Source organism: Microtus pennsylvanicus, chromosome 11, assembly GCF_037038515.1.
Source record: "Microtus pennsylvanicus isolate mMicPen1 chromosome 11, mMicPen1.hap1, whole genome shotgun sequence".
Lineage (NCBI taxonomy): Eukaryota > Metazoa > Chordata > Mammalia > Rodentia > Cricetidae > Microtus > Microtus pennsylvanicus.
This window is the reverse complement of record NC_134589.1, coordinates 38,476,495-38,598,390: the sequence shown is the minus strand read 5'-3', so window position 1 is coordinate 38,598,390 and position 121,896 is coordinate 38,476,495. Positions and strand designations below refer to the sequence as shown.

Genomic DNA, 121,896 nt, shown 5'->3' with positions numbered 1-121,896 from the left:
ATTACAGTTAAGAGATTGCATGAATCTCAGAAGAGACTTTGAACTTTGGACATTTACACAGCGCTGATACTGTGATAGACTATGGGGACTTTTGAATTTGGACTATGATTTAGCTAGAAGCCTTTGGGGGGTAGGGAGTGGAATGCAGTGGTTTGAAATAAAAATGGCCCCTAAAGGGAGTGGCACTAATGGGAGGTGTGGCCTTGTTGAAGGAAGCGTCGCTGTGGGGTGGGCTTTGAAGTCTCCTGTGTTCAAGCTACACCCAGTGAGACAGATCACTTTCTGTTGTCTGTGAGTCAAGATGTAATAACTCTCAACTCTTGCTCTAGCATCAAGTCTGCCTGCATACTGCCTTGCTTCCAACCATGGCTATAATGAACTAACCTCCTGAACTGTAAGTGAATCACCCCAAATAAATGTTTTCCTTTATAAGAGTTGCTGTGGTCATGGTGCTTCTTCACAGCAATAGAAACCCTTACTAAGACAACTAGCTACATAAATTGTAAGCACTATGTGGATACTTGGTCACAAATCCAAGATTCCACTCTTCTAGGCCAATGGTCCATGTGCCACCACCATGCCTACCAGGACCAAAGCAACTCTTATGAAAGAAAACATTCGTTTGTGGGCTGTCTAACAGGCCCAGAGGTTTATTTAGTCCACCATCATAATGGTGGGGAGCAAAGCAGCACACAGGCAGACATGATGCTAGAGAAGTAGCTGAGTCGGACAGTGGTGGCGCAGGTCTTTAATCCCAGCACTCGGGAGGCAGAGGTAAACGAGTCTCTGTGAGTTCAAAGCCAGCCTGGTCTACAAGAGCTAGTTCCAGGACAGGCTCCAAAACTACAGAGAAACCCTGTCTCAAAAAACTAAATAATGGGGGCTGGAGAGATGGCTCAGAGGTTAAGAGCATTGCCTGCTCTTCCAAAGGTCCTGAGTTCAATTCCCAGCAACCTCATGGTGACTCACAACCATCTGTAATGAGGTCTGGTGCCCTCTTCTGGCCTGCAGGCATACACGCAGACAGAATATTGTATACATAATAAACAAATAATAATAATAAAGAAAATAAAAAAATAAAAATAGAGAAGTAGCTGAGAGTTCTACATCTGGACCCACAGGCAGTAGGAAGAGAGAGGTACTGGGTTTGGCATGAGCTTTTGAAACTTCAAAGGCCACTCCCAGTGAGTGATACACTTCCTTCAACAAGGCCACACCCCCAATCCTTCTCAAGTAGTTTCACTCCCCAATAACTAAGCATTCAAATATATGAGCCTATGTGGGTCATTCTTATTTAAACCACCACAATATGTATTGTGTGTATGTGTATGCACACATGTATAGTACCGCTATATACATATCTATAGGGAGTAATGTACCTCGTTCTAATTCCAGCTGTACACATGACCAGCACAGAGAATTGGCCAGCTGAAACTCTACCCAGACACCTCCATGCCAGAACACAGTGAAAGCCTAGCTTGCATCTGAATCCCTTATCTCCTCCTGGCTCACATCTCAGGCATGCTCAGAGCCTGCTGTTTTTCATTCAGCTTTATTCCCCTCTAACCCTTCAGTGCTCTTGCGCGCACACACGATATCTGCCTTCTCTGGAGTGTTTGTCATTCCCTCTTCCCTGGGGGAAATCGGGACGAGCTGAGAAAGTGGATCTGTGATCTAGCTTTTTATCGGTGAGCTCAGCTGAAAAGGGGTTGAGATGCATAGCCTCGGCTGCTGGGGCAAAATACGAAAGGGGATTTTGTTAAAATATTTACATATTTACAGCTGAAGGCAGCAGGAGGTTGAGAAAAAAGAAAGCCTGGCATCGAATGGATTAAAGTTTTGACTCCCAGGCTGCCACTTACTAGATACATGTCCTAAAACCTCAGTGAGTTCCATTTAGTCTACAAGATGAAGGGATTGCCAGTGCCACTCAGCTTGTCCTAAGCCCACCGTGAGTCAGGTGCTAAGCGCTGAGCATACACACAAGCCAGGACAGACTCGCCTACTGTCTAACCCGTCCCCTACTCCAGTCCATTTGAAAGCTAAGCCCGAGCCTCAACTCCATAGCTGCTTCTTGGTTGGTCTGAGCCCACCACTGAGGCACCATTCCTTTCCCACTACTGAACTAGACACAGGGCAGGAGGCAGTTCAGCATCAATGAAGTGGGAAGCAGGTCAGAAGTCAGTAGGAGGAAGCTCGAGTTCTCCTTGTTCTTTAAAGGACACAAGGGGGCGATCCCTTCCCTGCCCGTAGATACTGTCATGTCTGGATTAATGTCCAGAGGGTACAGCCAGGTTTTAATAAGGGCAACAAGCTTGAAGGCAAAACCAACACAGAGAATCGAGGACGGAGATAGAAAGGCTCTCGGCTTCTCCATGTTGGGCCGTTGAGCCATTGCATCAACCAACCTTGGCTTCACATTATCAGGGATGAGTGATCTTCCTTATCACTGATGCCTCTCTAAGTGGGATTTCGTTACTTGCTATGGAAAGCAGCTTCAATAATACATGGATCTCCCCAGTCCCCTGTCTCCCTCTCCCCCACCTCCAGTCTCAGAAAGCTCAACTTCCTGACTGGAGACCATCAAGCACAGCACCCAGTAGGTATTACACATTTTGTCTAATTTCAAACAAACAATGACCTCCTTGTACTCATTCTCCACCCTTTATGTTTGCTTCTATCCTGCTACACCCATCAGGGTTTCTCTGTGTAACAGAGCCCTGGCTGTCCTGGAACTCATTTTCTAGACCAGGTTAGCCTTGAACTCACAGAGATTCTCCTGCTTCTGCCTCTCTAGTGCTAGGATTAAAGGCATGTGCCACCATGCCCAGCATATTTTCTTTATAACATTTTTATCATCATGTGTGAGGGCACGCACGTGCGGAGGTCAGAGGACGACCTGCAGGAATCAACCAACTCATTGTGTGGGATTCAGAGTTTGAACTCAGGTTGTCAGGCTTGGAGGCAAGCATCTCTATCTGCTGAGCCATTGCATCGGCTCTAAATATCAGATTTTGTAACTCTGGTCCAGTTTCCTGCAGCTAAGACACAACTAATTATACAACAGGCTCTCTAACCAAGCGTGACCTTCCTGTAAAAAATGTGGTCCGTAAACAATCCTGATCATTTCTTTACTCTGTCTTTTATTTTCCATTCCCTGGTACCATCCTCCCCTCTGAGCCAGAGTTACGACTCTCAGATGGATGGCCACAGTGTTGGTAACAGACAGGGGGTTATTTTATTCACTAAGACACGAGGCTGTGGTACAGCTGGCGGGACGAGAGGTGTAATTACACTGCATCTTAGAGCCACCAGCAATGAATTTCTGTATAAAAGACTAGATTTGCCATGTATTATTTATGCCAGCATCAATTTTCCCAGCTGGTTCTATTTACTGTGCAAATTCTCCTCTGTCTGTTTATGGGTCAGGCCACGGTTCAGCCCCTTTGGTTACTCTATACTGAGGAAGAGCCCCACAGGGCACCATGCATACAAAACAAGTGTCTGGTTCACTGGGAGCAGGTCATATCCTTCCTCCCTGGTAAATTATATCCCTGGGACAGCAGCGAGCCCATGTTCTCACCTATCAGGGTGATGTACGCAGGTGTGTGAAACCCAGGCAGCAAGCAGGGAAGAACTCATTCTCTGAGAGTCTCACCGCAGGAACTGGAAAACAACCTTCTCGGGGGTAATCAGCTGGCTCTAGGGCTCAGGGGACTTCCTTTTTATATATTTTTAAGAGAGGGACATATAGAAAGAGCTTCATATTTCTGAAGTTGTTTCTACTGAGTAACTCAAGAGACAAAAGAAGTCCCATCTTGCAGGTGGGAAAACAGAGGCCCAAATAAATGGGGATGGGTGGGATGAAGGCTTCCTGGCTCAATTACTGTGTGATGGATGTTGACACACGGGGCCAGGAAGCTATTCATCCAGTCACGACTGTGATTCTTCAGAGATGCCCCCCAAGCTAGACTGACCTCAACCCCCACTAGAGACAAATGGTGGACACAAAGGAAGAAAACTTGAGCCCACGATGAACTTCTAGGCCCATCCCCCCCCCAGTTCCCCACTGCCGCGTCCTCTGGCCAGTGGCTCCGTGAGATCCCACAGAGTGAAGCTGAGGAAACTGAAGCTTGTCTTCCGACAAGCCTGACACCTACACTGCCAGGTCCCTAGTGGCAGTGGCCAGCAGCTGACGGGCAAGAACGCTGTCCAATCAACAGTGTCAGGTCTGTTCAGCAGGCAGTTCTGGGCTCTGCTCCTCAGTCCCCAGAGTCCCAATGTCTATCACCTCCTGCAGACCTGTGGGCTGGAAGGAGAGATAGGAGAGAGGGAGCGATAGAATCAAGCAATCTAAGTGGTCAGCTTTTGCTTCAGGGTTTTGGCATCAAAGAATCCTTCAGGAAGATACCAGTGGGCGTGGAAACCACCCTCTCCAGGGCCCAAGATCCTTGGCATCCCCTGGGCTGGCTCACCTGGCGAGGAGACTTGGTCAGACACACTGTGCGTTGGCTACTACCTAATGTTCCAGCCCCTTCAAGGACATCCAGGAGAATTCGGGTACTGGGCACAAAGCTCCAGGAGCGTCCCAGAGCAGGTTTGAACCTCCTTCCATCTCTGTCTCGGGTCAAGTGGTTGGTCACCTGCAGGTAGGGACAGAGATCCATGACGGCAGTGCAGAGGACACCTGCCCTACCGCCTCATTGTACAGACAAGAAATCTGAGATCTCTGACTCTCCCGGGCGGTATAACTTACAGCTGAATCTAGAGCTACAACCCAGGGCTCCTGATCCACACCCAGCTTCCCACAAAGTCCCGGTGCTTTGGGTCTGACACAAAGCCACGGGGCACCTTTAGTCATTCTTTCCTGTAGAGGAGCCATTGCTGGGTTTGGGTCTGCCAAAGGTATCCTGAGACCAGTGCACTCAATCCTTGGCATCTGGAGTGTGTCTGCTGGGGTGAGGGGAGTCCCACTTTGGGACTAATTTTTTTTTCCCCTTGGCAACTGCCCTGGAACTCGCTCTGTAGACCAAACAGGCTGGTCTTGAACTCACAGAGATCCACCTGTCTCTGCCTCCCGAGAGCTGGGATTAAAGGTGTGCGCCACCACCGCCCGTCTCTCTGGGACTAGTTTTAAGCAAGCCAGACACATTGACTATGATTCCTTCCCTATAGCCACGCACCCACAAACATCCAGAAGCCAGGAGAGGAAGGTCCAGGACCTCGACCTTGAACAAAAGAGCAGGGAAACAGTCTTTCATACTGCCTGCAGGTGCACAGATTAGTATATTATTTCCTCAAAAATGGGAGATGACCTATCTAGACACTTAAAACACACGCAGTTCAGTGTGGTGATTCATGTCCGTAGTTACAGTCCCTCAGGACGTTCAAGTAGGACTGCGACTTCAATCTAGGAGTTTGAGGCCAGCCTGAGCAGTGAGACACTGTGTCAAACACATAAAAGTTTCAATAATTACACTCCTCTAACCCCAGCACTCAGGAGGCAGAAGCAGGTGGATCTCTGTGAGTTCAAGGCCAGCCTAGTTTACAAAGGGAGTTCCAGAACAGCCAGGGCTATGTAGAGAGAACCTATCTCAAAACAAAAAAAGGCAGGAAATACAATGTACAGAGTTATGCACAGGAGTGCTAGCTGTAAGGGCTGGAGCGTGGTCACCAGCTAAGAGCACATGCTGCTCCTGCAGAGGACCGACTTCTGTTCTTGCACTGAGCTGCTTCCTGTCCTAATAGTCTCCCCTCCCTAGAGGTTATTAGAGACAGATCTTTGCTGTTAGTTTTCTTTTCCAAGCTCAGGAAGCACTTTTTTAAGTCTGCATACTTTTCATAAAAAGATTAAAGAGCTAAATATAAGACTCAAGTTGTTATCAATCTTTACACCAGAGGAACCACACGGATAGTCTATCCCTGTAAAGTCTTTTTCTTTTGCATATATTCTTACAGTTTTAGACAATTTTTTTTAAGATTTTATTTTTATAGCTGGGCAGTGGTGGTACACTCCTTTAATCCCAGCACTTAGGAGACCGGAGTAGGTGATCTCTGTGAGTTTGAGGCCAGGCTTGACTACAGAGCGAGTTCCAAGACAGCCAGGGCTACACAGAGAAACCCTGTCTTAAAAAATCAAAACCAAGCCGGGCGGTGGTGGCGGCGCACGCCTTTAATCCCAGCACTCGGGAGGCAGAGACAGGCGGATCTCTGTGAGTTCGAGACCAGCCTGGTTTACAAGAGCTAGTTCCAGGACAGGCTCCAAAACCACAGAGAAACCCTGTCTCGAAAAACCAAAAAAAAAAAAAAAAAAAAATCAAAACCAGCTGGGTGGTGGTGGTGCACGGCTTTAATCCCAGCACTCGGAAGGCAGAGGCAGGTGGATTTCTGTGAGTTTGAGGCCAGTCTGGTCTACAAGAGCTAGTTCCAGGAAAGGTTTGAAAGCTAGAGAAACCCTGTCTCGAAAAACAAATAAACAAAAAATAAAAACCAAAAAATTAACATCTCAGGCCATTATTTTCTGCATTCTTACACAGATCCTTTTTCTATTTGCATTATTGAATAAAATAAAAGAAATAAAAAGGAAGAACATGACTGCTCCTAGGTATGGGGTGAGGAGGTTTATTGTAGATAAAAGGGAGAAAGCAGCCAGAGGCATCTGGAAGGGTCCAGAGTGAACATGACCAGCAGACTGAGCAGGGCCATGTGAGGAGAGGGGGGAGGGAAAGCAAGAAAGGAGCCACTGACCAAGAGAGGCAGCCTGTGCCAAGAGACCGGCGAAGCCAAAATGGCTGAGTCATATAGGGTCCAGACAAGCTGAGGGAAGGGACAGCCCCGGCCCCGGGCTGGAGAGTTCAGGGTAAGGGGCAGGGTATGCCAGCCAGGAGAACCCTGTAACAGGTAGGAACTGAGGGATGCTGGGAGAACCTGGCAGCCAGAATTTGCTTTGATATGTTAGGCATCTCATCCATTTGTTCCAGGTTTGGGACCTAACGATTATCATCTTTTTCTGTTTTGTTTTATTAAGACAGAATTTCATTATGTATCCCAAAATATCCTTGAATTTGAGATCCTCCTGCTGCAGCCTCTGAGTTCAAAGAGCAAAGCATGAGTCACTGTACCTAGTTCATGATGCAGATTCTTTTTTTTTTTGGTTTTTCGAGACAGGGTTTCTCTGTGGCTTTGGAGCCTGTCCTGGAACTGGAACTAGCTCTGTAGACCAGGCTGGTCTCGAACTCACAGAGATCCGCCTGCCTCTGCCTCCCGAGTGCTGGGATTAAAGGCATGTGCCACCATCGCCCGGCTTGATGCAGATTCTTTACGATGGCCATTTTTTTTTTGTTTGGTTTTTCGAGACAGGGTTTCTCTGTAGCTTTTGGTGCCTGTCCTGGAACTAGCTCTTATAGACCAGGCTGGCCTCGAACTCCCAGAGATCCGCCTGCCTCTGCCTCCCGAGTGCTGGGATTAAAGGCGTGTGCCACCATCGCCCGGCACTACGATGGCCATTTTTAAGGAGGGCATGAGGGCACATGCCTGCAATCCCGGTACTGGAGGCTGAGACAGGAGGAGTCTATGGGTTCAAGGCTGGCCTGGGCTACAAGGTGAAACCCTGTTAAAGACAAACATACTTGATTTGCTAGAATAATTCTTGGGCCAAATGGCCCAAACTCTTCTATCCTATAATGATTTTCCCAATTCCTAAATAATTACTGCTTTTATTCTGTAATAAAATTACAATGCTAATTGTGGGGGTAACGCCTGTAATTCCAACACTTGGGAAGGGGAGGCAGAAGGTTCAGAAGTTCAAGGCCAGCCTCAGATAATGAGTTCAAAGACAGTATGGGCAACATAGGACTTTCTTCAAAAGAAAAGAAACACTTTTATCATGAAAGGGACCCAAGAGGTTTGTGGGGGAGAATGAGGAAGGGGGGAAGAGGGTGCTGGGGGATGGGCTGGAGAGAAGGCTCAACAGTTAAGAGCACTGGCTGCTCTTCTAGAGGAGGTTCAGTTTCCAGCACCTACATGGCAGCTCATGGTAACTCCAGTTCTTGGGGCTCTGACACCTTCACACCAATGCATATAAAATAAATTTAAATTAGAAAAAAGAGGGAGGCCCTGCTGATGACATCACATCTCGTGGATTTCTTCAGCCCCTTTCCTACCATTCAATATTTAAACAAAATGTTTTGAGCCCCTCAAAACAAAACAAGGCACAAAAGAAAAAACAGTAAACACTTTTTTTTTTTTTTGGTTTTTCGAGACAGGGTTTCTCTGTGGTTTTGGAGTTTGTCCTGGAACTAGCTCTTGTAGACCAGGCTGGTCTTGAACTCACAGAGATCCGCCTGCCTCTGCCTCTCAAGTGCTGGGATTAAAGGGGTGCGCCACCACCGCCCGGCCAGTAAACACTTTAAAAATAAAGATTTGTCATTATTATTTTGTTTTTAAAGTCTGTGGGGTATTGTCTGCATGTATATCTATTCACTACATGCATGCCTTGTACCCATGAAGGCCAGAAGAGGGTGTTAGATCCTCGGAGACTGGAGCTACTGAGGGTTGTGGGCTGCCATGTTTGTGCTGGGAATCGAAACCAGGTCCTATGAAAGAACGGCCAGTGTTTTAAACAGCTTGTCCACCTCTGCCTTTATCCTATCTGTCTGTCTGTCTGTCTATCTATCTATCTATCTATCTATCTATCCATCCATCCATTTATTTGTTTATTCATTTGTTCATTTATTTATTTTTGAGTCAAGGTTTCTCTGTATAGTCCTAGCTGTCCTAGAACTCACTCTGTAGACCAGGCTAGCCTTGAACTCAGAGAGCCATCTGCCTCTGCCTCCCAGACTAAAGGTGTATGTGTATGCTGGGAGTGCTGATGCCAGTGATGGTCAGATTCCCCTGGAGCTAGAGTTGAGAGCCACCCAATGTGCCTGGGACTGAGAACTTGACAGGGTAAGGAGATAGCACATCCTATAGAGAGAAAGTTCACTCTTTAGATTTACTTCAATAATACAACTTAGAAAGAATGGAGCTGGAAAGATGGCTCAGCAGGAAAAAGTGCTTTCCTGGAAACTCTAGATGCCCAGAGTGTGATCCTAGTACCAGGTAAAAACGCTAGTGGTTTGCATCTGCAATCCCAGTCCTGGCATCCTATGGAGACCGTCAGAAGCAGAGACAAGGACAATCAGTCAGACCAGAAGTGAAATGGCAGAGATAAGATTCCTCTCAAAACCAAGATGGAAGGAGAGAACTGACTCCTAAAAATTGTCCTCTGACCTCCCCACGTGTGCCACGGCACACACATGCCTGCCCTCTTCTGAGCATGAGCACATATACACCAGTAACAATGAAATAGGTTATAGAGACACAGAGCAAGAGCCAGGTGCTGGCGGCCGCATGCCTTTAATCCCAGCAGGAGAAAGCAGAGGCAGGCGGATCACTGAGTTTGCAGCTAGCCTAGTCTACAGAATGAGTTTCAGGATAGCCAAGGCTATACAAAGAAATCCTGTCTTGAAAAAACCAATCAACCAACCAACCAAACAAACAAATAAAAAGACCCCCAAAACAAGATAGTCCCTAGTCCAAACCCCTCTGACCTGTGGAAGCTGAGCTCTGCACTCTGGCCTCTGCCTTAAGGACTATTATAGTTTCAAGCTGACACTTAAGAGAAACAGAAAGCTAGCCTAGCTACACCTAGAAACCATGTTCATAGGAAAAGTCTCCTCACCACCACTGCCACACCCAGGTCCCGGGCCAGGATCTTGAGCTCTCGGGCCAGCTGCATCATCAAGGCCAGGCCTGGGGGAGGAGCAAAGGAGAGGGGCAGCAGAGAGCAAAAGGCCAGGGCAGGGAGGTGAAGTCTCTACCCTGTCCCCAGGTTCCCCCTCTTACCTTCCCTCTGCTGACCTCCCAGAAGTGGGGCGACCACTGCCGTGACAGAATCCACAATCACTACCTTCACAGTGCCTGAAGAAGCTGTCGCCTGCTGGGATGGGAAAAGCAGTGGTGGACCAGTGACCTCTAGGGGACGCCCGGGGCAGGCGCCTCTACTAGAAGAGGGAGGCCAGCGAGAGGGCTCAGCAGATAGAGGTGATTGCTGCACAAGCCTGTCAGATCGAGTTTGATCCCTGGAACCCAAGTAAAGACGGAAGGAGAGAACCAACTCCACAGAGTTGGCCTCTCTGACCCCCACCCCCCTATACACACACAGGGTGGCATGCATGTGCTCACAGTTGTACATGTGTGTACATACACACACAACTAAAAAATGAAGTTTAATCCTTTTTTTTTAAAAAAAAAAAGAAGACAGTCATAAACAACCTTTCTTACCCCAAATCCGGCTGTACAGGCCTCACTGAAGCACCTCCCCGACCCATTCAAAAGCATAACAGACTCCACTGAGGATTTAGAAGACAGGGATGGCTTAAGCCACAGGACACCACAAGCTCTCATTCGGGAACCCCATGCAGATTCCAGTGGCAATCTCACACCCAGCCTGTTAGCCCCTTCTCCTCTTCGGAATCCCCTCACTGCTGCTCAGTTTCACTTCAAATCCCCAGGATTTGCTTTATTTGCCGAAGAGTTAGCTCTCCACTAAGGCACCCAGGGTCCGGGGCATGCTGGGAAAGCACTCTACCTGAGCTACATCCTCAGCCCCTTAGTCTTATTCATGTTTCCATCTCCTAGAGTTTACCTCCTAAGACCCCCTCTCCCATAGCTACCATGGTTCCAAATAAAGACAACTGTTTCAGTGGGGCTGTGGTGGTGCACATCTTTAACCCCAGGACTGGGAGGGAGGGGGGTGTGCACAAGCCTGGTCTACAGGGCGAGTTCCAGAACTGCCAGGGCTACACAGAGAAACCCTGTTTCAAAAAACAAACAACAAATAAAGACCGTTGTTTCTCTAAGAACCGGATGCCATTTCTCACACCATTATCTGGTGTCTTTACACACATGTGAGCATGATCCTAGCGTCTGTAGATCTAAGCTGTCTCCCATGCTTCCTTTCTTCTCTCCCTTACTTCTCAGATCCTGATTCTGCTACATGTATTGTTTCCACTGCCCACTGGTCAAGCCTTGGCTATTTGGCATTTCTGCTCTGCCTTTTGTGTGTCTCAGTTCCAGCCTTCCGGCCTCTGACTCCTAACCTGTTACCAATGTGTCTAAGAGGACGGCAGGAATGTGAGAAGTTAAAACCAACCAGCTTGGGGCTAAAGAGATGGCTCAGCGGTTGGAAGCATTGGTTGCTTTTCCAGAGGACCAGGGTCCAGTTCCCAGCACCCACATGGCAGCTCACAACTGCCTGTAACTCTTATTCCAGGGGATCCAACAGATCCATCTCACACAGATAGAGATGCAGGCAGAACATCAATGTATGTAAAATACAAATAAGTAAAACAAACAAACAAAACCAACCGTCTTAGGCACTTCTCAGCTCTATCCAGCTAAACGGCAGAGCGAACCCTTTGCTGCTTTTGCCGAGGATCTGGGTTTGATTCCAGCAGCCGCAAGAGGGCTCATAACTTTCTGTAACTAAGTTCCAGGGGAATTAAATGTCCTCTTCTTGCCTCCAAGGGCACCAGGCAAGCACACCATGGATATACATTCATACACACAGAATACAATCTTTAAAACTTAAAAAAAAAAAAGTCAAGAGCCATTCAAAATCTCCTTCTCCCTTCCTTATAAACATTAGTCTGAACATGTTCAGGTACTGGGTAGGAATCTCCTGACATCAGTGAGGATGGGCCCAGCCCCCAGTTCTAGATACGTATAGAGATGATTTGCTTTTGGCTATGACTGGAGGGATACCTCAGCGGCAGCGTTTGCCTAATGGGTATAGGCCTGGATTAGATCCCTAGTGTCACAAAAAATATTTATTTATGTATTTATTTGTGTGTGTGTGTGCACATGTAGCCATGACACGGCACTTGGAGTCAGTGGATAACTTGCTGAAGTTAGTTCTTTCCTTCCACCATGTGGATCCTGAGACTAGAACTTGCGCCGTAAGGATTGGCAGCAAGGGCCTTTGTCCATGAAACTTCCTCACCAGATCCATATCATCACAACTAAAAAAAAACAAACCTGTATTGGCAGCACGCGTCTTTAATTCCAGCACTCGGGAGGCAGAGGCAGGTGGATCTCTGTGAGTTCAAGGCTAGCCTGCTCTACAGTTCCAGAACATCCAGGGCTACACTGAGAAACCCTGTCTTGAAAAACCAAAAGACCAAACCAACCAAAACAAAAACCAAACCAACCTGGCTAACTAAATGTAAGAAGAGACCCCCCACACGCATAGTTTCCTAACTGATTTCAGTGAGTAATGCAGAGGTGAAGACTACATAATCCTCTACTCAAGGAGCTCACTGTTGTACAGGGCTGGTATCCTGTAAACAATGAAGCAGATGAATTGTAAATTAAGCTGCACGGAATTCCACCTGGGGCATGGGCAGGCAGGGGTGGAGGGAGGGCGTGGCAAACACAGCTGGGCTGTTACACTGGACACAGGTATTCCAAGCAGGGTTGGTGGTAGGACGCGTGCCTCAAAACAGACAACACCTGGCCCGGTGGGTGAAGCAGAAACAGGCAGATCCACAGGCTCACCTGCTGGGCCATGGTGCCCCGTAGGTCCTGCAGCATATCCAGCATCCTGAAGATGTCAAACACATGCGCCACCTGTATCCTCCGGAGAGCACCTGCCTGCGGGGTGGGAAAGAGAAGCAGGGACTTGCAATAAAGAGCAATCATAAAGCTGAGAAGGCAAAGAGGCACTTAGACACAGTGCTGGCAGCCAGAATGGCAAATGGGTTTTGCCTAATGGGCTGGATCTTACAGTGGTGATACCTGGGCACTGAGCTGTAGGACATTCAGAATTCAGCGGGAAGGACAGATATGATTGATTAGTGATGCCTGCCCTGGCAAGAAATGGGCTGGAAACACAGATGCAGGGCTTTGCTGGCTCTGATTTACGGTATTCGAGGACTTGGAAGTTCCTGGAGAATCAGTGTGGGTGGCATCCAAGCTGGGATGATGACATTAACACGAGCAGCTCTAGGAAAGCAGAGGACTCTCCAGTTTCAAAGCAAGAAATGATGATTCTTACAGATGGTGTAAAGAGTCATGGAGTCTTCTAGCATCGAGATTTTAAAGGAACCCAGCCATCTTGCCCCCTACCTGTTTCTCCTCGTCTTGGGTTCTAGCCTGTAGCAGCTGGAGGAGGCGGGACGCTGTCATTCCTCCATTGGAATCGACGTACAGTACATTCTGCTGCAGGCTGTGGGCCACATTTGCAGCCACACAGAGACATACCTTCAGAGACAAGATGGGGCGCTGGGTAAACCTAAGCCCTTGGAAGGCAGCTTCCCCACCAGAGCCTGCCCAGATTCCAACAACATACACTGGCCAAGGCCATGTCCATTCTCAGTGCCCATCTGGTCTGTTCTGACCTTGCAACCCACAGGGACATCCGCAAGAACTCCCCAAGGAATCCAGGCCAATGCACCCACCTCCCCCAACCCTCCCTGCTGCTGGTCCCAAGGGTACCTGGGTTTTTCCGCTACCTGGGCCGCCCGCAATTTCAGTCACCTCTCCAGTATAGAGGCCAGCATCAAGTAGTTTGTCCAGGCTGATGGTGGAAGAGGAGAGAACAGGGATGGGCAAAGAGAGGAGAGAAGAAACTATTAAAAAGCAGATAAATTTGGGGAGTAAATTGGGCATGGTGACAGATGCCTTTAATCCCAACATCAGGGAGGCAAAGGCAGGCCTCTGTGAGGTCAGGGGCCACACGAGACCATGACTTAAAAAAAAACAAGAAAGGAAAAAACATATTTGGGGAGATAGCTTGATGGTAGAGTACTTGCTTATCATATGCAAAGCCCTGAGTTCGATCTCTAGTATTGGGGGTCGGGGTCAGGGAAAGTTGGCATTCACTAATGTAGAATCTTGTAACCTATGAACACGAAAAGTCTCTCCATTTATTTGGGTCACCATTGATCTTCTTCATTGGCATTTTTCATTTCCAGCATACAAATTCTACACGGGCTTTGTCAGACTTAGACCCACGTGTTTCATTTCCTTAGATGCGACAGCAAATGGCATTGTGTTTTTAATTTCAGTTTTCACATGTTCATTGTGAGTGCAGAGAAGTGCAATTGATTTTTATGTGTTGATCTTGTATCCCCAGACCTTGCTAAACTCGATTATTAATTCTGGGAGTGTGTAATTATTTTTTATTTGCTTGTTTTTGTCTGCCTCCCTCATCTGGTAGGAGCACCCCGGGGGCAAAGACTGGGTCTTTATCCCTGTTGTGTCTCTGAGTGTTAGCACAGAGCTGAACGCCCTGCAGGCACACAGTAAATGTTACTGAAGAAATGAAAAGAACAGAGAGCGGCTTGACTGTCAAAATTCTGGCTGTGGAAACCTTGAGATGAACCTCAAAACATGGCCACTTCCTAAGCCCCTGAACCACCTGGAACAGGTTACTACCCTCCATGTGCTGCCCAGGACAGGGGCTGAAGGTTCTGTGTTGCACACAGGTGCACACACTCACACGGATACCTATACATAGTTATTAGGCTAAAATAATCTTTTTAAAAAGCCAGCTGTGGTGGTGTACATTTATCTTTTAAATTTTATTTATTTATTTTTGGTTTTTCAAGACGGGGTTCTCTGTGCAGCTATGGCTATTCTGGAACTCACTCTGTAGACTAGGCTGTCCTTGAACTCACAGAGATCCACTGACCTCGGCCTCTCAAGTGCTAGGATTAAAAGCATGCACCATCATATCCAGCTAAAATAAAATCTCAAAAAAAACAAAACAAAACAAAAAACCACCACGTACCAGACTACGAGGCTCCACCTGTATGACGTACTCCCAAACCTGCGTCCTAGACATTTCCCACTGTGTTTCTATCCCTGGCTTCTCCTCCGCGTCTGGAGTGGGGCGTCCTACTGTTATGTCCCCGTTACCTCTGAGTCTATGAATGTATGTGGAGGGACTCCGACCAGGGCTGCCTAAATGTGGGGGTTCCTTCCCACCTTTCCCACTGAAAGTCCCATCAGTTACTCTTCCAGTCGTTCAGACAGCTTGCCTTCTGTTTTGTGAAGAACCTATTCCAACAGAGATGAACAGACAGAAGCTCTGGCTTGCAAGGCCTAACCAATCTCCCCCATCGACAGGTCTCCCACGGGGTGCCACATGCTCTACTGCCCTGCAAAGATCTGCATCGCCCTCAGCACTCCGAGACCCACAACAAGAGCCCTGTTTAATGGTTAAATAAGATGCTGATGGTTCATAGTTAACACACATTTCATTAACTTTGACTTACTTCCAGAGTTTCAAAGTTACATCCACTATGTAGGCATGGCGCATTGTAGGGAAGTCTGAAAACCTAGCAAATCCCCTTTTCACACCTACCCCATATGATAGTAAGTCTCTTGTCACATGTCTCCTTCAACGTGTCTTCCACCGTCACAAACCCTGGAGCAGCTCCACACAGCCTATACCAGTACCACCAGATCCCTGCTGGACCTCTTTGGGCTGGCCTGTCCACCCTGCACATCTCTGCTCCATGGCCTACAGATGTCACCTCCAGGCATACTGGAGAACAGTCCAGCCAGAATTAAGTCCTTAGACATGACCTCCAATGCCCAATCTACCATGCTGCAGGATCTTGAGTTGGTCCCTGAACCTGAACCCCCATTTCCTCACATACACTCATGATTTCAAGGGCAGCCAACTCTCATTAGGGGTTGTGAAGGACAGATGAAATGCATTTGTCATGCTGAGCGGTGGGTGGTGCATGCCTTTAATCCCAGCACTCCGGAGGTAGAGGCAGGCGAATCTGTGAGTTCGAGGCCAGCCTGGTCTACAGAGTGAGTTCCAGGACAGCGAGAGCTATATAGACAAACCCTGTCTCAAAAATAAAAAAAAAAAAAGGAAATGGAAATATGGAAATGCATGCATGAATGCATGAAATACTAAACACAATGTCAGAGTCAAGGTGAGTTTGTGGCTGTGGTCTGCCAATGCCAAGGCTACCTGTGCCACCCTGAGCTCCCACCCCATGACGGCTGCTGCTGCAATCCTGCCAGGGTACCTTCTCATTGTTCCTTCTGTGGATGCCAGTTTTATAAGTTCCCTGGGCTCCAAAGCCAGTGTGCCTCCTCAGGGCACTCATAAGTCTCCCGTATACACCAACCACCATACTTAAGAGCGGGAGCCTCGCCTCACTCGTACAGATAGCATCTGCATGTGCCTGGCACCCAGTAGGAACCCAGCCAATGTTTGATGGATTACAAACACAGACCCCCAACCAGCGAGAGCAAGCACCAGAGTACGCGAACCTTGCCAAGAGAATGTGTTATGAAAACAGCAAGGGCCAGACCAATCCAAAGACCTTTGTGATGGCAGTGTTATTCATCAAACTCCGCACAAACAGGCCAGGAGAGAGGTCAGGCTCACTTGGCCAGAAAATGCCAGTTGTCTTCCAATTCTTTCCCAACCCAAACAACAGAGCACAATGTAACTGCTCTTTTCAGAGAGCGAGCATGTTCCCAGCCGCTGCCTCCTACGGTAAAGGCATCAGGCTCTGGATTATATATCCCTGGGCTCACCTCTGCCGGCCCCTCCTCTTAGGCTAACCACAATCTCTAACAGCTATAGCCTATGGCAGGGGTGCTCAATCTGTGGGTCCTGACTCCTCTGGGATATTGAACAATCCTTTCGCAGAGGTCACATATCAGATATTTACATTATAATTTATAACAGTGGCCAACTCACAGTTACGAAGTAGCAATGAAAATAATTCTATGGTTAGAGGTCACCACACCATGAGGAACTGTGTTAAAGGGTCAGACCTTAGGTGCAGACTCCCAGGAAATCTCAATCCTGTCCTGATCTCACTTGCCTTATCCCAAAGTATCAGGGACTCTACTAAAAAATGGGATATTAGCGACATCTTGCGTCATAGGACAGTGGCTCTTCACTGGGAAAAGTTGGATCCCAGGAGATACTGAGTCATATCTGGAGACATTTTTGATTATTAAAACTAGGTGCAGGGGAAGTGATCTTGGCATCTGGTGGGCAGAGCTCAGGGATATTGCTAAATGCACAGGATATCCCTACCCCAGTAAATAACTACTTGGCCCCAAGCATCAATAGTGCTGAGGCTAAGAATCTCTGTCCTTTTACTCTAAGGAAAAAGAACTCTGGAGGGGTGGAGAGATGGCTCACTGGTTAAGAGCACTGGCTGCTCTTCCAGAGGTCGTGAGTTCAATTCCCAGCAACCACATGGTGGCTCACAACCACCTGTAATGAGATCTGCCACCCTCTTCTGGCATGTGGGCATAGCATGGAGGCAGAATACTGTATACATAATAAATAAATTAAAAAAAAAATCCTCCGGAGTCTGGATGCCTCTAGGTTCTTTGACAACTCCAGACTGCCCTCACCAGCCTGCCCTTTGTAGTCTCAGCATGAGAGGCTCGGCTTTCATCTTCTTGCCCAGGTAAGCATACAAACCTCCCAATGCCGGTGGACAGGATGGCAGTGGAAGTCTTCAGTTCCTCATAGAGGTCTGCTCCATTTAATGGGAAAGCCGAGAACTGCGCCAGCAATACCCTCCTCAGGGCAACCAGGGCCTGCCAATACGGTGGACACTCAGGCTCCAGAACGCCAGACTGCCCAGCAACCAGCTTGCCCCGCAGAGCAATCCAGGTCTAGAGTTCCCCGCCTCCCACCTTTAGCTGGGGACCCGCTCTAGAAGTTGCATTGGGATGGAGCTTGCACACCGTGAGCTCACCTTGTAGGACAAACTACATTTCTGGGCTACCTCCTCCAGGTTAGCAGCTGCCAGGTCCGCCACTGGAAAGAGACCAAGAGCAACTGATTAGCAACAAGAAAGGCTTAACGCTTGCCTTTTCCTCTGTTGGGAAATGGTGTTAATGTCTTGTTTTGTTTTGTTCGTTTTTGTTTTGCGAGACAGGGTTTCTCTGTAGCCTTTGGAGCCTATAGCCTGGAACTAGCTCTTTTAGACCAGAATGGCTTCGAACTCACAGAGATCCTCCTGCCGCTGCCTACCGAGTGCTGGGATTAAAGGCGTGCCCTGACACTAAGGTCTTAGTCTACTCCCAATCTCAAGCACGCAGGCCCTGGTGCAGGACCCGGCAAGGAGCCCAGCACACAGTAAAGTCCTGTTTCTGGCTTGGCTCCTGTGAACCCAGCCTCCCTAGAAGGTCAGAGTGTGGCCCCTGTAAAAGCGAAGCGCCCCGTACGTGTGCCAAGACCGTGGAGCTAACCCGCCAATCCCTGCGGTCGTGCCCATGTTGTGTGCTATGAGCCCACGAGGTCACCTGTCTTGATCCTTCGGCCCTTCAGAAGCTGGACGATCTCCTCGGTGAGGCCAGGGCACAGACCTGCCCTGAGCACGCCCATATTCCCTGCAAATGCGGGACGCCCCGGGGGCTGTCTGTCACGTGGGCGCCCACCGAGTGTTCTCCTCAACACACACACTCTGGCGTCCCTCGGTTCCACTTCTGGAAAGGGTCCCGACGCGCCAGTACGGGAGGAGGGGGCGGGAAGAGGATGCTGGTCCGGGTGAGGGACCCCAGCGACCTGGGCCCGCCCCCTCCCGGCGGACGCTTCCGGGTTCCGCGTCTGGCGCGTCTTCTGTGGCCCAAGCCTGCAGCGTCATCTGCCGACCAAGCAGGAAAACGCGGCGGCCTTGTGAACCGCGCCAGCCACCTGCCAGCCTCAGACAGACAGACAGACAGACAGACAGACAGACAGACACACACACACACACACACACACACACACACACACTCGATCTCCCCCTTCTCTCCGCGCAATCTCTCTCTCCCTTTGCTCCCTTCCTCAGCCCACCACCTCCTGTGAGTCCCCTGACACACACACACACACACACACACACACACACACACACACACACACACACACACACACACACACACTCTATCTCCCCCTTCTCTCCCCGCAATCTCTCTCTTCCTTTGCTCCCTCCCTCACCCCACCACCTCCTGTGTCCCCTGTGTACTAGCCACCATTCGCAATGCTAGGGACACTCTCACCCTACCTATCCAGTGAAGCGCACCTGCCTTCTGGTAGGATTCATGGGAGAGGACGAGAAGGAATCAATTCACACCATTTCAGATTGTATGATCCCGCGTAGTTCACAGACAGCACCCGCGCCCCTGGAGTTCCTAAAACAAAAGAAATTGCTTTAAGTTTTATCTCTTATCAGGTGTTTTGCCTGCATGAATGTCTGTGTACCGCTTGCATGACTGGCCCAAGGAGGCCAAAAGAGGGGACCAGATTCCCTTGGACTGGAGTTATAGATGGTTGTAAGCCATGGTGTGGGTGCTGGGATGTGAACCCTGGTCCTCCAGAAGAGCAACCGGTGCTCCGAACTGCTAGGTCATTTCTCTAACCCTTTTTTTGTTTTGTTTTTTCTTTTTTTTAAAATTTATTTATTTATTAAGGATTTCTGCCTCCTCCCCGCAACCGCCTCCCATTTCCCTCCCCCTCCCCCGATCAAGTCCCCCTCCCTCATCCGCTCCAAGAGCAATCAGGGTTCCCTGACCTGTGGGAAGCCCAAGGACCGCCCACCTCTATCCAGGTCTCATAAGGTGAGCATCCAAACTGCCTAGGCTCCCCCAAAGCCAGTACGTGCAGTATGATCAAAACCCACTGCGATTGTTCTTGAGTTCTCAGTATTCCTCATTGTCCGCTATGTTCAGCTAGTCCGGATTTATCCCATGCTTTTTCAGACCCAGGCCGATACAGGGTTTCTCTGTGGTTTTGGAGCCTGTCCTGGAACTAGCTCTTGTAGACCAGGCTGGTCTCGAACTCACAGAGATCCGCCTGCCTCTGCCTCCCGAGTGCTGGGATTAAAGGCGTGCGCCACCACCGTCCGGCTCTAACCCCATATTTTATGAAGGTTTTTGTTTTTGAACCAGGGTTTCTCTGTGTAGCAGCCCTGGCTGCCTTGGAACTCACTCTGTAGACCAGGCTGGCTGCAAACTCAGAGATCTGCCTGCTTCTGCCTCCAACTCCTGAGTGTTGAGATTAAAGGCATACACCACCTGGCATTTTCCAAAGATTTTAATGGGAGTAGGGGAATGCTTGATTATTTAGAACACATAAAATAAAGTTTAAGCCGGGCGATGGTGGCGCACGCCTTTAATCCCAGCACTCGGGAGGCAGAGGCAGGCGGATCTCTGTGAGTTCGAGACCAGCCTGGTCTACAGAGCTAGTTCCAGGACAGGCACCAAAGCCACAGAGAAACCCTGTCTCGAAAAACCAAAAATAAAATAAAATAAAATAAAATAAAGTTTACTATTTCCAAATGTTCTTTCTATATCCAGTGGAAAAAATAAGGCAGTGTCATAAACCTGTGAGTGCGGTTCTGTCTCCCTCTGTATTTTGTAGCTGAAGGAGTTGGGACTCAGTAAGACTTCTATTCTCGGAGTTACACAGCTAGTAAGCGCAGAACTGAATTTCAAGTCCACATCTAACAGCAAAGTCGGCGCTATTGAACTTCCTCTCTTCCTTCCCCGGAAGTTGTGGGTGTGTTCTTTTTTTGTTATTTGAGACAGGGTTTGTCTAAGTAGCCCTAGCTGTTGTCCTGGAACTCTCTCTGCAGACCTGGCTGGCCTCGAACTCAAAGATCCACTTGCCTCTGCCTCCCGAGTGCTGGAACTAAAGCCGTGCGCCACCACCACCCGGCTGCGGATGTGCTTTCTGTCTGCACTCGGGCTCTCTCCGTAGAAGAGAAGTCTGGCCCGTTTTTAGAAATATTTCCCCATGCTCACCATTGTCTCTGAGCCTTTCAAGGTGTTTGGTATTCTAGTATTAAAACCAGCTACTCTGTGAGCTACAACCCACAGCAAGCTTTCCCTGTGCCTAGGCTGCCAGCCACAGTGGTATTTACTGCTTATACCAGGAGAAAGAGCCTTAGCAAGGGTGGGCAAAGTCTTCCTCTTCAAAGGCTCCTTGGCTCAGCCCAGGTGGTGTTTCTCTGTCACTAACCTGTTCCTCCTTCCAGGACAGCTCTAAAGGGCACAGGTGTTAAGCCTTTTGAAGTCCTCAGAGGACAGAGCGACTGTGGCCAGAGGGGCCGTGCATGTGCCGGAAGAGGCTGTGAAGTTTGTTTCCTGGCTCTACCCCACCCCTGACACAGACTTTGGGTCTGTCCAGCTGCACAGGAAACCTCACATCAAGGGCAGGCTGGCCCCTAATTGTTACACTCTGTGATGATTGTGAAGTCAGCTCACAGCACAGCCACCCCACCCAAACTAAGGGTGGGACCTTTGCCTCAGTTTCTCTCTGCTTCCTGTCAGCTGGTTGTCCTGCACGGTGGTGACAGCTCCGATCTCACCCACACCAGATGGCAACAGGGGTGTTCTGTAAAGTGGGAGGTGGGGAGGAGGCTGTACCGAAGAAGAAGGAAACCCTCAAAAATACAAATGTGGTTGACAAACTGCTGAAGCCCTGTCCGAACCCCAAGTTTACTAACCGGTCCATGGCTACCAAAGGTCTCCCGCTCTCCACAAGACGCAACTTGGTCAACTACTTAGAAGAAGACACCTCCAATGTCATGTAAGATGCAATTCTGGGTCCTCCTTTTGAAGGCTCGGGGAGCTTTGCAGCCCACTCTGGGGTCCCTGGGAAGAACAAGACAGCAGGTCCCCACGCATCCCCTGAGCCCGGCGTCAGTTCTGAGTGCATGCGCATTGCTGGCTCTAGGAGACCCTTCGGGATCAGTTACAGTTTCCTTTGCTCTTGTAGGTGCTCGGCACCTGCACTCTGCCATTCCAGGCTTCTCTCCTTCATTTCTCCCACTTTGCTGTCCTTCCTGCCCTCCAGCTGAGGGTCACTGGTCCTCGTAGTAAGTCCGGGTTCCCTCTGCTTCATACCACAAAATTCTTTCCCTCTCAGCAAGAAAGTATAGTTTGGAAGCCCGGCAGTGGTGGCGCACGCCTTTAATCCCAGCACTTGGGAGGCAGAGGCAGGCAGATCTCTGTGAGTTCGAGACCAGCCTGGTCTACAAGAGCTAGTTCCAGGACAGGCTCCAAAACCACAAAGAAACCCTGTCTCAAAAAACCAAAAAAAAAAAAAAAATATATATATATATATAATAATAAGGAAACTTTTAACTTTAACATAGTAAAACTATGTATAACAAAACAGGTATCAAGCAAGAATTACACTTACAATATTTAGTCTATTTGTATTTGGAAAATTAAAGAAAATATCCTATCATCTATTTTATCTTTGTGAGTCTAAAATTTCATATCTAATTTATCTTTTATCGTAACTAAGGAAAACTGTAACTATCTGTCTTCAACTTCATCAAAGACCCCAGAAGGATATAATATTACCTAAATAAACAGAAAGTGCCTTGTAAGCAACTTTCAAAACTCTAGATTTGACAGAAACATCTCACTGCCTGGACAGTCACCCAAAGTTCTTCTGTAACATTGGGGCATCCATCTTCAGCCTATAGGCCCATAGTATCTAGCAGACTTTTTCATGAAGCAGGAAATTTGAAAGATCAACCGTTTTGCCTATATTGCAGTGTGTCAGTCACTTTCTTTTGTGTCCTGCAGAATGTCTGGCAGTTTATTCTCTGAAGCAGGAACTCTGAAGTACTGTCCCATCTTGTTTTGGCAAGTTTAGTGGTCATTTTAGGGGTCTAAGCATGTCCAGTTTATACAGTATATTGAGATCAGTCCAGACAAGAGCAGTTTCTTGCCCAAATGGCTAGCCTTGTCATGTTGAAGATAAATTCCATAATGAATTTCTTCAATGCCCATCAACCTCTCTGAAGTAATTGGTGCTGCCAGAAGCAGACAGGTCTCACTGCTGAAAAAAGTTTAAGTTCTTAAACCATTTTAAATGCCATATTCTGTAGGCCTTTGACGTGTTGAAGATTAGTTATCCAACTGAAATATATCTCTATATATCTAGGACACCTAAGTAATGTATTTAAAAGTTTGATTATTGCAGATGACTATCTAATAATCTGTATTTCTTAACTATACATTACATCTTTAAATGATCTGAACAGACACAATAAACAAGACCAGAAATACATATATAAGCCGGGCTGTGGTGGCGCACACCTTTAATCCCAGCACTCGGGAGGCAGAGGCAGGGGGATCTCTGGGAGTTCGAAGCCAGCCTGGTCTACAAGAGCTAGTTCCAGGACAGGCACCAAAATTACAGAGAAACCCTGTCTCAGAAAAAAAAAAACATATATAGTGTAACAAAATCAACCTTAAATTTGTATTAATAGTCCAAGATCCATACTAATGGAAAGTATTCATCTCTATGTCATATCCCTTTCCTATTTTTTTTAGAAATTGACTGTGATCATTCATTGTTTATAACCAACCCTTTTAAAATAAAAACAAACATTTATAAACAGTCATTAATTATTTATAACCAACCCTTTTAAAATAAAAACAAACATTTATAAACAATCATCATTTTGGGAATTTAGGTGTAGTTTTCTCCAAACTACTATCTGCTGTTTGTTGGGCAAAGTATTTTTAGGGTTTGTGGAGACGTTTTAGGGGGGGTCTTGTTCCATCAAACCACATTGATCTGTAAGGAATCCACAGGTTCTTATCCTCTGTGCAAACAAAAGCAGAACTTCTTTTCCAAAGTAACAGATATTTAGACTCAAATTTTGAAGTTGAGATATCTTTAAAACATATACGTTGATTTAACTTAGCTGCTCCCAGAATCAAATCTCTCTTTGCAGTCAAGAAATTATAAGAAAACATAATAATATACAGAATCAAGACTGTGTATATATCATCTTTATGTAACTTAGTTTATTACTTTTTAATATTTATTTTATCTTTACTTCTTTGATTTATGACTGTCTATACTCTTTCTTCTCTCTCTCTTAAGCCCATGTACATTTATCTAACACTGTGACCCATTCAGAGGTTTTTTTGACCTCTGTGTGTCACGATTGCCAAGCTCCAGTAGGTGACTGAGATAGAGATTCTTAGGACGGTCTGAATAAATGATGCCAGCATCCTGACACTTCAGCCTACAAATACAGAACTTAAAGAAAAAGAACATCTGCTCCAAATGTCCTTCAAGGGCCAGTGTTGGGGTGAGGGATGAATATTCTAGACTGATCCAGGTATCTCAGGATGTTGGTGGTAGTAGGGAGCTTCATAAGGTCCATGAAGCAAACAGGAAGTAGGAATCTGGACTAGACTAATTTAGATTGGGACCTCTTTACAGAGCAGGAAATCTTAGCTGGTAGAAACCAGAATAACAATGATTAGACACAGAATCAGAAGTCCCAGAGCATATCACAAGGGAAGGATCAGTCTGTGATGTTGAGTTTTAGTCATAGGTATGTATGGGTCAAAGTTGTTCTTTTAAGGAGTTGAAAGCTAACTTTTTTGGATTGGAGCACTTCATCAGCAAAACAATACAGGACCGTGTATTTCCTTTATAATATCAAAAAAATAGTAACAATACACATACCCATGCAGGGACTGGAGAGATGGCTCAGTGCTTAAGTGCACTGGCTGGTCTTCCAGACAACCGGAGTTTGTTTCCCGGCATCCAAATGATGTCACAACTATCTGTAACTATAGTTCCAGGGGATCCAATGCCCTCTTCTGGCCTCTGCATGCTTGTGGTTTATATACATACATGTGGGTAAAACACCAACACACATAAGTTAAAAAGCAACAAATATTCATGTGACAAAAAGACATGAGATGGACAAAATGGTTAAAGCTTCTGCTACATGTATAAGTACAGACAATTCAAAACACAACACAGACCAAACACCAAGTTTTGTTGTATGTGCTGAATAATGCCTCTTATTTATATAGCGTCTAAAGACATGCAAAGTAATAGGCCTTGCCTTGGGTTAATATACATATGCAACAAGCTTAAGATGACACATAGTGAATAACAAACAGAAAAAAAAATTACTCTGCTGGCTGTGTTTACTGGAGGAAATGCAGTGTGAGACAAGCATCCGGCATCCGAGGGTGTTAGTAATGCTAATGTCTTAATTTCTGAAGTTGGATGAGAGCAAATAAAAGCGTAATATGTTAGTCTTGGTGTGTGTCTAAAATACCCCCTAATTAAAACAAAAAACAAAAACAAATGGGGGATGTCTTAGTTACTGTTCTTTTGTTGTGAGGAGATACCATGACCAAGGCAGCTTATAGAAGAAAACGTTTAATTGTAGGCTCGCTTATGGTCTCAGAGGACAAGCCTAGTATCATTATGGCGGCAAGCACGGTGGCAGGTGGGCAGGTGTGGTGCTGAAGCAGTAGCTGAGAGCTTACATCTGATCCCCAAATTGCAGGGGGAGAAAGGGTAGGGAGAGCCTTGTGCCAGCTTTTTTTTTTTTTTTGGTTTTTCGAGACAGGGTTTCTCTGTGGCTTTGGAGCCTGTCCTAGAACTAGCTCTTGTAGACCAGGCTGGTCTCGAACTCACAGAGATCCGCCTGCCTCTGCCTCCCGAGTGCTGGGATTAAAGGCGTGCGCCACCACTGCCCGGCTGTGCCAGCTTTTTTTAAGATTTATTTTTATTCTATATGCATTGGTGTTTTGCCTGCATGCATGTCTGTGAAGGTGTCAGATCTCCTGTAATTAGAGCTACAGACAGTTGTGAGCTGCTATGTAGGTATTGCCTGGGAATTGAACACAGGTCTTGGAAGAACAGCCAGTGCTCTTAACCACTGAGCCATCTTTCCAGCCCCAGTGCCAGCTCTTGAAAGCTCAAGCCCTGACTGCTGTCCAACAGAACCCATCATACAGGAGTCTTGATGAGTGACAGGGTGGATGTGACAGTGCATGATCTCAAATTTTTAATAAAAAAAAGTTCAAACCCTATGTACAGTGATACACTTCCTCAAACAAGGCCACACCTCCTAATTCTTCTTCAAGAGTTCTACTAACTGGGGATCAAGCTTTAAACATATGAACCTGTAGGAGCCATTCTCATTCAAACCACCACAGGGAACAGGGAGATCTACCCATCTCTGCCTCACAAGTGCTGGAATTAAAGGTGTGTGCCACTGCCACTAAGCAAGGACCCCCCCCCTTTTTTTTTTCAAGACAGGGTTTCTCTGTGTAGCTTTGGAGCCTGTCCTGGAACTAGCTCTGTAGAACTCGCAGATTCTCCTGAGTGGTGGGATTAAAGGCTTGTGCCACTACCACCTGTTTGTTTTGCTGTGCTTTTTATTTTTAGTCCACACAGGTCAGACTGATGTAGGACTTTTGATCCTCCCACCTCAGTCTCCTGAGTGCTAGGATTACAGATGTGTTTGGGTCACCACACCCAGGGGAACAAGAGCATTCCTCCAGTGTATTGCACATAAAATAGACTATTAATTTTATATACTTCACAATATTGCTAAATGTCATTAGAGTTAAGTTAGTACAAATTACATTAAACATGAAGTAATAGTAAAAAACTGTTAGCAAAAAATTATTTCAATTTATTACTTTCTTACTAGGTACTTGCAGACATTTCTCTCTACTCTGGTTGGTTGCTGTGGTCATTTTCTGGAACACTTGCACCCTATTTTGGTGGGAGGATTTAAAGTTTTAGCAGTTTCTCAAATTGTGGTTCTCAGAGCATTTAATATGAGAACCATCTGAAGATCTTATTTAAAATGTAGCTTCCATGCCTTCTGGAAACCAGGAACCGATAATCTGCAGGTTTTTTTTTTTCTTTTACTTCAAAACAGGGTTTCTCTGTAGCTTTGGAGCCTGTCCTGGCATTCAGTTTGTAGTCCAGGCTGGCCTTGAACTCACAGAGATCCACCTACCCACCTGTCTCTGCCTGGAATGCTGGAATTAAAGGTGTGTGCCACCACTGCCCGGCAAGAATCTGCAGTTTAAGTGATGGATTTGAGGCCCAGCTGCCGCTGAGCCAGCATGTTCCACAGTTGGGGATACTGGTAGAGTGAACCCCCAGGCCATGTGCTGGGGTTCCTCAGGCTGGATGGGTTGGGGTGGCCTCCTTCACCTGACACCCATTATCTTTTTCACTCCAGGAAGCAGATACCAGCGGATGATTCAGAATTCAGCTCAGATGACACTAGTCTGTCCCCCATTTCATCCACCCTGTTGAACCCCATCAAACTGGCTGTGACTCAGCCCAACAGCAGCTTCTTCGCTGGGATGCTGGAGGGTGAGTTGAACAAACTCAGTTTATCATCAATGGCCAAAAACACAGAAAAGGAGAATCTGGCCATCTGTCCCCATTCATCTAACGTCCAAATGGCCCCCAAGGGCCTGTTGGACCTCGACAACTCCGCACTGGACACAGACACCTCGTCAACACGCTCTGAGTCTTCTGTGGTCATGGATGTACCGGAGGCCCCCTTCATCTGCGAACACACTGTTGGCGATTCCACAGCTGTGGTATGTCTTTTTCTTGGCGAGGGCTTACAGTGTAGGCACCGACGTAAGCACCATGGGGAGTGTGAAGGCATCGTCACAGCATTCCAACCTCAAGTTCATGGTTTAGGAAGGGAGGCGGGCAGGGGTCTATGGAGTCTATGGAGTTTTAGGGCAAGATGAGATGGGGTCACTGCTTCCCTGCTCAGTGCAGAAAGAGTAGTTTCTCAGGATTTCCAGCTGAGCAAGGGCTGGAACTGGGAAGTATAGAAGTGAGCAGTAGCCTCGGTGTGTCCCAGCATCTACCCAAGGGCTACTGACAGTCATGTTCCTCCAGGACACCTTGTCACTACCTAGACTCCCAGGTTCCATCTCTAGAGAGTTTGTGCACTGTTTAAATAGGCCCAGGAAACAGAAACATATAAGTCCTTGGATGTTGAGTTAGATTTCTTTTTCCTTTTTTCTTCTTTTTGAGACTGGGTTTCTCTGTAGTTTTGGAACCTGTCCTGGAACTAGCCTCGAACTCACAGAGATCCTCCTGCCTCTGCCTCCTGAGTGCTGGGATTAAAGGAGTGTGCCACCACCGCCCAGCGTTTTTTTTAAAAAAACGTATTTATTATGTATGCAGTGTTCTGCCTGCATGTAAGCCTATACGCCAGAAAAGGGCAGCATAGATGGTTGTAAGCCACAAGGGGATTGCTTGGAACTCAAGACCTCTGAAAGAACAGTCAGTGCTCTTAACCTCTGAGCCATCTGTAGTCTGTCATTTAGTTGCTGTGTGGTGTCCTCTCTGCAGGTGGAAAGGCTGGTTTGCACAGGTAACTTTCAGCTGACCAATTAGGTCTATGGAATGAGGAGCACCTATGGTGGAGTGGTGGTGGAGTTCCTCCCCTTCCCAGTGCTGCTGGGCAGGTGTGGCTGCACTTTCCTCCAGACCTGCCTGAGTGAGTAGGAAGAGGAATGGAAGTGCCACCGTGACTTATCCCCCCGTGGGCCAGGCCAGACCTGAAGAAACCCGGGCTCTCTCTTCCCCTAGATTTCCTGGACTTATGCTGTGGGCAAGCAGCAGGTCAGCTTCTACCAGGTGCTGCTGCAGGAGGCAACCAAGCAAAACGACAAGGAGATGCCCAAGGTCAAGAACCGCCCCTGGATCTTCAACAAGATCCTGGGCACCACTGTCAAACTGATGGAGCTGAAGCCAAACACGAGTTACTGCCTTACTGTCCGTGCAGCCAACACAGCAGGGGTGGGGAAGTGGTGCAAGCCCTATAAAGTAAGTCGCAGCAGCAGAAAGGCCCAGGGCTTGGGAGGAAAGTCCGATCCAGAGAATTAAGGCACCGAAGGACAGAATCATTGGCCCAGATAGGTGAGACATAAAAGCAGGGAACCAAACAGGAGGCAGGAACCCTTGCCTCCCTAAATCTCATGTACTTGCTTAAGCCTGGGCCAACAAGCATTAATTCCAGACTGTTGTCTCCTGGGAGGTTTAGGGGTTAAGCTGTCCAGGGCCCAGTAGAAATGCAAACTGGTAATTAAAGTAGTATTGCTGCAGTGTTCATTTTCCAAAGCCCTGAGTTCTCATATACCGCAACCCCAATAATTGTGAATGGACCAGGAATTGTGAGGCGAAAAGGGGAAGAGAACAAAGGAAACAGCTTGCAGGTGTCAGGGCCTTAGGGTAGAGAACTCCGCAATGACTGTGTTGCATAAGGCTAAGATCTAGCTCACTTAGCAGCAAGAGGGTGATGGAAGATGAGGGAAGGACCTGCCTGGGACAGCATCCTGAGGGTACTCGTTCTGTTTCAGTTTGCAACTGTACCTACTGACTTCAACAGCTTCCCTGAGAACAATCCCATCCACGTCACCGTGCAGCGCAAACAACCTCAGCGGAGAACCGTGTCTATGGCGACGGAGGAGATGCGGAGGCTGGAGGATCTGGAATACCTATATCCATATTAGGGGGTGTGGGTTGAGGTTATCCCTTGCCCACTGTCAGCCTTGGTCCTGGGTCCGCAGGGACCAGAACTGTGAGATGTACTATACCACCAAGCACCAAGCCAAAGAACCCCTAGTTACCCTGTCAGCCAAGGGCCTGGGGCAAATGTACTGGAACCTCACCCCTGGGTTGGAGCCAAGGATAGACACGAGCCCCATTCACCTAGAGACACTTCAGGCTGGGCCAGGCTCAGCCACTGCCCAACAGCTGCTAGGTACCCTCCTTCCTCCCTGGCCTGGGCTGGTTCCCAGTCCCTCATTAAAGAACTGAAGGCCCAACCAATACACTGGAAGTCTGCTTCATGTTGCCGTAGTCCTAAACTGAGCCAGAGAACGAGGCTCTTGTCAGAAGCAAGAGCCCAGCACGAGAACAAGGACGGCTAGGTGACAGACCGACACTCAAGACTAAGAGCCCAGCTTTGGAGGAATGTTCCGGCCTGGCTAAATCCTAGCTCTTCCCCCTGATGAGGTACAAGAAGGTCATTGTGTCCTGGGGCTCTGCATAGCTCACTCTAAAGTGAGGCTCATTTAGGGATAGGCTCAGCCACTGTGACACAGAAGCCCAACGTCTCTCCTGCAGTCCTAGTCTTAGGTGAGGGGAGGCTGACCACCACAGGGGGGGACTGCAAAACTGTACACACCCTAAATGGAGGTGGGAAGCAGACGGATCCAGAAACTCCTCCACATGACTAGAGGCCATGAACAGACAGTGCTAAGCCCGTAATTTACAGGAAGAGAAAAGGAAGGCAGGCTCTTGCAGAGTAAAGGCCCCAGTCAAGGCCTGAAATACTGGGATACCCTTTGTTCCTGTAAGGTCCTCAGAGCACAGTTTCTTGTCACACTGTGCCCACATCAGCTAGTGTTCCACACCACTGCCCTCTTACTCCCCACTCCCAGGTGAGTCCTCTGGGATGGCCCTGACTGACCTTCCCCTCTCGCTTGAGGGTCTAGCACAGTACTAGGGATCTGGCAGAGCCTCAGTCAGAAAGCCAGGCGAGGCCGTGGAAAGACTCTTCTACTACCAGAGTCCTCCTGAGCAGGCTGAGAACAGTCTCTAGATGGAATTTTAGTCGGTGCACACAGGCACATGGCCAGCATGACCAGACAGCACAGCCACTGTCACACTGTTCTCTCCCTTACAGTGAAGTGGCAGCAAGGACAGAGAGGAAGCATGGGCTGCTGTCCTACAGTGCAAGGGAGGGGCCAGATGGACCTTCTCAGACTTGACTGATCATGGGGGTTCTAGGACAAGAAACTGCATCACGAACACAAAATACATTATTTATTTGGCTACACAGCCAAGGCCTGGGCCTGCAGAGCTGACACTCAGAAAAGGACCTGGGGACCAGGACCAGAAGCCTGGCTTTCCCTCTGCTGTCTGCAGCAGCCGGAAGTGTCCATGCTTAGCTCCATGCTGTGACTTCCTATGACTGTGACATGCAGACCGCCTGTCCCGGGCAGACGGCCACAAGGCAGTCTTTGGTCTCTGGAGGGCAGACCAGAAGCTGAGTCCAGGTAGGGTCCGGAAGTTGTAGAATTCTTCATCTTCTCCATCTGTGGGAGAGAGGCATGGGAGGGATCCATGCTGCCTACAGCCCTGGCTCTGAAGCCCCACACCTCAGCCAGGACCTCTCTCTCCCCCTCAATCCCTGCGATCCTGTGGGGCCCACCACCAAGCATCAAGTTGCTGTCACAAGCTAATGCTTCAGGTGTGTCACCTCTGTGACGCTCCTGTCTAAGAAAGTGCGGTGCCTGCACACTGACAGAACCAGGATCTGAACCCAGGGCCCACGAGTGCAAAGCCTGCTATTCTAGCAGCGAACTACCGCTGCACTGTGGAGACCTACAGGTAGGTCCCTCTAGGGTCTCCCAGAAACCCCTAGCTCTACCTCCCATGGAGAATCAGGCTCCCACAACCTCCCTCCAGAGCACAAGAATGCCCCTCTGAATTCCAGGCTGTGGTAAAGAGCAGAGGCCAGGAGAGCCAAACACCCCAGCTATTGCCACACCCCAACTCACATCCGGAGGCACTTGTCTTTCCCGCCACTTGCTACTCTCTGGCCATCTGGACTCCAGTCGACAGCATACACCTAAATGGAGGACGTGGTCGGACAGTGGAGTGTAAGGGCAAGAGGACCAGCTAGTCAGGTCCAGGGCCAATCCCAGCCTCCCTGGGGTCAGCCTTACCTCATCAGCGTGGCCAGGCAGGTCTATGGCCAGCTTCTGGGCCTTCACATCCCACACCTTCAGTGTGCTGTCACTGCTGCCACTGACCAGCAGCCGGCTATCAGCGGACCAGGCAATCTGGTACACAGCAGCCACGTGGCCACGCAGGGAAGCCAGGTACCTAAGCCAGGGAAGCCAGTGATGGATATTAGGTCTTCGACACGTCCTCTATACGCATAACAGTGGGCTCAACCTTGGCTACCTGCTAGCATTGCCTGGGCCTGTGCTAGGTCATTTTCATCATTATTGGCCATTATGACTGTGTAAAACTCCTCCTGTTGAGTTGCATTGACGCTGCCTCCTGCTAAGCCTCCAGACCTGCACATCTCTGCACGTCTGAAAGCCCAATGTACCACCTGCTTAGCCCATCTGCCTGGTGTCCTCCAACACAACAGGTGCCAGCTAACAGGCGGCATGGAGAAACAGTGGGCCAGGCCCAGCTGGAGCTTTTAAGTTAATAGTCTAGCTATGACATCTGGATAAGCCATTAGGCCCAAGGCTCAGTTTCCTGGCTTTTTAAATTTTTATTTTTCAAGACAGAGTTTCTCTGTATAGGTTTTGCTGTCCTGGAACTCACTTTGTAGACCAGGCTGCCCTCAAACTCACAGAGATCCACCTGCCTCTGTGACCTGAGTACTGGGACTAAAGGCAGGTATTTCTTGGCTTTCTAAAGGAACTGAATTACCATTTCAAAGAATTGCTGTATGAAAATACACAGCGAAAAATATTCCTTCTCTGCCCCCCCCCACCCGCCCCGGCCACATCAGGCCTCTCAAGACTTTAGCTGACAGCACAATTAACAGGTGAGCTTTTCTGGACTGGAGTACACATTTGTATTTTTAAGATATATATCTATATATATATAGTACTTTATCTGCATGTGCCATAAGAGGGCATCAGATCCCACCATAGATGTTGTGAGCTACCATGTGATTGCTGGGGGAGAGGGAGAGGTTTGAACTCAGGACCTTTGGAAGAGCAGCCAGTGCTCTTAACTACTGAACTATCTTTCCAGCTCCCCACATTTGCTTTTTAAACTTTAAAAGAGATGCATTTCTTTATTTAAAATTTTTATTTTTGGTTTTTCTAGACAGGGTGTCTCTGTGTAACAGCCCCAGCTGTCCTGGAATTAACTCTATAGCCCAGGCTGGCTTCAGGCTGCATTTTTATTTTTAAATAAATACATGACTGCAGGTGCCTGTGGAGCTGAATACAGGCGTTGTGACCTACCCGAGGTGGGCGCTGGGGATGAACTTGGGTCCTCTCACTGCAAGAGCAGTATATGCTCTTGGCCGCTGAGCCATTTCTCTAGACCCCTACATTGTGCAGTTCTGTCAGGTTTCCAGAGACGCTGGTGCCACTGGTGTGTGGCGCACCCTCTGAGGGCATCACAAGAGCAACAACAACAGTCCTAGCTACTGTTCACCTTCTCTAGGGCCGCTGCATCCCTGGCTCTGTGGCTAGCCCTAACGTTTAGTGCTGGCCCTAAAGATGCCACCTTACTAATCCAAGTTCAGCCTATGTGTCACAGTGTGGGCTGAGGAATCAGACCCCACCAGTGCCACACGAGTACTAAGTGGCTGCACCGAGCTCAGGCCATCCCATGCTAAGAAGGGACAGTTCCTATCCCTGCACTCACTTGCCCGTCCTGCCATCCCACAGCTTGATGGACTTGTCGAAGGAGGCGCTGGCCACGATGCGGGAGTCAGGAGAGAAGAGCACCTGGTTGATGAGGGCCTGGTGTCCTGTCATCCGTGCGAGGGGCTTCTTGTCCTCTGCTGGGGACCACAGGAATAAGGTGAAGTCGTCTGAGCCAGATACCAGCCTCTCTGGGCCTTGGCCCTAGGCAAGAAAGCACATCATGTTGGATGTGGTCAGACACTGGCTATGCACATAGCGATAGAGGCCAGAACCAGGGAAGCGAGGCCTGGAAGGGACATAAGCTCCCACAAAACTCCAGGTTAGGCCATAGGGAGAAGGAACTCTATACGTGTGTGTTAAGAATCCTAAGATGAAAAGCAGCATACAGAATGGCTTTTGTGTTTTATGTATATACACTCTGTGCATGCTGAGTACATGAACTGCCACACTGGTAGCACTGGATGCTTCCAGAAGGGATGCATGACTGCATGAAAGATGGGAGATGTTTCATGATCTTTTTGCATCTATTGAACCTTAGACCATGTAAATGTGTTCCTTAAGCAACGAAGGAAATACGAGGCAACAGTAGGAAATAATACAAGTTAAATGATGCCTAGTTTTTAAGATTTGGAGATTATACATGGGCAATGGTGGCACACGCTTTTAATCCCAGCACTCAGGAAGCAGAGGCAGGCAGTGAGTTCAAGATCAGTCTGGTCTACAGAGTGAGTTCTAGGACAGGCTCCAAAGCAACAAAGAGAAACCCTGTCTCGAAAAACAAAAGCAAAAAGATTTGAAGATTATAAAGAATGATAACCGAGAACAACTTTCTGGAATAAAAACACTGAGCTGGGGCTAGAAGGAAGAGGCCCAAGTGACTGTGGAGTTTCTGTGACCAGATGAGTAGTATGTGGTGGTAGCACATGCCTTCAATGCCACCACTTGGGAGGGAGAGGCAGGCAAGTCTCTGAGTTTGAGGCCAGCTTGGTCTACAGAGTGAATTCCAGGACAGTCGGGGCTACACAGAGAAACCCTGTCTGGAACATCCCTCCCATCCCTTCCCCCTCCCTAAAAAAGAGTCTTGAGCTGGAGCTGCATGCTGGCGGCACAAACTCACCCGCACAAGGTTGTAGCGGCGTGAGGCTCTCTCCTTCAGCTCCTTTACTGTGCAGGCACCAAGGGAGAGAACAGGACTGGTTAGACATCTGCCTAGCCTGAAGACCCGGCTCCCTCCCAGGCAGCCTGCTCCCCTCCCCCTCACTCACAGGACCCCTTCAGGTCTTGGGCATTCACTGTGGCTTCAGCAGGCTCAAAGGCCCCTGTGCGCAGGGCATAGTCTGTGCTAAGTGCCATGGTGTTCACCCAGTGGCCATGACCTTGAAGAGTCCGGCACAATACACCCTAGGGCAGAAGGATACAGGTCAGATATACAGATACACGCATAAACATCCTAAGATCAGGAGGAGAGATCACACCCCATACCCCTCCACAGGATGGGCAACATGGCACAAGAATCCATTACTCATGCATGGTTGGTCACCTTAGTCAGACCTCACCTGGAGGCTCCAGCCTCCTCATTTGCGAAGCTAGAGTACTGGCCTGTTTCAGGGTAGGGAGGTACATCGGAATACAAGGGTTTTCCTAGCCAAATGCGTCTGGGATGTGGTAGGCGGCAAACAGTTCTACAACAATCCAGAACCCCACAACACTGCAACACCAATCACTGAACAACTGTTCCACAAGCACCGGTTGGATTCCTAATACAATTCTGGAAACACCAGACTGGCACCAGCACCCATAATCCACGAGACCGGTTTCTGAATCTTCCCAGCTCTTTTTTAAAAAAATTTATTTAGTATGTATACAATGTTCTGCCTGCATGTATGCCTGCCCGCCAGAAGAGGGCACCAGATCTTATTATAGATGGCTGTGAGCCACCATGCAGTTGCTGGGAATTGAACTCAGGACTTCTGAAAGAACAGCCAGTGCTCTTAACCTCTGAGCCACCTCTCCAGCCCTCTTCCCAACTCTTACATCATGGGCCCTCCAGACTTTGATGGTGCGGTCCTGGGAAGCAGAGTATAGGAGTCCATCCCCTCCCCAGCGGAGGCAGGTGACAGACTGCGTGTGTCCGGTGAGGATGCGTTCACAGCGGCCTGCGGTTGTGTCCCAGACTCGTACACTGCCATCTTTGGAGCTGCTGGCCACATAACGGCACTCGGGGTTCCTGTTGAAGGGGGAAATGAGACCCCAGGTCCGACTCGGCAGTGCCTGTCTGCCCATAGTGTGTCTCGTTCTTCACTCAGGCTGAGGACAATTTTTGAAGGTTTTCTGACTGCATAGCAAGGCTGTGCTCAGGTGGGTGATGAGCAGCCGCCTCCGACTAGCGGGGCGTGCGGCCGTGGGAGGCCAAGCAAGCAGTCACTGCCTTCTGAACGCTTCTCTCGCTCTCTCCAGAAAATGTCTCTGTGCTGAGCAGGGGAAAGGGCAGATTTAATCCAGTTCATGCCTCTCAGCTTGGTGTCACTTACACATGAAGGGGCTCCCAGCTCAGGCCTGTGATCCACTTGCTGTGGCCGCTGAGGGTCCTGCCCACCTGCATCCCCGTGCTTGGGTCCCACAGGAGAATCTGAAGGACAGAAGCTCATAGAGTAACTTTCTGCAACCCATCCCGCCAAACATCTCCTAGCTGCCCCCCAACACACCCTTTAAGGTGCCAGAGGCCACTTTCTATCCCTTCATCCGGATGTCTCCTACCTGGCCATTCTTGCAGCCTGAGGCCAGTTTCTTGCCATCTGGGGACCAGGATATGCTAAGGACCCAGTGCCGGTGTCCTATGAAAGCAGGGGAGGGGAGACAGGAGAGCCGTTAATCTTTACCTCTAGCCAGGGCCTAGCAGGACATGGCACACTGCAAACCCCCCTTAACCAACTGTCAAATAAATGAACTAAACTAGCCGGGCGGTGGTCGCACACGCCTTTAATCCCAGCACTCGGGAGGCAGAGGCAGGTGGATCTCTGAGTTAGAGACCAGCCTGGTCTACAAGAGCTAGTTCCAGGACAGGAACCAAAAACACAGAGAAACCCTGTCTCAAAAAACCAAAAAAAAAAAAACAAAAAAAAAAAAACAAAAAACAAAACAAAAAAACAAAACAAAACAAAAAAACAAAAAACAATGAACTGAACTAAAGCAGAGAGAGAACACAGGCCAAGCACTATAGTGCACAGCTTACTGAGGTAACACAGCCACTTTCTATTAAGTCTAGACTTGACATTAGAGATGGGGTGTTTCTAATCTTAGAGAACCACCCTCATTCTCCAGATGCAAATACTAGAGTTTAGACAGTGAGTACGCCCTGCAGTGGACTCCTGTGTGGGTCCCAGACCAGCACAGAACCTAGGACTTGTTAGAAAGGTACTCAGGCCCCACCCTCAAGCTACTGAAACAAAAGCTCTGGGGAATGTGGGGTGTGGGGAGCGGTTAGGGACCTAGCTAGCATCTTGCAGTTCAGTAAGTCCTCCAGGTGATTCTCATCAGTGCTAAAGTCTAAAAATCTTTGTGGCAAAGGTTGGCTTGAAGTCAGGCTGTTCCCTGCTACCAGTGGCTCAGCTCTTCCCCGCATACCGCAATGGTCCAGCATCTGCTTGTTTCTAAGGAACAGGATGCTAATGGGTTGGATTCTTCTGAGTCCTACCAGGAGCTACTGAGCTAACCACTCGGCATGCACTGACCTTTGCACGTGAAATGCGGTGTCTCAGTGCTGAGATCCCAGAAGCGCACAGTGGTGTCTCCGGAACCACTGGCCAGGTACCTGGGGAAGAGAGGCCGCTTGACTGCTGCAGTGGTGGGGCCCACCCTGAGACACTGCACATGAACATTCCTGCTGCCTATCCAACCATCTTCTGGGAACAGACTCTCCTTTCCTGAGAAGGAGAAACAGGACACTGATGCCACCTGGAAAAGACCCCAGGAGGCCACTTCTCGCTTCCTCTTTCCTGACAGGAACTGCTACAGTTATAACCACCATTTTGATGTGTCCACCCCCCCCCCCACAGGGTTTCTCTGTGTAGCCCTGGGCTGTCCTGAAGCTCAGTTTGTAGACTAGGCTGGCCTTGAACTCAGAGATCCACCTGCCTCTGCCTGCCTCCAGGGTGCTGAGATCAAAGGTATGTACCACCACCCTAATTGCTGGGGCTGAAGGCATGGGCCACCACACCCAGCTCAACTGTTCATATTCTTGAAGTAACGCTAGAAGAAATGATTCATTTTCACAGGGAAGGAAACGATGCAGAAATCTGACTTAAGTAACATATCTTGAAAAGAAAGGGGTAGCTCAGGGCAGTGGTGGCGGACACCTTTAATCCCAGCACTCAAAGAGACAGAGAGGCAGGCGAATCTCTGTGAGTTCGAGGCCAGTCTGATCTAGAGTGTAAATTCTGGGACAGCTAAGGCTGTTACACACAGAAACCCTGTCTCAAAAAAAAAATCAAAAGGAAAGGGATTGTTCAACTTTCCAGAGATCCGGCACAGGCTCTTTCTAGGCAGGTATCCTTAGCCTTTGGGAATCAAACCCTATTAAGAAAGTTTCAACAACAAATCTACGGCTAGGACAACCACAAGAAATTAAAGGTACAAGTTACTACTCTCCAAAACACAAGAAGGGCCATCACCACCACTCTTCTGTACACTATAGACAATAAAGACATGGTATAAGGAACTCTTCACCCAAATTTTGAAGCTTAGTGAAATAGTCAGTTTCTTAAAATACACGCTACCAATGCTCACAAAAGAAAAAAAAAAGTCGGGCGGTGGTGGTACATGCCTTTAATCCCAGCACTCGGGAGGTAGAGGCAGGCGGATCTCTGTGAGTTCAGCCTGGTCTACAGAGCTAGTTCCAGGACAGGCTCCAAAGCCACAGAGAAACCCTGTCTCGAAAAACCAAAAAAAAAAAAAAAAAAAAAAAAAAAATTTGAGACCAGACCTCAAGCCTATGACCCCCATGGATTTTAACTCGGGAGGGCTCTGTCCACCCCAGTCAAAGGCTGCACCTCTACATCCCAATGATTCTGCTGACGTCCTTACTTTCCCGTAGGGCTGAAGGCCACAGAAATGACGGCTTCGCTGTGGCCCTCCAATGAGCTGGTACACCGCGTCACAGCCCGGACTCTGAAGACAGCCTGGGGCTGGTAGATGATGTCTATGATTTTCTCGGTCTCCACAGACTGGGACTTCAGCGTCTTCCCCAGGGAAGACACAATCTCAGCGTCGTGGACGTAGAAAGCAAGGGGTAAGGGCTCCTCCTGAGGGCGAGAAAAACGGAGTAATGGGCAACTCCGCCACAGAAGGATGAGCCCCTGCCCTCCGCTGAGGGAAGCCAGCTCCCCACTGAGCTGTGAGAGGATGGTCTTCTGCCACCTACCTTGCTTGGGATGCCCTCACTATTCCCTACCAAGCACGGCCTTTTAAAACCATCGATGAGTAATCCGAGGCCACCCACAGAATTTTGGAGCCTTTTATTTGCATCTCAGAACACAGCGAAGTAAACATTAATATCCCCACTTGGTGGATTTTAAAAAAAATGCTTAGTGCAAATAAGTAAAAGGCCCAACCCTGACGACTAATTCGGGTCTTTGGTATTTTTTGGTAGATACACAGCATCATATACAGGCGCAACACTATGCTGCACCTGTAAAACGAATATTCAAAGGGATATTTAAAAACGCAGACCAAGGTCTGGTGGAGTAAGAGGGCAGGGGTCCACCAGCCTGCCATTCCTCCTCAACACAGGGCAGCATTAGTAACACTGGCAGAAAAGTTAAGAGCACAGGTTTTGCGTCTGGTCAGACCAATCTGGGCTCCAGTGCTCAACCCAACAACTACTGCCTACCACCACGCGAATAATTTAATCCCGCCGGGCATCTCTGTAAAATGGGGATACTTATGTTAGGCTGTGACAAGGAGTCAAGGAAATACCACATCCGCTGAATTCAAAACACAGCCTGTCTGCAGTGGGTCGGCGTGGAGAACCTTTTTCCAAGGGGCCAACCCACGCCACCCACTGTTGTTGAGCAGTGAAGGGTCCCCGGAACGCCCGCGGCTTCGAGTCGGGGTGCTCACCTGGGCCAGCAGCGCGTTGCACACGAGCTGTAGCTTGTCCGGCGTGATGTCCACGGGCACGTCGAACGGGGAGCCCAGCAGTTGGCCGCCCTCATCCTGGAACTGCACGAGCAGCCGCTGCACGTCGCCCGCCGCCGCCTCGTCCTGCGGAAACAAGCCGGGAGGCAGTCAGTCCCCCCTCCGCCTCCTTCCGGCCTGGGGACCCCACGCGGAGACCCCGCGTCCCCGCGTCCCCGCCCTGTGCGTGTACACCCACCGCCACATCGTCCGCCATCCTGCGTCCCCACGTGGAGGAGAAGCGAGGCGGAAGGATGGAGCGACCAAGATCGGGTCGCCGGGCAGCCGCGCGCCACAGTGCCCTCTGCTGTTCGGAGGAGAGAGTCAGGCGTGCAAGTGGCGTCCCCAGGAGGTCTCCGCGCCTTCTACTGTATCCCTCCTGCGGTCTTTCACACTTCACAACTGCGAGTCTTGTCAACTTCAGAAATCACGGAAGCTAACACGCAAAGAAGTTGATTGGCACACCTATCTCACAGGGGCGGGAAATGGTGGAGGCTGAGAGCGCCACCAGGGTCCAGGCAACATCCCCTATTCTCCTGAGGTGGAAATCCAAACCAGGAAACTATTGGTTTGGGTTGAGGCAGAAATTTTAATGATTAGTTTGTGGGTTGTTTTTTTTTTTGTTTGTTTTGTTTTTTTGTTTTTGGTTTTTTGAGACAGGGTTTCTCTGTAGCTTCACAGCCTGTCCTGGAACTTGTAGACCAGGCTGGCCTCGAGCTCACAGAGATCCGCCTGCCTCTGCCTCCCGAGTGCTGGGATTAAAGGCGTGCGCCTCCACCGCCCGGCTTGGTTCGCGGTTTTTATTTCATTCATTAATTAATTTATTTACTTTTGAGATAGGCTTTGGGTGTGTAGCCTAAATCGTCCTTGAACTCCGTGATCCTCTTGCCTGTGTCTCCCAGGAGACACAGGAGACAACGTTACGGGATGAGCCACCGTGCCCAGCTGTCTTGACATTTTTTTTCCTGAGCTCTTTCAAGGTGTGGCCCCATCCTGTATCCGTCCTTTTCCGTAGGCAGTTTATTCTGTCTGGAACGGTGGTGGACAGAATTGAGTTTCCGTTCCCCTCCCGCATAAGTCGAAAGAATACAGAGCTTATAAGAAACTAATAAAAGTTAAAGGAGATCAGAAAGGGAGAGCCCCTAGCAGATGGAATGGCTGGAGGAAAAGCCTCCAAAGGGCACACCTGGTCCTTCCATTTTCCAAATAGTGTTCTAGAAACTTTGCATAGACTCAATTGTCCTTCACTTCCCTTACTTAGGGAAGCCTTTCCTACGACATTGTTCTTCTTGATCCGTGTTTTCCACGCTTTCCGGCATTCCTCATTATCAGTCACGTCCCCTGGTGTATAGGAGACACAGAAGAAATGATTGTGGAATGAATTACTGAGTCAGGAGTTGAATGCAGGATCCCTTGGTCCAAAAGCTACAGAACCAAAGCCTCTCTGCCAGCAGTGAGGTCCTTGTCACATTACCTCAGCCTTTGGACCTCAAGCGAGGATCCAGGCTTGGGATCTCACGAGAGCAGGGAATCCACTACCCAAGCACACACCCATTTACCATTCAAAAAGTGTGTGTTAAGATGGACATGGTGACCCACAACTCGGTTCCAGCTGTTCAGGTGGTGAATTGCCTACGTCAGTCTGAAGCCAGCTTGGAAAACAAGGTGAGAGAAACAACCAAATTCATGTGTTAGGGTTGGGCCTTTTGTTCAACAGGCCAGTGAGACCTGTCTGAGGTCCCATAGATGTATATCCACATTCTAAAACCACAGCTCTATTTGCAGAAGCTATTGTGTTTGTCCCCGTTTGTGGCTTTTCTTTAGTATCTTTCAGGTGTGTTCTGAGATGTATGGGAGGTGCTGGGAGAACAGAGGTGAGTGGAGCAGAGCCAGGTACCTGGGATGGCGATGGACGTTCCTGAGCAGCATCCTTGCCCTCTGGGAGCAGACGCTGAGGGCCAGGAGAGTTCTGTCTTTTGGTGAGGCTAGCCTTTTAAAGTTGGCTGCAGAGAATCAAACAAGGCCGGCTCCCAGAGAGAATCCTCCGCCATGGTGATTGCTACTTTTGAAAAGGGAGCCTCCTCTTGTCCTGGGAGAGATCTGGATCAGAAGAAGGTGGGTGACGGCCCTTGAGCCCAGGGAATTCCAGGTCTGACCTAGTCCTTGTCCCAGTAGAGTGAGATCTGATGGAGAGGAGGAGAGCTCATATCTAAGGGAGTCCCCCTAGGTGGGGGACTGAATTTATTCATCAACGCAGGCAGAGAGGGACACTCACACTCAAACGGCAGCCCCCTCCCCCGGTCCCCACTCACAAGTCAGCAAGTCCTGCTGGGCTTTCCAAAAGCAGGCTCTTTGGAGCAAATGCAGGCACTATGAACAAGTATGAAGAGAAGGGATCGTCCTCCACTCTGCTCTCCTCCTCCCTCCGCAGAGACTTTTCTGGAAGTCTCCAGAGGGACCTTGGCAGCTGCTGTGTGTCCAAGCCTATCAGCCCCTCAGCTGTCACTCTGCTCCCAAAATAGCCGTAGTGGGGGAGGGTTGTTTTTCTGGGATGGAAGTGGGGAAGGGGCGTCATAAGTTTGCCTAGGCAGGGCAGGTCTCTCAATTCCTATCTCATCTGGATCTTTCTCCCACACTTTGAGGTGTGAGTCTAAAGTCTTGCAAGACTGCCCCTGAGTGGGGTGCTTAGGGGCCAAGGGGGGGGGCTGCCATGTGGTTGTGGATGTCCAGTCCAGGCAGGGGAAAGGCCCTGTATCAATGACAGCCTCCAGGAGCACCTGCCCCTGTGGCCAAATATAGTCTGGAGTCACTGGCTGGGGTGATAAAGTCTGCAGGGTGGGGGCTGGGAACAGCAGTCAGAAGCTGGCTGAGGTGAACTGCAGAACCCAGGAGCAGTACCTAGAAGGAGGCGTCTCCTGGAGACTGGGAAAGGAGAAGACCCTGAGGACCTTTAGGCCTGCAAGGAAGGTGGGTGACATCTGGTTGAAACAGAGACTCTGACAACCCTCTCATTGGAGGTCAAGCTCCAAGCTTGACCAATGTCATTTGCGGCGGGGGTGAGAGAAGTCACTGGATTTGGGGGTGCTGGAGTGGATCCCTTCCAGGCAGAATCCCCACCCTACACTGTGGCGAGGGAAACCTGGGGCCCTGGCTATCCAGCAAGAGGCCGACCGCACAGGGCTGCCGGTATTCCCACAGATGGCAGAGGCAGAAGCGGCACAACTGAAGGAGGAAGGGAACCAGCATTTCCAGCGTCAGGACTACAAGGCAGCCACCAAGAGCTACAGCCAGGCCCTGAAGCTGACGAAGGACAAGGCCCTGCTGGCCACGCTGTACCGGAATCGGGCAGCCTGTGGCTTGAAAACGGTCAGGGGACAGGACAGCATGGGTGGGCTGAGGGCAGTTAAGGGGGGAGACGAGGGCGTGGTGGTCTGATAGAAAGGAGTCACCATCCTCTCACTATGCCATCTTGACCCCCTAAGGTGGAAACCGTGCCTCTGACTTCCCAGGCCACTGCTCTGGAGAAGCCGGAACCCACCACTCACAGTTGACCTAACACAGCTGCTTTTCATATGTTGGGCCACTGCTTTCAGAACCATCCCGTGGCAGCCCTTGTTCTCATTTCCATACTGAAGTCAGGAAACCCAAGGCTCAGAGAGTGTGAATAGCTCAGCCAAACTCTCCCAGGCGGTGGAGGAGCCGGCCTTTAAACCTGGGGTTGCCTGATGCCAAAGCCTGTATTTTTCTGTATCAGTCAGGGTCCTCTGGTAACCTGTAGCTCCCCCGCTAACTTCTCCCCTCACTGAGGGGACACTGCTTGTCTCTGCCCTGGGCCCCCACTAATGCACTCTCTCATTCCTGCTTCTCAGGAGAGCTATGCCCAGGCGGCTTCCGATGCTTCCAGAGGTGAGCTCCATACTTCCCCCTTAAACTTCCCCAGCATGGCTGCGCAGGAGCGTGGACCTGGCTGCCATTGTTTGGAGGTGCTATAACAGTCTGTGGGTTCTGAAGGTCAAGGGCCATCTGGAGAAGGGAATGAAATATCTGGCAATATTTAGCCTAGGGAAGGCAGCTACCAATTGGGATAGAGAGGGTTTAGCTTCACCTCAGGGGCTCTAGGGCCAGACTTAAGATAAAAGGGCAAAAGAGCCGAGAGGAGTTGGGGTAGGAATAGGGAAAGGTTTTGTGATGGAGTTGCTTGGCTGCCTCAGAACTATGAAGTGGGGAACACCCTAGTTCTGGAGATATACCGGCATCAATCAGATGGGCCCCTGATAGGAATCCTGTGCTAGAGGAAGGAAGCCTTGGGGATCAGATAGAAGTTAGGGTGCATGTGCTGGGAGAGGTGCGGGGGGAGAGGACTTTGAAGCTTTTTGCCAAAATCGAGATTCTATGAATCCTTCAAAAAGATGGTATGAGCCAGCTAGTTCAGATGGGTACCTCTAAGGAAGACATCCTTCCTGGGCAGCGGAAGAGGGAGAGTAGTATGTAGCCCAGCCCCCTGAGGATCTGCCCGTCTCCCGTCTGTAGCCATTGACATCAACTCTGCTGACATCAAGGCCTTGTATCGGCGGTGCCAGGCTCTCGAGCGTCTGGGCAAACTGGACCAGGCGTTCAAGGATGTGCAGCGCTGTGCCACCCTCGAACCAAGGAATCAGAACTTCCAGGAGACCCTGCGGAGGCTCAACACCAGCATCCAGGAGCAGGTACCCTGGGCCCTTCCAGAGGACTTTGGCTGCTTCCATCCCATTCATGGTGGGGCGGGGGCTGAGCTAGGGAGGTTGAGATGTGATGACTGAGTCAGCCCTGCCTCTTCAACTGCAAGCTGGGGACATGGGCAGTGTCCGGGAAACAGCCAGGCAAGCACACCTATCTGTGAGAGATGGAGAGGATCTATGGTGCTGGGTGAGGGCGCAGTCTACTTAAAGCTTCAGCTCTTTTAAATTTCAGATGGAGGCTTTAAAAGAGAATTACGATCACCTGGTGAATCTACATTGTGACTCTAGGGGGACAAAGATCTGGGATCCCTGGGAATCAATGATACTGTTGAGGGACAGAGGGTCAGAGTCTGTGGGAACTTGAGATCTTTGCTAGGAAAATGGACAAGCCACGGAGAGCCTGAGCCAGAGGAGAGGAACCCTGCATCCCCCTCCCCCTCGACTGACTTCTTTCTTATTGGCCCCTTAGACGACTTGGCTTCCTCCTGTAAGATCAGGAGGGCAATAGCTCATCCAGCCATCTGCTCCAAGACTCAGTGACTCCTTGTGTGGCTGGACCGTGGCACAGTGTCCAGAGTGCAGCTTCAATGCCAGCCTCTGCCTCCCAAGTGCTGGGATTAAAGGCATTCACCACCATCCCAGCTTCTTGTGCACCTTCCTGTCCCTGAACAGTGCCTGGCATAAAGTGGTTTATTCAGCTAACGTTAAAAATATTATTCTCATCCTCATTATTATTGTTGTTATTACGAGGGGATGACGAGGCCAGAGGAGGTGGAGGTTGGCTCCTCCCCACCTTTTTAAAAAATATTATGTGTACAGCATTCCTTCCATGTGTGCCCACAAGCCAGAAGGGGTGCCAGGTCTCATTATAGATGGCTGTGAGCCACCGTGTGGTTGCTGGGAATTGAACTCAGGACCTCCGGAAGAGCAGTCAGTGCTCTTAACCACTGAGCCATCTCTCCAGCCCCTCCTCCTCACCTTTATGTAGGTTTTGCGGATTATCTCAGGTCTCCCTGCTTGCTCTGCAAACGCCATTCCCAACTGAGACATTTCTCTGGCCCTGGTTACCATTTGCTCAGTGAATAAATGAATGGATGGGCGGGGGTCCAGAGTAGACCTATTATTTTCTGTGCTGAACATATGAAGAGTAGACAGAAATGATGTGGACCAGCTGCCTACCTCTCTCAGGGCTCCTTCCTCTCTCCTCAGCTCCGTGTGCAGTTTTCCACAGACTCCAGGGTGCAGACGATGTTTGAAATTCTTCTGAATGAAAATAGCGAGGCTGAGAAGAGAGAAAAGGTGAGTGATGCCTCATGCTTGTCAGCAGAGGGCGCTCTCTGCACACGCTTCTTGTGCTTGGACGGTAAGAGGGCGGTGTCCATGAGTTAGAAAGCGGCACTAACCATAAGAAGGACCATGATTGGGGTGAAGTCATTGAGGCGAGTCAAACTGCAGGATCGATGACATCTTTGTTTAAGATCAGATATTTTGTTCAATGTGAAACGTTTGGCCTTTGATTTTGACTCAAAAGTATTTCATTAAGCCTTACTTGTCTGGATATTGGGCTTTTTGTTGCCTCCTTACATTTTGCACCTACTGGGAATATCTAACTTGCCTCTCTATTGTTTTGGTCCCAAGAAATACTGGCACATTTGAATAATGCTTTGTCTCATTTAGAAACACTGCAAAGAGGTCAATATTAAAAAAAAATATAGAAGTATTTACTGGTAAGTCTTTTTTTCCCCCACAAGACAGGGTTTCTCTGTGTAACAGCTCTGGCTGGCCTGGAACTCGCTCTGTAGCTCAGGCTGCCTCGAACTCACAGAGATCCGCCTGTGTCTGCCTTCCCAGTGCCTCTGCTGTCTGAGGGCTGGCATTAAAGGCGTGTGCCACCATGTCTGACTGGAAACAGTCATCTTAACCAACTCGTTTGCTCGTTCTCAGGTTCCTTTCGGGTCCTCGAGTGAACATTTGAATGTCTTGCCCTTATTTATATAAGAATTTGGCCGGTGGCGCCTGTGAGGAAAGATGGCATGTTAGTTTTGTGGTCAGTGAATTCACATGATACAAAAATGTACTTTACAATTTCTCTGAGGACCTAGTGAGTTGCCGTGATAAAGTAGTTTTGTCTGGAGAAGCCCTAAGCTGATAGCAACGTTCAGGTCACGTTTACCTGACATTCGTTGCCTACCTCCGGCTCCCCATCTCTCTCTGCTTCTCCCTCCTGCTCTTTCCTCAGCTGTGGGTTCTCTGGCCCTCCTCCTCCCCTGCATCAGGGCCTTTGGAGGTCCATAGAGCTCAGGCGGGAAGACATCAGAGTGAGAAGAGCCTTGATGGCTTCCTAGTCCCTTACTCGACTGCTCCATTTCTTAAATGAAGTATCTGGGGCTTGGCGAGGTGCTGTGACCGGAATCGGGCAGTAGCAGGACCTGGGCTCTGACGCCTGGGCTTCTGCATTGCACTCTGTGGCCACCATCTTCTACCTTCCCCAGGGCCCCCACCGCTTCAGATTCCCTTGTACAGATAACAGGAAAACAAAATGTGATAGCCATGTTCAAAGAAACGATTTTAATATATGAAAAGCTTTCTTTCATGTTCCCATCTTTCCCAGCCCTTCTCCATCCACAGCAGATGAACAGTTTTATTTTTACATCACCGCGGGCCGAGGGAATCTGTGACCCCAATCCCACCTGTTAGCATTGTTCCATGTGGCTGTGCTGTATCTGTGACCTCACTCCCTGGCTGTGGCATATTGCATCAAGTTGGTCCTTATGCAAGTTGCTTTGATATTATTATTACTATTATTATTGCTATGTTTCCAGGAGCAGGACTGTAAGATCTTGGACAGAATTTACCAGTGTCCCGAAGATGCAGTTGGTATTCTACCCCTGCACTAGGTTTATGGCCAAGGCTTCCATCCGGTTTCCTGATAACCTTCATTGCTTCTCTCTCAGGCTGCCAACAACCTCATCGTCCTGGGCCGTGAGGAAGCAGGGGCCGAGAGGATCTTCCAGAGCAATGGGGTGGGCCTGCTGCTGCAGCTGCTGGACACTAAGAAGCCTGAGCTGGTGCTAGCTGCAGTGCGGACCTTGTCTGGCATGTGCAGTGGACACCGAGCGAGGGTGAGGGCTGGGGGATCGGGACAGGTGGTGTGGATGGCAGTGGGTCCAGGAGGCAGAGGGTGGCCCACAGTCAGGGCTGTGATAGAGCCTCAAGGGTCCCCTGCTTTCCAGCCTGGGTCATATGAAGCATGGCGCAAGAGTGCTCTGGGCTCTTTCCCTGCAAGCTGGAAGCGGGCTTGGCTGAGCAAAGGCATTGTTGGAAGCGGATTACAGGAAGAGCTGAATTCAAAGACACTGTAATGTGTGTTTCTTCATATTCAGCCTTTGAGTTCAGTGTATCTTCTACACTTCTATCTTGGTGAGATTTCACTGCGTTCACAGACTCATGGCCTCCAGGACTCTATGATGGGATGACATAGCTCAGAGTCCCCTGAAGTACCTTTCCCAGCCTGTGAACCCCACTTCCCTAAAGCATGAAGTGGATAGGACAGTCACCACGCACCTCCTAACCCAGGTGCCAAGCAGGAGGGAGGAGCAAGGCTGCTGACTCTGTTCCTGCTGGGGTCTAGGCTACAGCGATCCTGCACACAGTCCGCATAGACAGAATCTGCAGCCTCATGGCCGTGGAGAATGAGGAGATGTCCCTGGCTGTCTGTAACCTGCTCCAGGCCATCATCGACTCCCTGTCTGGGGAGGACAAGAGAGACCATCGAGGGAAAGAGGAGGCCTTGGTTCTAGGTAGGAGATATTCTGTTCTGGTTCATGTGGACTCCAAGGCAGAGCCAGTCCCCACCGCACTGCAGGAGTTGGCATCTCCTGCAGAGGTGGGCTGGTTTGATTTTAGTGTGTGTGTTGGGCTTATATGGCGAAAGTGGTACACAATACTGAGTGTAGAACTGTCAGCGTGTCCATCTGGAAGGTGCTGTGCGTGGGTGGTGCCTATGGCTCATGTTACTGTGGCAGTGTTCAATGCCACTCAATTTTATACTTACAAATAGTAAAAATGGTAAATTTGAAGCTATGTATATTTCATCATAGTCTAACAGAAGCTCACTGGGAGACTTGGAAAGATACAGAAATCTATAAGAAGAAAAAAATACTCTCCTAAACAAAACCCGACTCACTCAGATAACTCACTGGGTACCCTCTTTCTTTTCTTACCCATGTCAAAATATCTACATAAGTATCAATTAAAAATTGGAATTCTGCTCTAGGTCTTTTTAAATTGTCTTACCGAGCAAGGCCAATGCTACATGTGTTGTGGTTGGAATGTGAAATGAACCCCCCCGGGAACGTTTCTGGGTGTTAGGAGCTGTTTTGGGCAGTTAGGGAACTTTTAGGAGATGGGGGTCTCAGTAAAGGAAGTGAGTCAGGGAGGTTAGGTCTTGAGGTTTCCTGGCTGTTTCTCTGTCTTTCTCATCTGTGTGCCCCAATCCACACAGTGGAGCCCCATGTTTCCACTGCCATAGCTGTGAGCCGCTTTATCAATGCCCTTTCCACCAAAAGCCACCTCAAACCATTAACCAAAATAGAACCCTTCTTCCCTGACTTTCTTTGCCAGGTGTTGTGACCCAGTTATGAGAAAAGTAATTGATATGCACATAATTTAATAGTATTCATTTTTCTTTTCAGATAGGGTCTCTCTATGTAGTCCATACTGCCTTGAGTTCTCTATCCTCTTACCTCAGCCTCCCAAGTACTGGCATTGTAGGTGTGTACCACCAAGCCCAGCCCGGAGTGATTAAGAGCACTGGCTGCTCTTCCCAAGGTCCTGAGTTCAATTCCCGGCAACCACATTGTGGCTCACAACCATCTGGAATGAGGTCTGGTGCCCTCTTCTGGCCTGCAGACATACACACAGACAGAATATTGTATACAATAAATAAATATTTAAAAAATATATATTTTTTTGTTTTTTAAAACAGTGTTCTTCTATGTAGCCCTGGGTATCCTGGAATTCACTAGGTAGAATAGGCTGATCTTGAACTCAGAGATTTACCTGCTTCTGCTTCCTGAGTGCTGGGATTACAGGAGTGCACCAGGTCCCTGTGTACTATTAATACTCACTTTTTAGAGGCATGGCTTCTTTTTTTAAAAAAAATTATTTATTTTTATCTTATATGCATTGATATTTTGCCTACATGTATGTCTGTGTGAGGGTATTGGATCCCCTAGAACAGAAGTTACAGCAGACAGTTAAATTGCCATGTGGGTGCTGGGAACTGGACCCAGGTCCTCTGGAAGAGCAGCTAGTGCTCTTAACCACTAAGCTATCTCAACAGCCCTAGGCCTGTATTATTATTATTATCTTTTTAAAGATTTATTTATTTATTATGTATAGTGTTCTGCCTGTATGTATGCCTGCAGGCCAGAAGAGGGCGCCTGATCTCATTTCAGATGGTTGTGAACTACCATATATATGGATGCTGGAAATTAAACTCAGGACCTATGGAAGAGCAGCCAGTGCTCTTAAACTCTGAGCCGTCTCTCCAGGCCTGGGTTCTTGATTGGCCCTAACTTAACTACAGTAATGGCCAAGGAGTTGCTTGTCTTTTCTGGGTCAGACTTTTTAGAAGGTCTAAGCTGGCTTCACTTGGATGGTTGCTGGTTAGCTGGAAAGGTTGCTCAGAAGCCCTGATATTCCTCCTCCACTGTCCCCCACCCCTGTGGCCTCTCTCATGGCTATCTTGGATTTCTATATGATATGATATCTGGATTACAAATGGGCCAGCTCAGGGAGTAAGTGCTTTGCAAACCTGGTTATACCCTCAAGTCACATGGCCAACTCAGAGCTAGTGGGGCAAAGGGACCACTTAAGACGAGAATAAGCCTGCTATTACAAGACCTATCTATTTGCAAACTACAGTGTCAACGTTGCCTCTCCTTCCCTATGTGGCACATCCTCTCCTCCCTCTGTTGCTGATCTGACATATTGTAGAGCCCTTACTTCTTATCTGTCTTCATACTCCATTCTAGAACCTCTAACATCTCTCTAAGTTTCAGGAAGATTGTCAGAGCAGAGCTGGGGAAAGGCTCTTGCTCTTTACCGTCCACCCCGGGCAGGGTTAGTCCGGGCATCATAGACAGAAGCCCCAGTCCAAGTCCCAGACTCCCTTCCCAACATGTCTGAATCTGGGTGAAGAAGTGTCTGAAGGGAGTATACATGTCCTTCCTATAAGACATTTTTTAGACTTGTTTTATTCCGTGTGTATGAATGCTTTGACTATATATATGTATGTGCACCATGTGTGTGCCTGATGCCCGTGGAAGTCGGAAGAGGGCATTGAATCCTCTGGAACTAGCGTTACAAATGGTTGTGAGCCACCATGTGGGTGCTAGGAAATCAAACCCTGGGTTCCTCTTTAAGAGCAGCTAGTGCATGCAGCTGGGCAGTGGTGGTGCACACCTTTAATCCCAGCACTCGGGAGGCGGAGACAGGGGGGAATCTCTGTGAGTTCGAGGTCAGCCTGGTCTACACAGAAACCCTGTCTTGAAATATCAAGGGGGAAAAAAAAGTTGAGTATCCTTGGATCTCTGCCAGTCATTGCCTGGAAGTAAGGGGTTTCCAGGAACAGGAACTCTTTGAAGACAAAGGGAATGTGCGAGGAGACAGTGGTCTGTGGCCAGAATGCCCTTGGGGGTGTTGCTTGAGGATTTTTTTTGCTTTTATGGGCAGGATTGTGAGATGAGCCACACTGACTTGGGAAATTCACATGCTTACTGTACCGGAAAACAGTCTGAGGAGAGATCTATTTTGCTCACACTCTCAGATGGTTTATGGGGTGTTGGCTTGGTGCGTCATGCACTTGGCAGAGCACCAGGCATCCTGCTGTGCTAGCAGGTGGAGGAGGAAGCCTCCTCATGGTGGACGGGAAGAGGGGCGAGAGGGATGGAATGAGGAGGGGAGGAGGAGGAAGAGAAAGAAGGAAGGAAGGGAGGAGAGAGATGGGAGGCATCTCCTGGGTCAAGAAACAGCTGTCCAGGATCTGCCCCATCTTCAACCATGCTCTGCCTCCTCCCGTTTCCAGAACCCCTCCAAATAGCACCATCAACGGACAGGCATTCCACACAGGAGTCTGTCAGGAGGATGCTTCAAATTCAAGGGGTAACACTCAGAAAAATAGTGGGTTCAGGCCTTCCAGAATCCTTCTAGAAGTTTCTGCCCTCCTTGATTCTCTCTATGTGAAATTTTCTATTGTCTCTACTTGCTCTTTTCCTCTGCTCTTCAGACACCAAGAAAGACCTGAAGCAGATCACCAGCCACCTGCTGGACATGCTGGTCAGTAAGAAGGTCTCCGGGCAGGGCAGAGACCAGGCACTGAACCTGCTCAACAAGAATGTCCCCAGGAAGGACCTGGCCATTCATGACAACTCACGCACTATCTATGTCGTAGATAACGGTGAGATGAGGGGATGGGCTTGAGATTCAGTCATACTGTTAAGGGCAGGCTCAGGATACTTGTCCCTGTGTAGAGAGAGGAGATGTTGTCTGCAGAGTGTCTTCAGTCCCCACTGAGGTGGGAGGCAGGCATTAGTGTATCCCCTAGGGGCTGTTGACACAGGTAGGTCAAGGCTCTGAATTAAGGGCAAGAACATATTCAGAAAGTAGTTAGCACCCCAAAACATTGGGTTAAGTGTTTGTTTACAAACAGGACTTTACCAACCATTGGGGTAACATGCCTGAAGTCTCATGGCTGGTAAAACACTTAACAGGCCTTCCAAAGGGGGAGAAGATGACGTCACACGTATTTTATAGCAAGCAAAGTGAAACCGCTCTAGCAGTTAGTCACTAAACCTAAGTGTGAGTTGTCTCCCGAATCCACTGCATCTGTGCAGGAGTCACACCCGTGGCTTTAGAGTCTGCTGTGGTTAATTCTCCCACAGCTTTTGTGACATATAGCCTACGACTTGTTCTACAAGGCTCAAGTCAGCTTCCATTAGGCACTGTGCTCCCCAAGCAGCCAGCCAACACAGTGTTGTGCTCCCCAAGCACCCACCCAGCACAGTGCTGTGCTCCCCAAGCACCCACCCAACACAGGGCTGTGCTCCCCATTCACCCACCCAACACAGTGCAGTGCTCCCCAAGCACCCACCCAGCACAGTGCAAGCACTTAGATTTTAACACTTGACCCTAGTGTCCAAGGACCGTTGTCATGCTCCCCTACCTGAGCTGGCCTCTGCATATATTCTGAAAGCCGGCCAGCAACGGTGACCCCCTTCTCTGCACTAGGATCAAGTATGTGGCTTGTGGGATTAAATAGGTGAGGGAAAAACATTTTTTTTTATTCTCTTCTTTGATTGCAACGCTGGGATCCAGCCCGTGGGCCTGCAGTGGAGGCCTTCTCATGGGACTGACCTCTCAGTCTGAGCGGTCTGTGCCCACCCCGGGAGAGTCAGAGCCGAGGTGTAGACGGTGGAGGTTTTCCTTAAAGTTGTAAAATTTGCACAGTATAACATTGTTGCCAATCACTTTCGGTTCCCTGCCAGCCCCCAGAACCCCAGGCTCCTGTGTTTGCTTCAACACTTCCTTCCTCTGACTGGGGTCACCAATATCTCTCCACCTCCAAGCTAGCTCTGACATTAGATGTTCCAGAGGCTTCATGGCGTGACAGTTCCTACGGTGGGCTCGACACCAGGCGTGAGGTGTCCTCTGTGTGCGTCACTTGTGATCTCGTCTGAACGATGGAACTGATTGCTAAGAAGAAGGGCGATTGCTAGGCTCAGCTCAGGGAGCACGTACAAGCCCCTTGGCACTAAAGCAATGCTCGGAACAGCCCGCCACTCATCAATCGGGGCCTTTCATAGGCTAGGAAGCACCCTCTGTCACCGAGGTCTGTCCTGCTCTCTGTCTGTAGTTCTGCTGAAGCCAGCTGCCTCGTCTGCATCGTTAGCTTTCAGTAGGTTTACACGCCCAGTTCCCACACTCTGTTGAAGGTAGGGCGGGCAAGGGGCTCGGTTATTAATCTACTTACTAAACATGTGATCTTGAATTTAGTCTGGTGGAGGAAGCCGTCGAAGGTTCTTCCATAAGGATGTGAGAAGAGATAATGGTAATAATTACCAAAGTAACGGCAGACCTTTGAGGAGTGGGTTCTGTCTCCGGATGAGTGGGAGGCCATTTCTGTACATTATCTGACTGAGTATTCAAGTCTATAAAATAGGTTGTGCTTTTTTTTTTTTTTTTGGTTTTTTTCGAGACAGGGTTTCTCTGTGGCTTTGGAGCCTGTCCTGGAACTAGCTCTGTAGACCAGGCTGGTCTCGAACTCACAGAGATCCGCCTGCCTCTGCCTCCCGAGTGCTGGGATTAAAGGCGTGCGCCACCACCGCCCGGCTAGGTTGTGCTTTTTTAACCTTTGTAAATGAAGAAACTGAGGCCTGGGGGAAAGATACTATGAACTCGTAAATAAGGAAGCTCATACACAGTCCAGAAACGGCAGCGCTGGTCTAGACCCCTGAGATCGACTAGTGTTGAGTTTAGTATGGTGGTGATAATGGCTTTGCAACAGGGGGATGGCACCACAGAGGCAGAGTCAGGAGAATGGTCAGGGCCTCCTTGTCCACTCTCCAGCGCCCTAAACTCTGGAGAGGCCGTGTACTGTCTGAAGCCATAGCTGGCGGGGAGCTAGCGATGAGGTGTTTTTGAAGGGGACAGAACCCCTCAGGAGTCCCAGTCTCCTTGCTGTTACCCCGTAGGTCTGAGGAAGATCCTGAAGGTGGTGGGGCAGGTTCCAGATCTGCCCTCCTGCCTGCCTCTGACGGACAACACCCGCATGCTGGCCTCCATCCTCATCAACAAACTCTACGACGACCTGCGCTGTGACCCCGAGCGTGACCACTTCCGCAAGATCTGCGAGGAGTACATCACGTGAGTTCCCCGGTGGCATTAGCCACCTCTGGCTGTGTGGCCAGTCGCTCTCCACCTTCAGTAACTTACAGAAATAAAAGTAATTTATTACCCCTCAGTGGGATGGGTATTTGGGACCTGTGTAGCTAGCTGGAGACATAGTTACGTTGGCCGGGACCGCAGTCGTCTGATGGCTCGATGGCTTGACTGGGGTTGGAAGAAATCTCTAGGAAGCTGCGCTAACGTGGCTGCGCACTGGTGCCGGCCTCTGGCGGAAAACTGCAGTTACTCCCATGCGGACCTCTCCGTAAACTGCTGAGGAGTCTCTCTCCTTACCTGTCCCCCACCATGGATTTGATGCTGTGGTTTACAGTTAATTCCAGCGATTCTCAAATCTGGACATGGTCCAGATTTCTGGGACACTACCCATGCCTCAAAACCTGGGGTGTGGCTTAGGAAACTTCCCCCAGAGGGGCCCTAGGTGGGCAAAGACATCACCTTCACTCTGGGTTTCTTCTCTCTCTTCCCAGGATGGCATACTTTTTTTTTTTTTTTTTTTTTTTTTTTTTTTTTTTTTTTTTTTTAGGGGCCAGGGAAGAGAGAGTTTAGATCTTTTAAGACAAACACATACATCTTTTTTTTTTTTTTGAAAAGGTCTTACTAGGTAGCTCCTACTGGTTTAGAACTCTCTGTGTACATAAGGTTGGCCTCAAACTCACAGAGCTCAGTGCCTCTGTCTCCTGAGTGCAGGGATGAAAGGCATGAGCCACCATACCTGGCAAATTCATACATTGCTCTCACCTATGTATTTATTTATTTATTTATTTTGAAAAAAAATAAATGAAGCCAGGCAGCCAGGCAGTGGTGGCACACGCCTTTAATCCCAGCACTCAGGAGGCAGAGGCAGGCGGATCTCTGGGAGTTCGAGGCCAGCCTGGTCTACAAGAGCTAGTTCCAGGAAAGGCACCAAAGCTACAGAGAAACCCTGTCTCGAAAAACCAAAAAAAAAAAAAAAAAGAAAGAAAGTTTGCCGGGTGGTGGTGGCGCACACCTTTAATCCCAGCACTTGGGAGGCAGAGGCAGGCGGATCTCTGTGAGTTCGAGACCAGCCTGGTCTACAAGAGCTAGATCCAGGACAGGCTTCAAAACCACAGAGAAACCTTGTCTTGACCCCCCCCCCCCCCCGCAAAAAAAGAAAAAAATGCCAAATGAAGAACTATCCTGAGCTCTCAGGCATGCCAACTCCCTCCCAGTCCTGTACCCCCACTACCCTGACCTTGGCTCTTAAAGCGCCTGTGGTACTTGTCTGCCTGAGTTTCAGTCTGTCTTTCTCATCCTATGAGTCCTCCTGTCCTTGGAGCTTGAGTCTTGGTTCCTTACAAAGAAGTCTGGTCCTAGCAGGCTGCAGGCAAAACTTTTTTATTGAGATGCAAGGTCCAGCTAAATGGGAGATGAAGCTCTAACCGAGTCATGGTCTTGCATGCACAAGAGGAATTCACCCTGGTAGAGCGAACTTGAGTCCTGATTGGTCCATGCTCCTGAGCTCAGCAGAAGCCAGCTTGTTGATAGGCTGGGGCTACTGGAATGAGGCCTGTGTCAGGAGGCCACTCTGCTCACACCTGTGTCTGCAGACTGCATCTCTGTGGCTGTGCCTATGGACTGTCCTTCCAGGTTGAGAGGACTGGAGCTGTTGGAGTCTCTCATTGGTCCTTGCCTCAGCTGGAGGCTTCTCACCTTTCTCTGTGTAACCAGCAACTAATGACTTGTCAATCATCTCAATTTGAAATGAAACTTTTTAGGGTGCCCCAGCTCGAAACTCTTCAAGGAAGAGATTTTAGGGTGACTGCACTGCAGGCCAGTGCCTCCCTCAGTGCTGCTTCCTCCTCTGACCAATAATTCAACTTCTTGCAGGTCAATCTTCAAGGTCAGAGTGTGCCGCCCCAGGGACATACCCTGTGACCAGCCATGATGTCATTTGTCCTTAAGAAATAACAGTACTATACTCTTTATCTATAGACCAAAAAGCTGAGATTCAGAAAGGTTCCGTGAATCGCCCAGTGTCACACAGCTCAAGTGTAGAGCGAATTCAAATCTCCCCCACGTGTTGTACTCTTTCCGCCCCTTTGGGCTGATTCTCTTGACCACCCTTGTCCTCTGTCTCAGGGGCAAGTTTGATCCTCAGGACATGGACAAGAATGTGAATGCCATCCAGACAGTGTCGGGGATCTTGCAGGGGCCCTTTGACCTGGGCAATCAGCTGCTGGGCATGAAAGGTGTGATGGAGATGATGGTGGCCCTGTGTGGCTCGGAGCGCGAGGCAGACCAGCTGGTGGCTGTGGAGGCGCTCATCCACGCCTCCACTAAACTCAGCAGGGCCACCTTCATCATCACCAATGGCGTGTCGCTTCTCAAGCAGATCTACAAGACCACCAAGAATGAGAAGATCAAGATCCGCACGCTGGTGGTGAGTGGCCTGGGTGCTGAGTGCCAGGGACACCAGGATGGAGGAGACATGGCCCCCAGCCTTGAGGGGGTGCCTTGGTTAGGGTTACTACTGCTGTGATGAGACACTGTGGCCGAAAAGCAAGCTGGGGAGGAAAGGGTTTATTCAGCTTACACTTCCATGTTACGGCTCATCATTGAAGGAAGTCAGGATAGGAGCTCAAACAGGACAGGAGCCAGGAGGCAGGAGCCGAGGCAAAGGTCACAGAGGAATGCTGCTTATTGGCTTGCTTCCCCTGGCTTGCTCAGCCTGCTTTCTTAACCCCAGGGGCAATGTTGACTGCAGGGCTACAGGACCTGACTTAGCCTTCAGTGTTGCTAACCCTTCCATATCCCTCTCCACAGGGCCTCTGTAAACTTGGCTCAGCTGGGGGCTCAGATTATGGGCTCAGACAGTTTGCTGAAGGGTCAACGGAGAAGCTGGCTAAGCAGTGTCGAAAGTAAGAGACTGGACTCTGCTTCCTCATGGGCCTCTGGGGGGTGTTCTGGAGTGTGTTTCAGTGACGTTGGGTGAGAAAAGACCCCCCTCACTGGGTCACTCTTGGCCAGACAGAGCCCTGGCTCCTTCTGCAGCGGTTTCTCCTCTCCTTCCACTTCTAGGTGGCTATGCAACACCGCCATAGACACCCGGACACGACGCTGGGCAGTGGAGGGCCTGGCCTACCTCACGCTGGATGCTGATGTGAAGGACGACTTTGTCCAGGACATCCCTGCTCTACAGGCCATGTTCGAGTTGGCCAAGGCAAGAGTAGTCCTGATCTCTGACCTCAGGAAAGGGTGTCTGGCCCTGGCCCTCGGGGCTCAGCTGGCTGTGGGCTCATCCTGGCTCCACCCTCCCCGGTGAAGCTGGATTGGCTCTTTCATTGGATGGCCCTCATCTTGCCTGGTTGTGGGTGGACTCATGTCTGCCTGTGACCCTCTGGCAATGAGATCACGAGGGAACCCAGGCAGTGCCTGGGCTCTTCTGGAAGTGTGGGAGGGGGTCCACTAGGATCAGCCCAGAGGTTTCCACTCATCTACCACTAAAGTGGCTCCTTTGTGTTTCTTCCTGTCCTGGGGGCCTCCAGACCAGCGACAAGACCATCCTGTACTCAGTGGCCAACACCCTGGTAAACTGCACCAACAGCTACGATGTCAAGGAGGTCGTCCCTGAGCTGGTGCAGCTTGCCAAGTTCTCCAAGCAACATGTGCCGGAGGAGCACCCCAAGGTGGGTCCAGGGCAGCTGGGGGATCGGTGGTGGTGGTGGTGGGAGAACTGTGCTGCCAAGACCTGGGGAATGCTTTGTGCCGTCAGACAACGACAATAGCAGCTTCTCCCCACTAGGTGGCACTTATGATTCCTGTCTTTTAATTTTCTGACTGGGGGATGGCTAACTATTTTGTAATTTGATTAAATAGAAACAGATGAATATTTTGCAATATTTGCTGATGACTTCATGAATACTTGTGTTTTGTTTCATGCTTCCAAGTCATAAAAATATGATTTTTCTGGGATATCCGAACTTAGGGATGAGTGCTGAGTAGGAACTCAGGATTCTAAAAGTGCAAATGTCAGCACAAAAGATTGTATGGTGGTCACCTCTACACAAGGATATGTTTGTATACCATTTGCATATGAATTTATGTGAAAAAATGCTACCAGCTAGTGAGATCATTTGGATTTTAGAAGTCACGTCTGTGTTACAAAATGGAATGGTGTGCAGTAGAGAACTTGGCCGTAAAGTGCCATCGTTTCCACAGGACCACTGCTGGCAGTTTCTTGTGTTACTCACAGGAAGGTTTTCTTTCTTCCTCCCCTGTATAGTTGCAATCAGAATGTGAGTGTTGCCTTTGTGCCAGACATTGGGAATATACTCACGTTGCCGTCTCATTCTTCCAACTACTTCATTTCTCTGTGATGCAAGGGTTTGGATTCAGTGCCTCTTATGTGCTAGGCAGGTGTCCTATGGCTGAGCTCATCGCAGTCCTCCACCTAGGCAGGTGCTCCATGGCTGAGCTGCATCCTAGTCCTCCACCTAGGCAGTTGCTCTATCACTGAGCTGCATCCCAGTCCTCCACCTAGGCAGGTGCTCCATGGCTGAGCTGCATCCCCAGACCTCCACCTAGGCAGGTGCTCCACAGCTGAGCTGCATCCCAGTCCTCCACCTAGGCAGGTGCTCCACAGCTGAGCTGCATCCCAGTCCTCCACCTAGGCAGGTGCTCCACAGCTGAGCTGCATCCCAGTCCTCCACCTAGGCAGGTGCTCCACAGCTGCATCCCAGTCCTCCCCCCTCTGCTCTTATCACTGGGTTCTGTTTCAGGGATATAGCACAATACATGCCCTTCGGGTGTGTGTGAGGTTTAAGCACATTTCCAGAGATTATATACCATGTCCCCCTCCTGTCTACTCCTCACCCTGATGATGATCTGTCATAATGACTCAACCTGGGGCTGACTAACAAGTGGTCCCTTCCCCACACCCACCCTTGTGTCCCCTCCAGGATAAGAAGGACTTCGTAGACATGCGGGTGAAACGGCTCCTGAAGGCAGGTGTCATATCTGCGCTGGCCTGCATGGTGAAGGCGGACAGTGCTATCCTCACAGATCAGACCAAGGAGCTGCTGGCCAGGTGCAACCGGGGTGGGCTGGGGACACTGGGAGGCGGGAGGCAGGGTGGAAGATTAGAATAGTGGAGACTAAGCGAGGGCTTGGAGAACATGGGGAAGAGACCTGACAAGGCAGGCCACTGCAGCTGCATCAGGAGGTGACCCCTGTTCCTTTTGCTTACCTTTTCCTCAGAGATGAAGGGTAGACTAGAGAGGAAGCAGGCAGGTCTCAGTTACAGCGCAATGGGTAAATGCCATGACAAGGAAGCACGGAGGTCTGGCTAGAGTCCAGACAATAGGTCCCAGCCACCCAGCTAGAAGGTTGGTGGGTGGACATCCAGGAAGGGCTCCTGATAGAGGTGATATCAACAGAGTCCTGAAGGAGGAAAGCAGCCAGCCAACTGCAGGGAAGGACAGGGCTTCAGGAAAGAGCAAACAGCATGTACAAAGGCAGCGAGGATGGAGGGGTAAAGAATAGAGTTTGGTTTCTCCTGTGGTATGTCTGTGGTATGTGATGAGTGGTGGTGGCATTACACAGGACCAGGACCAGATGATGCGGGTAAACAGGAGAGTTTCTCCTGGATTGGGGTAGCAGGGAGCTGTTGGCTGGAGCTGTCTCCAGAAATAGGAGTGGGACGGCTCTCGGAAGCCTTGCTTAGATTTATTGCCTCCCCCACCACTTAAGTGCATGGCAGTGTCCTTAAAGGGGGCTCTTTCCAGTCAAGGGCACACGGTCTGCCTTTCCAGGCTTCCACTGTTGTGCTGAGGGTTCCTGGCTCTGACTGGCTGTGCGTGATTCCTGGGAACGCTCTACAGGAACAGTGAATATTCATTCTCCCTTATCATTGCTTCTGCAGGGTGTTCCTGGCACTCTGTGACAACCCGAAGGATCGGGGCACCATTGTAGCTCAAGGTGGTGGCAAGGTAATTAGGCTGTTCTAGGTAGAAGGTGATCTACTGGGAAGGAGCACACACACACACACACACACAGACACACACACACACAGACACACACACACACACACACACACACACACACACACACACACACACACACACACAATGTGTGCCTGCCTGCGTATCCTACATACACATTCATATATGTGGATCCCCCCCCCCGTCTCACTCCAAAGTCATGTACTTCAACGCCCCCTACCTTCCTGAAATACCCTCACTCAGTTATCTACACCGTGTAATTCACGGGCCCAAGCTAGTTCCTTCTTAATTTGATGATGCCGTGGGATCTGCTTTGGAATCCTATGCCCTCTGCCTGCTACTCTGGCTGGTGTGAAGCAGATCGTGGGCTTCCCACAGAAGCCTTGCAGTGGAGCTTTGTTCTTTTTCTTTTTTGTTTTGTTTTTCAAGACAGGATTTTTCCTGTAACAGTTCTAGATGTCTTGGAACTGGCTCTGTGGACCAGGCTGGACTCGAACTCACAGAGATCTCCCTGCTTCTGCATCCCCAGTGCAGGGATTAAAACCCTGTACCACCACCACCCAGCTGCTCTCCTTCTTCTTAGCTGTGCAAACCTGGGCACGTTACTCTCTCTGAGCTGTAATTTCTTCCTCAGCAAAATGAGGAGGAGCAGTTATTGTCTCACTGCTCAGAGAGTCATGGGAAGTAGGTTAGATACATTCAGCTCATAGATGCTCAATAAACAGTGGCTATTAGGATTAGATTTAGCTTGGGCAAAATGTAAAAAAAATACCAGTTATTATTTATTATTATTGCTGTTATTATTATTATGATTTGAGACAGAATCTTACCATGTAGCCCCAACTAGCCAAGTTCTTGCCCTGTATGTAATCCAGGTTGGATTTATTTATTTATTTATTTTTTTGATTTTTCGAGACAGGGTTTCTCTGTAGCTTTTGGTTCCTGTCCTGGAACTAGCTCTTGTAGATCAGACTGGCCTCGAACTCACAGAGATCCGCCTGCCTCTGCCTCCCGAGTGCTGAGATTAAAGGCATGCGCCACCACCGCCCGGCTCCAGGTTGGATTTAAAGCTGTTATAGTCTTCCCGCTTCGTCCTCCTGCATGCTGAGATTTTAGGCCCATGCCACCACATCTGGAAAGAGTCAATTGGTTATTATTTTTCCAAAATGTAGGGAGAAATGAAGGCAGGGACCAAGGGTTGTGAGTCCTTGACAGATATTTCATAGATTTATATGGCGCTTGAGTTAGTCAGACTTTTGTCTCTGTGACGAACACCTGGCATGAGAACCGATGAGGAAGAGAGAGATTCCTTTGCGTTTATGTTCTCGGAGTTTCCGGTCCACGGTGCCACTGGGGGTCAGAAATGAGGCAGGACCTCATGGTGGTGGAGTGTGAAGCCAAGCAAAGTTACTCAATTTATGAGTCAGGAGTGAGAGTGGAAAGAAAGAGGAAAAGGTGAGAGGAAAAACAAGATACACCCTTAAAGTCACATTCCGTGATGTTCTCCCCCCAAGCAGGGCTTTCCTCCCAAAAGTCCCTACAGCTGTGAGCTCATCAACCGATTGATCTGAGGGTTAGCTCAGTTCTCTCAGGGTCCAGTCACTTCCTCATCACACGGACAGCTGGAGACCAAGCCTCCCACACATGAGCCTTGGGGACTTTGTCTACAGAGGAACAGTGCTCTAGAGTGCCTTAGGCTGGGAATCTCTGTGAGAGACAGACAGAGGGCAGCCGGAGCCAGAGGAGGGAAAGAGAAGCTTCTGCTAGTCTGTGCTTGGCTACTGACTGTGCTCTCCCTTGCAGGCCCTGATCCCCCTGGCTTTGGAGGGCACAGATGTTGGCAAGGTGAAGGCAGCCCACGGGCTAGCCAAGATTGCTGCTGTCTCCAATCCAGACATTGCCTTCCCTGGGGAGCGGGTAGGTATCTGAGAAGCAAGGGAGAGGGTGCTCCATTGCTCGTAGGGCCCTGTCCCTGCCACCTCCTCTGCTGACAAAGGGTCATGATGCTGTCACAGGGAGGATAATGAGTCAGGGACACCTGGACCCCAGGCCTGGCTCTACCTCTGACGAATATGTTTGTCTTCCTGAACTTCGCTTTCCCATTTGAACAGTGAAAGGGAACAATGTAGCTTCTCAGGATCCCCATGCAGATTCAATCCAACAGCGTGTGGGAAGGGAAGGGATTCAGAACTGTAAAGCTTCAGATGCAGGGGACTGAGAGATGGGACTATCTCATCCCCACAGGTGTATGAGGTGGTGAGGCCCCTTGTGAGTCTCCTGGACACACAGAGGGACGGCCTTCAGAACTATGAGGCTCTCCTGGGACTCACCAACCTGTCTGGGCGCAGTGACAAGCTTAGGTAAGTGGGGCATGTGGAGAGGGCCGAGGTCCACAGAGGTGACCATGGAGCGTCTGGTTGCAATTTTGTATCTATCATGTACTGACTCCTCTGCTGGATGATGGCCGTAGAGATGAAGCAGGGACAGGAGGGACTGTGAGCAGGCACCCTATACAAACCCACAGGGACTGTGTGAAGCCGAGGTTCCAAAGGCAGCTTCCCCTAAGGTAGAAAGGACCAGTCCACCAGATAGGTAACCCTTCTTGGAAGCAGAGGGGTGGTGGACTGTATTGTGCTATGTTTTAAGTGGTTCTTGAATTAAGGAAATATACTGACTCATGTAAATTAAGTTTGGGATAAATCAGTTAGGTATGGTTTGGTGCAGGGACTGAAAAAGTTGCCAACAAAGCTACAGAGAAACCCTGTCTCAAAACAACAACAACAAAACCCAACAGACAAAACAAAACACAAAAAAGTTGTCTGGTTACTGGCCATCCAGTCCCCTCCTCTCCTCTCCCCTCTGTTGTTTTAACTTTCAGATGGACTTTTCTCCTCTCTCACAGTCACAAGTGTGACACTTGACCTCATATACAGCAGGAAAAGGAAGAGAATTTTCTTTTCCAATTATTTATAATAAATATCTCCAGTGGGGTGACACGTTCTTCCCAGAGCCAGTTGCTGTGGCTGGGAGACATTATCTTGTCATTTAATTTATTCCATTATGTCTTCTGGAGGTGGGGTCAGCGTCCCGTACACTGTACAGGCTGAGGATGTGGGAGGGACCCCATGAAGATGGAGGAAGAACCCTTCACTACCAGCCTCATGCGCTCACGGTTGTGGGGAGGGGTACTCAAGGCCCTCTGTCCCTCACCCTTCCCCCTCACTCCAGGCAGAAGATCTTCAAGGAGAAGGCCTTGCCGGACATTGAGAACTACATGTTTGAAAACCATGACCAGCTACGGCAGGCAGCCACCGAATGCATGTGTAACATGGTGATTAACAAGGAGGTAAGGCTGGGGCTCCAGGGGACAGGGTGACCAAGGTGTGAGCATCAGGCTTGGGATGAGACTGAGGCTCCAGGGGATGAGGTACCAAGATATGAGTATTGACCTTGGGATGAGGCTGGGGCCATGAGATGGTACTAAAGCAGCGTTTTGATCAGAGAATCTAGGAGTCCCCAGATCACACCTAGATTAGGGCCCTGTTTCCCTTTAGGAGTCCTAAGGAAACATGATGTAATGAAGCTGAGTCTTGGTCTTAGTGAGGTGGAAAGTGTCATTTTTGTAAGTTAATTAAGCCTAAATAATGTCATAGTATCATAGGCAGGCTATGATCAGGGTTCTTGGAGGTTAAGAGAAGCTAGAGCGTTTCCTGCAGTCATTAAAGATCCACGGGACAGTGAAGAGATGCAAAAGTGCAGTTCTGAATCACTTTCAGACACCTCACTATGAGTATCCACAGGCCCTGGGCAGCAAAAAGAAAACAAGTTGGGTGGTGCTGGTGCAGGCCTTTAATCCCAATACTCTGGGAGGCAGAGGCAAGCGGATCTCTCTAAGTTCAAGGCCAGCCTGGTCTACAGAGTGATTTCCAGGACAACCGGGCTGTTACACAAAGAAACCCTGTCTTAAAACAATAGCAACAAAACAAACAAACAAACAACAAAACCCACCCCCTCAAAGCTCAACAAAACAAAAAAAAAAAAAAAAAAAAAAAAGGAAAAGGAAAAGAATTAGGAGAATACCACAAGGCTTCACAGTCAAGAAACAGGACAAATTGTGACGCTCTAGTGATTAACTTCTTTGCATGGTGACCAAGCATCGCTATGCTTACAGACATGACAGGTCCAGATCTGAGACATTCTGGAATGTGAGGCTGGAGATTTTTCACCTCTATACCTAATTCAAGTCTTATACCCTCTCCTGTTACCAGAGTGATTATTTATTTTTCTATTGCTGTGATAAAACACCAGAACCAAAGCAACTTATAAAAGGAAATGTTTGATTTAGTATACAGTTTTGGAGGGTTAGAGTCCAGGATGGCAGACCAAGGGAACAACTGGGAACTCACATCTTGATCCACAACCATGATGCAAAGAGAGAGCAGTGGGAATCACAGGAATCTTCTGAAACCTCAAAGCCTACTCCCAGTGACACACCTCTTCCACAAAGCCACACCTCCTAGTTCTTCCAAGACATTTTCAACATCTGGGACCAAGTATTCAAACATATAAGCCCATGGAATCCTTTTTATCCTGACTACTACATGGAGGAAAATCCAATTTATGAAAGCAATTTTTGAAAGTCAGCAAGGATTGAGTTCATCAGGGAACTGGAAGGAAAAGGGTGTGTCCAAGGAGTCAGAGATGGGGTGGCCTACAAAAAGGGCACTGTGAAAGGGGGGCAACCTTCCCTGGGGGAGCACCTGCTGCTGCAACAACAGAATCCAGCTACATAGTGGTCTTAAGATACAGAAGTTCATTCCTGGCCATGCTATAGTGTCATTGAGTTGGGGCTTGTCTACACAGTGACTAGGAATCAAAGCCTTTGGGGGCACCAGAAAGTGTCTCCCTCCTGCCACCCTGGAGTGATGATCTCTGTTTGGTAGTGAGTAGGATCGACCATAGAAGGAGAACTATGCCACTTACCCAAGGTGGCTAGTCAGTGACAGCTCAACTCTGCTTCCATTCCATCAGTGAGAATTAGGCCATGGCCACATCAAGGTGTAGGAGAGGAGAGGGCTGCAGTCCTTGGTGGGACAGATGCTTCCAGTGACTTCCATCTGGGTCCCACAAGAGACGGCTATGCTGACCTCTTCCTTCATACCTCCCCTCTGATGGCCCCTGCTCCAGATCCCAGGAGATACAGAAGGAGGTTTTTGCCCGAGTATTTGTGACATTTGTCTTCTTCCAGAGACCTATATTTTGGATATTTTCTCCAAACAAATGTCCTTAACCTTAACCAATTAGATTTTGCTGTCGTTTAAAGTGTGGCAGAAGATGCTATGGACCTGAGCCTTAATAACTCTTTGTGACAGGTCAGAGGGCTGGGTGGGCATCAGGCAGCTGCTTCTGCTTTCAGGTGTTTGGGACGCTTCAGTCTCACCTGGTGGAGACAGGACAACTACTCCCCAATACCAAGGAAATCTCCCTGATTGCCCCTGCTCCTGAACAAGTCCCCATGCTTTCAGGGACTGCAAATTCATTGCACAGCGGACCACATCGGTCCAGGACTGCGGGGGAGGTAGTCTGTGTTTCCCAAAGAGAAGCTGCAGCTTTTCCTAGAGTAGATATGCAAAGAGAAGGGGCCAATCTAGGGGAGGTGGGAAATGTCCTTTTCCTCCTTAGCCCTTGGCTGTGGTGATTCGTAGCCCCTTCACTCAGGAGATTGTGGAAGAGCTTTACGCAGGCTCAGAGAAAATCTACCAGAGAGCCTGGGCCAGGGAATGTTAGCTGCCTCTTTCCGTCCTGTCCTTGGGAGGTGTAGGCGTGGGACATCTCTCACTGATCACACACCTGCCTGGAACAGGTTCAGGAGAGGTTCCTGGCCGACGGGAATGACCGGCTGAAGCTGGTGGTGCTGCTGTGCGGGGAGGAGGACGACAAACTGCAGAACGCGGCAGCTGGGGCCCTGGCCATGCTGACCGCAGCACATAAGAAGCTGTGCCTCAAGATGACGCAGGTGGTAAGAGCAGGCCGGGGACAGGAGGGAGCTGGGTGAGGCATACGGAATCTCCCAACCCTCAGACCATACTGTCCCGGTTCATCTAGGGAGGCTGGGCTGCAGGGCAAACTTTCCTAGTCGGGAGTTGGTTTCCCAGTACCTAAAGAGGGGAGGCTGTGCCTCGTGGTCATTACCACTACTGCTACTGTTTGAACTTCCCAGGTACATTACCTAAAGTCCTCTTGCCAAGGTTTTGTGGGTGCACATAACTCCTACTGAAGAATGATAATAACCCGAATCACATCACTGCTGAGGAGATCATGAGTTCCTCAGAGAAGGGTGGAAGGGGTTGGGACACTGCAGGAAGCTGGTGGTGGTTTGGTAAAGCGGCTGTAGGTTCCCTTCCATGGACAGGATGATGGCTGTTATGGTGAGGCTATGAGCGCTTCAGCAGCTGTAGTGGGAATCACACTGTTAGTCTCAAGCATGAGACTTTTTTCATCTCCCCCACACGGAGCCTAGCTCATGGGCATTCATCTTCACTGGAGTGAAAAGGTCAGCTCAGTTCAAACCTGCTCACATCTGGGGTAGAGTTTGGCTCCTTTACATGGTTAATTGAAGTGTGTGTGTATGTTTGCGGCGTGTGTAGTCTCTGAGTTCCATGTATGTGATTTTTGTCTTGTTACCAGAGGTCTCTGCTGGGTACTAACTCTCCTGTGTGAACTCTAGACTTGTCTCTTTTACTATGGCAAGCTCTTCAAAGCTATCTTGCCTCTAAGCATCACCCATGGAGACAGAACATGGTTCCTCTTGGTATTCGGATTCGGTAGATTGGGGTGTAGGAGAGAACTCCTGGCCTGGGTACCACTCCTAGAAACCAGTGCTTTAGAGTTGCTTCTCCTAGAGTAACTAGACGCAATGGCTCCAGAGGTTACGTGGTCAACCAGGACCCTTTGGTGACTCTGCATTTCTCCTAAGTGGGATGCTGCTCCATGGGGATATGTATATGTGTATGTATATGACATACCCACATATTACATCATTTAATATCCCCAATCACCTTGGCAGGTAGGGGATTATTAATATCCTCATTTTCCATTGGGAAACAGTTTTAGAAATGGCACTTGCAGCACAGCAGAGTCAGATGAGAATCTTGAGGCCTGTCACTTAGGTGAGGCCATGCAGACGGCAAGCGCTGAATGCGGCCTGAGGACTGCTCTCTCTGAATCCAAACTCACAGAGATGTTTGCTCTGCTCTGCTATCTCGCCCGTGTCCGTCCAAGGCCAGGAGTCAGCTCCTGGCTGTGCTGTCACCTTCCTTCCTGACTCACAGGGTGATGAGAGTGGCTGAGCACTGGTCCACAGCAGTTGACTGTCCTCATGATCGTGCATGGTGGATGGAGAAGGAATGAGAGAACGCGCCTCGGATTCTTTGCTTATTCCAGTCGAAAGCAAGGCTGGAGGACATGCCTGGAGCTCTTGTCTCAAAGGGCACTTGGCTTGATAGAAGCGAGCCTTCTCCATGTTCCCCTCATAAGGACTCCCTTTCCTTGACTTTCTGTAGCTTCAATTCTGCTGAGATGTCCAGCAGGCCTGTCCTTCTGCTTCTTAAGATGTTTAAAAAATAAGTGGACGGGAGCTGGGGAGACAGCTCAGTGGATAAAGTCTTTGTTGTGCAAGCATGAGGACCAGGGTTTGGATCCCTAGCAACCATGTAAAAACCAGGCAGGCATGGTGGATGCCTGTAACTCCAGTTCTCCAGGGACAAACCGGCTAGCTGATACAGCTCATCAGTGAGAGCAAGGGGTTCAGTTGAAAATGCTGCCTCTCCAGATAAAAGCGGGCTGCAAGCAGGGTGGTGGTGGCGCACACCTTTAATCTCAGTCCTTGGGAGGCAGAGGCAGGAGGATCTCTGTGAGTTTGAGGCCAGCCTGGTCTACAGAGCCAGTTCCAGGACAGTTGGTGGTAACACAGAGAAACTCTTTGTCTTGAATAACAAAACAAACGAACAAAGAAAGTGGAGTGTGACTGAAGAAGACAACTGACACCAATTTCAGGCCTCCAGACACATCCACAAGCATATGCGTGTGCTCCTGCATGTATGTGTACCTATGAACATGCATACACATACATGCATGCCACACATACACATACAGACAGTGTATATTTATATGTGTGTGTGTGTGCCCATTTTATTACTATTTATTTATACCCAGTTTATTACTATTTACAGATATGAGGTCACAGTCAAGTTATTTAGCTGTGTGTATGACTGATACTTTCTGTTTCTCTTGTTATCAAGCCTTCTTTCTGCCTCCTCACTGATTTCTTAAATCCTTCTATTCTGCAGACAACCCAGTGGCTGGAGATCCTGCAACGGCTTTGCCTGCACGACCAGTTGTCAGTGCAGCACCGGGGCCTGGTCATTGCCTACAACCTGTTGTCAGCGGATGCTGAGCTGGCCAAGAAGCTGGTGGAGAGCGAGCTGCTGGAGATCCTGACTGTGGTGGGAAAGCAGGAGCCGGATGAGAAGAGGGCGACTGTGGTTCAGACAGCCCGGGAATGTCTCATCAAGTGCATGGATTACGGCTTCATCAAGCCGGTGTCATAGACAGGGGGCCACAGGGTGCTGGGGTTGGTCCTGAGCTGTAAGGAGCCTTGACCTAGGCCCTCCCAAAGTGTCAGTTCAGCCAAGGATCACAGCAGTGGCAATGAAGTCTTGTCACAAAAGAAAGACTTAGTTGTCTCTTGAGTCGTCAGTCTTCACCTTGGTCCTGGGAAAGTCTGAGTGTTCCTCTGGCTGCCTTACTTCCTGCCTCCCTAAATTTGTTAGGTCCCAGGATTTCTAGGATAACTTCTGTCTGTGATCAGGAAAGGGGAAGGACAATTCCCTCTGTCTCTTTTCTGAAGAGCAGAATAATAGACTGTAGGTTGGGATTTTTTTTTAGGTTGGATTTTTTTATATATATATTTTGAGAAATTATGTAGTCGCAAGGTAGGAACTAACAGGTGTGTGGCCATAAAGATCAATGCTGTCGTTCAATTCGGATGCTGATCTCTGCTGATTTCCATGACCTCTCTCCCATGCGTTGAAACCATGTGTCTCAGCAGCAAGTACCCTGTTCAAGTCCCACACTCACTTCACATCACCCAACCTCACTGGAAACAGTTCATGCTCACAGTGGTATGTGGTTTGTTTGGGAAAGTCTTCCATGAAAGATGGATAAGATGACTGTCAACAGATCAGCTCAACATCCTCTGAGCAGAACATAGATAAATATTAATGAATGTGTGCTTGTCATGCAGGGAAAGGTTTGACGTTGCTAGACCCAGCGGTTCAGTGCCATTACCAGCCTTATTCTCTCTCTCTGTATGTGTGTTTTCTTCCTCTTAGTTCCACATCTGGTCTCTGCATTCCTCTGAGGTGACCTCATTTTGTGACAAGCTCTCTGCATGTGCTAGAAAAAGCAGAGCCTAGCAGCTCTGTTGTACATAGTTGCTGTGATTCATTGCAGAAGAAGAGAAAGGACTGGGAGCCTCGTAGATCCCCACGGATGACTAGTGTACCTAGCTTGGGTCCTGCTTCATGCATGAACCGATCGTATCCAAAGGTAGATGTTCACTGCCACACCCGTGTCCTATATGTAAAATTTGGGGGTGACGAGGAGCCTCACCTCGACCCAGCTGACACAGACCGAGTAGGGTTAGTAGGAATGTGTCTCACCACACAAGAGTGTACCTTGGGCAAATAAAAAAGAACGTATATTCTGTGTATTATGCTTAGGCACACAAGAGCAGTGCACTGTGGAGATCTGTTAATGTGAACTTCCTGGAATGATTAAGAATGTTACACTAGGGCTGGAGAGCTGGCTAAGAGCACTGGCTGCTCTTCCGGAGGACCCAGGTTCAATTCCCAGCAACCACATGGTGTTTCACAACTGTCTGCAACTCCAGCCCCAGCGGAACTCATGTCGTCTTAACACTGCAGAGATGTGATGTCCAGACTTACACATAGTCAAAGCATCCAGAAGCATAAAATGAGAACACAGAAACACAGAAAGCTGTTGCTACATATCATCTAGATGTCTCAGTTCTACCCACAGTTAACGAAGGGTCAACAGTTCTGAAGCCAGATGTCATGCCGCATCTGAACTACCAGCACACAGGGAGCAGAGGCAGGAGGATTACGAGTTTGAGGCCATGCTGAGCTATATAGCAAGACCCTGCCTAAAACAAACAACGCTTCTGACATCAACATTGGTTAGAAAGTGACATTTAGATTTTTGGGCCTCAATACAATAATTAAATTATTTTGGTGCAATAAATAAAATTGTCCAATATCCATGTGTTATCAGCTGGCGTGGGGCAGAGCGAAAGAGACAGAGATATTGTTTGATTGATGATTGGTTATTGGAATGTTGTACTGTTAGGATGTGGGCAAAATCTTAAGGCAGTGTTTCCTTCTGCTCTCAGAGAATAGGTGCAAACATGAATGAGTTTCTCAGATCTTTTCTGCAGCAACGAACCTCACATTGACTCCTGACACAGGCTTATTTTCCAATAGTGCTTATTAGATCTGTTATTCAGACAGGATAAGGCTGAAAGTCAACACCGGGGTGCAACCCTTTTGCCAATATACACTAATTAGCACTAAATGGCAATGCTTGACCTTTGCCCAGGCTCTCATTTTGCTCCTTTCCCCACATTCACGGGGTGAGTGGGTACCGTAAGCTCCTCATATGAAACATCATCAGATGTAGACTCACAGCCTAACCCGTTTTCAGTCTCACGAGATTATTGCCTACCCGGAGCTGGTTGGACAAATCGCATCTTTTGAGGAGTTAGAGCGAACGCATTCCTTAGTGTGAACTTCCTGTCAGCAGTCCAAGAAGAGACAGGGAAAGCCAACAGACTTCCAGAGGAAAGGGAACCCTGAATCTGGTTTTTGCTGCCTCTCATTGGATGAGACATCTTTGTGTGAGTCTGTTAAGAAGTGTGCTGTGGCCGGGCGGTGGTGGCGCACGCCTTTAATCCCAGCACTCGGGAGGCAGAGGCAGGCGGATCTTTGTGAGTTTGAGACCAGCCTGGTCTACAAGAGCTAGTTCCAGGATAGGCTCCAAAACCACAGAGAAACCCTGTCTCGAAAAACCAAAAAAAAAAAAAAAAAAAAAGAAGAAGTGTGCTGTGTGGGAGGTGGGTGCTGGAGAGATAACTCAGTTGGTAAAGCCGAGGACTTGAATGGATCACTAGGGTCTACTTAGAAATGGGTGTGGTGGTAAATGCTTGTGACAGCACTGTTTGGGGGCAGAGACAAATGAATCTCTAGGACTTGCTGTACAGCCAACTAAGCCTGATTGATGAGTCCTTCGTCTCAGCGAGAGAGCCTGTGGGGGGAAAAACAAGCCAGGAACTGGAGAGATGGTTCAGCAATTAAGAGCACTTACTGCTCTTGCAGAAGATCTGGATTTGGATCTCAGGACACCCACATGGTGGAAACTGTAATTTCAATTCCCAGGGGGGTGTGATGCCATCTGGCCTCCTTGGGTATCAGCACTCATGTAGCGCACGTAAACTTAAGTAGGAGCACACAGAAGCACATATGTTTTTTTTTTTAAAACCTTTCTTAAATTTTATGTGCCCGGATGCTTTGCAGGTATGTCTGTGCACCATGTGTTTCCCGGGTACCACAGAGTACAGAAGAAGGTGTTGGATCCCATGGAACTGGAGGTATAGATGGTTGTGAGCTACTTTGTGGATGCTGGGAATCAAATCTGAGCCCTCTGGAAGAGCAACAAATATTCTTAACTGCTGAGCTGTCTCTCCAGCCTCAGAACATAAATGTTTTAAAAATCTAAAAACAGACAAACGAAACCGGGGTGATGACTCTTGAAGAGAAATACTGGAGGTACTTCTTTGATTTCCACGTGCATGCGCAATACAAATGCACAGTCACGCTGGGTGGCGGTGGTGCATGCCTTTAATCCCAGCACTTGGGATGCAGAGGTAGGTGGATCTCTGTGAGTTTGAGGCCAGTCTGGTCTACAGAGCTAATTCTAGGACAGCTAGGGCTGTTACACAGAGAAACCCTGTCTCCAAAAACCAAAAACCAACCCTCCCCCCAAAAACCCCAAAAAACCTCAAACCAAAAAAACCCAGATGCACAGTCACCCACACATGTGTACCCCACTTCAATAAAAACAAAAGCCGTTTATGGCCTGCAGAGGTGGCTCAGCAGTGAAGAACACTGCCTGCTCTTCCAGAGGACCAGGATTCATTTCTCAATACCCACTGGGCAAACCACAACGGTCTCTAGTTTCAGTTCCAGGGAATCTGAGACACACACATACATGTGAGTAAAACATGCATACTAAACATAAACATTAACAATAAAGGTCTGTATATGTATATAAGGGTGTGTGTGTGTGTGTGTGTGTGTGTGTGTGTGTGAATGTCAGGGCACACATATGGAGGCCCGAGGACAACTTTGTGGTGTAGACGATTACAATAAAGCAGTCCCACACTAGCTCAGAATGGAGTACAGTAAAGGGTTTCTTATTTAGGGGTGGATTCCCAGGTTGACAGTCTTCTGCACGAGCAGGAAACAGAAACCGAATCCAGCCGCCAAGAGGCTGCACATGTTTTTTACATCTGTTTATATAGCACATGTGGCCACACCCAGAGTGGGCCAGTATTTTAAAGGCTAAAGGAGTTCCCACAGCATTGTGGAGTCATTTGTTACCTCTATATGAGTTTTAGGGGTTGAAACCTGGTCATCAGGCTTTGATGTAAGTGTCTTTATCCCTAGGCCATCTTGCTGGCCAGCTGTAACATCTTCATACCTGTATGTATTGTGCTTTAACTGTATCCTTACCCCATTTTCCTTTCTTTTATCTCTTTTTTCTTCTCCCCCACCTGCTCCTTCCCCCCCTTTTCCCCAAAACACCTGCAAACTAAAACCAGACCCCCCCCACTGATTCACATGAACCTTAAAAATACTAAATAAAGCATGATGTCAGAGCACTGCGGTGCGCTCCGCACCTCCATCAACATGAGTACACCACCAAGGTCGGCTCCTGATCTTCAGGGCCTACAGCGCACATAAGACAACTCTTGGCTACATCAAGGAAGCTTCACTTTTGAGTAGTGTGTGCCCCCCTCCACAACTTTAAGATGAATGACTGTCATCGGGAGCAGTTTTACTTATTTTTTGAAGGTGGTGTGTGTGTGTGTGTGCGTGTGTGTGTGTGTAGAGGTGCAGTATATACACCTGCAAGAGGACTTGAATTCACAGGTAGTTGTGACCCACCCGAGGGTGAGGACTGACCTAGGGTCCTCTGAGAGAGCAGTGTGCCCTCTCCCGCTGAACCATCTCTCCAGCCCTCAGGAGCAGTTTGATGTTTATGGAAAGATGGTCTAGAATGCAGAGACTTCCCACATACCTCTGTCCCCGCACAGGGGTGTCTGCTGCACAGGGGCATGCTTGTGATGGCTGTCGCATCTACACTGGCACAGCATACTCTTTCAAAGGATTGACCCTAGGTTGTGGGGCCTGTGGACTTTGACAAACACTGCCATTGCAGCATACACAGAACAGTCTCCCACTGCCCTAAAACAGTTCTGAGCACCGCGTCAGCAAGGCAGCTTCTTGGGCTTCAGAGGCTGTGGCATACACAGGAAGGATGCTGGTTAAGCAGCTGGTTTCGTTATTATTGAGAAGTTGAAAGTTTCTCCAGCTTTCACAGGGCCTACCTTTTGTTTTGTTTCTCAACTTCAGCGCAAAAGAAAGCATCGTGTATGCGGAAAGTGACTGGAAGGACGAGGAAAGGATGGTCCCTTCTCGAGCCGACTCCTTGTGCCTTCTAATACACTTGGCATCTCGTCCATGGACGACTCCCATGCCGATTCAAATCCCTCACTACGCTGGAAGCATTTTCTCTTCAAGGCTCTAAATCAAAACCTCAGTCTCCTTTAATCCAATCATATCTTAAGTTAATGAGTTTTAGCTTTGTGAACTTCTTTTTAAAAATGTGTAATTCACGGTTGAGTGATTTCTTCCTACCCGATAGGTTACAGGACGAACCACCTTAGTTATACATGTTCATATTATGTATATATATATATATATATATATATATATATATAATTTTTTGAGATCTTATTTTTATTTTATGTGTTTTATGTGTATGGGTGTTTGTCTTGATGTGTATCTGTGAACCCTGTACATGTAGTGCCCTTTGAGGTCAGAGAGGACATCAGATCTCCTGCAACTGGAGCTACAGAGGGTTGTAAATGGCCACATGGGAGCTGGGAATTGAACCCAGGTCCTCTGGAAGAGCAGCCAGTGCTCTTAACTGCTGAGCCATTTCTCCAGCCTCCCAAGCAAATATTTTTAAAATTTAGCAGGAATATCTTACAAACTACCAAAAGGTCTCCAACATTACACTTTCATACAGAGGCAGCCCAGAGCCTAGAGAACCCAGACTCCCATGACTCCAATGAAACAAGGCTTTGATTTTTTTTCTCTTATCGGAAAAGTCCTGCTACAGATGCTTTAGCCCAAGCTTGAAGCACCTTTCAATTTATATAAAAAATGAAAAGGCTGTAAAAAAGTGGTTTCATTAAAACGTTTACATTTGTTTGGTTTATGTGCACGTGTAAGTGTGTGTATCTATCTATACACGCGTGTGTCACAGTGTGCAAATGAGTGCCAGAGGACAGCTTGTAGGAGTTGGTTCTCTCCTTCCACCATACTGGCCCCGAGTATTGGACTGGGTTTGGTAGGCTTGGCAGCAAGAGCTTTTACCCGATGAACCACTTTGCTGGCTCAAACTGCTTTTCTAGTTAAGAACTATGGCATACCACTCTTCATTCCCAAGGCCAGCAGCTGCCACTCCATCACTGTGTTGCCTCCCTCATACTGATAGCATCCTTCTGATTATCATAGGCAGCTAGGGATGACCTCTTAATTTTTATTTTATTTATTTATTTTACATTCCTTTATAAATTAATTTTTATTAGCTACACTTTTCATTTATTTTACTTCCTGACTACAGTTTCCTTGTCCCCTCCTCCCATACCCCCTCCCCTCTGCCCACTCTTCCCAATCCACCCCTCCTCTACTTCTGTTCAGAAAGGGGTGGGCCTCCCATGGGTGCCCAATAAAGCATGGCATATCAAGTTGAGTTGGGACTAAAGTTCCTCTCCTTCTATTAAGGCTGGACAAGACAATCCAGCATTAGGAACAGGTTCTCAAAAGCAAGTCAAAGCGTTAGGGACAGGCCTGCTCTCACTGCCAGGAGTCCCACAAGTATACCAAGGTACACAACCATTATACATATGCAGAGGGCCTGGGCAGGTAGCACGCAGGCTCCTTAGCCTTTGGTCCATAGTCTATGAGCTCCCATGAGCAGGTCAGTTACTTCTGTAGGCTCCCTATTGAGGATCCTGATCATTCTGGCTCATATAATCTTTCTTCCCTCCCTCAATAGGTTTCCCTGGGCTCATCCCAGTGCCTGCTTGTCTGTGGATCTCTGCATCTGTTCCCATCAGTTACTGGATGAAGGCCCTCGGATGGCAATTGGTGTAGTTACCAGTCTGATTACAGGAGATGGCCTGTTCAGGCTACCTATTCCCTATTGCTAGAAGTCTTAGCTGGGGTCATCCTTGTAGAATCATGAGAGTTTCCCTTGCACCTGACCCTGAAATGCCTGCCCCTCCCATCAAGTCACCTCTTTTATTGCTCTCTCCGTCCCTACACCTCTCAATCTTATCCCTCATGTTCCAATGCATCCCCATCACAGTTTCCCCTTCCCCCACTCCTTTCAGTCCCTGCTCCCTTTCCCCCAGATCCACTCCTCCTCCATTTCCCGTTAGAAAAGAGCAGGCCTCCCAGGAATATCCAATACACACAGCATAACAAGATATAGTAAAGCTAGGCACAAACCTTCATGTCAAGGTTGGGCGAGGCAGTCCAGTAGGAGGAAAAGGATCTCAAGAGCAGACGAGAAAGAGTCAGAGATCCTGCCCCCCCACATTAGGAGTCCCATAAAAACACCAGGCTAACTAACCACAGTATGTATTCAGAGGGCATAGCGAAGACCCATGCAGGCTCAGTGATGGCCACTTCAGTCTCTGTGAGCCCCTATGAGGCCAGCTTCATTGATGTCTGTGGGCTGTGTTCTCCTGGTATCCTGGACCCCTCAGGCTCCTACAATTCTTCCTCCCGCTCTTAGGAGGTGAGCTCTAAGGGGAGGGGCTGGATAGAGATATCCAATTTGGGTTCTTTCTCTCTGCCCAATGCTTGACTGGGACGACCTCTGTATTTGAGGGGCAGTTGATTCACAGCCTCTGTGTGTATTTACTGTCTTAATTCCCTGCCAGGAGAGACCATATGCTTTCCAGCTCTTGGGACTAGGATGAGGACGTCTTTGGAGAGCTACTTCTCTCAGTGACAACATGCATTCTCAGTGGATGATAGGTCGTCTGTGGTAGATTTTAGGGACAAAGCCTGAGCCCTGGTAACCCCCCCCCCCCAATAAGTTGAGTTTAGTCACCTGTCCTTAAGACAGCAATTGTAGAAATAAGTAGTAGTGACAAGCAGAGAAATTTGCTCACTGTGGCCACACTAGGAAAAGGAACAAATAAAGAGGCCCAGTGACCACAAGTCCTTCTTCTAGAAACTGACTGATAGGCGGCTTAGGCTTAAACAGGGACTAAGGGTGTGCATAGTTAAGTAGTTCTGGTCAGGGTGTGGTCTCGCTAGTAAATTGATCAGTCATTGTCTGGAAGAAGTCTGACAAGTCAGAACTGTGTGAAATCTCTCCATGCGTGTCAAATTCCTCCTCTGGTTACTGCCAGCCTTTCCGCTTTTCTAGTGTGAGATTCTCCAGGCAATTTCGGAGTCCTCGGTGTCCACTGCCTTAGCGGTCTGACAACCCAGAGGCACTCTGGCAGGCACTCTCTAGAATATTTTTGCTTCTGCCCAGATGATTCTGAGGGGGAAGAGCAGAAAGAAAACTCCGAGTCACTTTCGTTTTCTTGTACCGTCAGGAGCAGATCAAGTATTGGGCGGGACTAAGCTCCCTCAGGAAGACATCTACCCACTGGGACAGAAGAAATGTCAGGACACTCTTGGACCCTAATCTTGGTGCCCTGAGGGTCAGAAAGCAGAGCTAATTCCCCCTTCCACTAACTATGCTACGTACTGTTCATTTAAACGAATGTTGCAAGGATGTCAAAATCCTCCTGCTTGAACTTGTCTGAATAAGGTTTTATTCTACTTTGGCAAGCCTTGTAAGGAGCATCATAACCATGTTTCTGAAAAATTTACTTTTAACTTGTTGTCAGGAGAGGTAAAGAGGTCTGGCTCAGATCTGAGTTCCAACCCTAGACGCCATCACTCAGATCCCAGGGGCTTGCTGGCTAGCCATCTTAGCCTACTTGGTGAGTTCCAGGCCAATGAAAGGGTCTGCCTCAGAACACAAGGTAGATGATGCTTACAGAATGACAAATGACAAAAACCCTCTGGCCTACATGTATAAACACATACATGTACATGCATATCTGTACACACATGTACACTTGCACACACATGAACACCCACACATAGGGAAAGTAGGAGATGCATTTTTGCTTTAAAGGGAATATAATAAGCTGGATATTTGTATTTCCAAAAGAAAAACGTGAAAGGGCTGATCAGGCTCAGGGTGTTTTCACCGAAGTGCCCCCATCCCCCCCAAAGGCCTTGTCAGTCATGACGCCACAGAATCCCAACATCAGTCTCTCTGAGACACCCTTGAGTTTTTTTCATGGACCAGGTCTGACTGACTGCAGCCTCCAGACTGGGGAAGGAGGGAAAGTGCTGGCAGCAGAAGCCCTAATTAATAGAGGGATTATCAGTAGCTTTAAGTCTCTTACAATCCCCCACCTACACCCCCCACCCCACCCCAACCCCGTCGCCCCGCCTCTTTAGTCTGTAGGGGAGACAAGGGGAGGAGGGAGGAGAGACTTCCCTGGGCTACAGCGGTTCTAGGGCTGACCGGTCCTGCGTGCCAGACTTGTAAGAAGAGAAATACATGCTAGTCAGAATATTAAGAAGTGCAAGGAAGAGCAGAGCAGAAGAGGCGACAGTTGGAGTCAGGACCAGGGCCAACGCTTTAGGAGTTCCAAGTGTCACAAGATCAGGAGATCTTGGCTGCACCAGGTGTCGTCGTCGTCGTCCAGCCTCCCAAGTTGCAGCATATTCCGCTCTGGATCCTTGCGAACTAGCAAGTCCCGCTCCCGGCCCACGAGCCAACGTGTCCGGCAGGAACCAGCGACTGGAGGGTAGAGCACCTGCAGAAAAAAGTAGAGGAATCAACAGCCTCGAATGTTTGGGGAAGTAGAGACAAAGGAGATCTTTAATTTTTTGCCTTGACTTCTTCCCGATGCCTTTATCACCCCCTCCCTCCGTCCTGAGGATCGCAGTCGCTTGGCGAGGTGAAGCCCCTGAGGTGGCGATTCCAGCAAAAACCGAGGGACTTCCAAGAGGAGAGGGAACCTGGAACAGTGGAGTCTGGAGTGTCCCGAGAAGGCCCAGATGGGGTCGGGGAGGTCTAGGGGGACATGGAACTACATCAGATTTCCTTCCCTGAGTGCCGGTAAGAACTATAAACGCCCCTTCGAAGTGAAAAATAAAAAAAAAAATAGTCCTTTCCTTTCCCTTAAAGTTAACCAAGGTTGTTGGCTGCTTGGGGGTGGGGGCGGGGGGGTTCCTGGTCCAATCGAACAGGGCTATTTTTTACACAGTGCCCCACCCCGTGCGATGTCAGCACGCTCAGCTGATATAAGGACGAGAGCCTGAAGGGTAGAGGTCTCCACTCTGGAACGCGGAGACTTCAGCTCTGACGCCAGGAGGCAGACGCGCTGCGGAGGACAGACTCGGCCGGTAATGGGTCCCCCGCGGTCCGTTGCACAAGTTTTCCTAAAACCCAGGGTCATCGGGGTCGCTCCCCCAGTCCCCCGGAGGTTGTGGGAAGTCAGTGGACGGTGCCTGGAATTTCAGAGTTTTCTTCCCACTGGGAGCCCGGATCTGGGAGGCTTGGGAAGGGGAGCCCAAACCGTCCCAAATCCAGTTTTGTAAGACCTGTCTTGCTGCACTGAGGGCAAACATCTGAATCTGCTACCCGGGAGTCCTGAGGAAGAAGGCCAAGTGAGGTCCTGTCCCGGGGAGGGGAGAGATAGTGTCGGGTGTGCCACCAGAGCAGCCTCTAAGCTCCCCGCCTTAGGGTTCGACTGTCCTCCAGGGGAGCCCAGTACTGATGACAATGGGTTAAGTAGAATTCAGTAGGCAGTTTCAATAAGCAGGTCTGCGGAGTGTAACTCTGAATCCCTTTAACACGGGGTAGTTCTGAAAGCAGAAGTGAGAGAGGAAGGGAGGGGAGAGATGGAGGGATTTGTAGTAGTTTCTCAGGTTCTTTTTCTGAAGGGTTGGGTGAGGTGGTGGCTGGTTGGTTCAGAGGCAAGCTCTTAAGAGGAAGTGGGTGCAGTCTTTGAAAAGTCGCCTGGCCCTCCCTACCCAAAAGATCAAAACTGGGTTTGTCCTTACGGGGAAATAGAAACTGATCCGATCTCTCTCTTTCTCTTCCTCTCCCTGTGTGTGTGTATGCGGGGCAGGCAGAGGGGAACTAAGGGTACCTGTGGCTCCATAAGTACCAGAGCAGCCGCTTGGTGCCACAGCATCCTGCGCCAGAAGGAAGGGTTTAAATGCTTAGTGTGACAGCATCCTGAGCCAGAAGGAAGGGTTTAAATGCCAGCCGGCATTTAAAAACTTGTGGTGAGTTTCACTATCTTTGTGCAAACAAAAGAAGAGGGTGACGTGACCACGTGCTTTCCTGGCTGATGGGAATTGTGCTCATTAGAAAGCGGAAATCCATTTCAGAATTATCTTGGTGGGAGGACTTTCAGTAGTCACTGTTGGGTCCAAACAACTGTCTCGGAAGCCCTGGTATCTTGGAGGATTACTTTGTTAGTAACAATGTAAAACAAAACACAACAGAAAAAAAAAACTACTCTCAAATTCCTTGAGGCGATTCCATCCTGCTCTTAAGTAGCTGTAAGGGAGAATAGGCTCTTTCTCCACAATAGGTTATCGCTGAGAAGGGACTTGGTGGGTCTGAGAAGTCTAAACTCACAACAAACAAGGGAACAGGAAAACAAAAATTGGAGGCATCTAAAAGTTTCAAAGTCTTAAAGTGATGAGTCCCACTCCCTTAATCCCAGCACTGGAGAGACAGATGCAGGTGGATCTCTGTGAGTTCAAGAGATGCCTGGTCTGTGTGGTAAGTTCTAGGTCAGCCAGGGCTGATAGCAAGACCCCGTCTTTAAAAAAAAGTCTCAAAGTGCAGTATGCAGAATTAGAGCCATTGATTTTTTTTTTAAATCATAGATTTAGTTTCTATAGAAAAAAATCAGTAGACTCATGAATTTCCTGGTGGATTTTGAACTCGTATTATCCAAAGAAATATTTTAAATTTGTGTCTTCAAGATAATTTATGCATGTAGTCTTAAATAGATTTATTGAGGCATTACTGAATCCAACCCAGGTAGGCTGGAAACCAGCCACCGAGTCGTCTCTCTAGCATCTCCTTTATCCATTGTAAAACCGGGTTTCTTGCTTCTTTTCTCCCCTCCCTCCCTCCATTCCACTCTTCCTTCCCTTTTCCCATCCATTTTTCTCCCCACCCCATTCTTTCTTTAGACAAGGTCTAGCTATATGTCCCAGCCCAGCCTAGAAATCCTACCTCCACTAAGCATGGGGTTTCAGGTCACCAAGCCCACCTTCCTGTTTTCTGGCTTTGTTTTGATTTCTGGTGGTTTCTAAGAACAATCTCAGGGGTCTCTCATAAGCAAGGTAAGTGCTGTGCCACACCCTGGCTAGCTCCTGTTTTCTTATTGTCTTTTGCATCTTTTGAATGTAATTTAGATACAAATTCTTCATCAGAAAAAATAATTTGCAAACATCTTCTTTCATCCAAGTACTTATATTTTCATTCTCAACAATATCTTTCAAGAAGGGAAATTCTTATAGTTTAGTATGTTGGTTTTCTTTTTTCATTCTTTCTTTCGTTCATTCATTCATTCATTCTTTTTTTTGTTGAGACAAGGTTTTTCTGTGTAACCTTGGCTGTCCTGGAACTGACTTTGTAGATCAGGCTGACCTTGAACTCAGAGATCTGCCTTCCTCTGCCTCCCTGAGTTCTGGGATTAAAGGTATGCACTACTACTGCCTGGCTATCTTTTCTATTTTTTTTTGTTATATGACATATTTTAGTCCTTTAATTCAATTCGACTTTTAAACTTTTTAAATTTTATTTATTAGATTTAAAAAATACCAATTCAAGTTCCCACTCCCTTCCCTCCTCCCATTCCCTCCACATATCTTCCCACCCTACCCCCATCTAATACTCAGAGAGGATAAGGCACATTGTCTTGTGGAAAGGTCCAAGGCCCTCCCTACTATATCTAGGCTGAGCAAGGTATACATCCAAAGAGAATTGGATCCCAAAAAGCCAATACATGCAGTAGGGATAAATCCTGGTGCCACTGTCAGTGGCCCCTCAGTCTGTTCCAGCCATGCAACTGTCAACTACATTCAGAGGCACTAGTTTGGTCCTATGCCTGTTCCTTTCCAGTCTGGCTGGAGTTGGTGAGCTCCCATTAGCGCAGGCAAACTGTTTTAGCGGGTGAACCCATCATGGTCTTGACCTCCTTGCTCATATTCTCATTCCTTCCACTCTGCAACTGGACTTTGGGAGCTCAGTCCAGTGCTCTGATGTGGGTCTCTGCCTCTGTCTCCATCAGTTGCTGGATGTAGGTTCTATGGTGATATTTAAGATAATCATCAGTCTGACTACAGGGCAAGTCAAGATTGCCCCCCTCCCCCCCAGTGTTGTAGCAAGCTCTTGGTCCCTCTTAAGTCCCCTCAGTATTGGAGCAAGCTGTGTTTCAGAGTTCCACCAAGGTTGCAGGAGGATAGGCAGGTTTGGGTGTGAAGTGTGGCTTGTAGTTTGGATAGCGGCTGGGTGGGTTTGGGTTTGGAGGGATCCTAGCCTTCTTTTCTATTTTTTAAAAAAAGATTTATTTGTTTGGGGCTAGGGAGGTGGCTCAGCAATTAAGAGCACTGACTACTCTTCCAGAGGACTTTGATTGATTTCTAGCTCCCACATGGTGGTTCATAACCATCAGTAACTCCAGTTTCAAGGAATCTACTCCCTCTTCTGGCCTCCACAGGTACTAGGCACAAACATCTATACATGTGGACCAAACACCCAGCTACATAAAGTAAAAATAAGCCGGGTTATGGTGACACACACCTTTAGTCCCAGCAGATTCTTATGAGTTTGAGACCAGCCTGGTCTACAAAGCAAGTTCCAGAACAGCCAGAGCTGTTACACAGAGAAATTCTGTCTGAAAACAACGACGACGACAACAACAACAAAACCCAACCAACCAAATGAATAAATAACTTTTAAAAAGACTTATTTTATATGTCTGGAAGTTTGACTTGCCTGCATGCCATTTCACCATGTGTATTAGTGCCCTTGGAAGTCAGAAGAGGGTACAAGATCCACTGGAACTGGAGTTACAGACAGTTGTTAGACACCGTGTGGGGCTGGGATTTGAACTAGGTCCTCTGGAAGAGTAGTCAGTACTCTTTCACTGAGTCGTCTCTCCATCCCTTTCTTTCTATATTATGCATTTAATGTCATTTATATGAAATGTCTGCCCAAACTATGAGAAGAATATTCACACACACACACACACACACACACACACACACACACACACACGGGGAGGGGGAAGAAAGAGAGGGAGAGAGAATACGATTTTGACTACACTCTGTAGCAACTAGACCACAATCCCCGATTGTTCAAAAGCTGGTTGGGTAATAACTAACAACTTCCCTAATTTTGCCTCCACTTCCAACTCAGAAAACCAGTCGTGTTCCCCAAACTAATCATGAAGGACGATCCATTTCTAGCAGCTTGCCTCTTTCCCCACCGACAGCAATCTCAGTCAGACCACACCCAAGCCTTCCTTTGTGGTTCTTTAGCAGGCTTTCCCACTCCCCTGCCTGTCTTTGGGTTCTAGCCAAAGCAAGTGATGGCCGAATCCCTTATAGTGAGTGCAGAACCAATACTACGTTCTCAAGTGAGTGCTCTTATTAACTTATATCCACAGTTCCTGAGAGGTCCCAACAAGGCACTGTGCCACCACTTGTAGCTCGAGATCCCAGCCTTTGGCTAGGTGAGTGCCCACAGAGCCTCTTTGGCTAGGTGAGTTTCCACAGAGCCTCTTTGGCCAGGTGAGTGCCCACAGCGCCTCTTTGATCAGTGAGGACCCATAGATCATCTTGCACGTTTGCTAGAAACTGTTGGTTCTGCATTGATGTAGTGAGCAGGCACTGACTCTGAATTCTTTTTCTTTGTGTTGAGTTTGTAGCTATCTACTTTCAGTTTGGTACTTGAGTTTTGTTAGTGGTTCTCATATTGTGGAGTCCTTGCTAGGACCAGCTTATTCCTTTTTATCCCCATCTCTTTTTTTGTGTTGCTCATAACAATGAGATTTGAAGGGCAGAACTGGCCTTACAGATCAATGAATTTGCAGTTCTCTCTAAACTGGTGTCCATTTAGACAAATAATCATAGGTCACTAATAAAACCAGGTATGGTTATTTATCTATCTTGATCCAAAAAGTCATCTATCTGGTTTACAGCCTCTTGAGGGTATGCAGATTGTAGAGTCTGGGGTGAAAGGTTGGAGACATGAGATGCGGGTGGAGAGATACTTCTTTTCTTATTCTTCCCAATGATAGACAGCTCTTCAGGGTGTTGTAAGTCTAAATACCCTGCACATCTAGAAAAACTTTCTTCTTCTTCTTCTTCTTCTTCTTCTTCTTCTTCTTCTTCTTCTTCTTCTTCTTCTTCTTCTTCTTCTTCTTCCTCTTCCTCTTCCTCTTCTTCTTCTTCTTCCTCCTTCATTTATTTATTTTTGTTTTGTTTTTTCGAAACAGGGTTTCTCTGTATAGCTTTGGTGTTTGTCCTGGAACTAGCTCTTGTAGACCAGGCTAGCCTCGAACTCACAGAGATCCGCCTGCTTCTGCCTCTCGGGTGCTGGGATTAAAGGTGTGCGCCACCACTTCCCGGCTAGAAAAACCTGCTTCTTAAATGTTTAGAGTATACATTAAACAGATGTCCTTATTGTTCCAAATAGTAACTGATTTTCTTTATGAGTTAGAGAACTCCAAATTCTTACAGGTATAGCTGTAAGGATTCTGTTTCAATCTCCCTGATCAAATTTGCATTGCATGGATACTCTGTATGTGGGCATGCAGTGTTTATCTCTGTGTGTGAATATGTGTGTGTGTGTAACTTTATGATCCAGGGGAAAACAGCTGGGTCAGAGGATTCAAAATGATCTGTTCAATAGCAATGATGACAAATTCCTAACAAAATTGATTGGGTTAAGAAAATATACTTAAAAATCCCCCATTCTCAATCAGTGGAGAGAGGCAAAGGACCAAGAAAAATGTCAAAAATCAGCGTACAGCAGAGATTGCATTTGGCTAAGCAAGCTTCCTACCTGAAGCCCACAAGTACTACCAGAAAATTTCCTGGGTTTTGCAAATGACCCAAGAGGCTGCCACTCAGAGAACTTGACCAAAATAGTTCCCCAAATCACAGTGAGCCTCACAGATGGCTCAATGAGTAGAGGTGTTTGCCCATAGGCCTGGCAACCTGAGTTCTACCCCCAGATCCCACAAGGTAGGAGAGAACTGACTCCTGAGAGCTGTCCTCTGACCTCCACATGCATGCGTTGTGACATGTGTGCATGTACACACACACACACACACACACACACACACACACACACACACTAAAGTTTAAAAAGAAAGCAAAATCAGGATGAACTTGTGATCAGTTCTGCGGTGAAAATGGGTATCCCACAGACTTAGCTTCTTTCATGAAGCTGGCCTCAGGCTGTGTAGGGATAAAGGGCCAATTTCAGAAAGGTGTCCTTACATCTGCTTTCCCGCTTCCTCATTCTTGTCCTGTCCTAATGGTTCTATCTTTCCCCCTTTCAGGAAAACATTTCAACTAACAGTTGAGAAGATGGATTTCTTGGAAGGTCCAGAATCGAGCTTTGCTGAATGTATCACAGACGGAGGAAAAGCCACCCTTGGGGTTAGGCAAAGGGCGGGAATGGATCCTGCGCAGCAGATGAGACAGAATGAGGCCATCTCGCAAGCAGTGTGTGCTCTGCTGAATTCTGGCGGGGGAGTGGTCAAGGTTGAGATCGAGAATGAAGACTACCATTATGAGAGTGATGGAGTGGGCCTGGATCTGCCGCCATTGTTCAGAAATCATGTAGATCAGATGCTGCAGGGAAAACTCCTTTTACTATTTGTGAACTCATGGAACGTAGCAGCCTCAGGTGTGCGGCTCGCCACCTTGTGTTCCAATCTGTACCATAGACGTGGAACATCTACTGAGGTCATGGATTCTCTAGAAGCCCTACTATTCCTCCGAAGAAAGGTTCAGGCTTGTGGGAATGTTGATGATCCCAACTTATTAAATCCACAGGAACTTGCGGTTGATGATCAGATGATCTTAGCTTCTGATTTATTTGGTAAACAGCAGCTTCAGTACCTGGAAACACTCAGCTTTACAGAGTCCCCACATGTTGTATTTCAAATGTTCTCGGCAGACCTTTCCCAGGGCATTAAAGAGAAACTCCCCAAGTGTGTTTCTGCGCTTGCCAATTCTGAAGGAGGATATGTGTTTTTCGGTGTGCATGATGAGACCCATCAAGTCATTGGATGTGAAAAGGAAAAGGTAAATCCTTTCACCTTGCGGGCCACTATTGATGGCTGCATCAGGAAGATGCCTGTCCACCACTTCTGCCCACAAGTCCACAAAGTGCAATATGACGTCAACGTCCTTGAAGTGTATGATAAGGGGGCTCTCCGTGGGTACGTCTGTGCAATCAAGGTGGGACGGTTCTGCTGTGCAGCGTTTGCCAAAGTGCCTGACTCCTGGGAGATGAAGGACAATCAGAAGAAGCAGCTAGCCACAAAGGACTGGGCAGCTTGGATGATAGAAACTGACTCAGGTGAGGGAACAAGACTGAAATATTAGAATGTTTGCCGGGGGGTGGGAGGGCAGAAAGAAAAAGGAGATGTGTAATTCTGTGGTATTTGGGGAAGGAGATTGATTCCTATAGATGTTGGGCCACTGTCCTTCCCCGTGACTGCTCATCTTGAATATTGTGTGTTCACCACAATGGCAGTCCCACTAGAGGCTGGTGCAGGGGCAATCTGAACTAGTTACTTCTATTCGACATTCTTTCTTTTCTTGTTTAATTGAGGCAGGGTAGCCTAGGCTGGCCTCAGATTCAACACCCTCCTGCTGAAGCCTTCAAGTGTGTTGGCAACAGATATGAAACACCATGCTTGGCACTGCTTGCTTCACATGTGTGGTGAAACCTCTTCCTTTCTGATGACCAGCTTGTATTTAATTATTCAGCAAACCCCTTTCCCACACCAATAGCTGTGTCTTTTCTAACTTCCTGACAGTTTCCTCTTCTCATGTTTAAAGCAGTCTTAGAAAAAAAATAATTTTATTTTACATATATAGATACTTTACCTGCATGATAGCTGTGTAACATGTATGTGCAGTGCCTGTGGAAGCCAGAAGAGGGCATTGGATCCACTGAACCTGGAGTTACTGATAGTTGTGAGCTGCCATGTGGGTGCTGGGAACAGAACCTAGGTCCTCTGGAAGAATAGTCAGTTCTCTTAACTGCTGGGCCATCTCCCAACCCACAAAAATTATTCTTAATGCTTTCTTTGAGTTTTTCATGAACAAACCACAATTTCCCCATTTTCCCATTTCAGGATCATAAATGGTAGGCTAGAGAACAGGGATGTGATAGGCATAAGCTTTGGACAAGGAAAGAGAAAACAAAATTAGACGAGAGAAAGCCAATGGTAACTTCAAAAGTAACAAAACAAACAAACAAAAGGGTCCATTTTAGAACTGCATAGCACTCTACCCCCACCGACCTTCTCATCTTCTACTCACATATACTTAAAAGAGCATTCTCAAAATAGAAAAGATTTTATTTGAATACGAGTAAATATTAAGGATTTGGAGAGGCGGCTCAGAGGTTACGAGCACGGGTGGCTCTTGCAGAGGACCTGGGCTTGGCTTCCATTCCATTTGTGCTGGAGATGCAAATATCCCCAGATCCCAGCTTCGAGTCAACGTGGCTCAGCTAAGAAGCAGGATCTGCCCTCTGTATACTCCACTCTTGTTTCTTGTTTCCTCAGATCTCTCCAGTTTTCCTCAGATGGTCGTCTCGAGGAGGACTGTACACACCACACCCCGCAGCAAGACTGTGTACATACATAAGAACTTGAAGAGTGTGGAAGAATTGCAGAAGGATTACTTTCCAGGTAATGGTCATCTCTGGCCACCAAAAGACATGTTGACTGTTCTTATATTTAGAGAAAAAAAAACCCTTGATTTTTATGTCCATGTAAAACTATTCATGGGGAAGTTTAGAGAGGGGTTGGAGCTATGACTTAGCAGGGAAAAGCACTGGCTGCTCTTTCAGAGGACCCTGGTTTGATTCCCAGCACCCACATGATGGCTTACAACTGCTACCACAATGGGTAAGTACATTGCAATATAGTTACAGAATGGAACATAGCAGGGAAAATGGGTGAAGCGTGATTAATAAAATCTCAGAGACAGATACTGGGGTTCAACCTGAAGGCCAGAAAAGCAAAGCAGCCAGCTATTGGCTCTTACCTCGACCTCAGTCTGAAAAAAGGTGATCCTGCCTCCAGGTAACCTCAGAATGAGACTGAGAGCTGTCTCCTCCCATTTTATAATCCTCTCTAGTTCTGGGATTAAGGGGGTGCAAAACTACCGCCTGGTTTCTATGGCAAGCTAGTATGGCTACTGGGATTAAAGGTGTGTGTCATTGTGGCTACTGGGATTAAAGGTGTGTGGTGCCATCATGGAGGCCGCTACAAATGTGTTCATTAATTGCTATGTGCAAGCACAGGGCTGAGTGTAAACCATGTTCAGGCACATCTCGTCATGACCCTGTTCGTGGATAGTCTTGATTTTTTTCATTGAAAATGTTTCTAAACATTCTAGTGTTTCTAAACATGGATTTTTTTCTTTGTTTTAGTTATTTCACTATGAAACTTTTGCATACAGACAGGACATAGAACAACGATACAATTTAATAAGTATTGTACCATGAAACTTGTATAACTACCACACAGATAAAATAGGTAACTAAACTCCACAAATGCTCTGCCATCATTTCTTTTTCAGATTCCCTTATTTTGAAAAAACTTTTTTCTCATTTCTTTTTTCTCATCTTTCTTCTCTCCTTCCCTCCTCTCTTCCTCCCTCTCTCTTTCCCTCCATCCCTCCCTCCCTTCCTTTCTCCCTCTCTCTCTCTCTTTTGTTTTTCAAGACAGGATTTTTCTGTATAGCCCTGGCTGACCTGCAACTCACTTTGTAGACCAGGCTGGTGTGGAACTCACAATTAAAGGCACGTGCCACAAGCCTGGCACCTTTTCTATTTTAAGCAGTATGATACACATTTTCTATAAATAATTAATGTGTTCTAAGGATAAATTCTGAGCAGTAATGATTGTTTATTCATTTAGATGAACATTGCCAAAGTGCAATCCAAAATATGTGCCCAGACCCATGTTCATCAATGTGGTCTTACCATGGTGATTTTCTTCTAGAAGAATCTTAGAAGCATTTTGTTATATCAAAAAGAAAAGAGAAGAATCCTATATTCTTTTAATGGCCAATATATATAATCAGTGAGCTGATTTGGAAATAATTGTCAGTTTTACAATAGTAATTTTTTTCATAGTTCAACATGGATTGCCTGGTTGATTATACACAACTTCTCTCTTACTTTTGCTTAACAACCTATTATCATTTTATTAGCCCTGAAAGATAATATTGCTAATTAAACTATTAGATATGCGACTAGTGAAACATTGAAGTACATTTACAATCAATGAAATATGGCATATGTCCCAATCATTTCAAAGCTTTATAACATTGTTATTTTATATGTTAATGCCATTTTTAGAGTGTGTTCTTTTATGATTATAATTTCTTATGGTGATCTGCCCATATGTAGGAAAAGCTTATGGTTTTATTAAATTCTTACTTAATAAACATATTAATGCAAAGAGAAAAGATAATTTTAAGTAACTTTTCCTGTATTCATGATCTTTTATTTCTTTAGTTCATTGGTTAATTATTTCAAACACAATGTCAAATTAAAATAACAGTAGAAAAAATGTAGCAGGATACTACTGGGTCCAGTTTAGTATTTCTCTCAGCCCAGACGTACTTTATTGGTGCGTCCAAGCTGTCTGTGTATCCAGTTAACTAAGTATCACCAAGATGTATCTTCTGTTATGACAACCTCCCATTTTTCTTTAGAATCTGCATATTGCTCTGTGTAAGCACTTTAAAAACTAATTGTTCAGAGACTGGAAAGACAGCTTAGCAGTTAAGAGCACTTGCTGCTCCTACAGGGACCCTGATTTGATTCCCAGCATCCACAGAAAGGCTAACAAACATTTGAAACTCCAGCGCCGAGAGATCAGACGCCACCTTCTGGCCTCTGCAGGCACTGTACACACACAATACACAGACATTCATGCAGACAAAATACCCATGTACATAAAAAATACATCCTTTTTTTTTAAAAGGAAAAATTAATTGTTCAAAATTCTATCTTTTGGAGTGTTCATTGTACATTCAGTCAGACAGTTAGACACAGAAACATGAACATAACCTTGGTTCTACTTTGTACCTTGAATTTGAAACACAAATTTTGTTTTGAATTTGATTTTTTTTTGTTTCTGTCTTTGTTTTTAGACAGGGTCTCACTATGTAGTCCTGGCTGTCCTGGAACTCACTATGTAGACCAGACTGGCCTTGAACTCACAAAGATCCACCTACCTCTGCCTTCCAAGTGTGAATTTGATTTTTTTGAAGTGTATCTATAGTTTGTGTTAGATTCCAGTCAGGGTTTATAACACTCCAGAGTCTAAGAGACTCATATACATATAATATGTACCCAATAGGTATACATCATTTATTAATAGTATACATCCAAAAAGTTTTATAGGTGTCTTGCATCTTTATATATACTCATACATACAACATATAAAAATCTTTTTTAAAGACTTTTAAAAATCAGAATTAACCTCTTGAGGTAGACATTTTTGTGGTGCAATTTGGGATGTTGGCACACCCATCATTTTGTGTGGCCACCATCACAGTCAACACACAAAATAGTTCCATCACTCACAATGGAGACCTCCTTCATGCTGCCTCTCCCATAACCAAACTGCCCTAACTCCTAACCCGTGCAGGTGTTGCTCTGCTGCCTACGCCGGTCAGCATGTGGCTTCTGCCAAGTGTCCAGACGGCTTCTGAATGCTTTCCGTGTACCACCATCCCCCTCTCTTTGTCTCTCTCTTCTGGAAACACAAACTGGGTGGAGTTATCTGACTGAGCCGTGGTGTTTGTTGCCTCCACATTTATACATGCTTCTACTTTTTATAGACAGTCTTACTATGTGGCCCTGGTTGGCCTGTAACTCAACAGAGATCTGCTCACCTCTGTCTCCTGAGTCCTGGGATTAAACCCTTGTGTCAAAATTCCCAGCTCGTGTTTCTCTTTTTATTATCTCTCTAGTCCCACACCCTTTTGCTGGCCAACTAGATGGCACCCTCTGAGGCTCAGCTGAGCTGTGTCTTTTTTTTCCCATAAAGACTTGTAAAGACTTGCATTTGGCTTTTTTTTTTGCTAAGCTGTATTTTTCACTAATGTTCACACAGTGCTAATGAGGCTCTTTCTTGCTGCCTTTGCTACTTTGTACTCAGTTGTTTGTGTCTATCACCACTGGTTATGGGCTTCCCCAGACACAGGATGGCTTATCTTTTTGTTACTAACATAAAACTGATCCTTGACACATGGTAGGGCCCAAAGGCTGGCAGGATCTACATCATATAATGATGTAGTAGACTAAAGTGGAAAGATTAGATACTGATTTATCAATTTATTTAGTTATTTACTTAAGGCGCTGCTTGTACTGCTTGTTTGCCAAGGATGACTTTGCTTACTACCTGAAACAGAATGATCTGGAGAAATAGCTGAAACACAGGTCATGGTTCTTAAAATTCTGTTGACAGCCCTGTACCCTTCTGTAAAATCTTCCATGCTTGCCTACTCCACCTTGTAATTTAGAGTATAAAATGCACGTATGGATTAGACCTGGGATCTGAAGGCTTTCAGGAGCCATCCTGGTGACATCTCCTCTCTTCCCCGCTCATTGGTGTCAGAGTGCTTATTCCAGAAAGATTCCCACCGTCATTGTGATTATGAGCTTGTCCTGTGAGTCTCTAACTTATTTGGATTTTTTTCCTTGCCTAGTGTCACCCAACAGGATTACATATACTCCAGAATGGCTCTACAAGGACCTCATCTCAGAGCACAGAGGACTCAGAAACTTAATAAACACGGAAATGCGCTCTGTCTCTCAAGGGATACTGATTTTCTCCCACAGCTGGGCTGTGGACCTGGGTCTTCAAAAGAAGCAGGGTGTCATCTGTGATGCTCTTCTGATTTCCCCAAACAATGTCCCAATCCTGTACACCATTTGCAACAAGTTGGATCTGGGGTACAGGAGTTATTCTATGACAGTCTCCCGGACCCTGAAGCAGAAGCTGGTGAACATGGGCGGATACACTGGGAGACTAGGCATCATTCCCTTGGCCTTGCAGCTGGGTCAAACACGAAGGGCCAGCGTAGAAACACCCATTTACCCTGAATCCTATAACTTCACAAGCGTGCAGCAGATGGAAGCTCTGTTGCAATCCCTTGTGATCGTCTCGTTAGGGTTCAGATCCTTCCTAAGCGAAGAGTTTCACTCTGAGGTGGTGACGCTACTCACAGATCAGCAGTACCAGCTGCTTTTAAAGGATCTTTGCAAGAACAGAGAGATGTTTGTTCACGGCACACCTGGATCGGGGAAGACCACTCTGGCCCTCAGGATCATGGAGAAGATTAGGAATGTGTTTAGATGTCAAACTGACGACATTCTCTACATCTGTGAGAACCAGTCTTTGAAGAGGTTTGTGAGGTATGTAGCCTGACTCCATTCGTTTCTTTCTGTTGGGCAATTTTAGTGAGTGTGGCATTCACAGGCTAAGCTCTGGGTTGTAGTAACCATGTTCAGGAACTGTAACTGTTTAGGTTGACTTACTTCTCTTGGCTGAAGAAACCTGACTGTGTTTCTTTCTTTCTTTTTTTTTTTTTGGTTATTCGAGACAGGGTTTCTCTGTAGCTTTGGAGCCTGTCCTGGATCTCCCTTTGTAGACCAGGCTTGCCTCGAACTCACTGACTATGTTTCTTACACTTGCAGTCGGAGAAACATCTGCCAGGCAGTGACACGGACAGCCTTCATGAGAGATACCTTTGCTAACATTAAACACATTGTTGTGGATGAAGCTCAGCATTTCCGAACTGAAGATGGGGACTGGTATGCAAAGGCAAAATCCATCATCCAGAGAGGGAGAGATGGTCCAGGAGTTCTCTACGTTTTTCTGGATTATTTTCAGACCAACCACTTGTGTTGCAGTGGCCTCCCTGAACTCCAGCACCAGGAGCCAGTTTTGAAGCTCAGTAGGATGCTCCGCAATGGAGACAAGATAGTCAATTATCTACAAGAGATAATGCAGCAAATCAGAGACAGTCCTCCCCCAAATGTCCCCCCAGAAGCCCTGAACATGGGCCAAGAACTTGAATTGACTCCAGGTGTCACAGGCAGTTTAGAGATAACTAATCGCTTGAATTTGGAGCAGATGGCAATCTTTGTAGCAGAGAAGTGCTGGTGTCTCTGGGGGTCTGGCTATTACCCCAGGGATGTTGCTGTTCTTTGCAGCACAGCCAAAGATGTAGTAAAATTTAAAGAAAAGATTCTCCTAGCATTGAGGAAGAGGACCATGTCTCAGATCAGTGTAGCAGTGCAGGTCAGGGAGGAGTTGGATAATCCGGGGAATCACATCGTGTTGACTGGTGTTCACCAATTTTCAGGCATGGAAAGAAGCATAGTGTTTGGGATCATTCCAGTGGGATCGGAGACAGACATTTTTTACAATGTTCTGCTCTGCCTGGCTTCCAGGGCAAGAACCCATCTGTACATTATAAAGGTTTTGCTTTGATAAGAAGATACCAGTCTTCAATTAGATAGGGCTGGTCTCTGGATGACTTTGAAACTCTTTGATCTCAACATTTACACAGCAAAACATTTCCTGTACAGCCACCTGCCAAGTCATGTACTCTCCTCGATTACAAGTGCGAAGAATTCAGATAGTAGTAAGAGAGACCAGGGTAATTAGCTGGCACTGAGGTCTTTTTCTCTCTTATAGTTGTGTGTGTTTGTGTGTGTGTGTGGGGGGGGAAGATATTGTGGTGCACACCTTGAATCCCAGCACTTGGGAGGCTGAGGCAGGTGAATCTCTGTGAGTTCAAGGCCAGCCTGGTCTACAGAGTGAATTCCAGGACAGCCAGGGCTACACAGAGAAACCCTGTCTTAAAAAACAGATAACAACAACAAAAAGACAAAAGGGTCAAAAAACAATATGCTGGGGAAATGCTGGCAGCAAAGGTCATAATTTAGTTTCTTTCCCCCTCTAAAGTTCCTATACCTGGTAGTTTAATCCCAACCCTCAGGAGGCAGAGGCAGGTGGATCTCTGAGAGTTTGAGGCCAGCTTGGTTAATATAGCGAGTTCCAGGCCAGACAGGGTTGCTTAGTGAGACCTTGCTTCAAAAATTTCTTTTCTATACATAACAGAAAATTTTCAAGATCAAAGGAAAGTAGGACAAAGAATGCAATAGGTGGAAGGGCACAGGAGTGTAAATAGTTCCTACACATAGAGTGATTGCTTATGGGGGCAGCAGTGTGGCATAACCAGCCCGAGTGATGACGAGCCATTTAGTGGGAAATTCTTCTGTGTACTGTACTTCCAGAAGGGTCTAGCAATGACCATGAGAAGCTTGAATGCTTATAAATTTAGCTTGAGATTCCTCTCTAAGGCACTTACTCTCACAGAGAACTTACACATGTGCAAAGATTTCTGGGTGGAAGGATAGGGTTTTGCTTCTAGTAGCAGAATGCAGAACAATAGTAATGTTGACTCAGATGGCTGGAAGGGAGTAATTTGCAGACTGTCACAGCATCCATCACATCATGGAGCCAGAAAAGGTGAGATCTTCATCACATCTCTAAGATGTTTTGTATTGTGAACAAAGCATCATTCAAAACCATGTCTATCCTATGCTTCCAGAGTTGAGTCGTTGCTTGTAGACGCATAAAGGATTTTTGGAAATGTATCTTAAAAATTGGTAGCAGTATTTGACTCTGGGGAAGGGAAATCGATGCCAAAGGGAGTACCCAGCTTTTGCTTTTGATGACTTTAGGTTCTGTACCATGTAATACTCGATGGGATCTTGCCTTGGGTGTGTTTTTGCTTATGAATATAATGGCTTTATGAATCACTTTCTCAGTTTTTATCAACCTGTATCCCGGATAAGCATTTCATAGTCAGAGTGAATGTTGATGTATAGTGAGTGGGGGATTTGAAAACTACACAAAATAGATTTTTACCACATAGAATTTTGAAGTGCTGACTCACTGTCATATTTGTTTTAAGCTTTATTTTTTTAAATAAAAGACATAAACTATCGCACTTATAATGGAATTGTTCTTTCTTCTTTTGCATCTTATTGCTCTCTTTTTCCTTCCCTTCAAGACAATGACAATCAGGTTTTTGGGATATTTGTTAAGTGTTCACACACACACACACACACACACACACACACACACACACACACACACGTGATGACATCAGACCACACTAACCAATAGAATAAAGTCAAGGTGGAAGGCAAGACTGGGAATTCAAATGACTGACATTTGGTTTCTATGGCAACAATAGTAATTGTACAGATAGTAGAGGTCTGGAGAAACTGCCCAGTTAGTGAATTGCTTGCCATGCTGAGTTCAGAAGCTAGAAACCACAGAAAGAATTGGGGCGTGGTGATTCACACATAATCCCAGCAGTGGGGAAGTGGATATAGGTTTCTGACCTATTTGAGTTTCTGCCCTGACTTCCCCCAGTGATGGGCTGGTACCTGGAAGTGTAAGCAAAACAAACCCTCTCCTCGCCAACTGGCTTTCTGTCATGGTGTTTTGTCATAGCAGTAAAAACCCTAACAGTGTGCTTGGCCATCAGACCTGGTGCTGTTTGCGCTTCCTGCAACTAGCTCAGCTTACCTTTCCTTGATAAAAGGCCACAGGCATAGACAAAAAGGAACCCAGATAGGGCTTTACTGAGGTCTCTGCTGTAGCACCAGGGGACAGTGCTCAGGAACAAGGTCTCCTGGACTTGGACATGCTGACAGTGAGAGCGGGGACAGCTTAGATAACCCTCTGGAGCAATGGTAGCTGTCCTAGAGTCTCGTTAGGCTGTCCCCATGGTGGCCTTGCTCTGGAACAGATGAGGTGGTTTCTCTAGGAGCTATGCAAGGACTACTACGGTTTCTGTGACCTTCTGGAAATATCTTTGCAGCTTGTGCTGTTGAAACCAAGCCCTTCAAGCAGCTGTGACTTAAGGCAGCCGGAGCCAGCAGAAAGGAGGAGTTGCTTGATGTACAGCATCTGCAGTTTCCACAAAAGTCATGGCAGTGGGCGGGGAGATAGCCCAGCAGATGGCTGACAACTTGAGCCCTGTAACCCACATGGTGGAAAGAGAAAACGGAGTCCACAATTGCCTCTGACTGCCAATGAGTGCTTTGGCACACATGTCTCCCTGACACAGTAAATACATACGTATGATTTCTAAGTATTAACAGTCTGGGTTTGAGAGGATGACAGTAACAGCTCTGGGAACTGGCTTCTTTCTTCCTTACTTTAAATCATTTCAACAAAGCTTCCTTCGCTCACAATTCCAGTTGTTTAAAAGATAGACTTCTTCGTGTTTGTCACAAAGATCTGTCAGTTCCCTAAGAAACCCAGGACAAGGCTTGGACTATACCTGTGGCTCCTGCCAATACTTCTCACCACGTCCAGCAGATGCCTCTGCCCAGCTTCTCATTCCTCTATAAACCAGTCATTTCAGTCATCCACTCTCTTGGTCCTAGGCTCCTTTCTTGGTCTGCCTATCCTCTCTTGTGACCCCCTCTCTCCCTCTCTCACTCAACCCCACTCTTTTCTCTCATGGCCCGGTCAGTCTGGACCCTTCCAGATGCCTCTTGCTGTACTCTCCCTCATATCTACAATAAAAGCCTTCTCCTTAACAAAGCCTAGGAGCAGCCATATCTCTCTTCCTTTTCCTTCAGGATCTAAGTATTATTAAATATTAAATCCTTTTTCCCCCAGTGGATTTTATCCAGTTTTTAACTCCTAGCCAACTGACTTTACAGAGAGATAGTATATCCCCTTGGGGAAGGTTAAACTTCCCTAATCTGTCCCACAGTGACACACAGGGCAAGGTTCCCAGGCAATTGAGTAATTTTGCTGGACCAGAGACAACAATCTCTTTGCTATTTCCTGCTATGTAAGAGATGACTCCCCAACTCACTCCCCTGCTTTTGTAAAGTAGTTTTTAAATTAAATTAATTTAAAGTTAAGGCAAAATGCACAAAGATTAGTAAAAGAAAAAAGTGTTAAGAGTTCGGAGGGCCACCCTGCTTCTCCTCTTCGCGTTTCAGCAAAATAACCTAAAGCCGTAACTGAGAGAATGCTGGGAGTCCACATCTTGGTGACCCGCAAAGCCAAAATTAGCACAATCGAGAAGCGTTTGTTGCCTGCAGCTGTCAAAGAATACGAGGGTCATTTCCAAAACAAGGTTCTTCTCAAGCAAAAGTGGAACCGAGGTCCTGCAGACACTCATACAGAGCAGGGGTAGGGGGGATGTCTTAGTTACTTTTTATTGCTGTGACAAAACACCATGACAAGAAAAACTGTTTTCAAAAGCATTTAATTTGGGGGCTTATAGTTCCAGAGACTATCATGGTGGAGAACATGGCAGTGGGCAGGTGAGCATGTGTGATTGCTAAAGCTTTCTTTCAAGTTTAAATTACTGTTCTTAAGACATTTATAGGACAAAAATGCTCCTAGCCTGTAAGTCCCACTGTCCATGGACAGATGGGATGCAGGAGGTTCATGTAGGATAGCAGGTACTGTATTTTCACTTCTGTAAATGAGAGTGGGCCAACCAACTGCACAACGTGTATGCTTGATCACATGTAGGCAGGGGGGACACAGTCAGGACATATATCAGGATGTATGCTTGTCTCTGATTGGATGAAGGTGTGGAGTACACAGACCTGTATGTTTTGCCTCGATAAGCCCCTGATTAATGTAATTTGGGGTCCTACTCTGGGAATCCTAGGAATGGACCTGGCCAGTATCCATGGACCTGGATGGTATTTAATAAAGTTTGCTTCAAATTTGGCTCAAAAAATTGTGGTGTTGGACCCTAAAGTCCAATCACCAAGGAGGAGTTGCCCCAAGAGACCACTCTCACACCGCAGTTGATGTAAAAGCAAGAGGATTTAATTCTGTTGCAACAGGATTTTTCAGCATTCGAGAAGCCAAAAGACCCCGGATGACTGTTACAAGCTATTTTTAAAGCAAAAAGCCATAGAAGCAAGGCGGGGAAACTCGGGGGTTGTTTTCAACTATTAGGATTGGCTTATTCAAAGGGTTACTAATAATAATAATTGGTCTGTGCCCGGGCTGGAGAGCGGTTGCCAGATCAGGTAAGGTAAGAGGGAACATTTAAGGGTTACTTTGACCCCTTCCCAGGGACTAAGTCAAAACATCTGTGGACATCTGTGGGTTATCTTGTCCCAATTCTAGGAGTGGAGCTCTATTTGGAGAACATTCACAAAGACACAGGAAGATGGAAAGTCCCCAATATTCCAGTACATGCTGGTGTAGTTGTTAGGTTCTGGGGGGGGGGGAGTGCTAAGGCTGAAAGTCTCAGAAAATAGCCTCAGAGTTGTCTTAGAGTTCTACAGTGGTAGTGGTTTTATTCTTGCCCGATGGGATTAACATTTTTTCTGGAGTCTCCAGAGAGATTGGTCCACTCAAAGTCTAAAGCCAGACCTTTACTCTGGGACTCCAAGAGCTGAAGGGTCACCTCAGGAGGGGTGTCCCTTGAGACATTCCAAGTCTCCAAGGTGTGCCTTCGGTGTCGCAGATTATAGAGTGAACTGTGACTCTGAGAAAAGCAACAAGCATGTGCAGAGGCCCCCCATGGTAAGTCACAGTAATTTCTGTGACATCTGCTTCTGTTGGGATCCTGATCTGGGCTGAGGAGGGTTATGATGGGACCTGGTACTCTCCTGTTCAAGCTAAAAAACAAGATATCGTACCTGCCCACCTGAGGGTCTTGTTTGTGTGTGTATGTTTTTTGGTCTTGTTTGTCCTGTCTCTGTATAAGTTTTGTTACAGACATGGGAGCTGAGATGGAAATGGGCTAGGTTGAATTGAATGTATGAATGATGGTGGCCACCACCTATTTTGCTTTTGACTGGTCTCCTTTGAAGGCATGAGCTTACTGTGTTCTGTGTTTATTGGTTTTGGTTTTGCTGTCTCTGCCTCCACTTGCCATTTGTCATGGCTGCTTAGATGGCTCAGAGTTTCTTATCTCTGAGCTTTCTGGTCACTGGACTCAGTTTAGCAGGGATTCAAATGCCTTATGAATATGGATAATATTAGAGTTGTTTTATGCTATTCTACTTTGTTGGAAGGCTGGTTTTGGGGCTGGGTTAGGACTCTCTTCTCTAGAACCAAGCATGCTTATTTAAAAGTCTCTTTTCTGTAGTCCTCATTGTCCGCTATGAACTCAAGAACAATGGCAATGGGTTTTTGATCCTACTGCACGTACTGGCTTTGTGGGAGCCTAGGCAGTTTCGATGCTCACCTTACTAGACCTGGATGGAGATGGGCGGTCCTTGGACTTCCTACAGGGCAGGGAATCCTGATTGCTCTTTGGGCTGACGAGAGAGGGGGACTTGATTGGGGGAGGGGGAGGGAAATGGGAGGCGGTGGCGGGGAAGAGACAGAAATCTTTAATAAATAAATAAATAAAAGGTAATATACTAGAAAAAAAGTCTCATTTCTGTCCTGTGGCAGGTGAGTCATCTGCTTTTGTGACAGGGAAAAGAAAGCAAAGAAAACCATAAAAAAATTAGACTATTGGTTTTATTTAACTGTCTAAAACTTTTGGTAAGATATAAATCTTATCTCAAGATTTGTAAGATTGTTATGTGAATCTTTTGTACCTCTCCGGGTGGTGGCAGCCCATGCCTTTAATTCCAGCACTTGGGAGGGAGAGACAGGTAGATCTCTGTAAGTTTGAGCCAGCCTGGTCTACAGAGTGAGGTCCAGGACAGTCAGAGATAAACAGAAAAAAAAAAAACTAAAAAAAAAATCTTCTGTACTCAAGATTTGTAAGTTTATTGGGTATGGTTCAAATTCTGTGACAAAAAAGTTAACTTAAAACTTATAACACAGGGGTTGGTAGTTAAAAATCTATACGTAGGTAATCTTAAAGGAGTCATGTGGTTTGACACCATCTTGGGATCCAAACAACATGTGGCTTGCCACCATCATAGCTGCTGTCCTGCATCAGGATAGAGGCAGTCTTGTGACTGGCTGACATTGCTTGCTAGGGCTGGAGTGGCTGGATGTCATGTGACTTCACTATCTTGATTAAAGGTGACCACGTGGTATAAACCAACCAAGGTGGTAGCAATAGGTCTCCAAGATATTTTGGATTAGAATGGATTTTTGTAGAATTTTTGTTCTGAAAACAAAGTCATAAAAATATGCTTCATGAACGACAGGATTTAAAAATAACACTTGTTTAAAAGGTTTTAAAGCTGGGCTGGAGCAATGGCTCAGAAGTTAAGAGCATTGCCTGCTCTTCCAAAGGTCCTGAATTCAACCACATGGTGGCTCACAACCATCTGTAATGAGGTCTGGTGCCCTTTTCTGACCTGCAGTCATACCCACAGACAGAATATTGTATACATAATAAATAAATAAATATTTTTTTTTTAAAAAAAGGTTTTAAAGCTGCTTTCTCCTGTGTCCTGTGTTCAGATACAAGAACGTACCTTGTGCTGGCAGCCGAACTTGCAATGTAAGAGTCACCCAGGTAGTATTGGTTTTAAAGACATGAAGGGGCCATGGAGAGCAGCTGAGGCTTGGTACTGTGTGGCAGGGCTGATATCCTCAAGAGAGCCTAGGAGGGATCCCAGTGGTTTTTGAGATGCCAGTGCCATGTGATAGACACCAGAAACAACAGCCATGATGACATGGAGCCGGCTGGGGCATAGAAGACAGGCTGTACATGCTGCTGAGGGTGTAGTCAGAGAGGTGGCCCGAGCCCCTTGGGAAAGCTCAGAGTATCGTGAGTGAATCCTAGATATTGAACATTGAATTGCTTGCACTACTGGACCTTGGTCTTGCCTTGTCCAGACTATGACAGTGCCCTGCTTCTTCTCTCTTGAAGGAAAACAGGTACTTAATTTATTCTTTGATATTGTAGGAGCCCACAGTTGAGAAATTTTAAGCCTTTTTAGAAAGGGAATTTTAGAATATTTTTAAAAATTTAAGTAAAAATATCTGGATTTAAAAAATATTTAAATTTATAAGGCTATGGGACATTATATGTCTATAAATGTTTTATATTATGATGTATTTATTAATATGCGACATTAAAAGGGCTAAAGAGCTAAGGCCACAGCTATGAGCACCAAACACTAAATACCAGAAACTTGGATATTCCTATCTGATAATATAGCAAGACAATGACCTAAGAAGTATAGCTAAGAGCCTATAGAATGTCTCTCCTTACTAAAGGTCTATTCAGGCTTAAGAATGTGTGGTTAGCCTCCTTGTCTTCACTACTTTGGTTAACTTTAGCTATTTTGATCAACTGAGTCACACAAGAAACTGTGATGTTCTGTTATGGTGCACTGTGAAAGGGCCAAGGAAGCAAAGTTCCCAGTCATCCTGTGGACTTTGTTCAGGATTTGAAGTTTTATTTTGATACTAAAAGAGCTTCAATACAAAAATTGTTATTTTTATAAGGCTAAACCTAATCTTACAAACGCTATTAACTTATTGTGAACTGTTACAGATGACCAGGACATGCAAGTGAATCGTTAGTCACTTCATAAACAATCCAATGCCTTCACGTGCACAGAGCTACAACTGTCGTCATACTGTGTAGGAATGTGACTTAGTTACAGGAAGAAGCTTTAGTTAGCCTCCTGTATGTGTTTTCAAGGTTGAGACTAAAGCAAAGAGCTAAAAACAAAGTTTACTTAAAATCTGGCATACTTAATAGATAGATGGCCCTCAAAACTTTTCAGAGATCTGCTGATTATGACATTTAGGATGCTTAATGGAAGAAGCTTCCTGTGGGAGACAGAAATGGCAACTCCTAGAGGCAACCCCGAGGTCTTCAAAGAAAACTGATGGGGCACAGACCTGGATTGTGGTGACATTAACACCTGGAAAACTGCCCCACATCTTGCCTGCTTCCAGAGTCCAGCAGAAACTGGACCCTTGTCCATTTTCTGGGACATTGCTGGGTTGGCTGCCCCACTCTGCCTAAGTCAAGGTGGGCCTATTTTCCCAAGTTCTCCATCCATAGGAAAATCACAGACCTTCTGGGTCTGTCAGCTGCAGGCCTATGTTGTACTGGGCAGCAGGTGAAGGTGTACTGCTCTCCTGGGTAATAGCCAAAGACCCATGACCTCCACCCCACAACAAAACCATTGAGATCACAGCACCCTACTAGAGTAATAGTCCAGTTAGCTGGCAATTCTCTGTCATTTTAGTCAATACAGAGGCCATTTGGTTTATCCTTCCTGCTATAATATATCCTTCTCCGATCTCTGATGGTACTGATGGCTAACTGTAGCTTTGTCAGTTTGGGAATGCAGGCACCCAGCTTCTCCCCCCAAGGTTGCAGTTGCCTGGTCCATGCATACCACAAATGGAACTCAGGCCTTGCTTTTCTAGAGCTGTTAGGTTTCCTGATTAAAAAAAGCAAACTTACAGACTTCCTATGAAAGGATAAACAGGTTTCAGATGTAACTTTTTACTGTTCCTTTCATTAAAGGAACTTGCTTTGCAATGACTGCTCACAGTAACCAACCACCTGAGTCTCATGGTAAATGACTGGATTAAAAAAGACTTAAAAAAAATAAAACAAAAAACAAACAAACAAAATAGAAGACTTCAAGTTTATGTAGGCTCTGATGATTTAAGTAAGTATTCTAAGATGCTCAAAGGTCTGAGAATGTGAGAGCTTAAGTAAGTTCTAAAGATCCAAGAAAGTAATTTAAGGTATATGAAAAATGTCTCAGATTTCTTTTCCTCTCTATGCTATATTGTTATGCTAAGATTTCAAAAGTTCAGAGTTTTAATATTGATCAATGGTGTTCTAATACGCTGGTAAAAGCACCAACTACTATTATTAGTCACAAGCTCAAAACTCCAAATTTACTTTTCTTGGTTTTTTTTAATTTTATTGTATGTATATGAGTGTTTTACTTGCATGTATGAGATATATTCACAATGTCCTTGCCTGGTGTCCAAGGAGATCAGAAGATGGCATTGAATCCCTGGAACTAGAGTTACAGACAGGTGTAAGCTGTCATGTGGGTGCTGGGACTTGAACCTGGGGTCCTTTGGAAGAACAGCAGGTACTTTCAACCGCGGAGCCATCTCTCCAGCCCCTAATTATAGTCTTAAAGGTGCTTCTAGTTGGGTTAAAACATCTCTGTCCAATCCATACATTCAGTGCTCTGGACAATGAAAAGACTGTTCAGGCTTTTCAACCCAAAGCTAAAGCTTTTTTTGGTTCCAAGGCATAAGACTACTTCAGCTGTCTTACCGACACCTATTAGCTGCCTTTTCTACAATGTGTATTTCAGTAAGACTACACTGATGAGACTAATATATCTAAAACTTTTATCTCTTTTTGTAAACTAAATTTCATGTAAACTTCAGGGAGTTGAGGGAGTTGTAAGACTTGGATCCACCTCTCACAGGTCAAATGGACTCCAGATAAGTACTCTTGTCAATCATGAGTCTAAATTTCCCCACCTGCCTTTTCCTGAGTGTGGGATTTCGCTGTCTCTCCTCTGGTTGTGGGACTCCTTCCCTTTCCCAACTACCAGGAACATGAGCTTGGAAGTTAAAATACAAGATCTTCAAGTTCCTAAACTTTAATTCTATCCCTAGTCTATATCTGTCCCAGCAAGTTTCCACTTGGCTACCAGATACCATCCAGGATTGAGCCGCAGACAACAAACTGTTCCAAATAGCTGTGAGCCCTGGACTTGCTGAAAGTTGATGTGAACCAGTTCACCTGATGTGATTGCTCCCCGTCTCTCCAGTTGGGTCAGTGAACCAGATGCTTCTGATGAATGTTCCATTGCCTGAATGCCTCATCACCTGAATCCCCTCCTGGCTTTTGACCAACTTTCCAGCCTTCCTGGGTTTGACAATGACATTCTAATTTTAGCAGAAACTAGGTACAGAGGAGAATACATCACCCCCTTGCCCTCAACAAAAGGCTGGATCAAAAAGAAACTCCCTGGCATAGGGGACAAAATGACTACCTATAGTTTCTATTGTCCCAGGAAAGGTGCCTGTTAAAACCAAATAGATCCAGGTTTATCAACAGATAGGTTCATTAGCTGAAATAGTTTTATAATCTGATAGGGCACTCAACCTGCTCTGTGTAAAAGAAGAGGGTTAGAGTATGGTTTTAAGAAAAAACTGTTGCAAACCACTTGGAAATAACTAGAGATAATCTAGATGTACTCAAAAAATGCAAAAACAGGAACCCAAATGACTGGTTCTTTTTCTGATTTTCAGGTTCCGCTTAGATAGTAACTCTGATGTCAGCCATTGCAGGGCCTTTGGCTCTTCGGTTTCTGCTAATTAGTGTTGGCCATTGCATCACTAATTTCTTAACTAGATACATAAATTCCCAACTGGGTGCCATTAAGCTGATTATTATTAGATCTTAATATAAACAGGTATCCACCACAGAGTCAAGGATTTGATTCAGGATGCAACTCAGGGATGGGAGGGTATGATGGTCGATGTTATGTTTTAAGTTTAAATTGCTGTGCTTAAGACATATATGTGATAAAAATACCTCTAGCCTGTAAGCCCCACTCATCCAAGGACAGATGGGATGCAGGGGGTTCATGTAGGATAACCCATGCAGTGTTTTCACTTTTGTAAACAAGCGTGGATGGACCAATTGCACAGCATGTATGCTTGATCACATGAGGCAGGAGGCACACAGTCAGGACATATATCAGGATGTATGCTTGTCTCTGATTGGGCGAAGGTGTGAAGTACATAGACTTATGGATTTTGCCTTTATAAGTCCCTGACTAATGTCATTCAGGGCCATACTCTGAGAATCCCAGGTATGAACGCTGCCAGTATCTATGGACCTGGCCAGTATTTAATTAATAAGGTTTGCTTAAAATTTGGGGTAAAAATTGTGGTAGTACTCTTGTTCTCACCCAGTGGGAGTAACACAATGGTGGGGCAACAGCTGAGAGCTTACATCTTGGTCCACAAGCATGAGGCAGAGAGAGTTAACCAAGAACGGGATGGACTTTTTATTTTTAAGACAGATATTTCTGTGTAGCTCTGGCCATCCTGGAACTTGCTCTATAGACCAGGCTGGCCTTGATGGAACTCAGAGACCCACCTGCCTCAGCTTCCCTAGTGTTGGAATTAAAGGCATCCAGCACCACATTTCCTAATCTATCCCAAACAGTTCCGCTACTGAGATGGAAACAAGGACCAGACTGTCTACTACCACTTAATAGCATGAAGATTTTAGTCTTTTTTTTTAATTCTATGTGTTTTTCTCATCATGTATCTTGATTCCACTTATTCCCCATCACTTCACATTTGCCCTCTACCTATGTATCCCAATAAAACAAAATTCAAGGGAAAAAAAAGGAAAAATAAAATGAGAAAAATAAAAAGGAAGGAATCAAAAATCTCATCATGGAAGCTGCAGTGCAACCCAACAAGTCATGCTGTATATTCCTTTGTCCACATATCTCTACTTGCAAGTGTTCATTGCAAGGAGTCATTGATCTTGTTCAAGGCTCCTGGTCTCCATTACACATTTGATGCTGGGTCCCCACTAGGATTCCATCCTGCAGCTTTGGGTCTGTGGGTCAGGTCCCCTCACTGTGCTCCAGCAGATCATGGATGTTGGAGCAGGCCAGGCATAACCCTGGGTTTGGGCTTGGGTAGCTGCAGGGTTGGCTCACCAGATGGTAAATAGGGATATTCTTCCATAGTAATAATGTCAGGGTTGGCTCACTTACACCTGTGCTAACAGTGTTGGCTCAATTGTGCTGCCTGGCGAGATGCAGGGCATACTCTCCTGAGTGCTGCAATTGGTGGGAGTCAGGACAGCTCTCTTGCTCTTGTGATCACAGGGCCAGCTCTCCCATCTGCCCCAAGCATTGATGGGTGTGGGGAGGGCATCTCTCTTCAGCCCATGCTGCTATGTGGCAGATGAGGGGTGGGGTGCTTGGGAACCTCCTTCGGCCAATGACCTTTGAGAGGCTGGACCAGGTGGGGCATAGCCTTGGGTACTGGAAATGTGTGGGTGGCTCATATCCTCTCTCTCTCTCTCTCTCTCTCTCTCTCTCTCTCTCTCTCTCTCTCTCTCTCTCTCTCCTGCTGGATTCGGTTCTTGTTGCCTGCTCTTGCAGAGGACTATGATCTATGAGTCTACCCCTAAATAAAGAACCCATTTATTATACTCATTTTCTGAGCTAGTGTGAGCTTACTCTATTCATGTTCTCCTAATCTGGCTGCCCAACATGGAGCCCGAATCCACACCTGAAGGTGTAAGTCACAAACAATGCCACACCAGTTTGGGATTATGATTAATAGGGTGGTATTTATTTAAAGGGGAAAAAACTTACAGATCACTGTCCCAGGCAACAGCCCTCTACACAACCAGGAAGGGAGTCTAGTCGCCGGCGGAGCAGGAAGTGAAGAGAGAGAGGAGAGGGAAGTGGCCGCTTTTTTAAAGGGAGAGAGACCACGCCTCAGTGGGCTGGTATCTCAGCGGCTATTGGCTGGAGGAGTGGGAGGACCTCCCGCAACACACACCTACCGAGAGGTCTGTGCATGCTTTCCCCTCACTGCACTCTTATTGCCCACAGCCTGTGGCAGTGGCCTCTCCAGCTGGCGCCTAGGCCCCATGGTCATTGCACCATGGCTTTTAGATGAGCTCCCTACTTATGCACATTTTTCTCCCATCTGCTGGCCCTGTGTGCGACTTTCAACTACCGGCAAGCTTTGGGTTCCTTGATATTTTGGCCAACTAATCTTCCCTATATGAATGCACTGCTCTTAATTAATTGATTAAGTCTCAGGTGATTCAGGTACTGGAACTTGTCTTTCCACTGCCGGTTGCACACACCTGCAACTGTGGCACCTGCTGGCCATTAAGATTATTACACCTACAACAATTTACTGAAATCTCATAACAGTGGTAAGTTTGTTTGATTACTTTATAAATTTGAAAGTTATATGATGGCAGACAGCATCACCATCCAGGAATTTAATAACCTTTTTGCTTACACTATGGATGGTAGTCTGCAAGGCTTATGTGACTTTTCTGATACATCCATTTTTTTAATTTTGGGATTTAGCTTTATTTTTTATATTATATCCTCAAAAAATGGCTTGATACCAGAGTCAAGAATGAGGCACTGTTAGAAATGATACAGTCTTTACAGAATAATAATGAACATCTAGCTAACAGGATTAATACTATCAAAAATCAAAAGTTAGATGAAAAATTAATATGATTGAAAAGGATAACTTTAATTTGACAGACAAAATTCAATCCATATCAAAAGGTGCTGAGAAATTATCTGAAAGAATTCATACTGTTGAAATTGTCAATCAAAATCTGTTAAGAGGTTATGGTAAGTTAGCAGATAGAGTATTTCACCAGGAATATTTCACAATCTGCATGCCATCAAAATAATATCCAAAGATGATAAGTTATCATTAATAAAAAAATTCGTACCTTAGAATCATATTGCAGAATAAGGACCAGAGGTTATGTGTGTCAATGAGATCATTAGAAGCATAGACAGGCCAAGAGATTCAGGCTTTATAAAAGGCAGTAGTAAAAATATATGAAGTGATTGAGGAAATTATCAGAACCTGTGAACAGGGAAAGAAGGTACAAGAACAGGATGTAGCATCAACAGTACATGTTAGAGCCAGAGATGACTTACCCAGGGTTTTAGCTACTTATCCTGTAATCTCCTCTGATAAACCATCTAGAACTAAATACTCAAAAGGATTCAAGAATGCATATGGAAACCCATATGTACGGACAATCTAAAGGAAATTAAGCAAGCAGTGTATCTTGTGGCTTGCATTCACCATTTTTTAGGGAGATGATGAAAGCGTGGGCTTCAAGCAATAAGGCTACCACATACACTGGCTTCAATTAGTCTTAGCAGTCCTTGAAGACAGAACTCAATTGTTATGGAAATGCTACTAGCAAGAAGGGACAAAAATTTTAGAACAACAGGAAGGAGCAAGAGAATTTGTGGCTTCCCAAGGTCAAATTCTTGGCAAGGGTTATTACACACTGACCCACAGGATAAAGCTCTTTATGACGACCACACCTTGTCCCTATGCCACACAGCAGCCTTAAACCTTGGGACAGGATTCAAGAATCAGGAAAAAGTTCCAAGGTCCAAATGAGGAGCAGAAGGAGGAAGAATATGAGCAAGGAAGTCAGGACCACGAGGGGTGCACCCACCCACTGTAACAGTGGGGCTGATCTCTTGGGAGCTCACCAAGGCCAGCTGGACTGGGACTGAATAAGCATGGGATAAAACTGGACTCTCTGAACATGGCGGACAATGAGGGCTGATGAGAAGCCAAGGACAATGGCTCTGGGTTTTGATCCTACTGCATGAACTGGCTTTGTGGGAGCCTAGCCTGTTTGGATGCTCACCTTCCTAGACCTGGATGGAGGGGGGAGGACCTTGGGCTTCCCACAGGGCAGGGAACCCTGACTGCTCTTCAGACTGAAGAGGGAGGGGGAGAGGAGTGGGGGGAAGGAGAGAGGAGTGGGAGGAGGGGGAGGGAAATGGGAGGTGGGGAGGAGGCAGAAATTTTTTCAACAACAAAAAAAAGAATCAGGAAAAAGAATCATATATTAGGGTTAAACATAGCCAAAGAGAACACTTTAGTAACCTTTTCACAAAGATTAACAAAGGCTGTACAAATAGGAGTAACAAACCCAGAAGCTAGACAAGTACTTATTGAATCTCTGGCTTTTGAAAATGTCAACTTAGAATGGAAAAGATTCTTGGGCCTTTAAAGGTCAGATCAGCACCAATGGATGAATGGATACTTCAAATAATGAACACTGAAACATTTGACTATAATGGTGAGGCTTGGGTAGAAGAAGCAATTTTCAAAGGTAGGAGGAGGCATCAAGATTCCAAATGTTTTAATTGTGGCAGAATAGGACACCTGAGAAGGAATTGTAGACTAGGCATTCCTAGAAATAATGTCTCCTCTAGGAATTGCAAAAATAGAACTCAATCTTCTGGATTATGTGGAAGATGAGTCAAAGGCTGACATTGGACCAATAAATGTAGAACAACAAAAGACAGACAAGGCAACCTGATACCATCAGGAAACTCTTTGGGGGACCTCTTGCAGGCCCCCATGTCAAATGTGGTCCAGGCATTCCTAGTCACTGTGGAGGACATGTCTCACCAGGAAAATTAAAAAATCCAGTGCCTGCTATAAAAAAAAATACGGTTTTGGATGATGATATGGACATGGAGGATGAATCAAAAATTTCAATAGGAAATAGGAAACGTTATTTTGGCATATTTCTATAAATGATCAAAGACCAACATAGGAGTGCATATAGAGAACATTGGAATTGAGGGATTACTGGACACAGGTGAAGATGTGACTATCATTACTTCAGAATCTTGACATCTGAATTGGCCTCTTCAAGAGGTAGATGTTCAATTCTTAGGAACTGGACCCCTATCTCAGGTGAAACAAAGCATGAGATGGATTGAATGCACAGGGCCAGAAGGACAGAGAGGAAGGCAGAGGCCATATCTGGCTAATATTGCAGTGAATTTATAGGATCATGATCTGCTGCAGCAATGGAATACCCAGATTAATATTCCTGCAGTCCCAGAATCTTATGTTTCTGGGAAGGATATTATAAGGTACTATAAAAAGAGGTCAGCAGCTATTCAGGCTGTATAAGAACCCAAAGCAACTATCAAACCTTCAGAGGTAGCTATGGCCCTACCTTTAAAATGGTTAACTGAAAAAGCAATATGGGTTAAACAATGGTCATGAACAGAAGAGAAATTGCAGGCTTTAGAACAGTTTGTACAGGAGCAACTAGATGCTCACCATATTGAAGAATCAACCAACCCTTGGAATTCTCCTGCATTTGCTGTTAAAGAGAAATCTGGAAAATAGAGAATGGTGACAGATCTAAGAGCTATCAATAGGGTAATTCAACCTATGGGACCTCTACAATCTGGAATTCCTTTGCCTTCTCTACTACCTAAAGGATGTACTCTTATAGTTATTGATTTCAAAGATTGTTTCTTCACTATACCTTTATAAGAAGAGGGCAGAGAAAATTTTGCCTTCACAGTTTCTATTTATAATAATTCTCAGTTTACTAGAAGATATTATCTTCTCTCTAGAATGGATTTTTTTAACCACATAAACAAAGTTAAAAATTAAAAACTTATGTGGCAAAGGTCTCTGAATTAATTTTAAAAGGAAAATTGAGAAATTTTCTAATTTCTAATTAGAAATTGCTAAATTCTAATTAAAATTGCTAATTTGTCAACTAGCAGGGATAGACCTAGCAGAGCTTTTATTGCTCTTTACTACTGATGATATTAAAAAGCTATGGGAAGACAATGAATACTTAAAGAGCTTGTGCTAATTTTTAGGAAAGATTAATAGCAATTATCCCAAAAGCAATAGAATTGACCTTATAAGAGAACTTCTGGGATCCTTCCCCACACTGTACATGATACACCAATAACTGGAGCCCATACATTCTATACTGATGCAGGAAAGGCATGTTACAAATCAGAAGAGTTAAGTAAAGTGGAACAAAGGCCTTATAATTCTATACAAAAGGCAGAGTTGTATACTATTTTCATGGTACTAAGGGATTTTAAGGAACCTCTCAATATAGTTACTGATTCACAATATGCAGAAAGAGTTGTTTTGCATATTGAAACTGCTGAATTTATACCAGAAGATACAAAATTTACTTTATTATTCATTCAGTTTCAAGAACTATTCAGGAATGGGCTTTGTCCCATATATATAACACACATCTGAATTCCATATGGTTCTGCCAGGTCCTCTAGTACAAGGTAATGCAGAAATTGATTGATTATTAATTGGAAATGTGCTGAAAGCCTCAGCATTTCATTAAAAATAATGTCAATAGCAAATGTTTAAAGAAATGGCTCTCTCTTTCATGGCAACAAACTAAGGAGATTATAAAGAGGTATCCTACTTACTTTTTCTATAACCAAACACTGCTACCTGCAGGGACTAATCAAAAGTGTACTCCAGGGAATGAAATCTTGCAGATGGATGTGTTCCAATTTACAGAATTTGGAAAATTAAAATATTTACACCACACCACTGACACTTATTCAGGTTTTCAATGGGCAACTGCCTTAAGCTTAGAACAGGTTGATTCAGTAATCACGCATTTATTAGAAGTTATGGCTATCATGGGTATAACTGCACAAATAAAGACATAATGGTCCAGCACATGTTTCTAAGAAAATGAAACAGTTTTTTGCTTATTATAATATAAAGCATATTACAGGTATACCAAACAATCCTACAGGTCAGGCAGTTATAGAAAGATCAAATCAAACTATAAAGGATATGTTAAACAAACAGAAAGGAATGGAAAATATCCCCAGAAATTATTGCATAATGCTTTATTAACCTTGAATTTTCTTAACGCTAATGAGAAAGGAAGAACAGTGGCAGAGAGACATTGGATAATGGAAAAAAAAACTTCTGAATTCAGCCGATGTATTTCAAGGATGTGTTGACCTCAGAATGGAAACCAGGAGATGTGCTACATTGTGGAAGGGGTTTTGCTTCACAGGAGAAGAAAAGCTATGGATACGATCAAAATTAATAAAGTTTCAATTTGAAAAGAAGAAACATCTTGAGAAGGAGAAAATACTCATCTTCAGTAAGTCAAGAGACCTCAGACATTTAGATGCCTAAAGAAGAAAAGAATCTCCGAGCGAAGAGAAATCTCATCTGCAGGGTAAAATTTCATGGCCTGAACATGTATATATCTCTACTTTAAAGCTGACTTTGGAGTTGGAAATGGCTGTCCTTCTCTAAATCCATGTATGTTGTTAAAATAAAAATCCAGAGTTTCTGTCTCATATCAGGAGTCATCTGGTATAGTACAAAAAGAAGAAAGAATTTTACTTATCTTAATACCTATTTTTGTCGCTATCATACTTTTTGTTGAACATATGTCTATATGAATAATTTTTAAGTTTCCACAATGAACAAAAATTTTTCCTGCAATAATCTTTGAAGTTTTCAGGAAGAAAATGGGGCCCCACAACAATGACTCCATCTGGTTGATATCACATCATGATGCTAACAGCACTACTTGATTGGTGTTTGGTACCAGGTGCTCAAGATGGTTCCAACTTAGAAAAGGTGTACCTTCTTACAATGTATTGGCCAGAAATTCAAATAAGAACTTCATAAAAACACTATTGACTACTCAGAGACTATTTACAATTACACCAAACAGTAATCTTGAAACTTAACCGTCATTTTACTTTTATAGGATCCCATAGAAAGAACATTGTCCCAATGACAGCTGGAAGTCATTCTAGAAGGTGACATTCCTTTTCCCAGTTTGTCTTCAGGGTTAGGGACCTCAATTAGGGGTTTATTATAACTGGTATAGGGTTGGGGGTTGGGGTGGAAATTATGTAGGCTCAGAAATCTTCTTTGGAAAAAAAAAGGATAATTAGATTGGATAATAGGTAGATTAGTGTGAGCTTACTCACACTAATAATAATAGTGAGTAATAGAGTGAATAGTTGTAAGCTATTATTTATTGACAAGTTATATTGATATAAATTCTTTTATATTGATACAAATTCAAATTATATTTGTTATATTGAGTATGCTTTTATTCCTGTTTATAATATTTGTACACTCATGCAAAGTTATTTTGTTATATTGTATGCATGTACATTTCTGATGGAGGAAGGTCATTGGTTAAAAAAATAAAGAAACTGCTTGGCTGGCCCTCATAGGTTAGAACACAGGTGGGTGGAGAAAACAGAACAGAATGCTGGGAGGAAGAGGAAGTGAGCTCAGACTCCACAGCTCTCCTCTCGGGAGCAGATGCCTCAGAGAGACGCCATGCTCCTCTCCCGGGCAGACAGAAAATGGTCTGTCAGTTACTCTAGGCCTTAGCCAAAGTTGGCTGCTCCAAAGTTGCAAATGGGACTTTGGGTTATTTTGTCCAGGTAGCCAGTCATCTCTGTCAATTGTTGCACTTTTGGAAGTTGCTTGATTGAATTTCCTGTCTACTCAAGTGACATTATCTCCCTTCTTAGGTCTTTGATGGGACTGAAGACTAGATAGTTGTACTTACTTTCCTCTCATGACTTAACCAAGCCATATCTAATACAAGATTTAGACTCCTTAGGATAGAATAATTATTTAAACATTTAGCATATGTTTCTTGCTTAATGTTGTTTATACTGGTTGTAATTCTAATTTTTATACCTGATATCTGTTCTTATTGTATATGGTTTTGTATTGGTTTTGAACTTTCTTATTTAGACAAAAGGGGGATGTGCTGGGGAATGTCTTTCAGCTAATGGCCTTTGAAAGGCTGGACCTGGCTTTGAGTACTAGAATCTTATGGGCTCTCACTACCTCTCTTGGCTGCTGGATTCAGTTCCTGTTGCCTGTTCTTGCAGAGTACTATGATCTGTGAATCTACCCTTAAGAATTCATTTATTATACTCAGTTCTGAGCTAGTGTGGGATTACTCTATTCGGGTTCTCCTACAGTATGGTTAGATCTCCCACGTTCAGGCCCTCAGGGTAGGGTCGCTTCTGCTATGCTGCCCAGACAAAGTTCAGAGCTCACTTTCCAGTGTGTTGCTGCTGGCCCAGGGGTCAGCTATCCCACCATCTCAGCCTGCTCTCGTCTTTCCTCCTCTCTTCATATAGGCCTCTGTCTACAGAGCCTGAACCATTCTCTTTCTGTAGGACACCATACCATACCCCTGTTCACTCTAACAGTGGCCTTCTGGCTGCTGCTGCAAGGTACTGGGTTGGGCCAATGTTTTCTTTTGAAGCCCGGGGTGTCTTTATTCTTTACCTTTACACTTGTAAATACATTAAATTTTCACAAATGTATTTACCAATTTAACATGGAGGTCTTTTTTAAAACTTAGATATGATTTACTATATTGCATTGCTTTTATCTGTTTAAATTCTTGTGGTTTCAATATTTTCAAAGCATGTGTCAAATGCACATTGTTTTCCCAGTCTTTTCTTCAACTTTGTAGTTTGTCTCAGAGTCACAGTGAGTTTCAGTGTCCACTGGTAATCTTTTGCCAGCGTTTTCTGAAACTATAGGACAAGAGTTTTGTTGCATGTTTATTTTTCTTCTTTTACTGAAGAGCCTCAACTAGGTTTTGCCTAGAGAATGAACCTAGGACCTCATGCATCCCATTCAGCTACTGAGCTACATCCTGATAGGGGTAGAATGATCAGGAAACATCAGAATATACAGATGTTTCCTTGCTCTGGAAGCCAAGCAGACCAATAGGTTGCAGAAAATGCCCGGTTCAACTGAATGGGGGTTAATCCCAAACACAATGCTTTTTTCTAGGCCTGAGAATCGACGGATGCTGTCAAACATGTCAAGAGGATAGACAAACGCATCATCCATCTGAGACACTCTCCTCTTCCTCATTTCTCTCAGGAACTGATCTTTATATGTATTTGTTTCCTCTTCCGTGCTGAAAAGCACAGCGATATCGTGGGGCGAGTAGCCATTCCTCAAGAAAGAATTGCACTTATTAGCTACATAGTTCACCATCTCTCTCAAGCTCAAGTGTCTGAGCTCAAAGCTGCCAGGTACACCATGAGCCCAGGTAAATTCATTGAGCATCTCCAGCGACTCAGAAGGGATCGTGCATGGAGGGTTATTTCTGATTTCCTGTAACTTCTTCTGTAAGAACTCAGCTATTTTATCTGCATTGCGTACCACTCTTGTGAGCTCTTCCTTTGGATACTGGCGTGAGAAAAGTGGGAGGCCACTCTCTTGCCTGTGGCTGGTCTGAAAATAGTCCAGAAAGATCCAGAGAATTCCAGGACAATCTTTATCTCTCTGAGTGATGAGCTTTGCCTTCTTATACCAGTCCCCATCTTCAGTGCGGAAATTCTGGGCTTCGTCAACAATGATGTGTTGGATCATGTCTGTCTCAAACTCATTTTTCATGAAAGTTTTCCGGGTCACTGCCTGGCAAATATTTTTTGCCCTGTAACGGTGAAAAGGACATTAGGTGTTTCTCAAATGCATCAATGCCCAGAGACACAGCACTGCTGTTATAGGTCCTTGTACTGTCTAATTCCCAAGAATCAGGGTCACTTAAGAGAAATATTCAAGAAATATTGAAAACACACAGATGTAAGATCCAACACTTACCTGATCAAATCCCTCAGGCGCTGATTCTCACAGATGTAGAGAATTCTATCTGTTTCACAATGAAATGTGTTTCTGATCTTTTCCATGATCTTGATGGCCATGACTGTCTTGCCCGACCCTGGTAAGCCATGCACAAACAGTTTCTTGTTTTTGCGGAGATTTTTTGAGAATATTTCATACTGTTGGGTTGTGAGAAGATTCAAAATTTCACAGCCAAGCTGGTCACTCAAGAAAGATCTGAAGTTGAGCAAGACAATCACAAGCGCCTGCAGCAAGGCTTCCATTTCCTTGGTGTTTTCTAGGTTATAGGAGCGTGGGTAATCTATAGGAGAGACTGACCCCTCACTGGTCTCTACATTGCTCTTGGATTCCAGGCAGAGAACCTTGGTGGTGACGCACACCCTCCCAGTATAGCCACCAGTGTTCACTAGCTTCTGCTTGAGAGTAAAGGCAGTGTGGGTACAGTAGTCCTGTGCCCCCTCAGCCTGCTGCCCAAGGATGGTGTACAGGGTGGGAGGGCTATTCTCTGCAATCAGCAGGGCATCACAGATGACTCCCTGCCTCTCCTCCAAGTTCAGGTCCACAGCCCAGCTTCTAGAGAGGATCAGCAGACCACAGGGGACAGAGTGCATTTGCTGGCTTAATAAGTCCTCCAGTCCCTCATTCTGTGAACACAGCTCCTTCCAGAGGGATTCCGGAGTATATTTCAAACATCCTGGTGACACTGGACATGGAAAGAATAAACAAGATTCCAAATAAGTGTTTGTATAGTTTTGTACAACTCACATATTATGTGTTTAAAACAGAGAATTAAGTAGATGACCAACACAAAATAAACTCAATGGTATTTCTTGAATTTTTTCCCCGTATATGCTTTGTTTGGGTACATTTCTTACTTACAGGTCTATTGCTTATTTATTATTGTTTCCGATTTTGTGTTCTTATGATGTATGTGTGTGTGTTTCTTGTTCTTTTTCTTTGGTTCTTATTTTCTGTTTGTTTTGCCCTATTCTGCTTTGTTTGTTTCAGTTGTCTATTTGTTTACAATGGGAGAGAGAGGGGAAAGAACGTGGATTTGAGGGTAGGGAGGTGTTGAGGAGCTGGGAGGAACAGGGGGGTAAAAAATGTGATCTGAATATATTATATGTAAACAATCTGTTTCAACAAAAGTAAAGTTATAAAACATTTTCAAATAAAAAGGGAACAAAGCTCCTATGTGCAATACAGCTTAAGGGAAATTCTGTCTGTCTCCATCCCCTGCAGCTCATATTCCACCAAGCTGATGGAATGATGTGGCTCTCCCACTATCTTACAGAAAATTCAGTGCCAACCAAAGTGGAAGTTACTGAGCCCAAGGTTGTGCAGAAAAGAAATCTGTTCAATTATGGTTACATTAGATCCTTCTTCTATGGCTGTACTGGTTCAGTGAGTTCTGAACCCTTGAGAAGTTGAATCAAATGCATATGTTCAAGCCCTGTAAATGCTGTTTATATTCCTGGTGGGGGCCTTGATCTTTGCATATTTAGCTATCAGAGTTTGCTAGTACCATGCTCGATGACTTCATGGTACTTGTACCTCATTCCCAAGAGGTTTGTAGTGTTGTTACATCATAAACTTGGTGCTGCAGAAGGCATTCTCTTTGATTTCTTTTTTAGCAAAGGTGTTAAGTGATTTGTCTCTTTCTCCTAATGGAAAAACTAGCTGTTCATACCTGGAAATAAACGCTTTTGGAGGTTGACTTTATGCTCCAGTCCTTTCTTAGAATACACTGGTCTGCAGCGTGGAGGGCTGTCGGAGAGACTCAGCTGACACTCAAAATCTTCACACAGGTTACCGAGGGAAGATGACTGATTGGAAGCTGTTTCTGTGTGACACAGTGAATGAAAGCCATCAGAATAACAAAGCACAGGCTCTATTCCAAAGGGGAAGAACTGGCGGAAGACCAGAATCACACAGAAGGGAAGCTGAAGCTTGATCCAGAAGGTAATATAAACAACCCTGGTGAAGAGACCACTAGTCCCAGCCACATGACAGAATCAGAATCCTCAAAAGCTTCAAGTCCAATTGAAGGTTCTGGGGAGGGAATGACTCCTCTGACATCGTGGATAAACAGTGGAGAGGAGGCCTACTTTGTCACTTCACTGGGTGCTAGTGGGTAGAGAACCCACTGGTTAGCACTGAACTACCTTGGGGTCCTGATAACAAGAAACAATCTCAGATAAGGGATCCTGGTGTTGGCCTGCCACAGTTCCAGGGTAGGAGACAGCTGTGGAAGGTAAGCATGGGGCAAGGAAGGCCTGGGCACCAACATGACAAAAAGTTCAGGTAGTAGGAGGCTGGACTCAGAAAAGGAAGCCTGGCACTGGAGAGATGGCTCAGAGGTCAAGAGCACAAGCTGGGAGGCAGAGGCAGGCAAATCTTTGTGAGTTTGATGTCAGCCTGGTCTACAGAGCAGGTTCCAGAACAGCCAGGGCTGTTGCACAGAGAAACCCTGTCTTAAAAAAGAAAAAAAAAGAAATAATAATCTTTTGTTTCTCATTACCAAAATTAAATACAACTATAAACCACCAGCAAGAAAATCTATAAAACTTTATAAACACACAGAGATTAAACAATAAATACCAGCATGTCATTGATGAAACCAGTGTAATGGTCTGCTCTGTCCCTTTAAGAGACAAGCCATGCCCACTCACTCCCCATATTTCCATTTGCCAATGCAAGCTGATCTTCAGCTTCCAGCCTGAGTTATTGCCTCTCTCTCTCTCTCTCTCTCTCTCTCTCTCTCTCTCTCTCTCTCTCTGTCTCTGTCTCTCTCTGCTTCTCCCCTTCCCCCTCCTGTTTTTCTCTCTCTCCGCTCTTCTCCCCTTCTCTCTTTTCCCCTCCATAACCCACTAAACAAATATCCAATCTCACCCTGCATGGTGTGCCTATCCATGTCTCTGTCTTTCAGCCGTTATGTGGCTCTCTGCCAGGGACCAACTGCCTTTTGAGACCTGTGGCGTGGTCTCATGGGACTTGCTGACTCTCATAGCCCACTGCAGCCACTTGGGGAACTGTGCTGTCCCTGCCTGGGACTGGCTGCTCTTGGTACCCACTGCCACTGTTTTTGGACCTGCAGCCTCTGCAGCCACTTGGGGATCCACAGCATTTTTACTTAATCAATTACAACCAGAAAATTAAAACATTCACAAACCAAGTGAAAATAAAACCAGCAGTTATAGAAACATTTGGAATGTATCAGAGGCACACCTAATAATGGAGTTTATATCTATGAGCGATTACATGGAAAACCAGAGCCACCTCAAGTAAGAACCACATAAAATTTCAACTCAGAGAAGCAATCCAACTAACAAGAACAATCCAACACAAAATTAGTAGATAGAAAGAAATAATAATTACCAGGGTAGAAATTAATAAAAAGAATAAGTAAAACAGACATTTTCAAAATAGATAAGATTGATAAACCCTTAGCTAACCAACTAGAGAAAGAGAACATTACCACAGATATCAATAAAATCCAGAGGATTCTTAGGAAATACTTTGAAAATCTATATTCTAAAGAGGTGAAGAACCTAGGGTTTGGGATCAAAGGAGAAATCCCTGGACACACATCACCTACCCAAATTAAGTCAAGATCACTCAAGTGGCAGCCACCAAAATGAAGCTAAATCCCTTTCATTTGAATGCAGTTTCTCATATTTCCAGGAAGATTGTGTTGTCTCTTTGCAAAGAGATGAGGCAGAAGTACAGTCCCATCTGTGCCTACCCAAAGGGAAGATGAAGAGAATCCTAGCAAACAAAAGTCCAGAACTAGATGGATTCATTGTTGACTTCTAATAGACCATCACCGATGAATTAATAACAATGTTCCTGAAACTATTCTGTGAAATACAAGGGAAGAGACACCATTAATTTACCCTGTAAAGCTTTATTGTCTTGGTAGCACAACCATAAAAAGACGAAACAAAAAAATCAGGCACACAATAACCATGAGAAACTCAAACCTGAAAACCAAACTTAACCTAACACTAAAAAGATCAAGTTGGTTTCATTTTACAGAGGCAAGGGTATCTTAACAAAGGCAAATTAATAAATACAATGTGTCACAAAAGTAGAATCAGGGACAAAAATCACAGATCATCTCATTAGATGCAAAAAATGCCGGTGTCAAAATTTAAATCCATCCATGCTAAATATTCTGAGGAAACCAGGGACAGAAAGAACAGACGCCAACACAATACAGGCTGAACATGACAAACCTAACCCAACACTATACCAGGTGAGAAAAAGCTAAAAGTTCTGCCTTCAAAATCGAGGGCTCACTCTCATTCAAGGCAAGCGTACAAGTAGAAGTCAGTAGTGCCCATTTGCAGATGATCTGACCCTAAACATAAAGACGTTAAAGACTCTACCAGTGAGCTCTTATATTTGATAACTTTCAGCAAGGTAGCAGGATATAAAAACCCACAGAAAAACCCAGCAGCTTTTCTGTATACCAATGACAAACTTGCCGAGAAACAGACCTGGAAAATCTCCTTAATGACTGCATCAGAAAAATCCCAAAGAACATACCTAACAAAGGAGGCAAGAGGCCTCTATGATGAAAATTTTCAAACACTGAGGCAGAAACCGGAAGAAAAAGCCTCCTATGGAAATGGCGGTCACTAAACTCGGTCTACTGAGTCAATACAAACCCTATCAAATTCCAATAATGCTTTACACAGAACTAAGAAAAAAATTCTGATATTCATATAGAAGCACAAAAGACTGGTTAGCCAAAAAAGACTAAGCAAAAAAGAGCAATTAGGTCCAAACAAAATACGCCACATCTGGTGCAGGTTCCTTACTCCCAGAGTTGGTAACATGCTAAACTTCAGCACAGGTGACCATTATTATATGAGGTTCCAGCAAATTACAGTGAACGGAGTTTAAATAACGTGTGTAAATACGAACTCCATTTTCATGGTGCTGGTGAGATGGCTCAGTGGGTAAAGGTGCTGTGGTGGTTTAAAGAAAATGGACCCAAAGGGAGTGGCACTTCTGGGAAGTGTGGTCTTGTTGGAGTAGGTGTAATCTTGATGGGGGAAGTGTGTCACTGTGGAGGCAGGCTTTGAGGTCTCATATATGCTCAAGATACCACCCAGTCTCTCAGATCACTTCCTGTTGCCTGCAAGATGTGGGACTCTCAGTTATTTCTCCAGCACAATGTCTGCCTGCATGTTGCGATGTCCCACATGATGATAATGGACTGAACCTCTGAAACTGAGCCACCACAATTAAATGTTTTCTTTTATGAGAGTTGCCATGGTCAGTCCAAGGCTTATCTATTGCATTCCAGATGTGTTGACCCCTGGGATTTCCCCAAATGTGGGACACTGGACTGCATAATTTGTGGTAGTGGGGACCACACTCACACTTTCTTCTAAATAAAAAATTAATAATAAAAAAATAGTTACTGTGGTCATGGTGTCTCTTCACAACAATAGAAACCCTAACTAAACTGGTGCCTGCCTCCAGGCCTGATGACCTGAGTTTGCTCTGGCACGCACTTGGTGGAAGGAGAAGTGATTCATGTTGGTCTCTGACCTCCATGTGTGAACTGTGGTATTTGCATGTGTGTGCCAAAAAAGAAGTCCTTATTCAGCCGGGTGGTGGTGGCACACATCTTTAATCCCAGCACTCGGGAGGCAACAGCCTGGCTACAAAGTGAGGTCTAGGATAGCCAGGACTTTTAGACAAAGAAACCCTGCCTCAAAAAACAAACAAAAAAATCGATATTCAATTTTTAAAGAAGATTAATTCACTTACTATATATACACAGTGTTCTGCCTACATGTATGCCTGCATGCCAGAAGAGGGGCACCAGGTCTCATTATAGATGATTGTAAGCTATCATGTGATTGTTGGGAAACAAACTAAGACTCTCTAAAAGAGCAGCCAGTGCTCTTAACCTCTGAGCCATCTCTCCAGACCTACAAATTTCTTACATCTGAAAAAGCATAAAGAACCAACCCCAGTGGTGTAACAAACTCAGATTTTCAGAGTGTGAAGGATACAGAGGAACTCAAAAGAGGCAGAAAGCCGAGAGCAGGAAGAACTCTCCCCTCTCACCTGGATCAGCAGCCATCATCATGCCTACCCATTCCTTAGTAGTCAGTGTGTAGATGACATCATTCCCCTTGTCTGCCATCCATGAAATGGGAGCTTCTGAGAACACTGCACAGCAGAAAGCCTCCACTTTGATCGCACAGAGATAACCACACAAATTCCCCTCATGAAACACATCTATGACTCTGGTCTTGTGAGAAACCTTTTCTTCAGATGACGAAAAATGGAAAACTGGCAACTTAGATATTGCTTCTTTTGCCACTTTTTCCAAAGAATCACGGGTAACATTGTCTTTTGGGCATCCCAGGACCTTCCTGCTCTTGTCTTTCACGCCAATGAAAAGGTAGCCTCCGCTGGTGTTTGCAAATGCAGGGACATAATCTGGAATTATATTTTTAATGTAGTTTAGAGCTTTTTTTGTATCGAAGTGTTTAAACTCTACTTGTATAGATTCAGTAAAAGGCAAGATTTGACCATATTCGAGTTTCTCACTTTGGAAAATTTCAAAAGCAGGATTTGATTCAAGGCTGTTCTGATGCATAACTCTGGGAATTTTAACAGGTGGAGCTCCTCCATCAGTCAGGCCACATCCGACACTCTTCTTACCCTTTAGAAATGTGACTGCATCTGTTGAACTCATGACAATCACTGA

The 121,896-nt window shown here is 46.5% G+C and overlaps 6 protein-coding genes across 13 annotated transcripts in view; 3 read left to right on the top strand and 3 right to left on the bottom strand.

Moving 5' to 3' along the window:
• Positions 1–3,123: 3,123 nt before the first annotated feature.
• Positions 3,124–18,662, bottom strand: Rad51d (RAD51 paralog D). 3 transcript variants are annotated; one of them, XM_075991375.1, is made up of 10 exons: positions 18,349–18,662; positions 17,799–17,860; positions 17,519–17,637; positions 13,540–13,621; positions 13,171–13,305; positions 12,601–12,696; positions 9,889–9,982; positions 9,725–9,795; positions 4,476–4,643; positions 3,124–4,309 (listed from the first exon to the last, which is right to left on the bottom strand). In XM_075991375.1, the coding sequence occupies exons 1-10, from the start codon at positions 18,428–18,430 to the stop codon at positions 4,226–4,228; spliced, it is 993 nt and encodes a 330-aa protein (XP_075847490.1). In that variant the 5' UTR covers positions 18,431–18,662; the 3' UTR covers positions 3,124–4,225. The 3 variants fall into 3 exon arrangements, with proteins under 3 accessions (XP_075847490.1, XP_075847491.1, XP_075847493.1); XM_075991376.1 differs by having other exon boundaries at positions 9,889–9,979; positions 18,349–18,611; XM_075991378.1 differs by lacking the exons at positions 9,725–9,795; positions 9,889–9,982 and having other exon boundaries at positions 4,105–4,309; positions 18,349–18,569.
• A 2,739-nt stretch (positions 18,663–21,401) lies between these two features.
• On the top strand, positions 21,402–29,373 carry Fndc8 (fibronectin type III domain containing 8). The gene is made up of 4 exons (XM_075942295.1): positions 21,402–21,613; positions 27,069–27,438; positions 28,451–28,687; positions 29,221–29,373. The coding sequence occupies exons 1-4, from the start codon at positions 21,402–21,404 to the stop codon at positions 29,371–29,373; spliced, it is 972 nt and encodes a 323-aa protein (XP_075798410.1).
• A 1,301-nt stretch (positions 29,374–30,674) lies between these two features.
• Nle1 (notchless homolog 1) lies at positions 30,675–41,885 on the bottom strand. Of its 2 annotated transcripts, none has more exons than XM_075991373.1 (15): positions 41,763–41,885; positions 41,348–41,633; positions 39,650–40,791; positions 39,394–39,537; positions 38,359–38,576; positions 37,008–37,087; positions 36,034–36,110; positions 35,808–35,905; positions 35,311–35,503; positions 34,542–34,677; positions 34,394–34,440; positions 33,275–33,477; positions 31,597–31,756; positions 31,429–31,499; positions 30,675–30,963 (listed from the first exon to the last, which is right to left on the bottom strand). In XM_075991373.1, the coding sequence occupies exons 3-15, from the start codon at positions 39,665–39,667 to the stop codon at positions 30,951–30,953; spliced, it is 1,458 nt and encodes a 485-aa protein (XP_075847488.1). In that variant the 5' UTR covers positions 39,668–40,791; positions 41,348–41,633; positions 41,763–41,885; the 3' UTR covers positions 30,675–30,950. The 2 variants fall into 2 exon arrangements, with proteins under 2 accessions (XP_075847488.1, XP_075847489.1); XM_075991374.1 differs by having other exon boundaries at positions 41,348–41,550.
• Positions 41,886–42,273: 388 nt separating this feature from the next.
• Positions 42,274–69,138, top strand: Unc45b (unc-45 myosin chaperone B). The gene is made up of 20 exons (XM_075991372.1): positions 42,274–42,417; positions 42,649–42,816; positions 43,320–43,356; positions 43,981–44,156; positions 45,378–45,467; positions 47,123–47,290; positions 47,800–47,968; positions 51,460–51,630; positions 53,924–54,095; positions 56,238–56,538; positions 56,922–57,016; positions 57,177–57,318; positions 57,644–57,784; positions 59,057–59,184; positions 60,019–60,085; positions 61,901–62,014; positions 62,342–62,457; positions 63,326–63,443; positions 65,961–66,116; positions 68,446–69,138. The coding sequence occupies exons 2-20, from the start codon at positions 42,649–42,651 to the stop codon at positions 68,704–68,706; spliced, it is 2,790 nt and encodes a 929-aa protein (XP_075847487.1). The 5' UTR covers positions 42,274–42,417; the 3' UTR covers positions 68,707–69,138.
• Positions 69,139–78,402: 9,264 nt separating this feature from the next.
• Positions 78,403–94,950, top strand: LOC142860295 (schlafen family member 5-like). Of its 5 annotated transcripts, none has more exons than XM_075991371.1 (7): positions 78,410–78,733; positions 78,882–79,020; positions 83,316–83,381; positions 85,218–86,245; positions 87,465–87,590; positions 91,633–92,341; positions 92,624–94,950. In XM_075991371.1, exons 4-7 carry the CDS (start codon positions 85,246–85,248, stop codon positions 93,420–93,422), a joined length of 2,634 nt encoding a protein of 877 aa, XP_075847486.1. In that variant the 5' UTR covers positions 78,410–78,733; positions 78,882–79,020; positions 83,316–83,381; positions 85,218–85,245; the 3' UTR covers positions 93,423–94,950. The 5 variants fall into 5 exon arrangements, with proteins under 5 accessions (XP_075847481.1, XP_075847486.1, XP_075847485.1 ...); XM_075991370.1 differs by lacking the exon at positions 83,316–83,381 and adding an exon at positions 79,749–79,908; XM_075991369.1 differs by lacking the exon at positions 83,316–83,381 and having other exon boundaries at positions 78,905–79,020.
• A 16,103-nt stretch (positions 94,951–111,053) lies between these two features.
• The window catches only part of LOC142860294 (schlafen family member 9-like), a 14,038-nt gene continuing 3,195 nt past the window's right edge, over positions 111,054–121,896 (bottom strand). The window contains exons 2-5 of the mRNA XM_075991365.1: positions 121,248–121,896; positions 116,848–117,000; positions 115,137–115,860; positions 111,054–114,969 (exon numbers count right to left, since the gene is read on the bottom strand). The exon at positions 121,248–121,896 is cut by the window's right edge and continues 418 nt beyond it. Coding sequence (XP_075847480.1) covers positions 114,171–114,969; positions 115,137–115,860; positions 116,848–117,000; positions 121,248–121,896 — 2,325 coding nt within the window. The 3' untranslated portion in view covers positions 111,054–114,170. The remainder of the gene's footprint in view (positions 114,970–115,136; positions 115,861–116,847; positions 117,001–121,247) is intronic.

Coding starts and splice junctions, on each gene's coding strand:
- Nle1 (XM_075991373.1), bottom strand. Junction 33,478..34,393: donor GCCGCTACAACCTTGTGCGG/GTGAGTTTGTGC, acceptor TTTCTTGCCTAG/GGCCAAGGCCCAGAGAGGCT. Junction 31,757..33,274: donor TGGGATGGCAGGACGGGCAA/GTGAGTGCAGGG, acceptor TCCCTGGCTTAG/GTACCTGGCTTCCCTGCGTG.
- Fndc8 (XM_075942295.1), top strand. CDS start 21,402: ATGGCAACAGGGGTGTTCTGTAAAGTGGGAGGTGGGGAGGAGGCTGTA. Junction 21,614..27,068: donor GAAGACACCTCCAATGTCAT/GTAAGATGCAAT, acceptor TTTTCACTCCAG/GAAGCAGATACCAGCGGATG. Junction 27,439..28,450: donor TTGGCGATTCCACAGCTGTG/GTATGTCTTTTT, acceptor CTCTTCCCCTAG/ATTTCCTGGACTTATGCTGT.
- Unc45b (XM_075991372.1), top strand. CDS start 42,649: ATGGCAGAGGCAGAAGCGGCACAACTGAAGGAGGAAGGGAACCAGCAT. Junction 62,458..63,325: donor GGGCGCAGTGACAAGCTTAG/GTAAGTGGGGCA, acceptor CCCTCACTCCAG/GCAGAAGATCTTCAAGGAGA. Junction 63,444..65,960: donor ACATGGTGATTAACAAGGAG/GTAAGGCTGGGG, acceptor TGCCTGGAACAG/GTTCAGGAGAGGTTCCTGGC.
- Rad51d (XM_075991375.1), bottom strand. CDS start 18,430: ATGGGCGTGCTCAGGGCAGGTCTGTGCCCTGGCCTCACCGAGGAGATC. Junction 13,622..17,518: donor CTGTCCACCGGCATTGGGAG/GTTTGTATGCTT, acceptor TTCCACCATCAG/CCTGGACAAACTACTTGATG. Junction 12,697..13,170: donor CCCAAGACGAGGAGAAACAG/GTAGGGGGCAAG, acceptor CCCACCCCGCAG/GCAGGTGCTCTCCGGAGGAT.
- LOC142860295 (XM_075991366.1), top strand. CDS start 78,699: ATGGAACTACATCAGATTTCCTTCCCTGAGTGCCG. Junction 87,591..91,632: donor GCAGAAGGATTACTTTCCAG/GTAATGGTCATC, acceptor TTCCTTGCCTAG/TGTCACCCAACAGGATTACA. Junction 92,342..92,623: donor TCTTTGAAGAGGTTTGTGAG/GTATGTAGCCTG, acceptor TTACACTTGCAG/TCGGAGAAACATCTGCCAGG.